General features: G+C 39.4%; 1 protein-coding gene across 2 annotated transcripts; it reads left to right on the forward strand.

Moving 5' to 3' along the window:
* The first annotated feature begins 50,556 nt into the window (after positions 1–50,556).
* Positions 50,557–107,211, forward strand: LOC107768693 (sister chromatid cohesion protein SCC4). 2 transcript variants are annotated; one of them, XM_075232311.1, is made up of 13 exons: positions 50,557–51,038; positions 51,139–51,290; positions 51,653–51,794; positions 74,255–74,371; positions 74,610–75,102; positions 76,033–76,071; positions 78,621–78,742; positions 86,337–86,483; positions 87,603–87,692; positions 87,769–87,893; positions 92,297–92,502; positions 106,565–106,689; positions 106,797–107,211. In XM_075232311.1, exons 1-13 carry the CDS (start codon positions 50,826–50,828, stop codon positions 106,983–106,985), a joined length of 2,160 nt encoding a protein of 719 aa, XP_075088412.1. In that variant the 5' UTR covers positions 50,557–50,825; the 3' UTR covers positions 106,986–107,211. The 2 variants fall into 2 exon arrangements, with proteins under 2 accessions (XP_075088412.1, XP_075088418.1); XM_075232317.1 differs by having other exon boundaries at positions 74,616–75,102.
* The last annotated feature ends 36,968 nt before the right edge of the window (positions 107,212–144,179 follow it).

A 144,179-nucleotide genomic window follows, 5' to 3' on the forward strand; every position in this document is an offset into this window, starting at 1 on the left:
ACTTCCTCTTGAGTCTCCTACACAGTGTCCTCAATATCAATCTGCACTTCATCATTTGCTTGCACCACATTGTTCTGTATCTCTTCTTCTTATACCACTTGCGCATCATCCACACGTTGCCTTTGACTTTTGGAGGTGGGTGCATTCTCACCTCTTCCACTTCTTGTAGTAATGTCCATGGCATGCCCCGTATTGTTTCCACCCTTTGGATTTACCACCGTGTCACTTGGTAGTGCCACTTTAGGACGAGAATTTAAAGCTTGAGAGATTTGCCCTATTTTTACTTCTAAGTTGTGGATCGATGGGTTGTGTGAAGCAAGTTGGGCATCGGAATCAGCATTCTTCTCCATCATTTGCTTGAATATGTTCTCAATATGGCCCATTTCATTATTGGAATAACTAGTACTATGGGAAGGATAAGGAGGTGGGTTGCTCGGTTGTTGATACATCGGAGGCCTTTGAAAACCCGACCCCCGATTTCCTTGATTGTTATTCTACCCACCTTGATTGTTGCCTCCCCAATTGCCTTGGTTATTGTTGTTATGCTAATTCCCTTGATTATTGCCTCCACTTCAATTGCCTGGATTGTTGTTGCTATACCAATTGCTTTGATTGTTGCCACCACTCCAATTACCTTGATTGTGAGAATTCCAATTTCCTTGATTGTTTTGAGGTCTCCCTTGTTGTTGGCTTGGGCCTTGAAAGTTGTTTCTTTGCCCTTGAAAGTTGTTCACATATTGGACTTTGTCTTCTTCTTGGTCATTGTAGGAATCCTCTTTCTCAAACCCACTATTTTCTTGCATAAAGTTTTCCACTCTTTGTTGCACTTGCGGACCCTTTGTTCTCTATTTTTTCACCATCATGTTTACTCCCTCCATTGCATTGACTTGCCTCGGGTTTTGCACTTATTGAAATTGAGCCTTTGCCAATTGGTTCATAGTGGTGGTTAATTCAGCTATGGCTTGCCCATGGTCAATGCAATTCTTTGTGAAGGGGAATCACATTGGGATCCCCTTGTGGGACATTTGCCCGGGATTTCCACGCCGATGAACTATTCGCCATCTCATCCAAAATATTACATGCCTCTACTTAGAGGCATAGTCATAAAATTCCCACCAGCAAGTTGATTCACTACACATTGGTTGGTTGTATTGATCCCCCGATAGAAAGTTTGTTGAATCATGTTTTCCGTCATATAGTTGTTGGGGTACTATTTCACCATTATTCTATACCTTTCTCATATCTCGTGTAGTGGTTCATTGGAATCTTTCTTGAATGCTAGAATTTCATCCCGAAGAATAGCCATGTGCCCGGTAGAGAAGTACTTAGAAATAAATTTCTCCGCTAATTCATCCCAAGTATGAATGGAATGATTTGACAACGCTCCAACCAATCTAAAGCTTTCCCCCGTAGAGAGAAGGGAAAATGCCTTAGCCTCAAAGCATCCTCTGAGATATTTGTTTATTTACTCCCCCAACACGTATGTACGAACCCCTTCAAGTGTTTGTATGCGTTTTGACCCGGTGCACTGGTGAAGAACCCTCGTTGCTCGAGCAAAGTAAGCATCGTGTTGGTTATTTGAAAGTTGCTCGTCCTAATACAGGGAGGGACTATAGCACTTGCATACCCTTCATTCGGCAACACCCGGTGTGGAGCCGCTCGTGGTGGAGGTGGGGGTGGAGCGGGCACATTGTCATGAGGCACTCAGCCTCGTCTATTGGCTTAAGGTTCAAGAGGGAACTCATCCTCAACATCCACATCCCCCAAAGTTAAGTTTTCGAGCTCATTGTTTGCCATGATTGCACCTACAAATTCTCAACACGTTAGTAACAAGGAAGGAAAAGAAGATATTCCCAAAAACACACCTAAATATATAGCTAACACCATTTTTAGGTCACCGACAACGGCACCAAAAATTGATCTCGTCCAATTTCACACCTCAAATCAAGGTTATAAAATGGTCGATTACAATAATAGTACCCAACAAGAGTCGGGATCGATTTCCACAGGGAGATATATTTGGGAGTTAGGAGTATATATTGTAGTATATGAGTTTGACTATCATAATTTACTCTTTCACATATTTGGGTTGTTTGTATGTCTAATTTAAAACTAAGATTACAAAGTTAAGAAATAAAACTAAGAGAATTGTTTTTTGTTGTTTTTCAAGTTTTGTAAAAAGCCTAGGGCTATGACCATCACCTAGATGTTTGACTTATGGGATATAGACCTTAATGCTTGTTTTGTTAATCGGCGTGTAAAGTGATTTTGCCCAATTTGACTTTCTCAAGTTCAAATGGGTATTGCACAAAACGGTTGATAAAAGCTCAAGTCGGGTTATTCCTATTTCTCGGTTGAACTCTTTAATTGGGATTATCAATCTCTCGATTGACCCAATTTTCTTTTAGCTAAGTTGTCCTAGACTAAGTCTCTCTTTCTCAAGTAGAGACTAAGTCAAATAGAGTGGGTGAACTAATATTTGCAATCATTAATTCCACAAATTAAAGCATGAACAAGGCTAAATAATAAATATCCAACCATAAACAAGCATCAAATTAAACACCCATAAGGTTTACACACTAGGGTTGGGTCATAACTCTAGTAAGAATCTAGCTACTCATGCTTGAAATTGAAGAAATGAAAGAAGAAATGATAAATAAACTCATATTGTGAAATCAAAATGATAAAATCTATGTTACAATATCCCAAAATATGAAAAACTACTAAAGGAAGTAAAAATAAATAGCTACTGTAGTTGCAGATGTCAAAACATTCACCTAAAATTATGAAACTCGTCTATTTATATAGGGCTAGAAATTTCGGACAAAAATGCCCTTCAGGAGGTTCTGCGGCCGCACAATTCCATGTGAGGTCCACAGATTTCCTCAAGTTGTCAGGACTGGAGGTCTGCGGCCATATAATTCTTATCTGCGGCCGTAAGGCTTTCTTTCTGCGGTCCGCAGATTTGTAACTGCGGTCGCACTTAGTCTTCTGCGGTCCGCACTTCTGAGGGCTTGGAAACTTGGGACTTTGCACATCCTCTGAACTTTGTTCCTAGCCATCTCTTGCAGTCGCATAATTCTTATGCGGTCCGTACTTTGTAGAAAAGTCTGCTGGCCTTTCCTTCATCATTTGCGGCCGCAGATGAAATTCTGCGGTCCGCACTTTGTAAACTTATGTGCCTTTTATGGCCTTGAGTTTAGATTACTTTTTTTTGAGTTGGATTTCATCTAGGGAGTCCATCTTCTAATATTTCTGCAATTTAGCACATTTTATTAGTTTTCGAGAACATAATTCAATGCTTTTAGACTAAAACAAAAGCTAAAAGGCGCTAATAAGTAGTCAAAAACCCCACTTATCAATTGGCTGTAAAAAATGGACTCCCGGCGCAGTCTGATGCTCCAAGTTCTTCTGATTGTGGTTCTGAGTTTTCGTAAACTTAAAAAGGATCGGAAGGCGATGAGGTCGAAGACCAAACTAGGAAAAGCGTTCAGCCATCGGCGGAACCACCTATTCTTCCCGGCAATGCGGATACTTCTCTTCCTCCTGGTTTCAGAGGCGCTGCAGTTTAGCTTTTCCTTTCTTTTACCATTTTGTACTCGTAACAGTTTGGTTCGTTCTTATAAATAAAGATATATTTTTTTTGTTCCAATGTCGGTTGAGTCTTACTTTCATTTGAATATCCATGCAAGCCTTTAACTTTTGCATTTGCTCAAGCATTCTGCGCATGTTGTTCAATTCGTGCTTTACTATGTGTAGTCTCGGATGGGTTTTCTTCAAAGCATTTTGGTTCCGAGTATTATCCCTTTTTACGTGAGGGTTTTTATGAATATTTGCACAAGTTTCCCTTTTACGTGAGGGTTTCTATGAATATATGCGCAAGTTTCCCTTTTACATGAGAGTTTCTTATGAATATTTGCGCAAGTTTGCTTTTTGTGTCCTTTTCATATGCGGCTTCAGGTACATTTTTCCCTGAGGCCCCTCTTATGTTTATGGTGCTCTTGAAGATTAACGTCTCATGTTCATTACGGCACTAACATTTGAAGTACTTGTTTAACTTTCAAATGACAAAGTTACCTCATCGTTCAGACAAGAAACAAGATAAAAGTAAACGGATTTCATTTTTATTCCTTCTATTTTCAAAAATTACATAAGCATTTTGCTAGGCAGAAAAGAAATTGCCATTACTTGTGGCCATCTTGTACAACTTGTTTCTACGGGGATGGCTGCGCAGTCCCCGATCCCGATGATGCATTCTGTTTCCAGATTTTCATTCTTGATTGACGTGGCAGTTATTGTTATCGTATCCTCATAACATTCCCTCCCCCCCAAGTGTTTGAATGCGAAGAATGCGAATTAGAACACTGGAAGTCTTGTATCTTCGAAGGTTCCACCAATGAATTGCTAGGTAATCTTTCACTCGATAACATATCTTGGTTCCCCTTACGAATCCATGCTATCGAGCGAAGGAATACCTAACTGTCCTCTGGCGGTTTGTGCTCGTGAACGGTCGGGTAACCTTTGTCCGGTAGCAAACTTAACTTCACAATGGGAATTTGCTATCGAACCAAAGATTACATAATCATCCCCGAGTGAAAGCTTGTTTGTTTGCCTTGCTATCAAAGGTCTTATTGTTTTTGTCTTCGTAGTTTGTTTTCTGTCGCTGGCTCGTTAAAAACCTTGCCAAAAAAACCCAATTGGGACAAAAACTGAACGAAGGAAAAAAGAGTGCAGCACATACTTTCTGTTTGAGTGTTGTTCATCAGCAATAATATCTCTTGAGGTTTGTCACGTTCCAGTTGCTGGGCAACTTGTCCCCATTCTGGTTCTCCAACTCATATGAACCTTTCCCAGTGACATTTGAAATCCGGTAGGGACCTTCCCACGTTGGACCTAGCTTTTTTGTGTTGAACTCCTGGGTATTTTGTGTTACTTTCCTTAGAACCAAGTCTCCTACTTTGAAAAAATGGAAATTCGCTCTTCGATTGTAATATCGCTACATCCTCTGCTTTTTAGCTGCCATTCTTACATGCGCGATGTCCCTTCGTTCCTCAAGCAATTCCAAGTTGATTAGCATTGTTTTGCCATTCGATTCTTCATTTGTCTGAGAATATCTCAAAGTGGGTTCGCCCACTTCAACCGGGATTAGGGCTTCAGCATCGTACACGAGGGAAAAAAGAGTTTCTCCTATACTTGATTTGGCTGTTGTTCGGTAGGCCCATTTGCCTTTTGCTGCTTCCAACCTTTTTTTAATGTTTTTAATGATCACTTTGTTTGTCGACTCCGCTTGACCATTTGCGCTCGGATGATAAGGCGAGGATGTGATTCTCTTTATTTTCAGGTCTTCGAGGAACTTCGTAACTTTTGCACCGATAAACTGTGGCCCAATGTCGCATGCTATCTTTTTTGGTATTCCGAATCTGCAAATTATATTTTTCTACAGGAAACCGACCACTTTGCATTCTCCGATCTTCTGATAAGAACCTGCTTCCACCCATTTAGAAAAATAATCAATCAATATTAAAAGAAATTTTACCTTTCCTGGAGTTAGTGGCAGCGGTCCGACGATGTCCATCCCCCATTTCATGAACGGCCACGGGGACAGAACCGAATGTAAGGGTTCTGCCGATTGATGTACTAGTGATGCGTAGCGTTGGCACTTATCACATTTCCATACGAAATCTTTGGCGTCTTTTTCTATGTGAGGCCAAAAATATCCTACTCGTACCAATTTCAGCACCAAGACTCTCTGCCTGAGTGATTGTCGCATATCTTTTTATGGATTTCTCTCATGACATAGTCAGCTTCTGACACTCCTAAACACCGGGCCAGCTGGCCTAGGAAATATTTTCTATACAATTGGCCTTTCCTAAAGCCATAACGTGCAACTTTGGTGCTTAACGCCCGTGACACTTTGGGATCGTCGGGCAACTTTCCGTACCAGAGGTAGTTGATTATTTTGTTTCTCCCATCCTAGACCAAACTAGCCAAATTCACCTTATAGTAACCATCTGTATCAAGGACTGAGCTCATCAATTGTACCACTGTTCCGGACTCCGATCATTTTATTTCCATCGATGAACCTAAGTTTGCTAAGGTATCTACTTCTGCATTATCCTCTCTCGGGATATGAGTGATTGACCACTCATGGAATTGTGCCAAAAGAACCTAGACCTTTATCACGTATTGTTGCATATGTTCTTCTTTGGTATCAAAGATCTCGTAAACCTAATTTACCACCAGTTGTGAGTCATATTTGATTTCGATAACCTCATAATCAAGTCCCGGGGCCAATTCGAGCCCTGCAATCAAAGCTTCATACTCTGCTTCATTGTTAGTTAAAGGAATTGTTCTGATAGCTTGCCTTAAGGTTTCCCCCGAAGGTGTGATTAAAACTATTCTGATCCCGGGCCCTTTTACGTTCGAGGCTCTGTCCGTAAATAAGGTCCAAACCCCTTATGTCGATTCCGACAATATTGCTGCCTCCTTGGTTGCCAGAGGCAGTAGTCTCGTACCAAAGTCAGCCAAGACTTGTGATTTAATTGAAGTCCTCGGTGTATATTCTATGTAAAGTTCACTCATTTCGACGACCCATTTGGCCAATCTGCCTGAGAGCTCGATTTTATGAAGGATGTTCCGCAACGAGAAAGTAGTTACCACAGCTATTGGGTGGCATTGAAAATAGAGCCTTAGTTTTCAAGCGGCGACTACGAGAGCTAAGGCCAGTTTTTCCAAATGTGGGTAGCAAGTTTCTGCTCCCGTTAAAATTTTGCTAACGTAATAAATAGAAAATTGTGTACCTTCGTCCTCCCGAACTAAAACCGTACTTACCACAACTTCTGAAACCGCGAGGTAGACTAGCAATGTTTCGCCTTCTTTTGGTTTCGAGAGTAATGGAGGGCTTGATAAGTACTTCTTCAGGTCCCTCAAAGCTTGCTGGCACTCCGGCATCCATTTGAAATTGTTCTTCCTTTTTAGCAATGTAAAGAAGCGATGGCACTTTTCCGACGACAGGAGAAATGAACCTGCTCAAAGTTGCTAACCTTCCTGTGAGTCTTTGGACTTCCTTCACGTTTGATAATTGATCTGGTATATCGTCTATGGCCTTGATTTTGTCGGGTTTACCTCAATTCCCCTTTGTGAGACCAGAAACCCCAGGAACTTACAGGAGCTGACCCCGAACGCACACTTTTCGGGGTTAAGTTTCATGTTATACTTCTTCAGGATATCGAATGTTTCTTGCAAATGCTTAAGGTGGTCACGTGCATTCAAAAACTTAACGAGCATATCGTCTATATAAACTTCCATGTTTTTTCCTATTTGCTTTTCAAATATCTTATTTACAAGCCATTGATAAGTGGCTCCGGCATTTTTCAACCCGAAAGGCATTACATTGTAACAATATGTACCGAAATTTGTTATAAATACAGTCTTTTCCTAATCTTCTGGGTTCATTTTAATTTGGTTGTACCCGGAATAAGCATCAAGGAAACTCATCAACTCGTGCCCGGCCGTGGCATCAATCATTTGATCGATATTTGGCAGCGAAAACGAATCTTTCGGGCACGCCTTATTAAGATCCTTATAGTCTACACACATACGAAATTTATTGTTCTTCTTAGGAACTACCACTACATTGGCTAGCCAGTCTGGATATATTACCTCTCTGACCGAACCAATTTTAAGCAAGAGGGTTACCTCTTCTTTGACGATTTTATTCCTGACCTCGGCAATAAGGCACTTCTTCTGTCATACTGGTGGTACGTCGGGATCCAAACTCAACTTATGCGCGGCTATTTCCATCGGGATACCTGTCATATCCTCGTGTGACCATGCAAAATAATCAGCGTTAATTTTAAGGAATTCAATAAAACCAGACCTGAGCTCGGGGTGCAGTCATGTTCCCAAGTGAAATTTTCTTTCTAAGAATTTTTCGAATAATGCCACTTGCTCTAGTTCCTCTTCCATGGATTTCGTTGCGTCCGTCTCTTCCGGCACTTGGAAATATCTCGGCGCCTGATATTGTTCAGATGACTCTGCCCCTGGAATAACCTATTCTATCTCGAGAGTAGGCGCTGGTTCTGTAATTTCTACGCCATGCGCTCCTTCCCTTTGCTACTGAAAACTGTGATTGCATTCATCTCCCTCGTTGCCGGTTGGTCACCTCTTATTTGCTTGATTCCTTTGGGTGTTGGAAACTTCAGCAATTGGTGATACATCGAAGGTACAACTTTCATCTCGTGTAACCATGGCCTCCCTAAGAAGATGTTGTATCCCATATCACCATCCACTACTTCAAAGAGAGTTGTTTTCATTACTCCTTTGGCGTTCGTGAGTAGCAAGATCTCTCCCCGGGTCGTCACGCTCACAAGGTTGAATCCATAGAGGAGTTATGTTGCCGGAATAATGCTTCCGGTGAGTTTAGCTTGTTCCAATACTCTCCATTGTATGATATTAGCCGAACTTCCTGGATCCACTAGAACACGCTTAATTTTAAAATCTAACACATTTAAAGAGATTACTAGTGCATCGTTGTGTGGTACCAACAATCTGTCTGCATCTTCCTCCGTGAAAGTGATATTGTCCTCCCGGAGTCTTTTGCTGTGACTTATCGATACTTTAGTCTTCTTTGCTACCGAGAAGGTGACCCCGTTAATCTCGTTCCCCCCAAAGATCATGTTGATCGTTTGGCTTGGGGTTTCTTCTCCTGCTTTCGAGGATTCCTTGGTCTTTGTTGCGACCGTAATTGTTCTTAGCTCGATCACTCAGAAATTCTCGGAGATGACCATCCTTCAATAGCGTTGCCACCTCCTCCTGAAGATGTTGGCAGTTCACTGTATGGTGACCGTTCGTCCTGTGGTATTCGCACCACAAATGGGGATCCCTCTGGATAGAATCAGACCTCATAGGTCTTGGGAATCGTGCTTCTTTAAAGTTCTTCATGGCTGACATCAGTTCCACTATGCTAACATTGAAATTATATTCTGATAACCTGGGGTAAGAAAGATCCCGAGATTTTGACGTTTCTTTATCTTGAAGTGATCTATTGTTTTGACCACGATCAGTCCCTCTGTCAACGGTGAACTTGTTTGCTGATAGAAAATTCCTACCACGGCCTGCTGTATGCTCGTAGTGCAAAAACCGGCCCCTCAAAGTCCGCATATCCGCGTCGTACTCATCCTTTAATTTTTCTCTGTTCTTCTCTTGTCCTTTGGCCGATAATGTAGAACCAACCTCGTCATCTTCGATCCTTATCTTTGACTCGTACCGGTTGTGAACATCTGCCCATGTTGTTGCTTGAAACTAAAGCAGGCTCTCCTTCAGCTTCGGGGAAGCATCTGAACTTCTCGGATTCAATCCTTTGGTGAATGCTTCAGCTGCCCATTCATCTGGAACGGCCGGGAGCAACATTCTTTTTTTCTTGAATCAGGTAACAAACTCTCGTAATAATTCTAATTCTCCTTGTGCGATTCTGAATATGTCGACCTTCCGGGTTTGCACCTTTCTAGCCCCGGCATGAGCTTTAATGAAAGAATCTGCAAGTATCACAAAGGAATCTATGGAATACTCGGGCAGTAATGAATACCACGTTAGGTCTCCTCTTGTGAGAGTTTCGCCGAATTTCTTTAGCAGCACAGATTCAATTTCGTGAGGAGTTAGATCATTTCCTTTCACCGTCGTTGTGTAGGTGGTAATATGTTCCTGTGGGTCTGAAGTTCCATCATACTTTGGAACTTCAGGCATTTTGAAATGCTTCGGGGTTAGTTCTCGTGCCACACTTAGCTTGTACTGTAATTGAACATACCTCTTCGAGTTCGGGCCTTTCAATACCGGTGGTGCGCCTGGGATTTGATCCATGCGGGCGTTTACTTCCCTCATGAACCGTAATATTTCATCTTTGAATGAATTGTTCTCGTTGTTAAGACCTGATCTACTCATCCCAGCCCCATCGGAGCCAACTCGCCCCCTGGGAGTGTTGTTGTCGACTCTTTGCATTGTTTGGTCTGCGAGAACAACGGGAGAAATTGGATCGCGCTTGTTTGCATTATTCGAAGCACCTAATAGCGCCTGCTTTAGTTCGGTCATAACATGGTCCTGCCGCGTGAGATGGCCTAAAATGATTGCATGTTGCTCTTGTAGGATCCTCACAACATTCGCTACTTGCTCCTCATCAGCATCATCGGGAGTTGTCTCTCGAACCCGTCGAGAGTATTGCTTGTCATGCACCGGTGGTGGCGTCATTCCCCTCATTGCGGGTGTCACTGATTGAATCCTCGAAATGAGGCTGATCCCCTCGAATTTCAGGGTTGTGTGCATCGTTAACAGTGTTATCTGCTATTTCTTATGATTTTTTCTAAGACAAAATAATCAAAACACGTTAGTGAAAAATGCAAGGATCAATTTAATTGCATGGCTGTCTAGGTCCCATGGTGAGCGCCAAACTGTTTACCCGTAAAACAGTACAGTTGAATTTATATGTGGTTTCTAGACAAGTGAACTAATTTGATCCTCAAATAATATAACAATTCAAAAAATGTATAATACTTAGCCTTGGAATATAGATGAAACAGTAGAGATGACAATTCCAAAAATAAAGCTTCGGGCACAGCAATGATGAGATCAAAAAGCAAGTAAATAAAATTACATTAAGATTTTTGTAGAATACAGTGTAAGGTTTTCTAGAAAATTCGTGTCCTTTACAATGATAATCGAACTCACTATTTATAGCTATGCCTAGGGAAAGAGGTCCTAGGATCGTGCCCTCCTTTAATGTCAATTATGAGGGTCATTGATGAAGATGTAACGGTAAATATACATGCCAAATTCTCTGTAACGGACCGTCGCTCTTAATGCTGAAGAATATTTCTTAATAAATACCACCAGGCGCAGAGCATTTAATACACCTTCATGAACGTTATCCTTTATCGTGACAAGCAAAGTGGTTGCGTTCGGTCCTCAGACATCCCATCTTGGATTCCACGTGTCCTCCTTTTAGTCAGCTACTTGTCATATCATATTTTACCATATACAGCAACGGGCCAAGACACTCTTTGTGTCAAGGGTTTCGACTAGGGGTGTACAAAGAAAACGACAAACCGCACCAAACCGATAATACGAATCAAATCGAGAAAAAAAAATCCGACTATGGTTTGGTTTGATTTGGTTTGGTGTTGGGGGGAAAAACCCGACCATAATTGGTTTGATTTGGTTTTAACTAAAAAAAGTTTAATCGAAACCAAACCAACCCGACATTATATGTGTAGAAGTTTTACGTATATTTAATATATAAAAATATTTATTGTAGTATATTTTCTAAATATTTCTTAAATATTTTCATAATTTTATCTTTTAACGTATTATTTTAAACTTGGATTTATAATTTTTGAATGCTACAATAAGTTTTATAGTCAATATTAATGCTAATAAAAGACATTCAATTAAATTATACTTGGAATGACAATAGTGTTGGATATCTATTTTTTTAGTTTTCCATAATTTAGATAAAATGCACAACTTATTTTTTTTATAGTGTTTAGTCATGTAAAAATAATACTTGTTAGTCGTACTTATTTTAGCAACTTAGTAATTTCAGATTATGTTTATTTTTATTATGGCTTATTAATAATATTTATTTTATGCGATTTTATTATCTTTATTGTTGAATATTTTAGTACAATGCCATATCTCATCTCATATTTTATATTATTTTCTTGAAAAATACCTTATATGGTTATGTCTTACTAGGATCAAAGAAATATTTGGAGCACAAATTCTATATTTTATGCTATGAAAACTTTATGAAAGAAAAAAAAACGAAATAACCCAAAAATCCGAAAAATCCAAGAGAAACCGAGATTAAAAAACCCGTCTTTTATTGGTTTGGTTTGGTCTTTAGATATAATAACCCGACACAATTTGTTTGATTTGATAATTGAAAACATGAACCAACCCGACCTATGTACACCCCTAGTTTGACAATCTATGTATTTATACTGATTTTTACTTTTTTACATTATATAAATATATAATTGGGAACGAAGGAGGGTGAGTTGAATCTGGTTCGTAACAAGTAAGGTTTGACCCTATTTTACGGTACCCCTTTCGTTACAACTTTTGAGTAATTATTTTGACTTAAGTTTTGTGCACTAATGGAGTAAATATTCACACAATTAAGTTATTTTATAGGTAACTGCATGTAATTCTATTTAATAGCATTAATAGGTATTCTTTAATAAATGGTAAATAACTTATTATAACATATTATATTACATTGATAATACAAAATTTTTATTACACTGTTAGTATTTATAACTTAAATTCAATTACTAAAATAATCAACTTTATTAAACACCTTATAATATTGAAAAAGTGCTTGTTAAACGGTCATGCCCCAATTTAAAGGAGTCTGTGGCCGGCGCCTAATGACGTTAACTCGCATCGAGCAAACCACCTTTTAACCCTTAACAATTAAATTATTGCGACAAAATGAATATTACATATGTATCATGTTTTCGATACAATTTCAAATAAACGGGAACGAAAAAGTTGCATTTTGGCCTCTGCATAAAATATGTCAAAATATTTATTTATACAAATACATCAGGTGAATGCCTATGCCAGGTGAATGAAACAAATGAAAAAAGTGAATAATGAACACAACCTTCACTGGACATAAGGTATAGTACGACATACCCAAAATGGAAGAGAGGTGATGACAATTCTAGCTCGCACGTAGGCCATCACAAGCAGCGCACCTATATCTATGATAGAAAAAATCATGGGAAAAGTGAGTGTAACGACCCGACAGGTCATTTTGTGTATTTGAGCTCGTTCCGTTATTTGATACTTTCTGTATGCTTCTTTGTTATTTTATGACTTGCGGGGATGGTTAGTTTGGTCTCGGGGAGGTTTTGGATTGAATTGGAACACTTAATTCTAAGATTTGAAGCTTAAATTATAAGAGTTGATCGGGTTTAACATTTGTGTAAATGAACCGGAATGATATTTTGATGGTTTCAATAGGTTCGTGTGGTGATTTTTGACTTAGGCGTATGTCCGGATTTGGATTTGGAGGTTCCTAGGTTGATTTGATTCTTTTTGGCAAAAGTTTAAAATTTGAAGGTTTAGACGGTTCATAGATTTGACCGCTAATTGATTTTGATGTCATCGGGTTTGGATTGTTGTTCCGGAAGCTGGAATAGGTTAATTGTATTATTTGAATCTTGTGTGCAAAATTTGGAGTTATTCCGAGTTGGTTAGACATGGTTCGACATGAGTTTTAGAAGTTTAAAACTTGATTGTTCATTAGGCTTGAATTGAGGTGTGAGTTATAATTTGATGCTATTTTGTGTGATTTGAGGCTTCAAGCAGGTCCGGGTTATATTTTGGGACAGGTTAGTATGTTTGGACGGGGTGCCGAGGGGCTCGGGTGAGTGTCGAATCATTTTGAAGTTTGAAGGCAGTCAAGTTCTAGTGTTTTCGCACATGCGTGGTTTGGACCGCAGGTGCAAGTTCACGAAAGAAGACAGGATGGCGCAAAAGCGAAGTTTGGGCCGGACAGGGGATTCCGCAATTGTAGAGACTTATGCGCAGAAGCGCTAATGCATGTGCGAGGAATTATTCGCAGAAGCGGATGGTCAACATTTGAGTGAAGCGAGCCCGTGGTCCTAGAAGTAAGCGAGCAGGTGCGAGCTGGAGCCTGCAGAAGCGAGAATCGTTGAGCAGTGTAATAACAATCGAGTGTTTGGCTTATTTTATCGTATTTTGAGATTTTGTGCTCGGATTGTGACGATTTTTGAGGTATTTTTTACCCACTTGTATTGGGTAAGTGTTCTTGATTAGATTTTGTTCATGATTCCATCCTTGAATTTGGCATTTCATCGGTGAATCTATGTGGGAAATTGAAAATTTTGGCAAAAATATTCTAATATAAAAAATTGAGATCAGAACCCTAATTCGGAATCGGATTTGGATTAATTTGTATATTTGGACACTTATTCGAATGGATAGTCGGAATTTGTGACTTTTGTCGGGTTTCGGGATACAAGCCCGGGTTGACTTGTGGTTGACTTTTTGGTAATTAATAAAGATCGAAACTTTATTACTTTGAATCAATTTCTATAGCCGTGGTTGATGTTATTGAGTTGTTTTTAGTTAGATTTGACTCGTTCGGAGGACGATTCGAGAGGCAAGAGCTTTTTAGAGTATTGATTTGTCTTGTTTGAGCCTTGAGGTAAGTATCTTGCCTAATCTAGTGTGAGGGAATACCTCTTATGATTTGGCCTTAATTGCTTATTTGTGTTATGTGAAAAGTAACGTGTACATGAGGTGATGAACGTGTGCATGGGTGCTATGTGTGACTTATGACCGGATTAGACCTTAGCTATTAATATGCCTTAATTTAAAAATGTGCTTTATATGAAACATGCTTAATCACTTTGTGACTAGATGGACATGATATTTTCAATTAATTTAGCCGTAATCATCCCTTATATGTTGAACACCCATCTATATTTGTATTATTGCCATGTCCTTGTACACCTTGTTGATAAATTGTGAGCTTATATTTTTGATGAAAATTGACATTATTATTCTGTGATAATTGTGGTACATGTGGAAATATTGGACAAATTGTTTAGGTGTTGGCACGAGGTTTCTGTCGTGCGATTGTGATTGATATTGTTGTTATTGCCGGGTGCAAAGCGATACAGATGGATATTGTTATTGTGTCAGGGCGGAGTGATACATATGGGTATTGTTATTATGTCACGGCGGAGCGATATAAATGAATATTATTATTGTAATACGAGGTTTCATATTGTTGTGTTTCTATTTAATGATTTGTTTCCAAGTTGAACCTTTACTTGCATTGAGTTGTTATCATATGTTCCAAAGAGATTGTTGGTATTGTTTTATATTATAAGTTGTGTTGTCAGTCTTCGATATATTGCACAGGTTATTTAACTAGTGAACATCCCATGACTCGAACCTCGTGAGTGCTTCACCGAGGTTAGTCTTGATACTTAGTAGGTACCGATTGTGGTATAATCATAATATATTTTTGCATATTTTTGTGCAGATCCAGGTGTTGGAGGCAGCAGACCTAGGCAGTAAGGGTTTATATTGACCGCGGTGATTCAAGGTAGAGTTGCATGACCGTCGCAGTCCCTTGGAGTCCCATCCCTACAATTATATTGTTATTTTCATACCGAACAATAGTGTATTTTTGAGACATCCTTATATATTCAGTTAGAGCTCATGACTCTGTACTACCTAGTTCTGGGAAGATGTATTGCGTATTGCCATTTTGGCTCGTGTTAACTCTATTTTGCTTTTATATTAAGCTCTATCTTCTTATCATATTTTGTGGATTTAATCTTGTTAAGTGATAGGCTTACCTAGTTTTAGAGACTAGGTGCCATCACGACCTCTATGGTAGGATTTGGGTCGTGACAAGTTGGTATCATAGCTCTGGGTTCATAGGTTCTACGAGTCATGAGCAAGTTTAGTAGAGTCTTGCGGATCGGTACAAAAATGTATGTACTTATCTTTTAGGCTACCAAATTGTTAGGAAACATCACCTTCTTTCATTATTTATCGTGCCGATTTGTTATTCCAAAGTTTAAATCTTTACTCTTCTATTCTCTCACAGATGGTGAGGACACGTTCTACCCGATCAACTGAGAATGCACCATCATTCCCTGCTGGAGCCGTGAGAGGCCGGGAGGGCACATGCTACAACTAGAGCACCTTCTAGAGCACTAGTTATTGATCCTCCAGTGGCTCCAGTTGAGGATCTGGAGCCTGCATGTTGAGCAAGCACCCGAGGAGACTATTACTACATTGGGGCTCCAAGAGACCTTGGCACAATTCATGAGTATGTTCGGTAGTTTGGCCCAGGAAGGGTTGATTCTGGTTGCACCAGCTACTTCACATGCAGGGGAGGAGCTCAGATCTCGCTGCCCGTACACCAGAGCAGCCGGGTGATGCTTACCAGTCATCAGGTGTTGTGCCGGTGCAACCAGTAGTTGCAGTTCCCCGATCTAGGGCCAGTTGTGTCAGCTGAGGGACATAGGCGTTTGGAGAGGTTTTAGAAGTTTCATCCTCCCCAATTCAGTGGATGGGCTTCTGAGGATGCACAGGGTTTCTTGTATCAGTGTCATCGCATTCTGCGTACTATGGGTTTGGTGGAGTCGAGCGAGGTTGACCTTACTACTTTTCAGTTGACGAGGTCAACATACAAATAGTGGCAAACTTATGAGGCGAGTAGGACAGCCGGCATAGAACCACTTACATAGTCCCAGTTCTCCGATCTTATTTTGAGGGAGTTTATTCCACAGACCCGCAGGTACGGGTTGCACAACGAATTTGAGTAGTTGTTCCATGGGAGTATGACTATGTACGAGTATGCTATGAGGTTTACACGGTTATCTCGTCATGCACCTTCCTTGGTTTCCACAGATAGAGAGAGAGTCCGTAGATTTAGTGAGGGACTTGTTTATAGCCTTAGATTTGGAATGGCACGGGAGTTGGAAACTGAGACTATATTTCATCATGTTGTGGAGATTGCTAGGAGGTTATAGCGATGTCGTGGTCAGGAGAGGGAGGATAAGGGCTAAGAAGCCTCGTGGTTCTGGAGAATTTTGTGGTTTCTACTCTACGGCTCGGACCCGTTATGGCAGAGGCTTTGTCAGTCAACCAGTTCAGTCCGCACTGCAAGTTTCATGTAGTGCTCCAGCTAGCCATGGATCTTAGAGCACTCATACCGGACATCCATCTTTTAGTGCACCTTCTGCACGGGGTCCCTACAGCGATTATTCCAGTTGTTTGGGGGAGACTCAGTACCAGTAACCGCACCCGCAAATAGGTTGTTTTGAGAGTGGTGATACTAGGCACATAGTGAGAGATTGTTCCATACTTTAGATAGGTGGACCTCAGCAGGGTACTTAGGCTATGGTTGCCACTCCAGTTGCTACTCTACCTGCACTTCCAGCTCCTAGAGGGGAAAGCCATACCCATTGTTATGCTTTCCTTGGTAGGATTAAGGCAGTTGCATCATATGTATTCATTACAGGTTTCGTTCTAGTCTTTCATAGAGATTCATCAGTTTTATTTGATTCGGGTTCTACCTATTCGTATGTGTCATCCTACTTTGCTTCATATTTGGATATGTCTCGTGATTATCTATATAATCTTGTTTATGTGTCTATACCCATTAGGAATTTATTATCGTTGACCGTGTCTTTCATTCTTGTTTGGTCACTATTGGGGGATACGAGACTAGGTTTGATTTTCTGTTGCTTAATATAGTGGATTTTGATGTGATTTTAGGTATGGTTTGGTTATATCCATACCATGTTATTCTTGATTGTCATGCTAAAACCGTGACGTTGGCTATGTTAGGGTTGTCGAGGTTTGAATGGAGAGGTTCCTTGGGACATATTCCTAGTAGAGTGGTGTATTATTTAAAGGCTCAGTGGATGATTGAGAAAGGGCACTTGGCATACTTAGCCTTTGTTAGAGATGTGAGTGTTGATACTCCCACGTAGGGGTGTTCATGGTTCGGTTTGGGTCGATTTTCCCATAAAGAGAAACCAAACAAATTTTATCGATTTTTTAAATATTAAAACCAAACTAAACCAATTGAGTCAGTTTATTATGGATTCGGTTTTTGTCAGTTTTTATCGGTTTTTATAGGGTTTTTTAAAAATAAGCTCCCAGAAGCACCCTATTGATCTGCACTTCACTGTTCATCTAAACTTTACTGCACAAATACCTTGGATATGGACTACCAAATCTAACAGTTTAACAAGCCTCCTTAATATTCTTCTGCACATTCAAATGCCAACTGTTCCACTAAACTGAAGTTAGAAAACTCTTGTAGACACTCACATTTCATTTTACCAAATAGTTCTATAAAACTTTCAAATACTATATATTCTTCCATAAAACATAAAACACTATAGATTCTTCTACTAAATTGATTTTTTCATAAAATATCTGTAGACGTTCTCATAAAAATACATTCAAACACTCTTTGATTTCATGTACTGTCAAGTGTCAACCATTAACACCAATATTCCAACATCATCTTTAGAAAGTTGACAGCAAAAAAGTCACAAAAGATATTACAATAATAAAGGCATAATAGGATACTCAATCTTTCATATGGTAAGCTAAAACAATGACATCAAGATTACATCCTAAATTCCAAGCAACAAGGATATAGTTGAAGTTGGTTTCCAAATTTTATATGTTTCCCTTCCATTACTAATACTAGAATTATTTTCAGAAGGAGTTGTTCTTTTATGCTTTTTCGGAGGTGTGAATATACTTGAATCGGCAACAAGAGTGTTGTTACCTTCTAATTGAGGAAGTTTCTGTGTAGTTGAAAGAACTTTCACCTCTACTTTTGAAGTTATTGTTTCCATCTGCGAGAGAGACAAAATGTGTAACAATGGTTAAAAACAACAAAATTCGAAAATGATAATACATAAAAAAAAAATGCACATAAACATTGAAGTTATTGAAGATCCAACACCACATGAGATTATTACAGTCAGATGAACATTTAAATCTAAAAACAGAGGAGAAATAAATGATGGTAGAAGAAAATCCCATTTTAAAATATAAAAGAAAGAACAACAAAAATCAAAAATAAAATTAAGCGAAGGAAACAACTTGCTCGTTACTCATAGTTGCAGCTTTACAGTCACAATAATCGCTACTTGAGCTATGGTTCACTGTTGCCTATGGAAACTTGAGAGAAGAAGCATCTAGGGTTCACTGTCTGTTGGTTTGTTTCTTTGGAATGAATGTAAATTTAAGACATATTGGGAGTTGGGAGTGTTGGTGCTTTTTATTAGAATATGGCTATTCTCTGCAAAAGCATTTGAAATTGTTAAGGCCCAAATCTATTAAATTAAATTGCATAAGCCCAAGAGTACAAGAATATATATATATATATATATATATATATATATATATATATATATATATATATATATATATATATATATAATCATAATTTTTAAAAATAATTATATATAATTATATATAGTCAGTTTGGTTCGATTTTTTTGGTTTTTTTCCGGTCAAAACCAAAACCAAACCAAAATTAATCGGTTTTTAAAATTGAAAACCAAACCAAATCAAACAAAAAAAAAGTCAGTTTTTTTTTCTGGTTTGGTTTGGTTATCGGTTTGGTTCGGTTTTTCGATTTTTCGCGAACACCCCTACCTACATCCCTACTTTTAGTCCTCGTGGTGAGGGAGTTTCTAGATGTTTTCCCTGCAGACCTACCGGTCATGCCACCCGATAAGGACATTGACTTTAGTATTGATTTGGCACCGGGCACTCAGCCTATATCTATTCCACCATATTGCATGGCTCCAGAAGAGCTGAAGGAACTGAAGGAACAGTTGAAGGAATTTCTAGATAACAGTTTCATCAAGCCTGGTGTGTCACCTTGGGGTGCTCCGGTTCTATTTGTGAAAAAGAAAGACGGTTTCATGGGAACGTGCATTGGCTATAGGTAATTAAACAATGTTACTTTCAGGAACAAGTATCCACCGCCGCGTATTGATGATTTATTTGATAAGATTTAGGGTGCTATGGTATTCTCGAAGATTGACTTAAGATCGGAGTACCACCAGTTGAAGATTAGGGCTTTAGATATTCCTAAGACGGCCTTTAGGACCCGTTATGGTCATTATGAGTTCTTGGTGGTGTGTTTAGGGCTGACTAATGCCCCAGCAGATTTCATGCACTTGATGAACAATGTCTCAGCCTTATCTGGATTCCTTCGTCATTGTGTTTATTGATGATATATTGGTGTATTCCCGTATAGGGAGGAGCACGAGCAGCATCTAAGGACTATGCTTCAGACTCTAAGGGAGAAGAAGTTGTACGTTAAGTTCTCCAAGTGTGAGTTTTGGTTAGACTCAGTAGCATTCTTAGGTCACATGGTGTCCGATAAGGGAATTAAGGTGGATTCGAAGAAGATTGAGGCAGTTCAGAGTTAGCCCTGACCTTCTACCGCTACAAAGATTCAGAGTTTCTTAGGGTTGGCTAGGTATTTTCGCTACTTTCTGGAGAGTTTTCATCTTTCGTAGGCACATTGACTTAATTGACTCAGAAGGGTGACCTATTCAGGTGGTCTGATGAGTGTGAGGAGAGCTTTCAGAAGTTCAAGACTACCTTGACTACAACTCTAGTTCTGGTTTTTCCTTTGGGATCATGTTCATATACAGTCTATTGTGATGCTTCGCAGGTTGGCATTGGGTGTGTGTTGATGTAGTATGGTAGGGTGATTGCCTATGCTTCGCGCCAGTTGAACCCACATGATAAGAACTACCCAGTTTATGATTTGGAGTTAGCAGTCATTGTACACGCACTCAAGATTTGGAGGCACTACTTATATGGCGTGTCTTGTGAGGTGTATATGGATCACCGGAGTTTTCTACATCTATTTAAACAAAAGTATTTGAACTTGAGGCAACGGAGGTGGTTGGAGCTATTGAAGGACTATGATATTACCATTCTTTATCATCTGGGAAAGACCAATATGGTGGCGACTCCTTGAGTAGGAAGGCAGAGAGTATAGGGAGTCTTGCTTTTATTCTAGCTGGGGAGAGAAGGGCTATGGATTTTAAGGCTTTGGCCAACATATTTGTGAGATTGGATATTTTGGAGCCTAGCAAAGTCCTTGCTTGTATTGTATCACAGTCGTCCTTGTTTGAGCGCATCAAGGCTCGTCAGTATGATGATCCCACTTGCTTGTCCTTAGGGACATAGTGCATCGAGGTGGTGCTAGGGAGATGACTATTAATGATCATGGTGTGTTGCGGCTTTAGGGCCGGATTTGTGTTCCTAATTTGATGTGCTAAGAGAGTTTATCCTTGAGAAAACTCATAGTTTGCGGTATTCTATTCACCCGGGTGAAGGAAAGATGTATCGTGATTTGAGGCAACATTATTAGTAGCGGAGGATGAAGAAGGACATTATTGAGCATGTTGCACAGTGTTTGAACTGTCAGCATGTTAAATATGAGCATTAGAGACCTGGTGGTTTACTTTAGAGGCTAGATATATCAGAGTGGAAGTATGAGTGTATCACTATGGATTTTATGGTTGGGCTACCACGAACCTTGAGGAGATTTGATGTTATGTGGGTCATTATGGACAGACTAACCAAGTTTGCACACTTCATTCCAGTCATGACTTCCTACACTTCATAGTCGTTGGCTCAAATTTATCTTAGATAGATTGGTCGCAACATGGTGTGCTTGTGTCTATTATCTCGGATCGAGGAACTTTGTTTACATCATATTTGTTTAGAGCAGTATAGCGTGAGTTGGGCACACAAGTTGATTTGAGTACGGCATTTTATCCTTAGACAGACGGGTAGTCCGAGAATCCTATTCAAATCTTGGAGGGCATGTTGAGAGTTGTGTCATTGATTTCGGGGGTAAATGGGATAAGTTTATATTACTAGCAGAGTTTGCCTACAATAATAGCTACAAGTCGAGTATCCAGATGGCTCCATATAAGATCTTATATGGGAAGCAATGTCGTTCTCTGATTGGTTGATTTGAGTCTGGAGAGGTTAGGCTATTATGCACAGATTTGGTTCGTGATGCTTTGGAGAAGGTGGAATTGATTCAAGAGTGGCTTTGTACAACATAGTCCAGGAAAATAAGTTATGCTGATAGGAAGGCTCGTGATGTGGCATTCGTGGTTGGTGAGAAGGTTCTACTAAGAGTTTTGCCCATGAAGGGTGTGATGAGGTTTGGGAAGAAGGAAAAGTTTATCCCTCGGTATATTGGCCCTTTCGAGGTGTTAGAGAGAGTTGGTGAGGTGGCCTATAGACTTGCTTTGTCACCCAACTTATCAGGAGTCCATCTAGTGGTTCATGTTTCCATGTTTCAGAGGTAACATGAGGATCTGTCACATGTGTTGGATTTCAACTCAGTGCAATTGGACATGGATTTGACTTATGATGAGGAGACAGTGGCCATTTTGGACAGGCAAGCTCGAAACCTAAGGTCGAAGTATATTGCATCGGTGAAGGTTTAGTGGTGTAACGTCCCGACCATTCATTTTGAGCAGTTGCACTTAGCTCGGTAATTTGGGAACATGAGTAGCTCTGTATGATGTATTATGACTAGCATGAATCATCAGTTTGGTTTTCAGGTTATTCGGAATCGATTTGGAAGAATGAATTTCACCGTTGAAGCTTTAAGTTTGAAGAGTTGACCAAGTTTGACTTTTGTGAATTTGACCTTAGAACGGAGTTTGATGGTTCCGTTAGGTCCGGATGATTATTTTGTACTTGGGCGTATGCCCGGATTTTCATTTGGATGTTCCTAGAAGGATTCGGCACTAATTGGCAAAAATTAGAAATTTGAAGATTTGGAAAGTTCATAAGTTTGACCGGAAGTTGACTTTGAATATATCGGATTCGGATTGTGGTTCCGGGAATTAGAATAGCTTCGTTATGTTATTTGGGGCTTGTGTGAAAATATTTGGGTTTATTCCGGGTTGATTTGATATGTTTCGGCGCGAGTTTTGGAAGTTGAAAGTTCAAAGTTCATCTATGTTTGATTGAAGTGCGATACGTCGTTTCGATGTTGTTATGTGTGATTTGAGGCCTCGAGTAGGTTTGTGTTATGTTTTGGTACTTGTTAGTATATTCGGACGGGGTCCCGAGCGGTCGGGGGTGAGTTTCGTACGGGGTTCGGTTCATTTTGTTTCATGTTGCATTGCTGAGGAAGTGTTGCTTTTGGTGTTGCGTATCTGCGGTTAGTTTTGCGCAAGTGCAGTGGTCGCAGAAGCGGAGATGTGATCCCACCTGCAGAAAAGGTCTGAGTTTGGAGTCATCGCATATGTGGAGTTTGGGGCGCATCTGCGGCCCCGCAGAAGCGATAGGTAGTGGCGCAGAAGCGGTATTAGTGCGGGAGCGGAACAAGACTCGCACATGTAATGTCGCAGAAGCGGAATATGGTTTATCATGTGTGAGGGGTCTGTGCTTAGTGTATTTTCGTAGAAGCGGATGTCTTATCGCATAAAAGACGCCGCATAAGCGGCTCATTTATCGCAAATGCGTAAAGGTCTAGGCAGAACAATATTAAATCGAGGGTTTTGGTTCTCTTATCATATTTTGAAATTTGGGGCTCGGATTGAGGCACTTTTTGAAGTGATTTTCACCACGCGGATTGGGGTAAATGTTCTACACTCGGTTTTGATTATATTTCACGAATCTATCTTCATTTTTGGCAATTGGTGGATGAATTTTAAAGAGGGAATTGGGGGATTTTGTTTAGAATTTTATAAAGCGAATTTCTGAGTTTTGAACATCGATTCGGAGTCGGATTTGAATAAAACTAGTATGGTTGAACTCGTAATTGACTAGGTTGTCGGAATTTTGTAAGTTTTTGTCAGCTTCTGAGGTGAGGGCCCGAGTTTGACTTTTGAGCTGATTTTGGGGTTTTTGATTAAGGATTTGACCTTTATCATTTGGAATTGTTTCCTTAGGCATTATTTGATGTATTTGAGTTGCTTTTGGTTAATTTCGATCCGTTCGGAGGTCGGTACGTGCGGGATGGCATTTTTGGAGTATCGCTTGGCATACTTGGTATTGGATTTGGCTTGTTTGAGGTAAGTAACACTTCTAAACTTGTTGTTGAGACCCTGAATTATGTGTTATGTGATTGATGTTGAGGTGACGTGCATGCTAGGTGACGGGCGTGTGGGCGTGTACTGTAGTAACTATGATTTAGTTGATACCGTGGAATTGTGTAGCTACCTTGTCTGAACATTTTTACTATACTCTATGTGTTAGAGCACTTGAGCTGTAATTTATGTTACAAATCATGTTTAGGCTATATGCTCGCTCTATTGGGACCCACAATGGTCGTTTCTTACTGTTGAGTTATTTGTTTAATTGCAGTTATGTACTTAGTCGTATTCATCATTACATATCATATCTCAGTCTCTGTTATTGTGTATATTCACATCTCATATCATTGACTTGGGTTGCTTAGCATGAGTGTTGTGAGCCCGAGAGACTGGAGAGATTGATGATTGAGTGAGGTTGAGGGCCTGATTGTGAAGATATTGATACTATAGCATGTGAGTTGTCCGTGCAGCACGTGAGTTGTTCGTGCAGATCCATATATTGATACTATAGCACGTGAGTTGGGATTTATTGTTATACTTGAAAAGCATGCCTATTTTCCGTAAATGTGAACCGGCTGAATTATCTATTGTACCATCTTTATCATATTGTTATGAACTGTTGCTGGCTATTGGAGTTGAACCCTGACTCTTGTCCCAGCTCGTCACTACTTTCAACCTAAGGTTAGGTTTATTACTTATTGAGTACATGGGGCCAGTTGTACTCATACTACACTTCTGCACCTAGCGTGCAGATATTAGATGTTGATGTTATTGTGCACGGCGGGAGATGGATTTGAAGACGTACCTGCGTTCCGGTCATAGCTGCCTCTTGATCTTGGTAGCTTTAGAATTTTAATATGTTCTTGTATAGTTCAAATAGATGATGTACTTTATTTCATGCCAACTTTGTAAATTCTAAATCTTAGAAGCTCATGATTTGTATTATAAGTCATTGGGGGGGTGTATAAAATTCAATTATCTCATCTTTGATTCACATCAGTGTTATTATATTATGTTATTTTGTTAATTGGCTTACCTAACGGGTTGGGTAAGGTGCCATCACGACGATTTGGATTTTGAGTCGTGACAAGTGGAGAGGTCAGCCGACCGATGAGGCGACTTTGGAGATCAAGCATATTATGCAGAGAAAATATCCTCACCTTTTGGTTATCCCAAGTATGATTCCAAACTCGTTCGAGGATGAACGTTTATATAAGAAGGGGAGAATATAATGACTCGATCGGTTGTTTTGTATATTTGAGACCCGTTCTCTATTTTATGCTTTCTTTATGCTTCTTTGTTGTTTTGTGACTTTCGGGGATGATTGGTTTGGTCTCGGGGAGGTTTTGGATTAAATTGGAATACTTAGTTCCAAGGTTCGAAGCTTAAGTTATGAGAGTTGATCGGGGTTTTGACTTTTGTGTAAACGACGCCGAAATGGTATTTTGATGGTTCGAATAGGTTTGTATGGTAATTTTGGACTTAAGCGTATGTTTGTATTTGGATCTGGAGGTTCCTAGGTCGATTTATCTTTTTGGTGAAAGTTGGAAATTTAAAGGTTTGAAAGGTTCATTAGTTTGACCGGGAGTTGAATTTGATGTTATCGGGTTTGGATTGTTGTTCTGGAAGTTAGAATAGGTTAATTGTATCATTTGGAACTTGTGTGTAAAATTTGGAGTTATTTCGAGTTGGCTAGACGTGGTACGACATACGTTTTAGAAGTTTGAAAGTTGATTCATTAGGCTTGAATTGAGGTATGATTTGTAGTTTTCATGTTATTTTGTATGATTTGAGGCCTCAAGTAGGTCTGTATTATGTTTTGGGACTAGTTGATATATTTAGACGGGGTCGCGAGGGGCTCGAAGGAGTTTCGGAGGAGTCTCAGATAGTTTTGAAGTTTGAAGGCGGTGAAGTTCAGCAGAAGCGGACATAATGGCGTAGAAGAGAAGTTTGGGCAAGACATGGGATTTCGCATGTGCGGACACATATGCCCAGAAGCGATGGTGCAGGTGCGAGGAATTATTCGTAGAAACGGAAGGTAGTCCGCAGAAACAGATGGTCGGCATTTAGGTGAAGCTCGCAAAAGTGAGTCATTGGTCGTAGAAGCAAGCTCGCAGGTGCGAGATGGAGTACGCAGAAGCGAGAATCACTGGGCAATGTATTAATAATCGACGGTTTGGCTTATTTTATCATACTTTGAGATTGGGAGCTCGGATTGGGATGATATTTGATGTGTTTTTCACCCACTTAAATTGGGTAAGTGTTCTTGACTCGAATTTGATTATTATTCATGATTCCTTCCTTGAATTTGGCATTTGATTGGTGAATCTACGTGGGAATTTGGAATTTTGGCAAAACTGTTATAATATGAAATATAGAGATTTGAACTCCGATTCAAAGCCGGATTTGGATGAAACTTGTGTATTTTGACTCGTATTGGAATGAGTAGTCGGGATTTATGGCGTTTGTCGGGTTTCGGGAGGTGGGCTTGGGTTGACTTTTTAATATTTGATAAAGATCGTAGCTTTATTACTTGTACTCAATTTCTATAGTCGTGTTTGATGTTATAGAGTTGTTGTTGTCTAGATTTGACTAGTTATTCGAGAGGCAATGTCTTTTTAGAGTATTGATTTGGCTTATTTAAGGTAAGTATCTTGCCTAATCTTGTATGAGGGAACCTCCAAGTTGCTCGAGTGAGCAAGAGTTTGGATTATGAAGACCTATGCATACACCTTGATGTTGATATGCCGGCAGGGTAAAAGCCTCCGAAGTTTGACATCTTTGATGGAACGGGTGCCCCCCACGCTCACTTGATGGCGTACTGTGAGAAGTTGGTGGGAGTGGGATGAAATGAGAAGTTAAGGATGAAACTATTCATAAGAAGTCTGACTGGGGAAGCGCTCACTTGGTACACCAGGCAGGGCCCCAGGAATTGGAGGGAATTGTAAGATATGGCCGAAGATTTTGCTAACCGCTTCAGTTTCAATACAGAGATCACTCCAGACAAATTCCCTTTGGTAAACCTACAAAAACGCCTTCTGAGTCGTTTCAAGAGTACGCTCATCATTGGAGATCAGAAGCAACTATAGCACAACCCCCATTGGATGACAACGAGCTGACCAAGTATTTCATCTGTGCTCAAGAGGGAATCTACTTCGAGAAAATGACGGGAATGATGGATCAGAAGTTCCCCGAGCTGGTCAAAATGAGAGATTTCCTGGAAGAAGGTATTAAGTCTAGGAAGATATAGCCAATGGATGCACTACAGGCTACTAGCAAGGCTATATAGTCTGGTTCCATTGGTGGTGGAAAGAAGAAGAAAGAAGAGGTGATAACAGTTGTCCCCTCTTACCAACCAAGTCCTCATCGTCGAGCTAATCCCTACCCTGAAAACACTCATCCTCCAAATCAACCCACTTATACCCTAGTATATAACACCCAATCATACTACAATACTCAACAACAATACAATCCACCCCAAGCCAGTGTATATCCAAACTTGGCACGGCCATATGCGCATGTTCAAACCACCACCCAATAAATTATACCTGCCTATGCACCCAAACCACAACCAAACTTGAAGCAAGAAATGCCAGAAACTTCACCCCAATTGCTGAGCCTCTAGCCCAATTATTTGAAAGACTGAGAAGAGCGAGACTGATATACCTAGTGGAAGGAAAACTCCCTAACCAACTATAATGTATTTCGACGCAAGAAAGGCATTGTGTCTATCATTCAGGTGTCCTTGGACATGACACTGAGGGTTGTTAAAGCTTGAAAATAGAAATCAAAATGTTGATCAAGAGTGGAGCTATCCAACGCACCCTAACCCCACCAAATATAAACCATAACCCACTACCAAATCATAGAAACCAAGGATCCAACATGATTACCTTATAGGAGGACTATGACTTAAAAGGGGCTATTGTTACTATTGAGAATGTTGAAGCAAGAAGGACACCTCCCCGGGCAACTCCATTGATCACCGTACAACTGAAACCGCCCATAATGGTTCAGACATACCAGCAACGACATATCATAGCTTATGGGAATTAGCAGTATAAAGCAGTTCTGCGGACTTATCAGTCAAAAGGAAAGGGAAATATGACGAACACTGCGACCACTCATGGTATGACTGGATTCGGAAGGTGCTACGCTCCAGAAGTAGTAAATCGAGGAAATCTAAACAGAGAACAGAATCATAGGAGAAACATAATTGATGTAGAGGCAACAAAGTTCTGGAGAAAGATGCCGGTTAAAGAATACTCCATAGAAGATCAGCTGTGGAAAACCTCTTAACACAAATCAATTATGGACTTATTGATGAGTACATGGACGCTCTGGTGAAGGTGCTAAGTGGAGTGAGCGTGCCAAGCAATACCACTAGTGAGGCACCGGAAGCAACTATTGGGAAGATGGTGGAGGCAAACAAAAGTTCTATTCAAAAGGATGAACTTCCTGTGGAGGGAATGGATCATAACAGGGCTCTACACATCACTGTCAAATGTGAAGACAAAGTTGTATCTCGGGTACTAGTCGATGGGGGATCTAGAGTAAATATTTGCCTGTTATCTACTCTACGGGAATTATGCATCCATTTGAGAGAGGTAAAAGAGAGACATGTGAGAGTTAGGGCTTTCGATGAGTCACAGATATATGTCACCGGAGAAATCTACCTAGCTTTGCAAATTTGACCAGTCGAGTTTCCCAATACTGTTCTAGTTGATGGACATATCATCTTCGTACAATCTGCTATTGTAACGGCCTTGGATACACATGGCATGGACAATACCGTACACTCTCCATCAGTGCATGAAATTTGAATGGGATTGCTAGAAGATAGTGATACATGGGAAATGGAGTTAGTCGGCTTACTTAGAACATGTAGTTCCTTTTATAGAAGGATTGGATGGGGTTGTTTTCAACACAAACGAAATCATACAAGCAACAAAAATGGGGAAGAACGAATAGGATCACAATATACAGTCACCGTATGGGTAAAAAATGGCTATTCAAGAAATGATGAAGTATGGTTACAAACCACGGTCCAGGCTGGGAGCCTAATCAGATGGGATAACTGAGCCAATTCAACCCAAGGGGCAGAAAGGTACCGCCAACTTGGGATATCAACCTACAACTTGAAGAACCTACAATGGTAACCCTGGGAAGAAAGTTTTCATACCAGAGCATATTCCGGGCCCGGGTCAAAAATCACCACCAGAAGAGCATATCATCGACGGGATAGGAAAATTGTTCGTGGCCATGATCGAGGAATGTTATGACGAAGCTGATATCAAGACATCGACCATTCGGGATGCCGAACCAGGAGAGACCTTGCAGAACTGGACAACCAGTCCGTCTCTGGTTTGCGAAAGTCTTGGTAGTGTGGAATTGTAGTAATTTTGAAAACTACATGGTCAATTGAGGCTTGAACCATGTCTGTTCTTTTTTGTTAAACCGCCTCTTTGAATGTTGAGATGTTCCTTTTGATGAAATAAAGAATTATTTTCTGAAAATCATTACAAGGTTATATTTGTATTTGTTTATATATAATTTTTCTTTTTAGCAATCAAATTAATAAAAAACTGTGTTATGCAATTATGACATGTAACGAAACCCTCGAGCAAAATGATCCGGACTACAAAGAGTACGACGAAAGTATATCCCCGAGAACCTACAACAAGATATCAAATAGTTAGAGAGCTAGAAGAAGCCCAACCTTGAAGGAACAGAAGTGATCAATCGGGAAGTGAAGAAGATATAAAAGAGACTCGAATCAGCATCCACCTGAAGGCAGAACATAAGAAAAGAATTGGTAGAGCTCCTCCGAAAATACATCGATGTATTTTCCTGGTCATATGACGACATGCTTGGATTATGTACCTCTCAAAAATCAAGTCCATTCAAGACTTGCCACCTTATAGAAGAAAAAATGACGTAATGAGTTTCCTCGAAAGATTGAATTATATATGTAGGTTCATAGCCCAGTCAACGGTAATCTGTGAACCAATTTTAAAGTTATTGAAGAAAAACACTGCTACAAAATGGACGGAAGAATGCCAGAATGATTTTGACAGAATTAAGGAATATTTGTCTAGCCCATCAGTGTTGGTTCCTCCCGAACATGGGAAGCCGTTATTACTATACTTGTCCGTCTTAGATAATGCATTCGGGTGGGTGTTGGGGCAACACGATAAGACTATAAAGAAGGATCAAACTATTTACTACATGATAAAATGTTCACATCATATGAAGCTAGATACGCCTTGTTGGAATGAACCTGTTGTGCTTTGACTTGGATGACTTAGATCGATCAGCATTTAAGGCATTACTTGTTGGCATATACAACATATTTGATATCCCGACTCGACCCGCTCAAGTACGTCTTTCAAAAGTTAATGCCTACGGGAAAGTTAGCCAAATGGAAGATTCTTCTCGGTGAGTTCAACATTGTGTACGTGATGCAGAAGGCTATCAAAGGACAAGCGTTGTCCGATCATCTCGTAGAGAACCCGGTGGATAAGGACTACGAGCCACTTTCCACGTACTTCCCAGATGAAGAAGTGGTGTTCACTGGGGAGGACATTTCAGAGTTACACCTAAGGTGGAAGATATTTTTACGATGGAGCTGTAAATTACAAGGGAGTGGGAATCGGAGCAGTCATATCTCTGAATCGGGACAACATTATCCATTTTCAACTAAGATAGGGTTCCCCTGTACAAATAATATTGCAGAATACGAGGCATGCATCCTCGAAATTTGAATGTCAATCAAATATGAACATCATGGAACTTTTGGTCATAGGAGATTCTGATTTGCTGATCCACCAAGTTTATAGAGAATGGACCACCAAGAATGTCATGATCCTTCTAACTTGCATTGTGTAAAGGAACTGTGTAATAAGTTCACCAAGATCGACTTCAAGCACGTTCCCAGAATCCAGAATGAGTTCGATGACGCTCTCGCAACTTTGTCATCCATGATTCAACATCCAGACAAGAATTACATCAATCCCATCGAGATAGAGATCTGGTATCAACATGCATACTGTCTCTACGTAGATAAAGAGCCAGATGGCAAGCCTTGGTATCAAGAAGTCAAAAGGTTCCTCGAAGCAAGAGAATATCCAGAGAATATCGCCAACGGTCAGAAGTGAGCATTGAAGAGACTAGAAAACCACTTTTTCCTTAACGGGGAAGCCCTGTATCGGAGGGGCCCGGACTTGGGTTTGTTAAAGTGTGTAGATATTGCTGAAGCAATAAGGTTGCTAGAGGAAATACATGCAAGAACATGTGGGCCTCACATGGATGGTTTCACTCTAGCCAAGAAGATTTTGAGAGCTGGATATTTTTGGGTGACCATGGAAAGAGATAACATTCATTGTATGCAGAAGTTTCAATAATGTCATATTCACGGGGACTTCATCCGGGTTCCCCCAAATTAATTAAATAGAATAGGTTCTCCTTGGTCCTTCGCCGCATGTGATATGGTTGTAATTGGACCTATAGAACCAGCTGCATCAAATGGGCACTTTTTCATCTTGGTAGCCATCGATTATTTCACCAAATGGGACAAAGCTTCCACATAAAAGGTTGTCACAAAGAAAGTGGTGGCAGATTTTGTTCGTAACAACATAGTATGCCGATTTGGGATACCATAGCCAATAATAAGTGACAATGCAACCAATCTTAATAGTGATATCATGAGGGAAATTTGCGAGAAGATCAAAATCGTCCATCACAATTCCACAGCATATAGGCCACAAATTAATGGAGCAGTTGAAGCGGCCAACCAAAATATTAAGAGGATCTTGCAAAAGATAGTGGATAATCACAGGCAGTGACATAAGAAATTATAATTTGCCTTACTTGGTTACCGCACTACTATGAGGACATCTACTGAGGCAACGCCATACATGTTGGTATATGGCACTGAAACTGTAATACCTGCAGAGGTCGAGATACCATCTTTGAGAGTTATCCAGGAAGCCTAGTTAGATGATGCAGAATGGATATGTGTCTGGCAAGAACAACCCATGATCATCGATGAAAAGAGGATGGATGCAGTGTGTCATTATCAGATTTATCAAAATAAGATGGCCAACGTATTCAATAGGAAAGTGAAACCTCGGCAATTCACATTGGGGCAAATGGTTTTGAAGAATATATTCCTCCATAAAAAAGAAGCGAATAGGAAATTCGCGCCAAACCGGAAGGGTCCTTATGTGGTCCATCGTGTATTGTCGGGAGGAGCATTAATCCTAGCATAAATGGACGGCAAAGTGACCACGAAGCCCATTAATTCAGACGCAATCAAGAGATACTACATTTGAAGACAATAGAGTTAGGTTTTGTTGTAACAAAACTACGTCCGACCTGACTTCCCACGGTGGGATACATATGCAAACCGTGTAGGGTTCGGTCCCACTCTTGTAATAGAAATCCAAAATATCATCTCCATGTATTCAGAACTACACCACAACTTGATTTCCTTTGGCAGGAATACGTAGGCAATGCACTTAGGATTCAGTCATCTATTGTAATCGAACTACGTTTTGGCCTTATTCCATTTGGATACATAGGCTGTCTGAGTCAGACTCGATCATATCATTTCAAAATTCTATCATTTTACATCTATTGTAGTCGAACTATGTTTTGACCTGATTTTATTTGGATACGTAGGTTTCCTGAGTCAAGCTCGATCATTCCATTTCATCATTTCATTATTTTATACCCTCGAACTATGTTTAGGCCTTATTTCATTTAGATACGTAGGCAACCTGAAAAGGTTTGATCATAACCTTAGGAGAAGCCTTGTAATGCATTGCCTAGATTAGGAAAGTGATCGCATCATCAAGGAAGTCAATCCGCCAGATTCAGGGCATAATCCGCCAGATTTGAGGCAAGGCCAGGTCCACAATCAACACAAATCAAGGCCCCTCCCCTACTAAGAATTTTTCTTTGAATGCGGGAATAATTGAAGGGCGCCAAGTCATACCAGAATCAACGCTTGACTCGCTACAACCTCATGAGCCCCCATTCCCACCTTTATTATTCAATTCACTTTCTCATATAGCTAAGGATTCGCTACAACCTCAATGCCTTGTACGTATCAAATTACCTGCTCTGCCCATCAGAGCACCTTGTACATATCAAACCGCTTGTTCTGCCCGTCAGAGCATGTTGTACATATCAAATTGTCTACTCTTCCAATCAGAGCACCCTATACATATCAAGCTGCCTGCCCCGCAAATTAGAGCACCTTGTACATATCAAGTCGTATGTCCCGCCAATCAGATCACTTTGTACATATTGCACTATCACTCTGCCAAATCAGATATTCTAAGTTGAGTGATGCAAACCTCGTAGCCAACTTCGCCAATCGAAGGATGGGTCATCCAATTTCGTCGCACATTCCGCCAATCAATGGCCACAAATTAGTTCTCCCGTCAAGAGTACCTCTTGGGCATGCTCATTTATTTCTCTACTTTTACTTTGAATGCTTTGACGTTTAATTTTTGCATCTTACATGCATTTTACATTTTGGTTCAAAATTCAAATACTTCATCACGCGGAGATTCAAATTCATATACTCTCATTGACTGGAGATTTAAATTCAAAGTCAAATACTCCCATCGCGTAGAGATTCAAATTCAAAATCGAATGTTCCCATCGTGCGAAAATTCAAAGTCGAATACTCCCATCACGTGGAGATTCAAATGCTCTGACAGCTGCAAAATGGTACACACCCCGGCTAACGTTCGATACATATTCAAACACCTATCCTTTGTATCTCAAATAAGTCCCCAAAGCTTGGAGGCTTTAGATTCAAACATATCATTGCCCAAAGACCCCAAATAACGGCTAGCCGACAGCTCATTCAAGCATATTTACATCATACCTTAATATATTTGCATTAGGATATATGGTTATGTGTGTATTTTCCTTTTTTCAGGTTGAAACACTACAACATGGGACTTCCTCTAAGCAGCAAACTAGGTTACACCACTATGAGGGACAATAAACTCATAAGCTAACCAAGGATCCTAGATCCAACTTAATTCGATCTGTAGAACTCCAAAACTGTCAAATCTATCAAATCTTGTAATCAAGATACAATTCAGAAGTCATTGGGATCCAAAACATTTCCGTCTTGTAGTATCATCATAATATGATACTGGGGCATTCCTGCAAACCAGAACTACACAAGGCCTAATCCTCGTTAAGCCCGAGGTATGTAAGCGATTCAAAGCTAGAATTCGGCTGCAATCTCACAACTCATGATCTTTCCCAAATCCAAACATCATTCCTGCAATATATGCCTAGAGTCGGGACAAAATTGGTTATTAAGTCAATTTGTTTCCCGCAAACTCTTTCATCGTCTCCGATCAAAGAGGGGCAGTTGTTGACGATCAATTTTGACTCCCTTTTTATTAAATTGTTTAAACTTATTAATCAACAACAAATGTGGTAAAGTATTTTTAATAACTATTTTCTTAAAAATATATAATTGATATAATAAGTATAATAACAGTTAATAAAATCAATTCTATAATCAATAGTAATTTAGTCTTAATTATTTAATTATACTATTTTTACTACCTTAATTAATTAAGATAACTTTCATATTTTAATAAACAAGTATTATGATTAATTTAATAATCTAGTCTCATATTTATAATTATATTATCCTTATTACTTTGATTGGCCAAAATTAGCTTTTACAATTTAATAGACAAAATATTATAGTTATTTTTTATGAATAATTAATTACAATAATTAACTATTAACACATTTGATAATTATATTTTATTACATTTAATCAGGATTAATTAAGTCTAATTAATTTAATTACAAAAGGGGTTAAAAACTCAAAAGGATACAATTGTAAATGTTCAATTTAACTCAATATGGCTATGAATTAAATTTCCATTCCATCCGAGGCCCAATGTGCCTAACCCGGTCCGGAAACCCCAGCCCTATCCAAGTTGGTAATCCATGCCAATCCCTTTAAGCCAATAGTAGTGCACCACGTCACTCCTTTCCAGCACTCACACAACTAACACAATACATCTGGACTGTTGATCCAAATAATCAATGGTCCACAAATAATCCCTACTTTCCTTTAACTTTTAAAATTATTCGAGGTCTCATCTCAATCGTTGGATCATAAGGATCCAACAACCACCATTTTTCTTTGCATTAACTCTTTTATCCGATTTAATCCTCAAAAATCTAGAGTCGCTGATCAAATGATCCAACAACTCATCTTCCGTCTCTCACTTTTAACCTAAGGACACCCCCACTAACCCTAATCATTTCCCATACAACCTGCCGCCCTTATTTCCCCATTCTCTCTATTTTCTCTCAACTCTATAAACCTCCATCAATCTCAAACCTTGCACAAATTCGTGCAATGTCACTCAAAACATTCCTACTGACCGCAATATTTTCCCCTTATTCTCTTTTATTCCCCCTGCTAACATCATATGTCAATCGTCATTATCCATTACCGCTTAAATTCAAGCGAAACCCTAATGACCTAAATGCTACTATAATAGAGCATTGAATACTCTCACCTAACACACTGGAAATACACTGAAAAAATAGATGGGAGCATTACAACTTAAGAATTCTCTATTTTTCTAGGTGTCAAGAAGTTCCCCTCTAATTTCTTTCTTTTCTTCTTGCTCTAGTTCAATAACTGTGGTTTGGTTGTGAGTTTGGATTCTTAACGGTGTGATAAGGCAGTCTAAAACGCGGGATGCTATTTCGAAAAAAATAATTTTTAAAACTAAATATAAAGGCTCCCGCGGTGATAGAAGCAAAGACTGTGAGTTACTTTTATGATTTGGGACTACGAGACGGTACCTCGGTAGTGGCCCTTGTTGATCTTTCTCTATTTGTTGTATTTATCTTGGTTGCTTGTTTTCCTTAACATGTAAATCCTTGTTTCCTTCCGTGTTGTATTAACTGCCTTGATTCTGTGTTGTTAACTTTCCATAAATTCCTTATTGTTTTATTTCCATTGTCATTATCATTATATCGTTATATCTTTCGTCTTGTTTCTTATTATCTCCAGTTGGGCATCGACCTGACCTCGTCATTACTTTACCGAGGTTAGGTTTAACAGTTACTAGGTACCGTTGTGGTGTACTCATACTACGCTTCTGCACATCTTTTTTCTGCAGATCCAGGTACGTCCTATCAGTCCCGGCATTAGTGAGATGAGGTTGCTTTGGAGACTTCAAGGTACACCTACCCACGTCCGCAGGACTCGGAGTCCCCTTCTATCCTATTTTTCCTTATTTCATTACACTATTATAGACAATGATGTATAGGATTGCTCAATACTATTACTTAGAGCTTGTGACATATATTTCACAAGGTTTTGGGAGTTGTACATATTGAGTTACAGATTTTATTTATGTAGTTGCTAAAGTTTTGAGAGTCTAAGTTGTTATTTCAATTATTCTACATGTTTTTAAGCTTACCTAGTCTTAGAGACTAGGTGCTATCATGACATCCTACGGAGGGAACTTGGGGTTGTGACAAGTTGGTATCAGAGCTCTAGGTTTATAGGTGTTATGAGTCACAAGCAAGTTTAGTAGAGTCATGCAGATCGGTACAGAGACGTCTGTACTTATCTTCGGGATGTTATGGAACTGTTAGGAAAAGCTTCACTTCTTTGATTCCTTATCATGCAAAATTGTTGACTTCGTGATTCTAAGCTTTTGTCTTTCTATTCTCTCACAAATGGTGAGGACACGCATAGTCGGATCGGATGACCAGATACTCGTGCCCCCTACTAGAGCCGCGAGAGGCCGCGGTAGAGGTCGAGGACGTTCACGTGGTGCAGCCAGAGCACCTGCACGAGCTACTACAAAGGAGCCACCAGTAGCTACAACTGGATAGTAGGCACCTGAGATGCCTGTTACTGCCCCGACACTTCAAGAGACCCTTGCCCAGTTTCTGAGCATATCCATATATTAGCTCAGGCAGGGTTGATCCCACTTGCTCCTACCACATCTCAGGATGGGGAAAAAGCACAGACTCCTGCTGCCCGTACCCCAGAGTAGCGGGTTCAGGTTTACCAAGTCCCAGAGGTCATACTAGTGCAGCTGGTCGCCCCAGTTTAGCCTGAGACTAGGGCAGCAGCTTCTAAGGGGGAGCAGCTTAGGCTCGAGAGGTACAAGAAGTACCACCCTCCTACTTTCGGTGGTTTGGCATCAGAGGATGCCCATGGTTTTCTCAAGGAGTGCCACTGTATCCTCCGTAATATGAGTATTGTGGAGTCTAGTAGGGTTGCTTTCACTACGTTCCAGCTTAAGGATGCGACTTATCAGTGATGGCAAGCATATGAGTTGGGTAGTCCGGTCTAGGCAACTTTACTCACTTGTGCTCAATTCTCAGATATGTTCTTGAGGTAGTTTGTTCCCCAGAGTCTCAGAGATGCATGGCGCGCAAATTTTGAGCAGTTGCGCTAGGGTTCTATGACTGTATCAGAGTATGCTGTCCGGTTCAGTGATTTGTCCAGACATGCACCAGCCTTGGTTACTACTGTTAGAGAGCGAGTCCGTCGATTTATCGAGGGGCTCAACCCTGGTATCAGATTTAGCATGGACCGAGAGTTGGAGATGGACATCGCATACCAGCAAGTAGTGGAGATTGCTAGGATATTGGAGGTTATGTGGGCCCGGGAGAGGGAGGCCAAAAGCTCTCGAGATTCTGGCACATATAGTGGTGTTTGTGTCCCAGTTGCAGCTCGTCATATTAGGGGCTATATGAGCCACCCTGTTCATTCAGCACTTCCAACTTCCAGCGGTATTCCGGCCACTCCTATGACCCAGCCTCCCTATTATGCACCACCATTGTCTAGTGCACCTCTTGCACAAGGTGCTTTCAGTGGTCAGTCTAGTCGATCAGGTCTGAGCCAATCACGTCCTCTGAGAGCTTGTTTTGAGTGTGGTGACACTCATCATATGGTGAGGGATTGCCCTAGACTCAAGAGGTGTGCACCTCCACAGACTACTCAGACTCCGCGTATTCCACTAGGTCCTCAGGCTTCTCAGCCCATGGTTATCGCACCAGTTGCCACTCCACATGTACAGCCAGCTAGAGGCGGGGGTCGGGCAGGTAGAGGTCACCCTAAAGGGGGAGGCTAGTCTAGATATTATGCTCTTCCTGCTAGGACGAAGGCAGTTGCATCTTACTCAGTCATCACAGGTATTGTTTTGGTCTGCCATAAGGATGCATCAGTCTTATTTGATCCAGGCTCTAATTATTCATATGTCATCTTACTTTGCTCCATATTTGGGTGTATCCCGTGATTCTTTGAGTTCACCCATTTATGTGTCCACACCTGAGGGAGATTCCCTTGTTGTTGACCATGTGTATCAGACGTGTTTAGTTATCCTTAGTGGTTTTGAGACCAAAGCTGATTTATTGCTGCTCAGTATAATAGATTTTGATGTTATTTTGGGCATGGATTGGTTGTCGCCCTGTCATGCTATTCTTGATTGTCGCGCCAAGACTGTGACGTTGGCTATGCCAGGTTTACCACGGTTAGAGTGGAGAGGTACTTTAGATTATGTTCCTAGCAGGGTTATCTCATTTTTAAAGGCTCAGCGGATGGTTGAGAAGGGGTGTAATATGTATCTAGCATATGTGAGAGATGTCAGTGTTGATACTCTTACCGTTGAGTCAGTTCTGGTAGTGAGGGATTATCCAGATGTATTCCCAGCGGATCTTTCGGTCATGCCACCTGACATTAATTTTGGTATTGATTTGTTACCGGGCACTAAGCCCATTTCTATTCCTCCATATCGTATGACCCAACTAGAGTTGAAAGAGTTCAAAAAGCAGTTACATGAGTTGCTTAATAAGGGTTTCATTCGGCCTAGTGTATCACCTTGGGGTGCTCCGGTATTGTTTGTAAAGTAGAAGGACGGTTTTATGCGCTTGTGCATTGATTATCGCTAGTTGAACAAGGTTACAGTGAAGAACAAGTATCCATTGCCACGTATTGATGACCTATTTGATCAGTTATATAGTGCCAGAGTGTTCTCCAAGATTGACTTACGTTCAGGCTATCATCAGTTGAAGATTCGGGAGCTAGATATCCTGAAAACTGCCTTCAGGACTCGGTATGATCATTACGAGTTCCTTGTAATATCTTTTGGACTGACCAATGCCCCAGCAGCATTTATGCACTTGATGAATAGTGTTTTCCAGCCCTATCTTGACTCATTTATCATTGTGTTTATTGACCACATTCTGGTGTACTCCCGGAGCTGGGAGAATCATGAGCATCACTTGAGGATCGTGCTCTAGACCTTGCGAGAAAAGATGTTATATGCAAAATTTTCAAAGTGTGAATTTAGGCTTGATTCGGTAGAATTTTTGGGTCATATTTTATCGAGTGAGGGGATCAAGGTAGATCCGAAGAAGATTGAAGTAGTATAGAGTTGGCTTAGACCATCTTCAGCGACGGAGATCCGGAGTTTCTTAGTTTGGCGGGGTATTACCGTCGATTTGTGTAGGGTTTCTTATCTATTGCTGCACCCATGACCAGATTGACCTAGAAGGGTGCTCCGTTCAGGTGGACTGAGGAGGGTGATGCGAGCTTTCAAAAGCTCAAGACAAACTTTGACTACAGCCCCAATGTTGTTGTTGCCTTTGGGTTCAGGGTCTTACACTGTGTACTATGATGCATCGCATATCGGTCTCAGTGCGGTGTTGATGTAAGACGGTAAGGTGATTTCCTACGCATCTAGACAACTGAAGGTGCATTAGAAGAACTATTTTGTCCATGACCTCGAGTTAGCAGCTATTGTTCATGCCTTGAAGATCTAGCGGCACTATTTGTATGGTGTCTCTAGTAAGGTCTACACCGACTACTGGAGTCTACAGCATCTCATCAAACAGAAGGATCTTAACTTGCGGCAATAGAGGTGGTTAGAGTTGCGTAAGGACTATGATATCACCATTCTATATCATCTTGGAAAGGCCAATATGGTGGTCGATGCCTTGAGTCGCAAGGCGGAGAGCCTGGGCAGTTTAGCATATCTAACGGTAGCAGAGAGGCCATTAGCCTTGGATGTTTAGGATTTGGCCAACCAGTTTGTTAGATTGGATGTTTCGGAGCCGAGCTGAGTTTTGGCTTGTGTGGTTTCTCGGTCTTCTATTTTATGATCGTATCAGAGGGCGTCAGTATGACGACCCCTATATGTTTGTCCTCAAGGACACAGTTCAGCACGGCGATGCCAAAGAGGTCACTATTGGGGATGACAGTGTATTACGGATGCAGGGCAAGCTATGTGTGCCTAATGTAGATGGTTTGTATGAGTTGATTCTCCAAGAGGCTCATAGTTCGCGGTACTCCATTCATCCGGGTGCCACCAAGATATATCAGGACTTGAGGCAGCACTATTGGTGGAGGCGGATGAATAAGGACATAATGGAATATGTAGCTCGGTGCCTAAACTGTCAACAGGTGAAGTATGAGCATCAACGACCTGGTGGATTGCTTCAAAGGTTAGATATTCCAGAGTAGAAATGGGAGCGAATCACTATGAATTTTGTTGTTGGGCTCCCATAGACTTGGAGAGAGTTCGATGCAGTATGGGTAATTATGGATAGATTGACCAAGTCACCTTATTTCATTCCAGTGGTGACTACTTATTCTTCAAAGCAGCTGGCTCAGGTTTATATTAGCGAGATTTTCAGGCTTCATGGCGTGCCGGTATCTATCATCTCTAACTGGGGTACATTGTTAACATCGCGGTTCTGGAGGGCCGTTCAGCATGAGTTAGGCACACAGGTGGATTTGAGTACAATATTTCACCCTCAGACGGACGGACAGTCCGAGCGCACTATTTCGATATTGGAGAATATGTTTTGTGCATGTGTGATGGAGTTTGGGGGTTCTTTGGATCAGTTCTTGCCGCTTGCGGAGTTTGCCTACAACAACAGTTACCAGTCGAGAATTCAGATGGCCTCGTATGAGGCTTTATATGGTAGGCGGTGCGGGTCTCCAGTGGGTTGGTTCGAGCCGGATGAGGTTAGACAGACTTGGATCAGGATTCTTTGGAAAAGGTTAAATTGATTCAAGATCGACTTCGTACAGCCTAATCCAAACAGAAGAGTTATGCAAATCGGAAGGTTCACGACATTGCATTCATGGTTGGGGAGCAGGTCTTGCTCCGAATTTCTCCCATGAAGGGTGTTATGAGGTTCGGGAAGAAGGGAAAGTTAAGCCCTAGGTATATCGTACCTTTTGAGATTCTTGAGAGGGTTGGAGATGTGGTTTACCAACTTGCACTACCACCTTGTCTAGCTGTAGTTCATCCATTATTCTATGTTTCTATGCTCTGAAAGTATCACGGCGATCCGTCTCATATGTTGGATTTCAGCTCAGTCCAATTGGACAAGGATTTATCGTATGTTGAGGAGCCGGTGGCCATTTAGGACAAGCAGGTTTGAAATTTGAGGTCGAAGAACATTGCTTCAGTGAAGGTTCAGTGGAGGGGTCAGCCAGTCGAGGAGGCAACTTGGGAGATCGAGCATGATATGCGTAGCCGTTATCCTCATCTTTTCACCATTTCAGATATGTCTCTATACTCGTTCGAGGACGGACGTTTGTTTTAAGAGAGAGGGGATATAATGACCCGATCGGTCGTTTTGAGTATTTAACCCCGATCCCCAAAATTATGCTTTCTTTATGCTATATTGTGGTTATGTAACTTGTCGGGGTGGTTGGTTTTGGTTTTGGGTGAGTTTCGGAGTGAAATGGGACACATAGTCCCTAAATTGGAGGTTTAAGTCGTAGGAGTTGACCATAGTTTGACTTTTGTGAAGATAACTCCGGAATGGAGTTTTGACAATTCCAATAGCTTCGTAGGGTAATTTTGGTCTTAGGAGTGTATCCGGATGTTGATTTGGAGATACGTAGGTAGTTTCGGCGTGAGTTGGCGAAAGTTGGAAAGTTGGAAGATTTTGGAAAGTTTGACCGGGAGTGGACTTTATTGATATCGGGGTCGGATCCTGATTCTGGAAAATGGAATAGGTCTGTAATATCATTTATGAATTGTGTGCAAATTTTGAGGTCAATTGGAGTTGTTTTGGTACGAATCGACGTTGGTTTCATAATTCTGAAGTTCATAATTACTTAGGCTTGAATTTGGGTTACGATTCATAGAATTTACGTTGTTTGATGTGATTTTTGTCCTCGAGTAGGTCTGTTATGTGCTTTGAAACTTGTTGGTATATTCAGACGGAGTCCCGGAGGTATGAATCGGATGAAAATCGGATCATTTTAGGACTTAGTATTTTGTTGAAGTTCTGTTGTTCTGGTGTCATTGCACCTGCGGAGGGTCTGGCCGCAGGTACGGACACGCATGTGCGCCTTGGTTATCGCAGAAGCAGAGGAGCCCATCCCATGCATGGGTTCGCAGGTGCGGACGCTTGAGCGCAGATGTGCTTCCGCAGGCGCGACCCTTTCTCCGCAGAAGCGAAATTTGAGGAGGGGCTAGGACAGGACCGCAGGTGCGGGCTTTTTCTCCACAGAAGCATGCTCGCAGGTGCGAGCCATTGACCGCAGAATAGGAACCCCTGGACTTAAGTGGAATCCGCACCTGCGATGGTTTTTCCGCACATGCGGCATCGCAGAAGCGACACAAAGGCCGCAGAGGCGAGGATCGTTGGGCAGAAAAAAGGAAAATTCGAGGGGTTGATTCATAATTCATTTTGGGACGTAGAGAGCTCTGTTTGAGGTAACATTTTGAGGGATTTTCAGAGAGAACTTTGGGGTAAGGAATTCTAACTCGTTTTTGATTAATTCACATGAATCTATTGATAATTTCATCATTTAATTAGTGCTTTGGAGTTGGAAATTGGGAAAAAATGGTAGAAACTCCTTAGGCTAAATTTTTAAGTTTTGAAAGGCGAAATGAGGTTGGATTTGAATAATTTTTGTATGGTTGGACTCGATATCGAATGGGTGTTCGGCTTTTATAATTTTGGTCGGGTTTCGAGATGCGGGCCTAGGGTGACTCTTTGGGTCGATTTTTCAATTCTTTGCAAAGATCGTAATTTCATTATTTGAATTAGTTTCTTATAGTTATATTTATAGTATGCAATTGTTTTGGATAGATTCGAGTCGTTCGGAGTTAAAAAATTAAGGGAAAAGCCTTCTAGTTGATTGATTTAGCGTGGTTTGAGGTAAGTGACTTGTCTAACCTTGTGGGGGGGAGGGGATGGAAATTCCCCTTAGGATTTGGTATTATTGTGATAATTGTGATATGTGGAAGCCGTGTATGCAAGGTGATGAGTGTGTACACGGGCTAAATGTTGAAATTTTTGGTTTTAGCTATGTAGATTATTTTCATACTTTAATTGAGTTACCTTAACATGTTATAGTCATCATATTTAGTCTAACTTCACATGTCTACTTGTCTTATCTCTTATTTGCAATTTTTCCTACATGTTTAGTTGAATTACTTGCTTTCTTTTATTTCATATTCATTATTTAACTGTTGAATCCTTACTTGAAATTGCTATTCTTGGAATATCTTACCGTTGAATTTGGTAGTGAGTTTCAAAGGCCGTGGTTCCTATTGAGGCAGAGTGTAAGTTGTAAAATATCAATTTATTGAGTTACTCTCCGGTTGTTATTGTTGAGACTTTGTGTACATTGTGGTTGAGTCGTGGGTTTCCTTATTGTGAAATTTTTGCTATTGTTTGGCTTTTCTAGCAAGTTGTGATATTGGGCACTTAAGGTGCGAATTATGATACGTTGTGATATTGATACGCATGCGGTGGTATAAGGTCTGAGTGTTGAAATACATGCAATGAGATAAGGTGGGCTTGATATGCGTGGCTAGTAGGAGAACTACTAGAAGCTATGCGGTGTGATAAGGTGGGATAAAACGCGGGATGCTATTTCGGAAAAAAAAAAATTTAAAACTAAATGTAAAGGCTCCCGCTATGATAGAAGGAAAAACTATTAGTTACTTTTATGATTTGGGACTACGAGGTGGTACCTCGGTAGTGGCCCTTGTTGATCTTTCTCTATTTGATGTATTTGTCTTGGTTGTTTGTTTTCCTTAACATGTAAATCCTTGTTTCCTTCCGTGTTGTATTAACTGCCTTGATTCTGTGTTGTTAACTTTCCATAAATTCCTTATTGTTTCATTTCCATTATCATTACCATTATATCGTTATATCTTTCGTCTTGTTTCTTATTATCTCCGATAGGGCCTCGACTTGACCTCGTCACTACTCTACCGAGGTTAGGCTTGGCACTTATTAGGTACCGATGTGGTGTACGCATACTATGCTTTTGTATATCTTTTTGTGCAGATCCAGGTACTTCCTATCACTCTTAGTATTAGTGAGCTGAACTTGCTTTGGAGACTTCAAGGTACACCTGCCCGCGTCCGCAGGCCTTGGAGTCCCCTTCTATCATGTTTTTTCCTTATTTCATTACACTATTATAGATAGTGATGTATATGATTGTTCAGTACTATTACTTAGACCTTGTGACTTATATTTCACCAGGTTTTGGGAGTTGTACATATTGAGTTACAGATTTTATTTATGTAATTGTTGAAGTTTTGAGATTCTAAGTTGTTATTTCAATTATTCTGCATGTTTTTAGGCTTATCTAGTCTTAGAGATTAGGTGTCGTCATGACATCCTACAGAGGGAACTTAGGGTCGTGACATTAGCTGACCCTTATGTTGATAATTATGTGGTCCATCATGTCAATCGAATGATAGCCATATACATACCATCATGTTGACTAAGTTGAGTGAATAAGCTTTTGAACCTCTCTTGGTGGCCTATTAATACCTGTTGCACTATGCTATCTTAATCCCCATGTCTGTGATATTGTGTTGCATCGTTTTAGTTCAATGAAATGGTTCTCATCATTGTTCATACTCTCATGTTGATATGTTTGACTCTAATTGACAACTTGTTTATGATACTGTAATAAAGTGATTCATGTGTGTTTATTATGATGGTTTGAAGTAAAGAATCATATAATGAACCTTGTTGGTGTATTAGTAAATCTGTTCACATATCTAAATATAACTTATTAGGATCAGCCATGTTATGGGTGTCATTGTTTGCCATCTCATGATTGCCTGAACTCTGTGATTGTAGCTACATGAAACCTGTATTGTTGTATTAATTGAATGACCCTCATTGACTCATATACTTGTTCTTACATCTGTCATGTTGTTTCTGCTAGTCAAGTTATAAACTTTTGCATGCCCTTAGCTTGAGAAAATTTTATGCTTAAACCATTGTGTTAACTAGCTAAGACCCTTATGCCTGCACCATTTGTTTACCTCAATCCTTAAGATCATGAGGTGTAGTTTAGACTACTAAATGATTCTCATTGATGATTCTGCCCATGCTCTCATATTAATCTGCTTGCCTAAATAACTCTAGCTGGTAAAGTTAGCCCTATATTATATTATTCTAATAAAAAGAATAAACTTACAGAACAATGACAACATATATATATATATATATATATATATATATATATATATATATATATTATGTATTGAGCTTTGTTGGAATGCCTTGTTAGTAAACCTGTCCACATACCCAAAATGATAATTTGATGTGATCAACTTGCCTTACCTTTACCAATTAAAGTGAGTGTCATCTCGTGCCTATTTGACATCATTGTTTAAAGAAGCACTCACTCGTGAATTTGAGAGTTGTGTGGTTCTGGTAACTTATAGCCTACACACTATCGCAACTAGATATCATGTCCAATAGGTCTAAATAAAGACTAAAGCCGACTCTCCTATTTATATTTATGTCTCTGATGATTTGGTTGATTGATAGGCTTTTTAGGAATCCTGAACAAGGCCGTTAGCGTAAGTGTTTATGATGTAAGGTCTTAGTTATGTGTATACTTGCTATAAACTGCTTAGAAAATTGCTAAGATATATGTTGACCTGCTCTAGTGATCTGGACCTATTCAAGGAGATCCTGGAATGTTGAACCTTTAGTGGAATTGACAGAACAAGTGCATATGATCATCTTTGTCACTCAATGATACTTTAAATTACTTAATAAGGCATAATTGAACATATCTACTAACATCATGTCATCAACCTTCTTTGTTTGTGACTCGTGTTTGACTGTGTTCGATTATTGATCCTCATAAGTGTTATGTGCATGGTGTGATACTTAGACTCAACATTAAGGCCCTTCGTTACTATCATAACTTCAATGATCCATCTATTATGACTTGTTCTTATATGTTGTGTTCAGTCAAGAGTACTTAAGGGCCAATATTGTGTTCAGACCTCATTTGATTATGGATTGGTACTCTAATGATAGCTACAATGCTAAATATGGTTGTTTGATTTCAAATTGGCATTTTCTGTGTGGATGAACCTTTTGTATTTGTTCTTTTTATGATATGTGTTGGTTGAGATGTTGAGTTAATCTTTATTTGTGTCTAAACTTTTAAGGAAGAGTAAGAAGTCAATGACTGGGGGTATATGGGTGTGAGTCTGGTTTTGTGGTTGAGGTACACCTCCCTGATACAAGCATTGCTCGGGGTCCATGAGACCTTCTTGAACTCTAAAGTGTCAGGGGTACATAGGGGGACTTCATAAATAAAACATGATTCACCCCAAGCCTTTGGTGGTCACCAACCTTAAATAATCTTCACAGGGTTGACACAAATGAAAACTAAACCTTAATGTACTCTTTAGAGTTTTATTTACTTGTTATGATTTTATCTTATTTTACCTTATATTAATATACACTAATTATCTTCTTGTTCTTTTATATGTATGTTTGAACTGGTCCTGCTGAGTTCATTTGCAACTCAGACCCAAGTTCCAGAACTTGGCTGCTTTCCTTATTTGCTGAAGTTTGCCGCTGCTTTAGGATCAATCTGGGCCTGGTTTGCTTTTGACAGTCCAATAGAAGAATCCAATTTCCTCATTTTACTTGTATAGAAATTGTCACTATTTATTTTCCTGTATTGTCTTTGGATAACTAACGTTGCTATTGAATATTTGTGATTGATTAGGCTGGCCTTAGGGCAAGCCAAATCTGATAAACAAAAGGGGTAACTATGGTTAATCACCTCAAAACGACCCTAACATCCTTTTAAAATTTGAGTGGTTCCAAAGGTAAACTGTTTTTCGATAACTTATTTTTCGTTTATCCTTTACTAAAGTTTGCTTTGGTTTTAGTCAATTAATAGGGCCCAGAAAAGATTAAAAGGAAATGGAATTCAATGCTAGTCAAAACAGAAATTCCTTTGAAAGATCTCTGAAATAGGCCAAACTGCTTCAAAGCAAACTGAGGCAACCGCATTGATTTCCAAAACCAGTGAAACTAACGATTCTGTTTTAAGAAAATCAAATACCTCTCTTGAAATACACGGAGTCTTTCGCCCCCAAAACTACTTTCAACAAATAGACAAGGTATACTCTTTTGTCGCGTAATACATCTCATTTTGCACAAATATAAATAGGAAGATTTTAGAGAAATATTATTATTTCTAAATGTCAAAGACCATCTTTTCTCAAAAGGAAACAAGACGCATTTCAAAATAAGCTTTAAGCATTTTCTCACTTTTACAACACCCATTTAGCAATTTATAACCACTAATCAACCAGAATATAGATATTTCTTTTCCCAAGCCTAGCCCAAGTTTAAGGATCTACCTCAAGTAGATTTTAAGGGATGCATAACCCCTTCCCCTTAGAATAACTAGAACCCTTACCCAAATCTCACCGGTTAGCAGACCATTAGGATAATAATTTTCACAAACTTATAGGTACCCTAATATATCTTAAATATTAGGTGGCAACTCTTTTATCAACTTCAGAAGAACCACTAGTTATATATTGTTTTGACCTGTCCAAAATAAGGTGCAACAAATCACTTTAACAATTTTAAAAGCAGATTATTACAAAGGTAAAGTTGTAAAACTTGGAAATGCATAATAAAATCCATATACACGCTGTCTAGTCTAATTCCAAAACTGGTGTCAGTAGTGCATGAGCTGCTAAAAGTACTACAAATAGGGTTTGAAGTAATAATACAAGTGTCCGAAATAAAACAAACAATATAGTAGATAAAGAGGGAACTTCAGGGTCTACGAGTGATGTGCAGTTCTACCTCAAGTCTCCTGATGAAATGAGTCCGGATAAATCTCAACTAAGCGCCGCTCGGACCAACACCAGAATCTGCACAAGAAGTGTAGAAGTGTAGTATGAGTACAACCAAATCCATGTACTCCGTTAGTGCCGAACCTAACCTGGACGAAGTAGTGACAAGGTTATGACAAGACACTCATTGTAAATCTGTATGAGTATAAGTGGAAAAAATAACGGAATAGTGGAACATCAATTAACATGGAAACTGGAATAAGAAATACACAATAGAGGGCCCCAGAATGTCATCAATGCTCAGTTTCAAAGCACAATACAGTAACGAAATCAACAGTCAAGAATAATCATAATATAACTTCGCACTCAACCCGCTCCACATATACAAATAATACTACAACCAGCTATTGTGTATCTCATAATGTAACACAAAAGGGAACCAAACAAATAATGTCTCTAAGACAGTTCAACGTACATAGTAGAGGTAAATGGACCAAGTAAGGCAACTAAACAAGTAAAGACATAAGACAAGTAAAAATGACTAGCTAACAACATATAAAAGCATAAAGCAAGTAAAGGCGGTCTATAAGTGAAGGCATGGATACATGGAAACATATAGGAAATTGAGGCATGCATCGAACGTAATCATGAATTTAACAAATAAAGGCAAGTAGCAATTAAAGCACAGAACGAGTAATAACATGGAATAAAAGAAGGCATAATATAAATAAAAACATGCAATTAAGTAGCCCGCCCTGCATGCTTAACCAATTACGACGCATATACACTTGTCACCTTGCATATACTCCATCCCCACACATCAATCAAGTAACAACTAGACCAATCAATTCCTAATTCTCTCAAGTAGAGGTTAACCACGACACTTACCACTTTTCGGAACGAATCAACAATCGACTACGGCTTTTCCTTTAGAACAAGCCTCCAACCAAATCTAGTCAAATATCATTCAAACAATCCAAAACAAGCTTTAGAAACTACGCACAAATGAAAAAGGTTCAATTTTGATCATATTTGAAAATATCAACAAAAAGTCAACCCAAACCCACGTGGTCGAAATCCGAGATTCGAATCAATTTCCGATTATCCATTCACCCCGAGCCCGAATACGTGAAATTCATAGATTTGATGAAGAAATTCATGAAAAAGTAATGAGAATTGATGGAAAACCAGTTAAAGTTGATTACCAATGAATTTGGGAAGAAAATGCTCTCAAGAAATTTCCTTAATGGAGTATAGGATTGAAAAATGACGTAAAATAAGCTAAGTCTCATTTTTCCCAACTTTTACCCAGTTGTAGATGTCGCAATTGCGACAATCGCAAAAGCGAATAGTGTCCCAGCCAAACAATGGTCGCAAAAATGACATAACCTTCACATTTGCAGATTCCCCACAATCGCAAATGCGATTCCACCTTCGCATTTGCGAAGGCAGCCCAACCCATGCCCCGGTCGCATTTGTGACAACTCCATCGCAAAAGCGATGGCCACTAGTTGGAAATTGTGATAGCTATTTCGCATTTGCAAAGATCACAGTCCCTCCCCAGTTATCACATTTGCCAGCTCGACTTTGCAAAAGCGGGACTCGCAATTGCCAGATTCCCAACAACAGTTCATTTCCTTCCAAAAGCCATTCAAAACTCACTCGAGCCCCTCGGGCTCCAATCCAAACATTTACACCGGTATAATAACACCATACAAACTCACTCACTACCTCAAAATATAAAAATAACATCAAATATCAAGAATCGATAATCAAAACTCAATATTTTCAACATGAAACTCAATTTTTGTCAATTTTCACACAATGCCTCGAAACACCCTCGGGTCACCCGGGAACCCAACCATGCGTAAAAGTCCAAAAATATCATGCGAACCTATCAGAATCGTCGAAATACCGATCCGAGGTCGTTTACCAGAAATGTTGACCGTGGTCAACTCAAACCTCATTTAAGTCAAAAATCACATTTTCTTTAAAATTTCACATATTAGCTTTTCGAAAAACGACACGGACCACACACGCAAATCATAACTCATCAAATAAAGCTATGAGAGGTCTCGGAATACAGAAAATGGAGCTAGTACTCATAAAACGACCTATCAGGTTGCACAGCTTTCCATAGATCATAAATCACTTCCGTAATACTTTATTCTCCTAACACAATATTCAAACCGTTCTTATGCCATCGTGTAGGCCCTACACACATTGGATTTCTCTTAATTATTAGTTTTACTCCGCAATTAGCCTTAATAAAATAAAAAATTCACAGGAATTTTACAAAGAAGTGGTGGAGCCGGAGTAGAGTGCGGGGGAAGAGAAGCGAATGGAATTAAAGTTGGAGGAGAAAGTAGAAGAAGTGAAAGAAAAAATATTATTTTATGCTGATTTACATATGATGTGGAGTCCGTTTGTGGGAGGGGCATATTTGCTCCACTTGATTAATGGTGAAGTGAGGGGTATAACTGCTCTATTTTCACTAGTTCAAGGGTATTTTGACCCTTTTTCATTAATTTTATTGTAAAACTTTATATTTCCCTATTGTTTTAACATGAATCTTGTAATTAAGATTCATGGAGTAATTTTTCCAATACCATGATAGAAAAAATATTATCTACTGTGCAATGCACATTTTTGTCAGGTGAATTTCAACAAATTTACATCTATATATTTGATCTCTAAAGAGAAAAATCAATTTGTTTATTAAAATAAAAAACATATGAAAAAGAAGAATAATCGCGCGTGTCGAAATCTAAAAGAAAGTCCAAAATAGTCCGATTTACAAGGGTCACTGTCCCAGTCATTTCACTGCGGAAGTCAAACGGGTTGACCCAGATAGACAAATCCCCAATTTGAAATGCCCGAAAAATTTCACCGCTAATTAAGCCTCCGGCGATATAGCGGTTGACGGCGGCGAAGGGGAAGCGAAAGGTGGCGTAAGGACACAGGTAACTCTAGGAACTTTGAAAAAATGGAAGCAGTGGCGGAGGGACTGTGGGGACTCGCAGATTATCAGGAGAAGAAGGGAGAAATTGGAAAAGCCGTGAAATGCTTAGAAGCTATATGTCAAAGCCACGTTTCGTTCCTTCCTATTGTCGAAATTAAAACTCGGCTTCGGATCGCCACTCTCCTTCTTAAGCACTCCAATAATGTCAACCATGCCAAAGCCCACCTTGAACGCTCTGTAAGTCATGTGCTTAACAGCAACAATTATGCTGTAATTTGGAATTTAATAACTTTTTTTAGTGCTGGATACTGAATAACTATGCTGTAATTGGGTTCAGCAATTGCTGTTAAAGTCAATTCCGTCATGCTTTGAGCTCAAGTGCAGAGCATATAGCTTGTTGAGCCAGTGTTACCAGCTAGTGGGGGCTATTCCTTCGCAAAAACAGATACTGAACAAGGGTTTAGAGCTTATTTCAACTTCTGAAGATGGGTATGCCTTCTCTTACTCCTTGTATTACTATTGATGATGGCTGGTACAGCACATATATAGGCAAAAGCTAGTAGAATTAGTGTTTATGACGAGAGAGCTAGTTGTATGGGTCCTCCACTTCTAAGCAAGAAGTTAAGAGTCGAGTCACAAAGGGGGAGTGGAAAAGCCACTATTGGGTGGGAATTACCAAATAGAAGAAAACAGATTAGGGCACAGTTACCAACTGTGATCTTCTATGGTTTAGTAAGTGTAGTCAACTCTAAAAAAGTTCGCAATTGAGTTTTAAGTCTGTATTGAACTATTGATTTTGACTTTGCATGTGCTGGATTTATTGTGATTGTAACCACACTACTTGCTTGAAGATTTTCTGGGAGGTTATGGTACTGCAACTTCAATTCTCAGCTAGCCAATGCTCTTACAATTGAGGGGGATCATCATGCTTCAATCTCCGCGCTGGAAAACGGCCTAATCTGTGCAACTCAAATGTGCTATCCTGAGTTACAGGTTAGATACAGCCTGCACAATATCTTAGATAAAATCAGTTTGATGTTGCCTAGTGGCAAAGTTTTGAAGCTGCAAATTCAGTATTTTTACTGTACTCTTATTCTTGATCTGATATCTTTTTTTTTTTTTTGTTTTGTTTTGTTTTGTTTTTGCTTTTAATGTTTCTTAATTGCTATCTTGGGCATTGGATTATTGTATTTGCATCTATAGTTTTTGTGTTCCCGTATATGTATCAGCAATGCAAAACTTGAAGCCTTTAATCCCCATGTCTACTGAGTATTTACCTGTACAACAGTCGCAAGACATATTTGACGTGAAACTTGGGTTTTGACAAAAGTATAGATAAGAATGTACCGAGTTCAATGATTACATCTGAGAAATTATGAACATTGTCCCTTTATCTGTAAGATGAGGTTATGTGTGCAAATTACTGGAGTTGTATGTTGATAAAGCTTCAAAGTAATCAGAAATCAAAGTAATGCAGTAACGATCAAGAGAGTTTGAGGAAGCAGTGTTTTGAAAAGCAAATAGTGCAAAAGGCGGCAAGACACCTGGGGCTTTAAGCGAGAAACAAAGCACTCGCTTCTTCGAAATAAGACACACAATTTAAAAAATTACATAACATATATGATTTACTACTTTCTTTTAATAAGGGGTGGTGTCTTGGTTGGCTTGCGTGAATCTAGGCTGTTCCGTTGGGTACTTTCTTCCTCCCACCATCATAGGTATTGGTAATTTTGTTCACCAATACCTAGCTGATGTGCACCCTGGTCTCCTATGTTTTCATCTCACTTCGCTAACCCATCGAGCAGGAAAGAGAGTCGGCTAGGCCACACCCTTCAGTGCCATATAAGAATTTACTACTTATAGCATCAAAATTGCAGTTACCGTTACTAATTCTAGTATCCAACATACAATTATCTAGTTTTATATTTGCAATCACCATCATATTGTATACATAAGAATCTTATAAGTTGGAAACAATGAATGATTTATTTGCAATTAGAACAAGAAGAAGAAAGATGGTTGAGAAAGAGAGTAAGATAGAGCTTCCTGGATGTAGGTAGCATAAAGAAGCAATGAGAATGCAACATGTCCTGGGACTCTCTCCTCTCTATTCTCCTAATAATAAATGCTTCATTCCCTTTTTTCTCCATAAAATATATACTTATGGTTTTTGTATGTGTAAAGATTAAAAGGAAAGAGAAGAATATTCTAGAGTGGATAATTACTATTATCTTTAGAGAATATAAAAAGAAAAGAAAGTAAAAGAATTGAAATGGATATAGATTTATGACGTGTTGATTTTGTTGAAAGTTTTATAAATTAATGCATTGCCATATATTTTTCTATTTTAAAGAAATAAATAATAAATCAAATGCCCCTTCTAAAAAATAATGAAACAAATGTTTACTAAGAAACGTTTTAAAATATGAATAATACAAGTTGATTTTTTTTTGATGAAAATGTTTTAAAAATGTTGAAATCAATTGTGGAACCCAATTTCTAGAATATATTTGTGTTGCTATGATGTTGTTATTGCTTTGTATATAAATAATTTTTACACTTTTGCATTACACTTATATTTGTTTAGATCATTGAATTAATAGCCCATATATTCTTCAACTTTTTTGAATTTTCAATTATTTTGTCCTTGTTTTATGCAACTTTTATAATTTATCTTTTATTTTTGCTTACTTATAATTAGTAAATTAAAATTCGTGAGGCTTACGCCTTGTCCTGTGTTAGGTATAAATATCCCTAACTTTCGTCCATGCCTTTAAAAACTAATTTGGAGCATTAATTTCATATTAACTGCTTTAGTAGTAATTTGCGAAGATCCATTTAATTATTTTCCTTACATTCAACTTATAAATCACGAACCGAGAATGAAAAATAAGTAGAGAACCAAAAAAATAGAGGAGAAGAATCATTGCCTGCAAGAGAGACTGTAAGTGAGAAGTAGAAGAGAAGTCCAACAACAGAAGTACTAGAAGTAAAAGACTTGCACACAAAAGATGAAAAAGAAAATAGTCATATTGAAGAGCAAAAAACAACAATAAAAAAGCAAATGAAGAAAGGAAAAGAATAGTGGAAGAGTCGTTGCAGACCAAAGAACAAGAAGAAAAGAAAAGGAAAATATAGAAAATGCTTAAGCATATCTAGAGAGAAATCCTAGTAATCAAATAACAGGTCGTATATCTCTTTTTTATCACATCTTTTAATGTCACATTCAAAGAAACGATGGCTTCTCGTTCAGATTGCAATAGTCACTTTACGCTTCACTGGTTGAAGCACACGCTTCTTTAAAGTTGTTTCGCTTCACCCTTGATTTTGTGTTGGTATCGCTTCAAGTGACAATAATTTCTCTTACTAACACTAGAGGAGTTGACAAGCATTTTATGGTTTAATGAGAGATTGGAGGGAAGCGAGAGAAAGAGAGATAGATGGATCCGAAGTCCGTTTAGGTAACTTAGCTTAGCATTTATGTCGTCATTTGGCATAGTGAGAAGATTTCCGTTCTATATACTTCAGAAGCATCTACATTATTGAAACAATTTGAGTCTCACAATCAACATGAGGTGGCATAACTACATTAAGACATTGCCTTTTATTTTCATAATTTTTAAGTAGCCTGTTTTTTATGAGATGGCCGAAATGGTTGTTTGGTTAGAATGTTAGATGTATTGTTGTAAATAATGGGTATTAAAATTTGCATTAATACTACCATGTTTGGATTTACTCTTTGTTATGATAATTCATTCTTTAGCTTTGTTGCAATTAGACATATTAAACTCGGCGACTCGATTCGTTAAGGGTTGGACCCATTGGTCGTGGTCTGGGCTGGTCCGGTTCAAGCCTTTAACGGCTTGGGTTCGGATTCGACCCCTTTATGAAACCCTTGGACTCAGTCGGACCCTCTGATCCGTAGCCCTTTTAACGGGTCAAATCGGACTGGGCGTGTTAAGTGGTTATAATTTTTTTATTTTTTATCTCATATATTTTTTATTATGTGTTATATTTGGTTTAATAGATTATCGTAATGTCACGCCCTAAACCTGGGAGGCTTGGCTGGCACCCGGTGCCGTACTGGCCCGAGCGAACCACTCTTTAACTCATGATCGTTCGACTAAAACTAGAACATACATAGGTCGAGTTGGCTGAACTCATTCTTTCTGTAACTATCATGGGCCAACATGGCCACAACTCATAATGTATAACCGTAAGTGGGCAAACGCTGTATCCGCGATCCGTCGTACTCAAAACATGAATACACACGTGCCGTTAAGTCCTCTGACATACTGTACATAATGAATGTGTGTCTACAAAGCCTCTAAGAGTTTTTGACATCGAAATATGGTCGGGATAGGGCCCCAACCTACCCGTAAGTCTGTAGCAAAACTCTGACACGATGACTTATATACTCGGCTGCACTCTGAAGGAAGTGGAGTCTTACCGATCCTTCGCTGAATGCTAACCTCGTTTACTATGAGGGCTCGTCAAACTGATACCTACACTTTCAGGCATGAATGCAGTGTCCACAACAAAAAGGACATCAGTACAAATAATGTACCAAGTATGTAAGGCAGAACTGAAACATAACAATAAGTTGACATCAATGAGAGAGATATAAGAATCAACCTGAACCTCTGAAGTGCCACTGAGGGCCATGATATACATACTAATTATACTTATATATTTTTTTTGATAAGGTAAATTGTATTAATCAAAAGGGAGAGAACTCCCGTGTACACGAAGTATACCCAAGACGTAGAGAATTTACATCAGAACATGATTCTCTATAAAAGACGCCCAATCTTCTATACAAGTAGGGGCTAAATGAGTGCACCAAAAAGCGATCAAAGATAAAAGACTATTCTTGAGATGTGAAAAAGGAAACTCAATCTCCTCAAAAGCTCTCCTATTTCTCTCCCCCCCATACTACCCACATGAGAGCTAACGGGGCGAATTTCCACGCCTTTTGCTTTCTTCTTCTACGAAAACCGCCCCAGCTATATAACATTTCCTTTACAGTGGTTGGCATCACCCATTGAACACCAAAAAGATTTAGGATTGACCTCCACAATGCAGAGGACACAGGGCAATGCAACATAAGGTGATCAACTTCTTCCCCAGAGCTTTTACACATGTAGCACCTACTAACAAGTGTAATTCCCCTCTTTCGGAGATTTTCAGCAGTCAAGATCACTCCCCTTGCCGCTAGCCATGCAAAAAAGCACACCTTCGTGGGCGCCCTAGGAATCCAGATCGAGGAGTATGAAAAATTGGTCTCCTCTCTCACCAACATACTCTGGTAAAAGGACTTTACGGTGAACAAACCATCGCCACGCAAGCCCCATCTCCAAGAGTCACAGTATGGCTGGAGCATGTCTTGCCCGTATAGCAGTGCCAACAAGACTTGAAGCTCCGCAATCTCCCAATCTTGCATGTTCCTCCTGAATGAGAGGTCCCATACTACCCCCTTCATGCTCCTTGCGAATCTGTTGGACCATCAGTTCCTTCTGGTTTGAAACTCTGAAGACGTGGGGGAAGGAGACCCTCAGAGTATCCTCTCCACACCACCTATGATTCCAAAAGCTGACTCTCCTTCCATCTTCCACCCTGTAAGTGATGTTGCCACTGAATGCTTCCCAATTCTTCATGATACTCCTCCACATGCCACACCCGAAAGGTGTTGTGATCGCCTTGGTCCTCCAACCCCCTCCCGTTGAATCGTACTTTTCTACTATGACCTCCCTCCATAGAGCATGCTCTTCTACCCCGAATCTCCACAGCCACTTTCCCATTAAAGCTCTGTTAAATACCCTAAGATCTTTCACTCCAAATCCACCCCACTTCTTTGGGGAAATGACTGTCTGCCAATTCACTAGATGAAACTTTCTAGTTCCATCCGCCGCATCCCACAGAAAGTTACTTTGAAGTCGCTCCAGTTTTTCTGTGATGCTCACCGGTGCTTGCAACAGGGATAAGTAATAGGTGGGCATACTCGATAAAGTGCTTTTGATAAGCACTTCCTTACCTCCTTTTGACAAATACCGTTTCTGCCACCCTGCTAATCTTTTTTCAACCCGCTCGATCACTGGATTCCAAACCGTAGTATCCTTATATGAAGCGCCCAAAGGGAGGCCCAGGTAAGTAGTGGGAAGGGAGCCCACCTTGCATCTGAGAACACCAGACAAGGCATCAATATTAGTAACCTCACCTACCGGGAAAATCTCACACTTGCCGATGTTGATTTTGAGTCCTGATACTAACTGAAACCACTGCAGGACCTGCTTCAGGTAGGTCAACTGATCCATATCGGCATCATAGAAAACCAATGTGTCATCCGCAAAAAGCAAATGTGAGACTCTTCGGGCACTGAGCATCCCAATCGGAGCTGAGAATCCTCTCATGAAACCTCCGCCCGCCGCACGATCCATCATTTTGCTCAGAGCATCCATCACTAGAATGAATAACATGGGGGATAGGGGGTCACCTTGCCTGAGACCCCTGGAGCTGCCAAAGAAACCACACGGGCTACCATTAACCAGGACAGAGAATCTGACTGAGGAAATGCAGAACTTTATCCATCCCCTCCATCTTTCCCCAAACCCCATCCGCATCATAATGAAGTCCAGGAACTCCCAATTGACATGGTCGAAAGCCTTCTCAAGATCTAACTTGCAAAGTAAGCCGGATTCTCTATTTTTCCTTCTGGAGTCTACAAGTTCATTTGCCACCAAGGCAGCATCCAGGATCTGCCTACCTTCCACAAACGCATTCTGGGAGGACGAAACAGTCATGTCAAGAACCTTCTTAAGTCTGTTGGAAAGCACTTTAGAAATAATCTTGTAAATGCTCCCCACTAGACTAATAGGCCTGTAGTCTCTGATACAAGATGCACCTTCTTTCTTAGGCACAATAGTAATAAAGGAAACATTGATACTTCTCTCGAAAACACCATTCGCATGGAAGTATTTAATGGCTTCCATCAACTCCCCCTTGATGGTGTCCCAAAAGAGCTGAAAGAAAGCCAAGGAGAAACCATCAGGCCCGGGGGCCTTATCACCAGCACAACACGACACAGCCTCGTGCACCTCCTCCTCCTCGAAAACCCTTTCTAGCCACTCGCTGTCTCCCTTCCCCTATATGGTTGAACTCTATTCCCCCCAAAGTCGGCCTCCAACTAACTTCCTCTTTATATAAGTTCTCATAAAACCCCGCTATCGCCCCTTTTACCTCCTCCTCTCCCTCAATCCTCACCCCATCCACAACTAAGGACTCTATGAAGTTTCTCCTTCGATTTGCGACCGCCACCCTATGGAAATACTTGGTATTCGAATCCCCCTCTTTTAGCCAGAGCGCCCTCGATTTTTGCCGCCAACTAGTCTCCTGAGTTATTGCTAACTCGACTATTTCCCTCTTAACCTCCCCCAATCTCTCTTTCTCAGATTCGTCTACCTCCCCGCACCTTCCCCTCTTTCTAAATCCCCCAATTCATGCATAAGCTCCCTCATTTTAACCTCTGCCCTCCCAAAAACCTCCTTATTCCACCTAATAATATTTCCCTTGAGCAATTTGAGTTTCTTCGAAAGACGGTATGAAGGTGTCCTTGATACCCTATAGCTTGTCCACCATTCTTTCACCTTGTCACAGAATCCTGGCACTTTCAACCACATGTTTTCGAATCGGAAGGGAGCACGCACCCCCTCCCTCTGCATCCATCTAGCAAAATAGGCAAATGATCTGAAGTCAACCTAGGTAAAGGAATCTGCAGCACATTCGGCACCAGCTCATTCCATGAGGGAGATGTCAGGAATCTATCAATTCTAGACTTTGAGTTGGAATCCTCCGTCCTGGCCCAAGTAAACCTTTCCCCTGACAGAGGAAGGTCAATGAGAAAGTGATCATTGATGAAGTCAGAAAACTCCTCCATGGCCCTCGAAATCACACTACCCCCTAATCTCTCCTCCGGGAATCTAATAGTGTTAAAGTCTCCCCCTAGAACCCATGGAATGTCCCATTCCCCCATAATATTGGCCAGTTCCTCCCAGAAAGACACCTTGGACCCTTCCCCTACCGGCCCATACACTCCCCCAAATCCCCACTCCACCCCACTCACTCTGTCTTTGACGAGAGCTGCCAAAGAGAAAACTCCCTTCCTAATCTCCTTTACCTCCAAGCTTCTATCATCCCACATAAGTAGGATGCCCCCGGCACTTCCCACTGCTGGGACCCAGTCATATTTCACCCAGCTACCTCCCCAGACACTTCTCACGATCGCATCCGACAAAACTTCCATTTTGGTCTCCTGAAAACAAACTAGGTTGGCACCCCACTCCCTAACTCCCACTTTGATGATGGCCCTTTTGTTTGGGTCATTCATCCCCCTCACATTCCATGAAAGGATCTTAACTTCCATAAGCGACAATAGCCCCCATTTCCCCACCTCCCCTAGCCGAGGTCCCTTTCTCTTTGTCACACACTCGCCCCTTTCTCTGATACACCACATCCCCTAAGTTATTTTGCTTAACACCTTTACCCAACTCCCTCCCTGCACCTTCGTAAAGAGATTGTTGCTCAATCTCCCTCAACAGTTCTAACACCCTATCTTCCTTCCCTTCAACAGAAACACCTAGAAACTTCCCAAAGTTTAATAGTTTATCCTCCATCCAAAAAGACATTTCCCTCCTCCGATCCTTGACGAAATTGGGCAGGCTTCTTCTATATGTGCCCTTTCCTTGCTACTACCAGAGGAATACAAGACCATATCATTGCTAGCACTAGGAGTTTTAACCTCCGAAAGGGTCTCACCGTTTCCTTGGGGGTCAGCAACCTCTGAAATTAACACCCCGCTGCTATAGGAATGTCCAGAACCATCAGTAGGGTAGCATGGCGGAAGAGAGCACGGAACCCTTGGCGGCATATTAACTGAAAATACTGGTCCGACACTAACATCAATAGGGGCATGCTCAACAATCTCCCTAGAAGAAGAAGAAGCTTTAAGTGTGGCCTCAGCACAACTAAGCCCAGGAGCTGGTGAGGGATTGATGGAACCGGGTCCATCAGAGGCGGGGGGCCGTGGATTAATAGCACAATCCTTCGCCGGTTCTGCCCCTGCAGCAGCGGCCACCGTAGAGGGGCACATGTCACTAGAGCTTGGTGAAGGAGTGCCACTGGGTGAAGCACCTTGGCCAGAGGAAGGAGGAACGACTGTTCCTATATGCTTAGGAGCCTTATCATGCGCAGCTTTAGATAAACTGGGCCCCTTAGGATCAATTCTAATGGAATTGGGGAAAGTTGCTGGGCCCATGTGAGGAGGCCCAGGCCTATACTTGCTGAAAACATGCCCGACCCTATGATAAGTAGAAGAGTACCGTCCCATTCTGCCTTTCCAGTCCGCCTCACTGACCCATTCACGTCTCCTCCTGTTAAAATTTTGTCTTTCTCCCCCGATTTCAAACCTCCCGTCTCTTCTCGATCTAACGTTTGATTCCGGCTTAATCCAGTGATCCGGTGAACCCTCCCCTCCCCTCAGAGACTGATTTCCCCTCCCCTCCCTTATATCTGACCTTCCCTTTTCTTCCGTCGCTATCGCAGGCATAAAGATAGGGCGAAATTCAGGGCTCAACCAAACCCTATAACTCAAGTAGCCATCTTCCACCACAGTGGAGACAGGGATTCTGCCCCCTTTCCTCACCACAATCCTCACTCGCGAGAGATCGTGTAAACTGCAAGTGACATCAATAAAACCCCCACAGATTTCCCCTATCTTCTTGAATAGGTCAAGACACCAAAGATGCACCGGGAGACCCACCATGTTGACCACCAATGTTTCGCCAGTGAAGCGAGGGTCAAGACACCCATGCTCCACCCATCTGTCTAGATTTAAAAAGTTCCCATCGAACCACCTGTTTCCTCTGACAAGAATTTCCGAAGCTTGAGACTTGTCAACAAAACGAAAGAGATATTGAGTGTCCCCCAATTGCGATATTTTCAGCCCGTCCTTGACGTTCCATGCCTCTGCTGCCCAGTTCCTAACAGCCTCCGGAGAACCAACCCATTTGGAGAAAGACCCAATGAGACTAGATTTCAAGAAACCCTTGCGCCTGAGAGTGTACTCCTCGGACAGCGAGAAGTGCGGCTCCTGTCCTACGTCGAGCTTTCGATGGCATCTTCCCCCAAGTTCTAGGGCTGGCCAAGAGACAGCTTTCATAAAAGACATGTTTTCCAGTTTTCTAGATTCTAGAGAGAAAAAAGAGCTTCTCTCTGTACAATCCATCATATTCTAAATGTGGCTGTCCCGGAAAAACTGGCCGGAAAAAGCCTCAATAGTCGGGATAACAGTATTCACAGTGGGTGAAAACAGTATATATGAAGGGAGGAAGGTTTTCTCGTACTGAACAAAGGAAACAATCGTCAGAAACTGGGGTTTAAAGGCCGAAAAAAGAAAAAGTCGTCGGAATTTGGTGAAACTGGCACGGGATGGCTCGGAAATGCCTCGAGAAGAGGCTGTCTGAAGAAAAAAATTGAAAAGTCGCCGGAAAAGGCCACACGCGCCGGCGCGTGGCTGAAAGCTCGCCAGACAAACAGGCGAGTTGGCGGCGCGTGAGGGCGCGTGAGGGCTCAGTTGCCGGAGAAATTTACTGGGGTTTGGACGCGGGGAGCTTGGCTCTTGATGGGTGTGGTGGAAAATTAGGAAGAAGAAGAGATGGAAGAGGCTCGGCCATAGAAAGCACTGTTGCGAAGGCACTGTTGCGATGGCATTGGGTTTCTAGGGTTTGAAACCCGTTATTCCAGATCTGACACTTTCCGAGGAGGCACTGTTGCGATGGCACTTAGAACCAGGGTTCATATCAGTTTCACTTGCCATACAACTTTTGTGGTATACGAAGGATGATGGTCCCCGTGTAACATTATTCCCCAGTCCTTTTTGGATTGATCTGAATTCTTGCCAGTTTGATGGGTAGAAGAGAACTTACTGAAAGAGATGGAACTAATAGCACCCACCCTATAGAGTATTTGATTGAAATTAGTAGGCTGCTGGTAATAGATGAACTACAAGCGAAATACATCAAAACCTTATAGTGAATAGGATAGTACTAGTAGATAATCTGCATCTTTCAGGATTTTTCCCTCTCAAGTGAAAAGTCACCTTTAATGCCTCTCTTTGGGACTATTATCCATATCGTAACATGACTGCCCAACTGATCAGTGGTAACTGCCCGACTGGCCGTAGTTCGGTGGTAAATGCATAACTCCCCAAACAGTGGTAAATAATGATACATAAGTATGCATAACTGCCCAACCGGCCATAGCTCGGTGGTAAATGAAGATGCATATAACATTACATTATGAACATTAACATCTTTATCGTATGCCTCAATAGGGACTTAGAAACATACTTAGACATGCTTTGAGTTACATTTTACAGGAATGAATAACGTAGGCATCCTTAACTACTAAGAGTAGAACCATTTTTGGAATAACATTACGTTTACGTTTCGTTATTTGGATCATGCCAAAAGAAGGAAGGATTAGCTTTAACATACCTCAAATCCATCTTTGGATGACTACGACTAGTCAATCCTTCTGATAACATCTAACCTCGAATGCACATACAAGCTCGTAGAAGGTTGTAGACGTTGGATCGAACTTGGGTCACCTTCTTGATAGCTTCCCGTAACTTACTTCACTACGAAGTAATATCCAATTTACTGTAAAACTTGTGAACAAAATCTCGTGTGGAGTAGAGTTTCTGTATTTCATGGTTAAGAGTATCGCTAAGTTTCCTAAAGTGAAATCTCAACCAAAAATTTGTTGATGCTAAGAATGGGACGCGTTGCTACTACTAAAAAAGAAAATCACTAAATGCCACATAATTTTGTTACTTAATAGCATTCTCAACAAAGTGAGATAAAAGGTGTAAATGTCACTTTTTCTCTTGACATGGACCCCTTTGATACATACAACTTAACGCATATCTTTAAAAATTGCCACCACCTCCTTAAGCACAAGGATATGTATCAACTTGCTGCCAACTTTCTATATCTCACGTGGATGATGCCCCCTAATAGTTATCCAAAATTCTCATTTAAGTATTGCACAAAATATATTTTCCAAATACTGAATTTTCCAGCCAAATATAAAGAGTATAAAGTTTTGTACTACTACTTCTCAAAACGGGAGAAAATAACTATTCTTATGAGAAAATATTTTCTATTTTTATAATAAATAAAGCTTCATTTATAAACTCCCTCATGTCATGTATATAACATAAAGCATAACACTACCAGGTTTTGTCAAACTTACGAGGTCTGACATCTATAACCTCATGTATGACCTTAATCCCCTCCAACTCATATGGATTACTACGACGCATCCTAACGCCAAGGTACGAGGTGTTACATCCTTCCCCCTTAGGAACTTTCGTCCTCGAATGTTGGCTGATGCACTTATCAGTCTCATAACCTACGGCTCTTACGAATACTTTAATATTGTCCTTGTCATCTAAGTAACTGTTTTGTGAATAAATCCAAAGACCAGGGCATTCCCCCCTTTAGGCCTTTTTCTCACACCACGACATGTGGTCGGAATTCTTTCAATCTCGTAACTGTTGCTACCTTCTGTCTTGCAGCCTCTACGACTCTGTCCTTGTATGCGTGCCTATGCGACTCTTCTCTCCCTTTTCTTCCAGTTTTTAGCCAATTTGTAGGCCTCACTTTGTGAACATGGCATCTATAGGTGTACTGAAGTTCTTCGCTTGGTACTTTATCGAACTTACGACTATTGTTATATTTTGTTTCATAGCCTTGGTTATCTATCCTTATGGATTTACTACATCTAGATAGGTCATACTATACCATAACACTTACCTCGGTTTATTATTACCGAGGCCTGCTAGCCAGCTCCAGGTTACTCTCTCGCTGCTTATCCTATATGTATAAACTAAGTCCTTTAATGCTTCCTCATTACTGTTCATCTTAAGAATGACAGTCTAATCTCATCTCATACTTTGGAACTTTTATCCATGTATTGTTGATTCACCTTAATGTTGATCTATAATCTACCACTGATAACTTGAAACCTCTTACGTAATACATTGTCACTAGGGGTCACATCTCATCGGGGAACATCTGAAGTTATTTGATCCACCTAGGAACGATACTATACTTCAATAACCATATTTCATAGCATCCCAACATGATTCATTTTATGGGGGTATTCTAATCCCGTGCAATTCATGAAATCTCTTCTCTTTGAATCATTACTCAATCGAAGGCCTAAACGTCATTCTATTATCATTTATCACAATTACACTCTTATTCTACTACCAGGGCAGCATTTTATCTCTTCTAAATGCTCCTAGTCTTATAGCCTGTTTGGCCAAGCTTCTAAAATCAGCTTATTTTGAAAAGTGCTTTCTCAGCAGTACTTTTCAAAAAAGTACTTTTGGTAAGAAGCAGTTTGTGTTTGGCTAATTAATTTGAAAATCTTTGTTTAGCAGTAATTAGTGTTTGGCCAAACTTTTGAAAACTGCTTCTAAGTGCATTTTTCTCAAAAATGCTTCTCAGAAAAGTGCTTTTGGAGAGAAGCTACTTTTCTCTACTTCTCAAAAACTGCTTCTGCTTCTCCGCAAAATCACTTTTTTCCTTCTAAAAGCTGGCCAAACACCTCAATTTTTGGCCAAAAACACTTTTGACCCCCAAAAAAACTTGGCCAAACATGCTATTAAACTTCTCCGAGTTCATTCACGTTATACTGATCTTTCTATAACTTACGAAAACCATCAGCTCTTTTGTTTTGATGGGCTTAATCCCGAGGCCTTACCTATTTTCCTCACCTTCTCACCCACCTTTTCTTATCCTTACTCCTATCTACCTAAAACCTTGTCGCCCTACCATACTTTAGCTTGCGACCTACACATATCTATCTATCTATACTACTTGCAACCTTCCTTTTATTTGCTAGCACCATAGATTTCCTTATGTTATTTTGGAACCTCAAGCAAGACATCACGTTGTATCTAACTCTTTTTTACTCTCTTAACTAGAACTCTCGGTACCTGGAAACCATAGGCTGGAAGATATGCTACTGACGACACCACTATCATTTCTGGATACTGAATCACGGTGCTTCTAGCCCTCTATCTGAAGTCTAGACAATTCACAACCTTCTGCACTTGAGTATCTCATACCTTCTTCACCTTTACCTTACTTACCTTTCAATCTCGCATCGTATCTTCTGTCACTTTCATAACCTCCCTTCCACATAGTTGGAATTTACATCCACGCCTTAAAGCTCTACTGTGATACTTGCACCTCTTGTGCATACACAATTCGGCGGAAGCTTCATACTGACTTCTTACGACTCAGCTCTATGGCACGATCCGGAAACGAAAGAAGGGTAACATTTCCTAAATGCCATGTAGTCTCTCAATTATAAGTGTGGCACGCAACACACCTCATAGGTGAGATTCTAATAGGTACGATTTTTTAGACTCCCTAGGACACGACTTGCTCTAATATCACTTTATCACGCCCAAACCTGGGGAGGCGTGGCTGGCACCCGGTGCTTGGGGCGTGACACGTAATTAGATTGTTAGATAAAAAAGTAAACACTCAACAAAGAAACAAATACAAGAATAACAATTGAAAGAAAAACTTCATGCTTTAATAATGGCTAAAAGGGAGTTTAGGCAAGGGGATTTGATCTCGCTTTTTCTTTTTCTGTTGATGATGGAAGTCTTAATAAGATGCTGGAGTTTGCTTCTGCTGAAGGTGAATAAAGTGAATAGAAGACAACAAATAGCTCTTTCCATTTCACATTTGTTATATGCTGATGATACCCTCATTTTTTCCAACCCAAGGTGAGACAACTTAGGTATTTGAGAGTAGTTCTTAATGTGTTTGAAGTTGTTTTAGGGCTACTTGTCAATTGGTCAAAAGGAAGCTTCTTCCGATTAAACATAATTCACGATCTGCTGCTTTTGGCCACTATTCTTGGGTGTCAAACAGAAAGCCTCCCAATACTTGGGATTGCCTTTAGGGGCAAAACACAAAGCAAAATCAATATGGCAAGGAATGTTGGAGAAGTGCTAAAGGAGATTGTCTAATTGGAAGAAACAATACCTCTCTTGGGGGGCGCTTGATTCTTATAAACAGTGTTTTGGATTTAATTCCAACTTACATTATGTCTTGTTTTTCAATGCGTGTTAAGGTGGAAAAGAGAATTGATTAGTTGAGAAGGGATTTCTTATGGAAAGAAAATAAAGATTCCAAGGTTTTTCCCTTGGTAAGGTGAAGTATTGTTATTTGAAAAAACGAGGAAGGAGGACTAGGGATAAAAAAACCCGAAAGTATAAAACAAGAGCCTTATAATGAAATGGTTATAGAGATTTAGTGTGGAAGATAATGCTTTATGGAGGAACATAATTGTGAGATGGTTAATAATAATATATATTGTCCCACATCGGAAAGTAGCTATATAGTACTATGTAAACATTGCATATAAATAGGGCTATTGTAAAAATACTTAAGATTATCAATAATGTAATTTTCCCATTATTTCTTACCGTAATCGCAGTGAAATATGACCAAATGAATGAATGGTGTTCAAACATGGGACCAGTTAATCGGAAAATTTTCCGGTGACCGTAGGTCTGTCCGCTAGAGTTCTTATTCGTCAATGTTGTGCAAAAACCAACACCACCACGAGGTAGAAGTGACCAACCCGTAATTTCTCCTACAAAACCCCTCTCACGCGTCGCCAACAGAAAATTCTCTGGCGAGATTCCGACTCGCATTGGCGCGTGTAGCACTTTTCCAGCCAGTTTTTGACAAAAGTTCTTTAAGACAGTTTGGTCGTCCAGTGATTCTGAACCTATCCATACTATTTTCTTTTTATTCCGATCACTTTGCAATTTTCCTTTGAGCTGTAGTGATTTTTTTTTTCCGGCAGGTAGAATGTTTCCTTCGCATGTTTCGGCGAGATACAATTGATCATTTCTGTTATTTGCTGATATTTTGTTAGACCTCTCTTCAATCCAATAATGCATTTGGGATTTGATGTTCTTTGGTTCTAAATATACTGGTTTTGGGAATTCAAACTTCATGATTACTTCATAGCCCTTAATGGAAAGTTCAAACTATTAAGCTTGGGCTTCCTCTGATGAGTTGTAGTGCAAGAGTCAAGGTATTCATGATCACTTAACCAAACAGGCTAGTGAGAGAGATGAAAAGGCGAAAGCCCTTTGGGACAAGATCGATGCTTAGTTATGTAGTATCCTGTGGCGATCTATTGATTCCAAGTTGATGCCCTAATTTCGTCCATTCTGAACATGTCATTTAGTTTGGGACAGACGATTGGCAGAGGACGTGAATCATAAGGCCTTTACTACCTTAACTTGCTCAATTCATCCACAACATGTCCAGTTACGATCCTCCAAACCTAATTCACAGATGTTTAGGACATCCGAGTTTATTCAAGTTTCCATCAGGCGATCCTGCAATATATAGGCGGCTGATTGGTAAGTTGAATTACCTCACAGTTATAAGTTCGTTTCCTGTGAGCGTTGTAAGCCAGTTTGTGGACTCTTCCTGTGGTAGTCATTTGGATGCAATTGTTCGAATTCTTCAGCATCTAAAATCAGCCCTAGGCAAAGGACTATTGTTTGAGGATCGAGGTCATGAGCAGATCGAGGAATACACAGACGCTAATTGGGCAAGATCCCCTTCTGATAGACGTTTTACGTCAGGATATTGTGTTTTAGTAGGAGGTAATTTGGTGTCATGGAAGAGCAAAAAGTAGAATATGGTTGCACGGTCTAGCGCATAAGTAGAATATCGAGCAATGGCTATGGCAACATGTGAGCTAGTTCGGATCAAACAGTTGCTTAAAGAATTGAAATTTGGTGAAATCAATCACATGAAACTTGTGTGTGATAATCAGTCAGGCTGCCTTTCATATTGCATCAAATACGGTGTTTCATGAGAGTACTAAGCACATTGAGATTGACTGTCACTTCGTCAGATAAATGATACTCTCATGGGATATTATTACTAAGTGTGTGAAGTCGAATACTCAACTTGCAGATATTTTCACCAAATCTCTCACTGGTCCTCGTATTAGTCACATCTATAACAAGCTCCGTACATATGATTTATATGCACCAGCTTGAGGGGAGATAAGATAGATAGTAGTAATATATATTGTCCCACATCGGAAAGTAGCTATATAGTACTATGTAAACATTGCATATAAATAGGGCTATTGTAAAAATACTTAAGATTATCAATAATGTAATTTTCCCATTATTTCTTACCGTAATCGCAGTGAAATATGACCAAATGAATGAATGGTGTTCAAACATGGGACCACCACCAAGAGGAGTTGGAGTGTGGAAAAAGCATTAGAGCACTATGGCCTGATTTTGTACAGAACATGGCTTCAAAATAGGAAATGGAGGAAAAATTTCCTTCTGGCGAAATAAGTGGCTAGGTCATTCCCCTCTTAAAGATCAATTCCCATCCTTCTACAGTTTTACGGTGAGCACCAATCTCACTCTAGTACAAAGCAGGGAAAACTACCATTGAAATCACTTTCAGGAGGAATTTCAATGACTAGGAACTGGGAGAAGTTTCAGAATTTTTCAGCTCATTCTCTTCATTTCAGGTCCTCAACAATAGTGATGGCAAACTCATATGGAATGGACAAGGCAGTGGCTCCTTCACAGTTAATTCATGTTACAAGATGCTTGTCAAAGATAACAATCAGATTTCTTTTTGGATCTTGTAAACAGATTTGGAAACTAATGGACCAGTTCAAGGACAAGTGAGGTTTGTTCTAGTGGTTGAGCACCTCCACCATCAACCAATAGGTTGTGGGTTCGAGTCATACCGGAGGGTAAGTGGGAATTGTTGAGTTGTCCCACATCGGTGAGATTTGAGGTCCTTTGTCTCCTTATATGGTCTTGGGCAATCCTCACCTCATAAGCTAGTTTTTGGGGTTGAGTTAGGCCCAAGGTCCATTTATCATGATATCAGAGCCAGGCCCATCCCAATTATTGTTACCGATGTTGGGCCCCCATTTATGTTGTCCACGCTCTAGTTTGCAGGCATGGGCGTGGGGGGTGTGCGTGTGTGTGTGTGTGTGTGTTGAGTTGTCCTACATCGGTGGGATTTGAGGTTCTTGGTCTCCTTATATGGTCTTGGGCAATCCTGACCTCATAAGCCAACTTTTGGGGTTGTTAGGCCCAAGGTCCATTTACCAGGAATGCTATTGATTCTCCTAATGAGACGAGGTAGAGGAAAAAATGCACTAGTTAAGGTCATGTGTTTTGTGTGGTTGGTCTTTAGAGAAGCGTGCCTGACCCATGATAAGCCGCAAAGAAGAGAGAATACAATTAGTTAACAGATGCCATTTATGCAAAGAACAAGCTGAATCCACAACCACTTGTTTTTGCACTGCTTTGTCACATCTCTAGTGTGGCAAATGCTCTACAGTCTCTTGGGTTTTGAAATTGACCATGCCAAGAGCAACTAAAGATTTCTTGTTGAACTGGAATAAGAGGGGTTGGAACAAGAATGTAAAGAGGGCCTAGTATGCAATCCCTTCTTAGTGCTGCTTTTGACATCAATACTACATACCATTTCAAAAAATAATAATGGCTAAATATCTAACCCCTTAAACTTGGCACATATCTCAGTTTTGCTAATGATCGGATACACCTCAACTGGGCAGGAATGTGTCTCGTGAATATAGAAGTCTGACATAGCTTGAATGTATTTTTCATGCAATTTTAAGCGCGTAAATGGCTTACAATGAGCTGACATGGCTTTCTTTTTTCACGTTTTACTTTTCTTTGATTTCTTCGGTAAAATCTCAACAATGGCACCACCAGCACTACCACTACCACTCTCGTCAGACTTCATCCTCTTCTACGCAAAACCAGCCACCACAAATACACTCAACACTTGCAACACCTCCATTAAAAGAGCTTCAACCATAAACTATTTCCACTGAGAGCAAGCTAGTGCAGAAGATTCTCAAAAATATGTTGGGTGAAGAAGGCGGAAGATCTGGGGAATGGGGAAGGGCTTTCATGGTAGAGGATGCCTTAGAACTAGGTAACACTTGGAAAAAACAGAAGAAGAAGAATCCCTTAGTGATGGTAGAGGCTGTTGCACCCTTGCCGTTTGGGAGATTCCTTAATGGCGGTGGATTAGATAATAGTGGCGGAGGTGGAAAGGTTTTTTTGATTTTCTCTGAAGGAGAAGAATCAAAGGGGGATGAAGGGTGGGGACAAATGTTGTCTCGTTTTTCTTGTTAAGAAGAATAAGAAGGGGCAGAGTGTTGGGAGGTGTAGGTAGTTTGTTTGGTTTTTTCTGTGAAAAAGAAGCATAAGGACAGAAGTGGGAAGGCGGAAATCTATTTTTTTGGATTTTTTTCTAATGACACCTAATTTATTTTTTTCTGCTAATGACATGTGCCTGTACTTTATTTGTTATCTAACATATCATCAATGTGTAAATTACACGGGTTTGATTTCGTTGAGCGAAAAGCTCATAATAGATATATTTGTCTAATTGAGGTGTCCAACTAGTCATTGGCAAAGTTGAGTTGTTTAATTGACATTTTGTGCCAAATTTAAGGAGCTATCTAGTTGTTTGGCCTTTAATAATGGTCAAATTTGAAATTTGGATGAAAAATGTACATTCTTGCAAATTGGCTAATTGAAAACTTGAAATACAAAAATGAAAGTGACTAATTCTCATAAAAAATATCACAAATTTTCGTTACAATACGACTTTGGAAAAAATAGGTATTCAAATAAATTTGACTAACTCTTGCGGCAGGGGGCCTTTCTTCTTTCCTTTTTTTTTTCAATTTTGTCTTACTGGGTCGGTTCGGCCCGGGTACCATAGGCCATGTTCCGATTGGGCTAGGTTAATGGGTCAAAATATGGGCTTGGTCAAGCCCTTCAAGTGAGGGGGTCTAGCCGGTTAGAGGGTTGGGGATTGGTTAGGGGCCTATTTTAAGGGGGTTACATGGGTCGGTTTGTGGGTCGACATGGACCACTTGACAGGTCTAGTTGCAGTTGGCGTATTTATTTTACATTGAACTCAATATGAAAAACTACGTATTGGTAATGCTTGTATTAGACAAGTAAATAACAAAAATGCCCTTTATTTAATTATCTCTTCATATCTCTCAATTGCTTCTAATAATGTTTGTAGTATTGATTCATTATGAGAAGTGGCTGTGGAGATTCGGGGTAGAAGAGCATGCTCTATGGAGGGAGGTCATAGCAGAAAAGTATGATTCCACGGGAGGGGGTTGGAGGACCAAGGCAATCACAACACTGTTCGGGTGTGGCATGTGGAGGAACATCATGAAGAACTGGGAAGCTTTCTATGGCAGCATCACTTACAAGGTGGGAGATGGAAGGAGAATCAGCTTTTGGAATCACAAGTGGTGTGGAGAGGCTACTCTGAGGGTTTCTTTCCCACACGTCTACAGAGCTTCAAACCAGAAGGAATTGATGGTCCAACAAATACGCAAGGAGCATGAAGGGGGATAGTATGGGACCTCTCTTTTAGAAGGAACATGCAAGATTGGGAGATTGCGGAGCTCCAAAATTTATTGGCACTGCTATACGGGCAAGATATGCCCCATCCATCTTATGATTCTTGGAGATGGGGGTTGCGTGATGATGGCTTGTTCACCGTAAAGTCCTTCTACCAGAGTATGTTGGTGAGACAGTAGGCTACTTTCCCATACTCATCGATCTGGATTCCTAAGGCGCCCACGAAGGTGTGTTTCTTCGCGTGGCTAGCAGCGAGGGGAGTGATCTTGACATCTGAAAATCTGCGAAAGAGAGGAATTACACATGTTAGTTGGTGCTACATGTGTAAAAGCTCAGGGGAAGAAGTTGATCATCTTATGCTGCATTGCCCTGTGTCCTGGGGTCTATGAAGGGCAATCCTGAATCTCTTTGGTGTTCAATGGGTGATGCCAAACACTATGGAAATGCTATATAGCTGGGCCGGTTTCCGTAGAAGAAGCAAGCAAAAGGCGTGGAAGTTCGCCCCGTTAGCTCTCATGTGGTTAGTCTGGGGAGAGAGAAATAGGAGAGTTTTTGAGGGGATTGAGTCTTCGTTTTCACATCTTAAGAATAGTCTTTTATCTCTGATCGCTTTTTGGTGCACACATGTAGCCCCTGCTTGTGTAGAAGATTGGGCGTCATTTGTAGGGAATCATGTTCTGATGTAAATTCTCTACTTTTTGTATACTTCTTGTATACGGGAGTTTTTTCTCCCTTTTGATTAATACAATTTACCTTATCAAAAAAAAAAAAAGAGCAATGCAAGATTTATTTATTGTTACTCATATTTTAATATACCTAATTTTAATTTTCCTTCAATTTTTTTTTACTTGATAGACTTAAAATTTATAATTATATACCTAATTTTTTTTTTCCTTATAAAAAAATTATATATAATTTTTAATTTTATGATACTAATTATTTTTACTCCCTTTGTTTTAGTTATGTGACCCTATTTCGTTTTAATATTAATAACCCAAGTGAGTACAACAACAACAACAACAACAACAACAACAACAACCCAGTATAATCCCACTAGTGGGGTCTGGGGAGGGTAGTGTGTACGCAGACCTTACCCCTACCCTGGGGTAGAGAGGCTGTTTCCAATAGACCCTCGGCATCCTTCCTCCAAGAACTCCTCACCTTGCTCTTGGGGTGACTCGAACTCACAACTTCTTGGTTGGAAGTGGAGGGTGCTTACCATCAAAGAAACCCACCTTGTCTACATAGCTTTGAAACAATTTAACTTAAATTTTTCATTTTACCTTTAATGACAAACTTTTATAATAACACAAATGTTATGGATTGTTTAAGACCACAAGTTTCAAAAGTCTTATAGCTACACAAACTTTGACATGTTTAAGATCACAAGTTCCAAAAGTCTTTATTTTTCTTCAACTCCGTGTGAAGTCACATAGGGTTATATGAACTGAAACAGTAGTAGTGTCACATATGATACTAGAAACTAATATTAGATTGGATACGGGATTTAGTTTTATAGGTCAAGGTATTATTGAAAACAAAACTTTATCTAATTTAAAGAAGACACATTTTAAATGGATATATCCAGATTTAAGTATGAAAAACCAAATATGCGATAGCAACTACAATAATCCAATAATGTGATTCACTGGATTACAATCCTTGCATTATAATGCATGCATAACTTGTGCATGAAACAAAAGATCTTTTATTGTATAACCTAATCCCATCGCAAGTTACAAATAGAATCCGTTAAGAACACATTCTCTATGTTACTTGGCTGCGGGTGCAAGCGTCCGATACATATATAGATCTAGAAGTCAGATTTGTCATTTCCTAAATTTTATGATTCAAGGATGCAGTTAAGAGTACGGATATGGGTTTTGAGATACGACTAGTATATATAGAGTATGAGATGCATGTGTGTGTATATACTTGATTGAGAAGTCACTGAACCAAAAGAAATATGAATAATTTGTGTAAATACCTATCTTATTGCACAAGTATATCACGATAAATAGCAAACATCCCTATTACTTTACTTAAATAGGTGCATATCTATATGCAGCCATGCACATACATGCATATATATGTAACCCAAAGATTGTGACTAAAAACCCTGACCAACCTATGCTTCTTTGTGTAGTTGTGGTCAATGCACCTTAAGTGAATTGATCAAATGCGGTGCGTATCCCACACCTTAAAGGGGGTTTTGAAGGATTGTGTAATATAGCAAATTCTATAAATTCCATTAGTCATAACATATATGATCATGGAAGAACTGGCCCAGATATTTAGAAGTATTTACATTACATGAGTTGCAACGCGACTTTTCAATTATCATTACATTGTACAGAATGTCTCAATAACAGGTTTCTCTCTCATTCTCTTTTCGTCCTCCAATTCACAAATTGACCTCATACTGCTTCTTGGAGACGGTCGAACGTTTTGTTTTTCTTAATTCTTGTAGCTTTTGGGATTTCAGCGTTTCCTGCTATTACATAGAGTAATTAATCTTAAATTTATTATTATATATTTGTTGTCCTTTTCTGGTTCCAATTGAGGTACTCTAGTGTCCAAACATGGGTTGTGAAATGAAAAAAGAACTAAAAGTGTTGGTTGGGAAACAAACTGATGGTAGCAAGCATGTATCCACTTGGAGTCCTTCCAGTGTAATCATGAACCTAGTGCCAGGTGTGTCTGTTTGTAATTGTTCCATGACTCGTGTTCTAAATCACAAGGACAGACACCTATATTTTTGATACAAATGATTTCTAGCTTTTGTTTGGTCATCAATATGAGTCATTAACTATATCCTTATGATCTGGTTATTTGTAGTGTTCACTATTTCGCTTCTTCGTGGTACTAGATGTTTTTTGCAACTTCAATCTTGCATGTGCACCTCATGCAATGGGAGAATGAAAGTTCCGTTCAAGATGCTGTCAACAGATGCAATGTAATATGGAAATCTATTGAATCAGAAAAAGTGAGTCCAGTGCTTTACTTCTTTCTCTGTGTATGTGCTGTGGAGTCCTTTTGCAGAGAATAGGAACATTTGTTCCTTTCTTTACTACAATAGCTTCACTTGTGAACATTTTTGAATCTACATATTGAATGGATTCAATACTGAGACAATTTCATACAATTCTTTTTATGAATGCTGATTTTGAAAATAGGGCTTTTGAAGTCAACTGATGTTCTATTTCTTCTTTCGAATTTAAAAGAGACAGCAATGCCTTGGTTTGCTATTTTACAACGAGCTGTTGCATGTATTTTATCTACTCCGGATATGCGACTACAAGAATGCTGCTCAACATGTTGACAAATTGGATGCTGCCATGAAGTGTGATCTACAGAGGACACAACAGATCAAGGAACTGACTAAGGAGCTTGATGCAGTCAATGGAAGTCTTTCTCGTTCTGATTTGAATTACAGAGACAGATCTTCTCTCTCTGGAAGACAAGCTCACCTTGAGGAGCAACTTAATAACTTAACAGGAAATGGCAAAGAATTTTCTGAACCGATATACTTTGGAAGTGTGAGACGGACTTGGGAAGACAAGCTTGAGTTGGCACCACCTCCTATTGATGGAGAATGGCTACCTAAAGGTGCTATTTATGCGCTGGTAGACCTTACAGTAGTTGTTTTTAACCGTCCAAAAGGACTTTTTAAGGAGTGTGTAAAGAGGATTCAGTCTGGCCTGCAAACTATTCAAGGTTGGTTCTGTGAAGCTGGGTGCATTAGGCTCTATATCTTTCACATTGTTTTACATTCAGCCTTCTGTATAGTTAGTACTTGGTTTCCTAATTTGGTCTATGGGTTTCATCACACTTGGCAGCTTTGGGTAGCAACCTTAACTTTCGGGGTAATAGATCTGTCATGCATGTTTCCATATTTGGAGGATTAAGTGATTTTTTTTCCAACCTTTATTCTTTACCATGTAACCAAACTTCGACGATGAATGCTTTTGGTCTAGCAAATCACGGGTTGGTACAATATGTCACAACTCGCCGTACTACTAAATTATACTGTCAACTTAGTGTGCTCCAAACTCTCAATTTATGGCCAATTTTTTTTTTCTCTAAATCTTCCTTAAATCTTGAAATTGTTTGTAATTCCCATGATTCTAATTGACCATCTTAATTTCTTAAACATTGGAACTAAGTTACTTGAGGATCTTCTATAATTTAAGATAGAAACCTATCCTAGAGAAGGTATCAACAATGTTGAATCAACTGATCTAAATGAGCATTCCTCCAGCAATTACATTTTTGGTTAAGACTGCGTGAAGTGAACTCATTATTGTCCATGAACTGAAACAACTATTGTTTAAAGTTTGTTCTATAGGTTCTCTAGTCTTAGCAGTTTGTTCATGGGGTTTACTGTAAATTTTTTGTCCTTGCCCTGGGCCTAGCTAGATGTCGTATTTAGATAGGAACTGGAAATTACTATTAACCTTTCTGTTAAATTTCAATATCGTATCTTCTTGTTGGTAGAGCCTGTAAGTTTTCGTACTTGTCTTGAAATTTTGCAAAAACACACAAATCAGCCCTTAGCTCGAGAATGCGTTCTAGCAATTTATTTTTATTCCATCTGGTTTAGATTCTATTCTTATATCTGAATTCTGAATTGTTATATTCATGCAGAGGAGCTAGAAAAGCTTGGGATTAGTGATGGAGTGAGAGGTAAGCGCGCTTGTTTCTATCTTAGATGGGTTGATGTTTATCTTCCTTAAGCGATGTAGATCATTTAGATATCATCATCACTATTTTCTATCTTTGGTTTTGTTTCTCTTTTAGTTAGAAATAAAATCCTGTCTATCAATTAAGGATAATCAATCTATCTTCTAGCTAGAAAGAATGATAGTTAAAAATAAGGTCTTATTGAGCCCTATCTTTTTGGATAGAGATAGAATTATAGTATTTTCAAGAGTTTTAATATTCTAAAATCCATATCCTATAAATAGGGATTTCATGTACTTTGTTTTGATGGGACTTGATTAACATTTGCTCATTTGGTATTACAACTTCTCTGGTTATCTCTCTCTCCTTCTCTCGTTCTCTTCTCTCCCTTCTCTTCTTTCTCTCATTCCTCTCTCATTCTCCTCAATATCATTCCTTCTCCTGCCTTTTCTCCCTTCTTCTCTTAATAATGCTACAACCTACAATTTGATATCAGTACGGGTGGGTGTCAATCGGTTCAATTCAGTTTTCAAATAGTTCAATTTAGTTTGTTCAGTTTTCGGTTTTTGATTAGGTGAACTGAAAACCCAACCGAAATTAATTCGGTTTTTTCGTTTTTTAAAAGGTTCGGATTGGTCGGTTTTGGGCTCGGTTCCTCGGTTTGGACAAAATAGGCTTCAGGTGTAATTCTTTTCAAAAGTTACCCTTTTCTCAAAAAAAGTGTTATATTGAACTCAAGTATCCACGCAGTGTTTTAAAAGGCGTGGGCGTAAGGCGAGGCGTTTTACATATGCCTCAGCGGGGCGTAAGCCCCATAGGTATTTAGTTTTTAATATTTTATACAATAATATAATGACAGTAAATATTTATAAACAGGTAAAATTGCATAAATATTGAAGAAAACTATATTTATGTGTGCTCCATCTCCACAAAAAACTAATCAAAACAATCTATTATACGTTACTTACAAGCACAAGTAATTTGAGTCAAAGAATAAAGTTTTCTATATGGAGGAACAAAAAGGATGAATAACCTGCAATTTGAATTTTGAATTTGCTGCTATGAAGAAAAATGTAGTTCTCTTTGTATTTGTAAAAAAAATTAAATATTCGTTGATTTTGGGAGATATTAGCAGACTAGCGGACAAGATAAAAAATTGGGAAAACCATGAATTAGGGCTTAAATCAATAAAAAGGTCTTTACTTTTAAATTTAATACTTTTGAGTTCCTTTTTAAACCTTTTGAGTAATTACCAAACTGACTTTTGAGAATTTGGGTATTATATGAAGGACTAATTCAACAAATTTTATTTTAATTTGAAAAAGTCTCTGAGGCTTACTCCTTACTAAAAACACGCGCCCCGAACGCCCGGGCGTACGCCTCTTGAGACTTTCGCCCCACACCATCGCCCCGGGGTGTTTTTGGTACGCCTTGCCCCGGGGCTCGCCTCAGAAACGCCTTTTAAAACAGAGGTATCCAGCAATGACACAAGTAAATGAATAATGTGGACTAGCCCTTTATATTTCTATGTAAACAAATGCTGTAAAAATAAGTTGTACACTGCAAAAATAAAACAAGAATATCAAATTTTATTGAACATGAAATTAATTAATTGTGTTTTATAAAACAATAATATGAAAAAAGAAGATTCTTTTAAGTTGAGACATACTATATTACTAATGCATAACATTTCTTCACCTTCATTCATGGAGAACTCTTCCTGCGAGTCAGAGTATCTGAGAGTATATCTTGATACATTCTTCTTGCATTAGTCCAATCTTTGTAATAGATGAGATGAAAGTTCTTCGTCATAGTCGCACATCCAAGGGATCCGACAATTTTGAAGGTTTATTTTTTGTGTTCTGGGCCGCTCCGAGCTCTCTAACCTGGGGGTTTGGCACTAGTTTTATGCGGATTCTTGGAGAGGGGAGGTCATGGAACCCTATAGAACACTAACCAACCGAGGCCCCTTAAGAAGGGGGCTGAACAGGCTTCGGGTTGTCCCTTTGCAGGTTGCTCCCATTTGACATGTATACTAGACTATCCGCTGCTAAGTTGCAAGAGTTCTAAATTGTTTAAAATCTCTAGCTTACAAATAAGACCCTCCTGTACTTTGTTTTGAGGTGACTTATATAATATTATATAAATTGATTTTATGATTATGGTTTCTTGCTCTATCTCTTTGTCCTCCCTCTTTTTCTCTCTCTTCTTTCTCTCATTTTTCTCAATCTTCTTCTCGTACTTCTCTTCGTGCTCTCTCTATTCTTCCCCGTTCTGCCATTTCTCATTCCTTCCCGTTCTCAATCTTCCTCTCGTACTTCTCTATTCTTCCCCGTTCTGCCATTTCTCATTCCTTCTTAGTGTATCAATACGCATCTAACAAATAGTCCACTTCACTATGCAAAATTTCAATTTTGTGGAGAAGAAAGGGATTTCATAATATGGTCAGTGATTATTTAAATTGTTGGTACATGTGATTTCTGCAGTGTGTCATGCTATAGGTATTTTCTTACATTGCTTTACAACTGTTCTCTGCAATTTTCTTGAGCCAGAAGTAGATTTGCAACACTCTGCCATTTGGATTTCTAGTGTCTATTTGATGCTCCGAATGCACTTCCTTGAAAACAAAGTAGCAGTTGATCTTACACGTTCTGAATTTGTTGAAGCGCAAGAGGTTTGCTTTCTATCTCTGTCTATTTTGCTCATTGACATACAATATCTTAAAGCTCTCTGGAGTATTTATTAAAAAATGAAATGTAATCAGCTTACTAATTTTAATGAGGTTAATAATGTAGTAGCTTACTAAAACGTTGTACCAGTGAAAATCATGGGTTTCCACGAGTGGAGAAGAGTGGCTTTGTCAAGAATGTTGAGGGTTTAAAATGCTGGAATTAGATTAGAGTATTAGAATTGTTAAGTTCGTATTTATTAGATGTTCTACACAACGGACAATATCATGTGTTTTGTGTTTAACACCTATGTAGCTGTTTTGTATTCATTAAATAATCAAATAAAAATTATATCTTCTCTTTTATTTTCTCACATATCATCTGCGATCTTGTTAGAGACTTAAGTAGTTTTCATTTGCTGGCTGCAGCCTTATACAGTATGCCCGCTTAAAGCTTTTCTGTCTTTTTTCCTCTTTTTGGTAACTCTTCTAGCGACACCACTGTCTTTTCCGTTCCAATGGCACCACGCTTTCTCGCAGTGATAATTCTGGTAGCACCACATCCAACTACCATGTCGACTAATTTAAGTAACTTCTGGTCGAAATGCTTGTGATCAAAGCTTTTCAATGTGATTCTAGCTGCTAAGACTTTTCCAGTAAGATTCAGGTGACTTAAGCTTTTCCAACAAGTTTTCAATGATACTATCCAACAGGTTCTTCGGCATCTATCATGGTTAGCATTTACTTTCAATCTTTCATAAGAAACAAGCTGAAGTTGTTTTTCCCATTTTAAGAGACAAAAAGTCAAGTGCTTTTAAGCCAAAAAACTAAAAACAAGCCAAAAGCAATAAGTTGGTTTATCCCAACTTATTTTTTTGGGTTTAAAAGCTGCTTGAGTTTGACCAAGTAATTTACCCTATTATCCCTTACATACTTTTATTATTACCAAAGTACCCTCTCTTACTAAAACCTCTAACCCGTCTCTTTTTCTTCCCATTTCTTCCTAACTGGTATCATAACCTCAGGAGTATTTTAAACTGATTAGCAATACTTGTTTCTCAACTTCAAAAACTTTCTAACTCGTTCAAATTCCATTTTTGATTCATTTGCAAAACCAAAAATGAAAGCAGAAGGCAAGAAAGTAACTTTTACGTGGTTCTTCGATTTTTAAAAGTACTTCACTTTAATTTATTTACTTTGTGGGTAATTTTATATGAATTGTTTATATAGTTTAAGTATATTTTTTAATTACAATTATTAATTAATGCTTTACCCAATAAGTACTTTATATTAATTAAAATAATCTTATCTAATCAGTATTATAACTTAAATTGAATTGATACACAAATAAATCTGCATTTGAGTTAATTTAAAATTAAAAATGCATCAATAAGCTTATTTTTAGTGTTGACAACTTTAGGGCATCTCGGTCATTTTAACAGAAAAAAGTGCTTACCAGCACTTGTTTACCAAACATTTTAATAGTTTTTTTTAGCTTAAGCACTTCTATCCAAACACGTAACTGCTTATTTGTAAAACAAGTTCAAGCACATAAAAAGTGCTTTTAAGCACTTGTGCTTAAAAGTCACTTTTTTTCAGCCAATCCAAACGGGCTCTAAGTTTTAGTGGGCATGTAAGAATATTGGAAATATTAAGTTCTGTTAGATGTTATCCCACATTGGGCTAATATCATATCTGTCTTGTGGTTAACAATCATAAATAGGTGTACTTTGTAGTCATCAAATCATCAAGTTCTCAACATATCTTCTTCTTTTCTCTTATTTTCCGGGCTTAATTGACTGTTCTTTGCGTTTCGTCTTTAACACTATTTGTTAGCCCGCTTATAAGAAACTGATGCATTTCTCTTGTTGTATTCTAACCAGCGACTGGTAACATGTAGAGGAACGGAGTTACTATAGAAGCCATTTTTCCCCTGCTCCCCTGCTTTGTGTTTCTAAGTTTCTTGCTTTTCATCCTTTTTTCTTTGAATTGGTAACTTAAAAGTACAATTGATAGCCAGCAAAGCTGAAGAAATTACACCCAAAAATGTATGCTAAGCTCATTTTACACCAAATTATGCAAAAATATACATTTATGTTTGAGGCTAACCACATTCTCCATCTTATCTTCAAAAACTCTAGCATTTTGTTCCCTCCAGATAACCCACCGGGTGACTAAGGGAATGGTGTTCCAGATTTTATAGGATGATTTAGACATACGTCTTTTCCACCAAACAAAAAGAAAATCCACAGTAGATCTTGGAGAACATTTTATGCCCAAAGTAGTAAAGAAGAAATACCATATCTGACTAGTTAATTTGCAGTGAATAAAGAGGTGATTGACATCCTCGTCCTCTACTTTATGCAGTGAACATCTTTTGCATAGAGAGATGCCTCACTTTTGTAGATTATTAAGAGTGAGGCATTTTCTCACTGCTACAAGCCAAGAATATGATTGCCCTTTGTAGGGGGCCTTGTTCTTCCCTATAGTTTCCCAAGTCCAAGGTTTAAAGAGGGAGAAGTGGATAACAAAGCAGAATAGTAGCTCCTTACTGAAAAAATACCTCTGTGGTGAGGTTTCCGGAACAGGAATCTGGTTTAGAAACCAGAGGAACACCGTTAAGGAGAAGTGACAATTGTGTGTAGTCCTCTAGTTCTCAATCGTTGAAATCTCTTCTGAAAATAACGCACCACCCTGAGTTTTGCCAGATGTGCGCAGTGGTAGAGTTAGGACATAAAGAGCATCTGTAGAGTCCAGGGTAAGTGTCCATCAGAGGCGAAGGGCCGAACCAAGTATCTTGCCAGAATCTAATTTTTCTACCATCACCAACTCTTAAAGATGATAGACCCAGAAAATATCCGTTGTTTCTGTTAGATGGTTAGTAATTGTTTAAATGAGTATAGTTCCACATGGAATAGGATTAATGTATTTGTTATAAATAGGGGTCCTTGTATTATAGTTAAACATATCAGTAATATATTTTTTTCTCAAATGGTATCAAAGCTATAGTGCGAAATAGTCGCTGTGTAATCTACCACCGATTCCGGGAAGAAACAGTTCACCGTGCAACTTTTCCGTTGACTGTTTGCGTCAAAGTCACTATTTATCAGTATTGTGCACAAGCCAACGTCACCACAAGGTCCATCGTAGTCTTGCGACTAAACCCTATCAAACCCCACCGGAAATCTCCTCCCCAGGCGCCCTCACGCGCCGGACAAACAGGGATTTTCCGGCGAGATATGCTACATGCGCCGGGCGCATGAGCCACCTTCCGGCCAGTTTCCGACAAAACTTCTTCGGGACAGCTTACTTGGACAGTGATTCCGAGTCCACTAGTACTATTTCCTACAGATTCCAACTTTGGAATTTTCTGGTGAGCTACAATAAATTTTCCGGCGTGAACAGTATTCTGTCCAGTTTGAGCAGTGCTTTTTGCAATTTCCTAGTTTTGTTGGGATCTTCTGAAGCTATTCTCATGACTTCTTGAAGTTGATCACGGATTTGGTCAATTAGAACTCACTTCAATCCAATAATGTCTTTCAATTTGGATGCTTTTGGTTCCAAAAACAGTGGAGTTGTAGATTCAGCCTTCATGATTACTTCTGAACCACTACTTGGGTGTTCAAATTATTTAGCTGGGCCTTCATCTGCCGAATTGTGATGTAAAGGTCAAGGTGTTCAAGATCACTTAATCAAAAAGACTAGTGAGGGAGATGAAAAGGCCAAAGCACTTTGGGAAAAGATTGATGCTCAGTTATGTAGTATTTTGTGGCAATCCATTGATTTCAAGTTGATGCCTTTGTTTCGTCCATTCCAGACATGTCATTTAGTTTGGGAAAAGGCTCGTACTTTATACACTAATGACATATCTCATTTCTATGATGTGATATCACAAATGGCAACTTTGAAGAAACAAGAATTGAATATGTCTACTTACTTGGGATAAGTATAGGCCGTCATGGAGGAATTTGAGAAGTTGATGCAAGTTCCTGCTGGTGTTTAAAAACAACAAGAGCAACGATAGAAGATGTTTCTAGTTCTTACACTCGCTGGACTTCCTAATGACCTTGATTCAGTATGCGACCGGATTTTTGCTGGTCCGACTGTCCCTACAGTTGATGAATTATTCTCTCGATTACTTCGCCTTGCTGCAGCGCCAAGTCACACAGTGATCTCATCACAGACAGCTGACTCCTCTGTTCTCGCATCCCAGACAGTGGAAAATCGGGCATCTCAGACTATGGAGAATAGACGAGGAGGAAGCCGTTTTGGAAAGTCTCGACCCAAGTGTTTTTATTGTATTAAACTTGGACACACCCGTGAGGTGTGTTACTCTTTGCATGGTTGACCACCTAAAAATACTCATGTTGCTCAAACCGAGACTACAGGTAACCAGGGGGTTTCTTTATCTGAAGGGGAATATAATGAGTTTCTTTAGTATCGAGCAACTAAGTAGACACCTTCACAAGTAGCCTCTGTTGCTCAACTGATACTTCTGTTGCTGGTAATTTCTTTGCTTGTGTTTCTCACTCTACTACTCTTGGACAGTGGGTCATGGACTTAGGCGCCTCTGATCATATATCCTGGTAATAAGTCACTTTTTCAAATATTGTTTATTCACAGTATTTTCCGAATGTTACTCTAGCCAATGAAGTCCAAACAAAAGCAAAAGGAGTTGGACAAGCTAATCCTTTATCCTCTGTCACTTTAGATTTTGTCTTTTATGTCCCTGACTGTCCTTTTAGTCTTGCATCTGTTAGTCGGTTGACTCGTGCCCTCCATTGTGGTATATATTTTATTGATGCTTCTTTTGTATGCATGACCGCAGTACGGGACAGACAATTGGCACCGGGCGTGAATCACAAGGCCTTTACTACCTAAACTCACTCAATCCCTCCACAACTTGTCCAGTTACATGCCTTGGCATTTCTATTCGCATCTTTCGTAGTATAATGCCTTAATACTATCCTCTCAATTTCAGCAGTTTATGATTTCTCAGGGAATAATTCACCAGACATCTTGTACGTATACCCCTCAACAGAATGGGGTAGCAGAGAGAGAATAGGCACCTCATTGAGATTGCTCGCACACTTCTCATTGATTTACCTGAAGGAAGAGAAACAAGCTTCCAAGTACCACACGCATGTAAAGCAGACATGCAAGACTAAAAGATTAGTCAGGGACTTAAAGAACGGAATCTAGAGTGACAGAGGATAGTGGAGTAGCTTGTCCAACTCCTTTTGCTGTTGTTTGGAACTCATTGGCTAAAGTAACAGTCGGAGGATACTGTGAATAAACCACAATTGACAAAAGTGATTTATTACCAGAAATTTGATCAGAAGCACCTGGGTCCATGACCTATTGTCTAAGAATATTAGATTGTGAAACACAAGCGAAGGAAATACGAGCAACAAAAGCATTAGTCTGAGCAACGGAGGCTACTTGGGGAGATGTCTGCTTACTTGCTCGAAACCGAAGGAATTCATTACATTTTCCTACAGATAAAGAAAACCCCAAGTTAACTGCAATGTCTGTTTGAGCAACACGAACATCTTTAGGTGGTCGACCGTGCAAAGAATAGTATACGTCCTGAGTGTGTCCAAGCTTATTACAGTAACTACACTTGGGTCGAGATCTTCCAAAACGACCCACTCATCGTCGATTTTCCATAGCCTGAGATGTTTGATTTTCTTAGATGCAAGAACAGAAGAGTCAATTGTTTGTGATGAGTCACTGGGTGTTGCTGCAATGCGAAGTAATCGAGAGAATACGTCATCAACTGTAGGAACACTCGGACTAGTTAAAATCTGATCATGTACTGAATCGAGGTCATTAGGAAGTCCGACAAGTGTAAAAACTGCAAACATCTTCTGTCATTGTTCTTGTTGTTTCCCAACACTGGCAAAAAATGGCATCAGCTTCTCAATATCCTCCATAACTGCCTGTACCTGTCCCAAGTAAGTAGACATATCCAATTCTAAATTTTTTTAGGTTTGTCATCTGAGATATTACATCATAGATACGAGATATTAGTATACACAGTGTGAGCTTTTTCTCAAACTGATTAATACGTCTAGATGGACGAAACAAGAGCATCAACTTGGAATCAATGGATCGCTATAGGAGACTCCATAACTGGGCATCAATTTTCTCCCAATGCGCTTTGGCTTTTTCATCTCAATCGCTAGTCTTTTTTGTATAAGTGATCTTGAACACCTTAGACCTTGCACTACAGCTCAACCGATGAAGCCCAAGCTAAGTAGTTTGAACTTTCCATTAAAGATTCTAAAGTAATCATAAGACTTAAATCTCCAACTCCCATATTCTTGGAACTAAAAGCTTCAAGTCCAAGAGACATGGTTAGATTGAAGAGAGGTCTAAGATGCTTATTAGTAAACAAATCTTTGAGAGAAACACCAAAAACACCAAAATTCAGAGAGCTCGCCAGATTTCAACTGTAAAATCAACCGTATAGTCGGAAACATTGTTCCGGTGACTTCTGCCTCACGAAATCTAAATGGGTCAGGTTAGAAAAGACATGCGACCACCACAAAAGAAAAATTAAACTTGAAAAATGCTGGAAAAAGATCTCACGTGACGGCGCATGAAGTGTCACTCTCGCTGGTACCCTAACTGCCGGCGGTGTGTGACATTACGTATGGCGTCTTATACCGGAGCGCCTGACTGGGGTTTGGTCGCGGGTGATAGGGGAACCTTGTGGTGGTGTTGGATTTTGCACAATCCCTCAAACTGATTTCAGCGCAGTTAGCTTCGCAAGTCACCGGACAATTGCACATTGACTGATGTTCTTCCGGGATGTCGCCGGAGTGATGCACAACAACATTTTCTTACTGATGCTTCGATATCATGTGAGAAATAGCACCAAAAATACTATTGATAATGCGTCTCAACTATATTCTTACTCCGAGCCCTATTTATACACATACTTTACATAGTATATACTACCTATTTCCAATGTGAGACTCTATATGTAATGCTATATACACTTAGAGGTCGTTTGGTAGAGTGCATTAGAAAAAATAATGCATGCATTAGTTTTGTGTATTAGTAATACCTTGTTTGGTACAATTTTTCAACCTAATGTATAACTAATACAAGCATTAGTTATATACCCTATTTGGTATTATCCTATATATAGCTAATACATAGCAAACCGTGGTATTAGCTATACTAAAATTATTAATACAGGCATATGCTTAGTTAAAGACAAAATTGCCCCTTCAAATTTTATGCATGATTAAAATTCTTTTTACCTATTTTTCATTAATGTAAATAAAATACAGGTTGACAATTTTTTTTTTGTCACCTCGTTTTCTAATACTCCCTCCGTTTCAATTTATGTGAAACTATTTCCTTTTTAGTCCGTGCCAAAAAGAATGACCCCTTTCCTCATTTAGAAACAATTTACCTTTATGCAATGATTTATAACCACACAAAATATATGTGCCTCATTTTACACCATTTGTACATTGTACAGGAACTCGTGATTAATTTTGTTCTCACCCTTTCTTTATATAATGTGATACCATGCGTTAATTATATATGGAAAGGCTAATAGAATCTTTTTGTTTTAATTTAGGCATTGATGCAGATGAGAAATTGGTATATTCGCTTTCCAACAATTTTACAAGTTTGTGAGTGTGTTATTGAAATGCTTAGAGGACAGTATGCACATTGTGTCGGCTGCTATGATGAAGCAATTTGTCATTTCCTTGAAGCTTCAAGGGTATGTATAAATTTGAATCCATATCAAAAGAATCTTCCAGTAATTTTTGGTAAGAGTATAAATCAGCTGTGTGCTTATTATTTTTTGGGATAGAGATAAGATAGTTTCACTATTCTTATATTCCTTTTCCCTCGTGTGGATAAACTTAACCAACAACTGATTTATGGAAGACAGATTATCTTGAGTTATGCATCTGGATTTATGCTTCTTGATGCATATGGACTTCTTTGCATCGTACTGCTGTAGGACAGAAGTGTAATATCACAAAGTCTGACTGTTCGAAAACTCCATTGTAAAAGTGAAATACAGATATTATAAAGAATTTAACTGTTGCGTTTTGCTTGTATCATATAAAAGATGATAACAAATTGCATTTTGATCATAGAGGTAACTTATAATTTAATTTGAGCTCAAAAAAATATCCTGATGAAAAAAGACCGAGCTACTGATAAAAAAGTATTTAATTTGAGCTCAATTGTGAAAAATTGCTTGTACAGTGAATGTTTAAAAAAGAAGTTTGAGAAAATGCTTGGAAGTTCTCTCGTTTTTAAAAGGTACATCTAAGGATGAAGTAGATTGAACTCCTATTAACACATAGGTGTCCGCACTAAAAGGAGATGAGGAGAAGTTGAAAGTTAATACTCTTATTTGTGCAAGGGTTTGAGGTACAAATCCTGGAGGACGTTTCTATAGGGCGTTGTCATGTTCGTCGGTCTCAACAAATTCTCTCAACCTTCAGTCTTGAATAGATACTAACCAGTGTTTGTGGAAGTTCTTGGAGAATACCACAATGTAAATGGATCAACACCGTTAAAATAAAGTTGCCTTCTTCACTTCAGCCGGTTTATTTTCTCCTTTTTTCACTTCTACCGGCTTGGTCAAAGATTCCATTTTTAGTACTTCTATTTCTATGGATAGTTCTGTATCTGCTTGATGCTTCTTTAAGAAAAAGATATGAGCATATTTCTCTCACCTTTTCCTCTGTAGGTTGGCTGCTAACTCCCATTCCTGCCCCATTTATGCTACTAAATCCATTTGGTCAACCGTAGGAAGTTTGAGAAAGAGGTTTTCTTTTTCCTTATGTCTTTCCTTTTTATGAGTATATTCTTTTCCGTGCAGCTAAGTGAGAACAAATCAATGCAAGCCATGTGTTGTGTTTATGCAGCAATCTCTTACATCTGCATGGGAGATGCTGAATCCTCGGCAAAGGTTCGCACAGTTCCTGCTATTATGGAGATACTTTTTTTTTTAACTCTGTTTGCTGAGAACTTTTGTTCTGCAATAGGCCCTTGATATGATTGGACCAGTTTTAGGAGTGATGGATTCTTTCACCGGAGTGCGAGAGAAAACGAGTGTCCTTCTTGCTCATGGGTTTCTGCTGATGAGGCAGCAAAATCTACAAGAAGCAAGGTAGATCTCTTAACCAAAAATGTTCATTTTGGTGATTCTTGTGTTTTGATTTGGATTTTTGAGTTCAGGCTATTTCATGGAAACCAAGCCATGTTCTATTTCTCTGCAATGGTATGCTTAAGTACCGTACAAAAGCTCAGTAATGACTACTAGCCTTTTTTATAAGATAAAATAATTTTATTAATAATGTCTCCCATATACAAGTGGTATGCCAAAAAGTAGAGAATACACAACATAATATGATTCTCTATGAACGAAAGCCGATCTTCTTTTTTCTTTTTTGTCGAAAAAGAAAAACAAATTATTCAACCAAGTATAACTATGTACAACTTCTAGCTCTTTTGGACTCTCAAGCTAGTTCCTCATATCTGTGAGAATTAATAAATCGGAAAATTATATTATTGATGTACATTAACTATGATACAAGTACCCCTATTTGTAATAGTATACAATACTTACACTACTCCTATTCCATTTAGGACTATGCTTATTTACATAACAACTAACTAACACTCCTCCTCAAGCCGGTGCATACAAATCATATGTATCGAGCTTGTTATATATATAACTAATACGAGGACCAGTGAGGGACTTGGTGAACATATTTGCAAGCTGATCGTTCGACTTCACAAACTTTGTAGCAGTATCTCCTAAGAGTATCTTTTCTCTGACGAAGTGACAGTCAATCTCAATGTGTTTAGTTCTCTCATGGAACATCGGATTTGATGCAATATGAAGGGCAACTTGATTATCGCACACAAGTTGCATCTGGTTGATTTCACCAAATTTAACTCCTTGAGCAGTTGTTTGATCCAAACTAGCTCACATGTTGCCATAGCCATTGCTCGATATTCTACTTCTGCACTAGACCGAGCAACTACATTCTGTTTCTTGCTCTTCCAAGACACTAAATTGCCTCCTACTAAAACACAATATCCAGACGCAAAACGTCAATCAGAAGGTAATCTTGCCCAATCAACATTTGAATATTCAACAATCTGCCCATGGCCTCGATATTCAAACAATAACCCTTTGCCTGGAGCCGATTTTATATATCGAAGAATGCGGACAACTGCATCCCAATGCCCATCACAAGGTGAATCCATAAACTGACTTACAACACTCATAGGAAAGGAAATGTTAAGTCTAGTCACTGTGAGATAATTTAATTTACCAACCAACCGCCTATATCGTGCAGGATCGCTAAGCGGCCCCCCTTTCTTGGCAGAAGTTTATAATTCGGATCCATCGGAGTGTCAACAGGTCTACAGCTTGCCATTTCTGTCTCCTCAAAAATGTCTAAGGCATACTTCCGTTGTGAGATCACAATGCCTTAGCTAGACTAAGCGACCTCAATACCCAGAAAATACTTTAATCTGCCCAAATCCTTAGTATGAAAGTGTTGCAAGAGATGTTGCTTCAATTTAGTAATATCATCCTGATCATTGCCGGTAATAACAATATCGTCAACATAGACCACCCGATAAATATAGAGACAATGCCGATAAAACACAGAGTGATCAGCTTCACTACGGGTCATGCTAAACTCCTGGATAACTGTGCTGAACTTACCAAACCAGGCTCGAGGAGACTACTTTAGACCATAAAGTGGGCGCAAGCGACATACAAGGCCACGAGACTCCCCCTGAGCAACAAAACCAGGTGGTTGCTCCATATAAACTTCATCCTCAAGGTCACTATGAAGAAAAGCATTTTTAATGTCCAGCTGATAGAGAGGCCCATGGCGAACAACAACCATGGATAGAAAAAGGCGGACTGATGCTATTTTAGCCACGGGAGAGAAAGTATCATTGTAATCGAGCCCAAATATCTAAGTATATCCTTTGGCACCAAGACGGGCCTTAAGTCGATCAACTTGGCCATCCGGACCAACTTTGACTGCATAAACCCAACGACAACCAACAGAAAGTCTCACTTACCTCGAAATCGGCAAGTCCCCCCAAGCACTCAAATCCCAAATCACCTCCCAAATAGCCCCCAATGAAGTCAATGGTCAAAGTCAACTCCGATCAAACCTCGAAACCATATATAGAATCGGATTATCTATTGGCTCATGATTTCATAAATGTTATTAGATTCTTTTTTTTTAAACGGTAAATGTTATTAGATTATTAATCAGAGTCCAATCACCCACTCAAATCCTCAATTTACTAATTTAGAAAACTAAGTTTCAAATCCCCAATTTCTCCTCTTAAATCACATGTTTCTATGGTTAAAATTCAACCAAATTCGAAACGATGTTTTAAAAGATATTTTTGGGGTGAGCCTCGGGGCGGGGCGTAGTAAAAACGCATTGGGGCGATCCAAGGGGAGAGGGGGTAAAAGTATCCTGAGACGTAAGCCCCATTATTCTGGGCGTATGCTTAGGCGTTGACCGAGTTTTTCATTTGGGGCGTAAGACCAGAAAACCTTTCCAAATTAAGATCAAAATTGCTAAAATAATCTTTATTTTAATACCAAAAAACACAAAATTCAATTTGTTATTACATGCTAAAAAGTTGAAAACTTACGGGTCAAAAGATACTTTATTCCTGGTCTTAATTTTTATTCCTTCTCTTTGTCTTCTATCGGTTGATGAAAAAATTTTCAATTTGCAAACTATAAAACAAACACGCATCATCCTTCATGATTTGCTCTGGTTCAGCGCTTCTTATTGTAGGTTCCTTCTTTGCTTTTCTTTTTTTTCAAGTTGCTTTGCTCTTTTAAGTTAGCTTATGAATTTCTATTCAATTTTTTTCGAAGTCTGATATTTTTTTATGAAGCAGTTTTGGATTAGTTTTTTTATCAATTGCTGATTCGAATTAGCATTTTAAGATGCAGTAGTTCTATCACTTATTTTAAATTTTCTTGAAATTTCTAAAAATTCCTTTGTAATTTTACCTTATTTTAATATTTATTTTTATTATATTAATTTATAAAATATTAATAATTAAAGACTCATGGTGCTTACACCCAGTGCTTCGAGGCTTACACCTCGCACCATATCACATACAATGCCTCGCCTCCCAGCCACGCTTTTTAAAACACTGATTCGAATACAATCATCAATGGATGTTACAGAATCATTACCTTAGATTAGGGTTGAAATCAGTCCAAGAAAAATCACTCACAAGCTCTCCTTTTCCGAAAATGGCATAAAATTGGGATTTGAAATTTCCACTATTCAATTTATACTGTTCTGATCTGGTCTTCTCCCTGATCGTGGAATACCTCGTGCGATCGCAAGGGTCAAACTCCTCGTCACCCCAGGTTTTTGTTTTTTGGATCACAGACCACAACTTGCATTTGCGAAGGTCAAAATCATTGACCCTCGGGGTTCGCATCAGATCTCACGCGACTTAGAAGGCTTCTCAGCCTGGCCAGCAACCCCTAATTTGCTCTTTGCGTTGTTCCTGAAAATGACATAAAATTGAGATTTGAAACTTCCACTGTTCAATTTATATTGTTTTAGTCTTCTGCGATCTAAGGCTTCTCAGCCTGGCCAGCAACCCCTAATTTGCTCTTTGCGTTGTTCCTGAAAATGACATAAAATTGAGATTTGAAACTTCCACTGTTCAATTTATATTGTTTTAGTCTTCTCCTTGATCGCAGAATACCTAAAGCGATCACGACAGTCAAACTCTTGGTTAACCTAGGTTTTTCTTTTTCGCACGGGCCACAGCTCATGTTCGCTAAGGTCAAAATCATTGACCCTCCGCGTTCGCAGCAGGTCTCACATGACCGTGAAGGCTTCTCAGCCTGGCCAACCACCCCCAATTTGCTTTTTGTGATCGCGACCACTTGGTCCACCATCACATGCACCAGAGATTTCAGCTGCTGTTTTTGATTCCCAACTTTTCCGAAACAACCCCGAGCCCGGTCTCACCCAGAGGCCAGAACCCTTCCAAGAAGTCAAAAACAGTTATATCAACTTGTAGACATGCTCGAAACACAAATTGGAATGCTAATACTAAAAAAGAGGGGTCGGATTGTACTATCTATGTAATTGCACCACATATCGTCCTTTAATATTTCTATATTTTTTACAGTATTCTCTTGTAACTCATTTGTATCAAGTTTCATACCAAGTTAAGTATCAAGTTAGTGAGAAGACATTTAGCTCTATAAAACTCTCTTCCCCTCAAGATTTTTCACTCTCCTATAGGAGTACCTAGTGCTTATAGGAGCCATTTTAACCTATCCAGAATTTTTGTATGTTAGTAGAAAATTTAGAGAACCCTTAGTGTTAGAAAATTCAAAATTATTCAATATTAGAGTACAATCTGTCTGAATAGAGTGAAAAGGTATTGTGGATTCGTATGCCCAACTAGCTTTGTATTGAAGCGCAATAGTCGTAGTAGTTGCTGTTGTTCTATTCTTATTGCTTTGTTACCTTACTGCAGAAATCGACTTGCGTTTGGCTTGCAGACAACACATAATACTTTGGGAAATTTGCAACTTGTTTCACAATATTTGACTGTTTTGGGGAATTTAGCACTTGCCCTCACTGACACTGTACAAGCTAGGGAGATTTTGAGGTCCTCTCTTACATTAGCGAAGAAGCTTAATGATATTCCAACTCAGATCTGGGTACTATCGAATTTGACAGGTTTCACACTCTTGATTATTTATTTCATGTGACCTACTTTTTCTGTTGGATAAGGGTAGTCACCTGTGGATATCTAGTGCTTTGTTCTGGTTAAATGATTCTTTTGAATGGCCAAAACAACAGAGTTCATGGTATCCTTAATATGCTACAAAATACGTTGTGTGTGTGTGCGTGCCTATTTATGTGTGTAGTTCAGTGAACATAGTTCTATATTTCTAAGAGTAAAGTTTTCCTCTTGATGCAACTTTTTGTCTTCACCCTGTTTATTGAGCTTTCTTTTTCCTCCTAGCTAGAAGAGATATGCATCCCGAGATTTTTTTTTTTTGAGTTTCCTTTCTTACTACGTTTTCCTTTTCAGATGTACACAACCTCCTTTTCCTCTTCGTGTAGTCAAGGGTAGGAAGTAAATGAGCATGTGACAGAGCCGCCCGGGGTAGGGCAAGCCTTAACCCACTAAAGTTTTAACCCGCCTTTCCTTGCCTCGCTTAGCATTTTTTGATGATTTTCCCTGACCCGCCTTGCCCCATTTGTGTTTCTTTCATTTTTACTTCTAATTTTTCACTTTGCAGTATTCTATTAAGTTTTTTTTAGAATTTTTATTTGAACTTTGAGTAGACAAAGTCTTGCTAATATGTTCCCGTTTTCATATTTGATTCATGCTTGTTGATACTTATGTTCATTTTGGCCTCTTCAACTCAACCAGTGAAAGGAAAGATCCAGTAGAAATTGTATGCTGATTGTTTTGAAGTTAAATTTTCGGTGTTTAAGTGAAATAATTCAATATAATTTAAAAATTCTCAATCATTTCATGTAATCAACCATGATTTGCTTTTGCTATGAGTAATTTTTTGTTGTTTCTAACTTCTAAGATACACACCCGCTTCTCCTTACTGGTCACTCACGATTTTTGTACTTTGTTTTATGAAGTTGTTCGATCCCCAATATTAGGTTCAATTGCACCATTTTATTAAATGTTTTTTTTTGGGGTAAAACTAATTTTATTTATTACTAGATAGCAACATTTCACAAAATAGATGTCGCATTGGGATCATCATTCCTAGTATAGACAGTACCGACAAGATTCGACGTAGTAGTCCTATTTTGAGCACACAGGTTATCAAAGCTAGCTAAATTATTACAAACGCTGGATAGCTAAATTATAACCACAGCTAGCTTGCTTGTCACCCTGGATAGTTGCCTTTGTGAAGTAAGGAGGGGTTGCAAAATGGTGTTTGATGTTCCCCATATCCAACATTGATCCTTCCTTAGCCAAGAGATGTGCAACTTTGTTCCTGTTGAAGTGTGCGACCATCTCATCTAAAAGCTTAAGCTGTTAGAGAGAACACATTTTTATTTACTTAATTATGTTTTCAACACGCCCCGTCACGTGCGGGCTTGATTCTTTTTTATGAGAGAAACACGTGGAAATTCTTTTTGATATTGGGTGGCGGTGAGGCTCGAACCCAGAACCTCTGCCTGCTCTGATATCATATTGAAGTGTGTGACCTTCTCATCTAAAAGTTTAAGCTATTAGAGTAAACACACTTTTATTTACTTAATTATGTCTTCAACATCTTTCCGAAATTTGTGTCGAATCACTGGACTCCATGTTAGTTGCATTAACGGCCTGCACTCATATAAAATAGAGTTATAAATGGGGATTATTTTTTCAAGGAGCTGAAGTACCTCCTTCGATTCAGTTGCAATCTCCACAGGTAACAGGTTTTGATCTAGTGCCAGTTATAGGCCAAACTTGAGAGCAAGAAGTTCCGCATGGGTGTGATTCAGAGGTCGCATATTATAAGAGAATTCCAAGATCCAGTCTCCATTATGATTCCTGAAGACTCCCCTTGGTCCGCCCATACTAGTAATACTGGACAAAGTTCCATCAATGTTTAACTTAAAATAGTTAAACCACTTAACTTGCACTGTTTTGAGAATCTTCGGATTAGTAGGCTTGTTTGCGAGTAATTTAAACTTGTTAAGTGCGCATGCAAACCATGTTCTTAGAGAGATCATTAGAAAGGTTATTTATATTATTGTTGTTTCTATTGATCCAAAGGTTCCCAAAACAGAAGGGAAGGAATCAGTTATAATATGCTTACTAGTTCTAACCATATCTAGCCAATGACTGCCATTAGGGAGAGCACTACTAAAATAAATATCAAACTGACTCCAGTATCTAGAGGCAATCCATGAAGATGTGTTTGATAGTTTCAGGATTACTTCTACAGGCCATGCAAGTAGGGTCAATATTTATGCCTATAAGGTTGAGATAGGATCTGGTGGGTACTCTCTTATGGTAGCATTGCCAAAGAAAAAAATTTATTTTATTTGGCAGCGAGAGTTTCCAGATCCATTGAAAATCAATATTAAAAGTTGTGCCTGCATTAATGATGCTATAGACAGACTTGGCACTAAACATGCCATTACTATAAAGTGACCAGTGAGGGGTATCCTTGGCATGGGAATACAATGGGAAAGTGAGCTTTTTGATGTTATTAGTAATGTGATCCGGGATGTCAAAAGACAATGTCGAAAGATTCTGTTTTCCATCACTCCTTAGGTATTTAATTTTTAAAAGAGTGTCAGTGGCAGACAGAGGACTAATAAGGCTGCTTCTTAAAGATTGAAAATTGGGCATCCAGCTTGAGGTTCAGAGGTTTATGTTATCTCCATTGCCAATAGACCAGTTGATGCCTTTATTACAGTAAGTCCAACCTTTCAAGATACCCTGCCAAATGAAGGAATTATTACACTTGAAGTTAATGTTACCGTATTTGCTAATGAGTAATTTGGCCCAAAGGGAACAAGGGTGTGAGATAAATCTCTAGGTCAAACTGGTGAGTGAAGCATAATTTTTATCATTCGCTTTTCCTTAGACTGGGTGACGGTATTCCAATTGATCAAATGCAATTTCGTTGGATCTTATCAATGGTCTGAAGAATCTTTCTAGGAATATGGTATATTGTATGACATGGTTGGGAATACTATTGATAGTAGAGTGGGCAAGGGTGGTTCTCCTAGCAATGTTGAGGAAGTTTGTTTTCCAACTAGCAAGTCTCTTCCTCATATTATCAATGATGAACCGATAATCTTTAGCCTTAGGCTTTTGGTCCTGGATAGGAAAGCAAAGATATTTTTCAAAGGAATTACTTTCCTTAATGTTAAGACAGGAGGTGATCCAATTCCTTAAATCATCAGGACAATTATGGGAGAAAATGATGGATGCACTGATGAAACACATTCAAGGGGAGGTGTCGTGGTATATGTTATTTGCAGATGACATTGTTCTGATTAACGAGACGCGATATGGTGTTAACGACATCCCATGGTATTTCGAAAGGGCCACAACTAGTAGTACCTTCAATTGCAGATTACCCTTCTCTCTTTTCTCTCTGCGCCGTGAGAACAGATTTTATACTTAAAAAGAAGCAAAAGAGAAATTAAAAGAATACCCTATCTTTAACAACGCCGAAAACCTTGAATCTCGGCGCTTCTCCCCTTTCTATTTCTCTCCCCTTCGCCTCCTGCGTTTGTGTGGGGAAACACCGGCCGAGTCCGTCAAGACCAGTCAATTTTCCGGCGTAGATCCTGTCACGCGCCGGCGCGTGAGATTCTTTCTAGGTGGTTTTCTAGCGCGTGCGTCTCTTCTCAGTGATCGAAGCTCAAGAACGACTGCTCCAGGTGTCTTGGATTGTCCCTTCCAGCCAGCTCGTCGCGACCCATCCTCGTCGGTCAGATTTTCATCAACTTCAGGGGCTGCCATGCAGGTTCTATCATTCCTCTCTTGTCCTGGTATTTTGATTTTGATATTCTAGCTTAATTGTATCCTCTTGTCCTGTTATTTTGATACTTTGATATTCTAGATTAATCGTCTCTTCTAATTTTGTTCTTGAATCTTTACTTAAGTGTTGGCCCTATCAGTGTCAAATTAGTTGCACTAGTGATAGCTTTGCCTACCTGTTTTATATTGCTCTCTACTTGTTTATAGTTTTCTTTTGAATCTTTATTTAGTATATCCCATAATAGCTTTGCCCATTTTCTCTGTGACCTCTAGTTGTTTTTTGTCAATATTAGTTGGAGAGTATATTTCGATTATTCATTTTATTTTTGTCGCTTGTTTTCGGGGTAGTGTTTGCGTAATGTCTCCTAGATTATAGTGGCTTTGGTGAACGATGGTAGGGTAAGAGGGCTAAGAGAGCCTCCAGGCTGAGAATGGGGTCTTGGAACATAGGAACTTTGACTGGAAAGTCTATAGAGTTAGCGATGATTCTTGAAAAAAGAAAGATTAATGCAGCTTGTATACAGGAGACTAGATGGGTAGGAGATAAGGCGCGGGATATGGGCAAGTTCAAACTATGGTATTCTGGGAGGACGTGGGGCAGGAACGGGGTAGGTATCTTGGTTGATGAGGACCTCCATGATCTAGTGGTGGAGCTTAAGAATGTGAACGACAGGCTGATGACTATTAAGATAGTTGTTGGAGGATTTATTTTGAACATAATCAATGCACCCCAAACAGGGTTGGACGAGGAAGTCAAAAGGCGTTTCTGGGAGGATTTGGATGAGATGGTGCGTGGTAGCCCGCATACTGAGAAACTTTTCATAGGAGGAGATTTCAACGGCCACATTGAAGCGACGTCTAGGGGGTATGATGATGTGTATAGTGGCTTCGGTTTTGGAGATAGGAACGGATGAGGAACTTCTTTGTTGGACTTTGCTAGAGCGTTTGATTTGGTGATAGCAAACTTGAGTTTCCCGAAGAAGGTGGAACACTTGGTCACCTTCCGGAGTTCGGTGGCCGTGACTCAGATTGATTATCTTCTCTGCAGGAAGTCCGATAGAGGTCTTTGCACGGATTGCAAAGTCATCTCGAGTGAGAACCTCACGACCCTTCATAGGCTCATGGTCATGGATCTTGAGATCACGAGGAACAGGAGGAAGAGGGCGGTGTATAGCCAACCTAGGATCAAGTGGGGAGCCTTGACGGAAGCCAAAGCGCAGGAGTTGGGAGTTAAGTTGATGACTAGGGAGCTTGGAGGAGTAGCGAGGACGCAAGCGCTATGTGGACCACGACTGGCAGTGCATTAGGGAAGCCGCTAGAGAGGTATTAGGGATCTCGAAAGATTACTCTGGTGGACACATAGGAGACTGGTTGTGGAATGGAGAGGTGCAAGGAAAAGTGGAGACCAAGAAAATGGCGTATCTGAAGCTAGTAGAAAGTGTAGACTAGGAGGAGAGAAGGGTGAATAAGGAGCAATATAAGTTAGCTAAGAAAGAGACGAAATTAGCAGTTATGGCGGCCAAGACTGCAGATTTTGGTCGTTTGTATGAAGAACTCGAGGGCCGAGGTGGGGATAAGAGGTTGTTCAGGTTAGCCAAGGTGAGTGAAGGAAGGCTCGTGACTTGGATCAAGTGAAGTGGATCAAGGACGAAGAAGGTAAAGTTTTGTTGGATGGGGGGCTTATCCGTCGGAGATGGCAGACCTACTTCCATAGTCTCTTGAATGAAGAGGAGGATAGGAACATGGTACTGGGTGATTTAGAACTCTCCGGGAGCCGTTGCGACTTTGGGTATTGTAGGCGGATTAGAGTTGAGGAGGTTGAGGGGGCTATGCGTAAGATGAGCAGGGGCAAAGCGACCGGGCCGGATGAAATCCCGGTGGAGTTTTGGAAGAGTGGGCAAGGTGGGCTTGGAGTGGCTCACTAGGTTATTTAATGCCATTTTTAGAACGAAAAAGATGCCCGAGGAGTGGAGGTGGAGCACGATGGTTCCTTTATACAAGAACAAGGGTGATGTCCAAAATTGCAATAACTATGGGGGTATCAAGCTGCTTAGCCATACTATGAAAGTCTGGGAGTGGGTGGTGGAGCTAAGGGTGAGGAGGAGTGTGTCTATTTCCGAGAACCAATTCGAGTTTATGTCGGGGTGCTCGACTACTGAGGCCATTCACCTTGTTTAGGAGTTTGATGGAGTAGTATATCTAGAGGAAAAGGGACTTGCATATGGTGTTCATCGACTTAGAAAAGACGTACGATAAAGTCCCGAGGGAGGTTTTGTGGAGATGTTTGGAGGCTAGAGGTATACATGTTGCCTACATTAGGATGATTCAGGACATGTATGATGGAGCAAAAACCCGAGTGAGGATGGTGGGAGGGGACTCAGACCATATTCCGGTCATGATGGGGTTGCACCAGGGGTCCGCACTCGGCCCTTTTTTGTTTGCCCCGGCGATGGACGTTCTGACGCGCCACATCCAAGGGGAGGTGTCGTGGTGCATGTTATTTGCAGATGATATTGTATTGATTGACGAGACGCGAGGCGGTATGAACGCGAGGTTAGAGGTGTGGAGGCAGACCCTGGAGTCTAAGGGTTTCAAGCTGAGTAGGACCACGACAGAATACTTGGAGTGTAAGTTCAGTGGTGAGACTCAGGGAGGGGAAGTAGATGTGAGGCTGGACTCGCAATTCATTCCTAGGAGAGGGAGTTTTAAGTACCTTGAGTCTATTATTCAGGGGGATGGGGAGATTGATGAAGATGTCACATATCGCATTGGGGCAGGATGAATGAAATGGAAACTCGCTTCTGGTGTTTTGTGTGACAAGAAGGTGCCACAAAAACTTAAAGGTAAGTTCTACAGAATGGTGGTCAGGCCGACTATGTTGTTTGGAGCTGAGTGTTGGCCTGTGAAGATCGCTCATGTCTAGAAGATGAAGGTAGCAGAGATGGATGTGCAGGCACAACATGTTAGATAGGATTATGAATGAGGTTGTTCGCGACATGGTGGGTGTGGCCCCTATTGAGGACAAGATGCAGGAAGCAAGGCTTAGGTGGTTTGGACATGTGAGGAGCAGGAGCACAGATGCCCCGGTGAGGTGTGAAAGGTTGACATTGGAGGGACTACGGAGAGGTAGAGGTATGCCGAAGAAGTGGCGAGAGATGATTAGGCAAGACATGACGCAGCTTCAGCTGACCGAGGGCATGACCCTTGATAGGAAGGTGTGGAGGTCGAGGATTAGGGTAGTAGGGTAGGTTGTCTAGATTGTTCATACCGGTAGTATTAGTACGCACTCTCGCATTCTGTTGGTAGTAGGTTTCTTTGACTACCCGTCGTTTTCTTTCATTTTGATCATCTTATTATCGTGTTGTTTTTATGCTGCTTTTACATGGCTTTTTGGTATTGTCCCTCCTTGTCTATCTCTTAATTAATGTGGTGCTTATGTTTTTCTGAGCAGAGTGTCTATTGGAAACAACCTCTCTACCTTCACAAAGGTAGGGGTAAGGTCTGCGTACACACTACCCTCCCCAGACCCCACAATGTGGGATAATACTGGGTATGTTGTTGTTGTTGTTGATGTGGTGTTAATGAGAGACTGAGGATTTGGAGACAGATCCTTGAGTCTAAAGGTTTCAAGTTGAGTAGGACCAAGACAAAATATTTGGAGTGTAAGTTTAGCAGCGTGACCCAGGTAGCGTACATGGATGTGAGCTAGGTACACAAGTCATCCCCATGAAAGAGTTTCAAGTACCCTGGCTAAGCAATACAATAAAATGGGAGACTAATGAGGATGTCACACATCGTATCAGAGCAGGGTGGATGAAATGGAGGTTTGCATTCAGTGTCCTGTGTGATAAGAATGTGCCATTAAAAGTTAAAGGTAAGTTCTACAAAGTGGTGGTCAGACCGACTATGTTGTATGGGGCGTAGTGTATGGGAGAAAATGATCTTGGATTTGGTAACATTGATTTTTTCCCCGAAAAATTGCAGAAAAGATCTAGTAAATGCTGAATAATTTTGACAGTCTTTTTGTTAGTTCTAGCTACCAGAGTAAGATCATTGGCAAAGAATAAATGAGATATCTCTGGACCATTGGCAAAGAATAAATGAGATATCTCTGGACCAGTAGTATTAATCTTTACAGGATCCCACTTGGCAATATCGACTTAGTGGCAAATGTTATGTGAAAGCATCTCCATGCACAAAATAAAAATATATGGTGACATGGGATCCCCTTGCCGGATTCCTCTTGTAGGATTGAAGCAAGTAGCATGACCTCCATTAATAAGAATAGAGATAGAGCTAGTTGTAACACAAGAGATAATAAGTCTAGACTTTTTTTCAGGAAGATTAAAGAAGTGAAGCATTCGGTAGATGAAAGACCATTCAAAGTCTATCGAATGCTTCTTCAAGGTCTATCTTTAGGATCAGATAGAATTTCTACCTGTCTTCTTTTTGAAATGAGTAATAAGCTCTTGGATAATTATTGAAGTGTGTGACCATCTCATCTAAAAGCTTAAACTGTTAGAGAGAGCACCTTTTATTTACTTAATTATGTCTTCAACACGCCCCTCACATACAGGCTTAATTCTTTTTGATGAGCCAAGCACGTGAAAATTCTTCTTGATATTGGATGGCGGTGAGACTCGAACCCAGGACCTCTGCCTGATCTTGTACCATATTGAAGTGTGTGACCATCTCATCTAAAAGCTTAAGCTGTTAGAGAGAACTCACTTTTATTTACTTAATTAGGTCATCAACAATAATAATGGCATTGTCTGATGAGCTTCTATTTTTTAGAAAACTAGATTGGTAAGGACTAATAACTTTATCAAGGAAGTGTTTAATGATTTTATAGATTGCGTTACACAAACCAACAGGCTTAAAGTTCTTAATGTCAATGTGCATCCAAAAGAAATATGATAGGCAATCCTTTAGTTCATGCTTTTCCTCTTCTTTTTGCTAATTTTAAAAAAATATACCAAGAAAAATTAAATGAACCAAGCATTTTCAGTTCTGATCTTCTTGGAGGAGAAAAAGAAATAAAGAAATACACCCTGATAATAATAAAAATAACTTTTTCAAATGATTTGAAGGATTCAAAAGGACGAAGGATAGCATGATAACATGATCAGAAATATTAGAGGGGAAAGAATAGAGAAGAAAGAGATACAACTTCCGTCCCACCACTTTTTCTTGTCTAACACGTCTGATTAAAATTTATTTATCTGAAGCTTGTGTAATTTTAATCTATACTCGAATCGGCACGTTTCCTACTATGTCCCATTTAAAATTTTGGTTGTAGTTCACTTGCCCCGCGCTAGTAATCTCTTGTCCTACCCCATTGTCATTCTTTTGATGGTGGAGGAATTGTGCATGCTTCATGAATTTCCCCTTTAATTGATACCTCAAGGTGATAGAAAAATATTCTTTTTTGTTTTATCTCTTGTTTTGATGGTGGAGAAATTGTGCATGCTTCATGAATTTCCCCTTTAATTGATACCTCAAGGTGATAGAAAAATATTCTTTTTTGTTTCCTAATTGAAATAAATATTAATCAAAGGGTATCTTGATTGTCACCTGATAATATTTGAGAGTGGGGGTAATAATACAACAACCCAGTAGAATCCCACTAGTGGGGTCTGGGGAGGGTAGAGTGCATGCATACCTTACCCCTACCCCGAAGGGATAGAGAGGCTGTTTCTGGGAGACCCTCGACTCAGAGACAATAGATCCGTAACAACAGAAACCAGAAAAATAGTATCAGCATCGTAAAATACAACAAATAAATGGAAAGGCCAAAATGTGAAAGACAGAAAAAAATGTGAAACACAATAAAAACCGCTAGCAGCCCTAGACAAAACACTATCAGACTAGCCGGCGCAGCGAGGAGAAACGCTCGACTACCCCCTAACCTACAACCCTAATGCTCGACCTTCACACCTTCCTATCAAGGGCCATGACCTCGGAAATCTGAAGTCGCGCCATGTCCTGCCTGATCACCTCGCTCCAATACTTTTTAGGCCGCCCTCTACCTCTTCTTGTACCTGCCAGAGCCAACCGCTCACACCTCCTAACCGGAGCATCTAGGCTCCTCCTCCGCACGTACCCGGACCATCTAAGCCTCGCTTCCCGCATCTTGTCATCCACGAGAGCCACGCCGACCCTCTCCCGAGTATCCTCATTCCTAATCTTATCCATCCTAGTGTGCCCGCACATCTATCTCAACATCTTCATTTCTGCTACTTTCATCTTCTGGGTATGTGAAATCTTGACTGGCCAACACTCAGCCCCATACAACATGGCCGGTCTAACCACCGCTCTGTAGAACTTACTTTTAAGTTTCGGTGGCACATTCTTGTCACACAGGACTCCAGACGTTAACCTCCATTTCATCCACCCCACCCCGATACGGTGCGTGACACGTCGATCTCCCCATCTCCCAGGATAGTAGACCCTAGGTACTTGAAACTCTCTCTTAGGGATGACTTGTGAGTCAAGCCTCACTTCCACATCCGCTTCCCCCGACACGTCCCTGAACTTACACTCCAAATATTCCGTCTTGGTCCTACTCAACTTTAAACCTTTAGACTCCAGGGCCTGCCTCCATACCTCCATTCTCTCGTTAACGTCGCATCGCGTTTCATCAATCAGAACTATATCATCCGCGAACAGCATACACCAAGGCACCTCCCTTGAATATGGTGTGTCAGTGCGTCCATCGCCAGGGCAAATAAGAACGGATTGAGCGCAGATCCTTGGTGTAACCCCATAACCACCGGAAAAGGCTCTGAGTCACCTCCCACAGTCCTAACCAGAGTCTTAGCTCCATCATACATATCTTTAATCGCCCTAATATAAGCTACTAGTACACCTTTCACTTCCAGACATCTCCAAAGAACGTCCCTAGGGACCTTGTCATACGCCTTCTCTAGGTCAATAAACACCATGTGCAAGTCCCTCTTCCTATCTCTGTACTGTTCCACCAACCTCCTAATTAGGTGGATAGCTTCCGTAGTAGAACGACCCGGCATGAACCCGAACTGATTCGGTGGGGGTAATAATAATCAAATAGATTTTATCCTACTAGAAGACGTGATAGAACAACATGTATGGATTATAAGGCTATACCAGGAAAAATGATGACCACCCAACATAAGTTGGTGGTTTTGTATGTAAAGCATATGAGTAGAGTGAGAAAGGAGACGGCCTGCAAACAACTGAGAATTTGATGGTGTGCATTCAAGCGTGCTAACTAGTTAGTTTTTCAAGAAAACCACAGGAGGATGGAGCATGAAACTTTGAGGGGGGAGGCGGACATCCTGTGGAAGAAATTGCCAAGTTGCATCAAAATGTAGCAAATGAAGTGTTTGATGCGGCTAATGATTAGGAACCTTGGCCACGAGAATCCTAGCGCTGGAATTAGGATGCGCAAAGAGTTATTAGAGGTAAAGGAGAGTGCTATAAGAGCTTACCAGAAACAGAAGATTGATAAGTTTTTGAAGAGTATAAGAGAGCTAAGAAGGCTACTAAAATAGCTCAAGAGGAAGCCCTAGATAGCTTGTATCAAAACCATGGACACGATAAGGGGGAGGCTATTAAGATAGTTACTAAAGAAAGATTCTCAACAAGTGTTGACATGAGATAATGAGACCACAGAGAGATGGAGAGGCTATTTTTATCAATTATTCGACTTGAACCACAAGGATAAACTTTTGGATCTATATGTGCATGATAGACACTGTAGCTACACTTGTAGAATAAGGTTGATAGAAGTATAAGATGGCATGAGAAATATGAGTACCAAAGCCTGTGCTCCAGATGGTAACTCCATAGAGGTTTGGAAATGCCTTGGAGTAGGATGGCTTACCCCAAGCTCTTTAATGCTATACTAAGAAATGGTAGGATGCCCAATAAGTGGAGAAAGGCTACCCCTATTCCAATTTATAAAAACAAAGGAGATGTTCTAAGTTGTGCGAACTATCGTAGCATTAAATTGAGTCACACCACGAAACTCTGGGGAAGAGTGATAGAGCGTAGACTTGGGAGCACTATAAGAGTAATAGAAAACTGGTTTGGATTTATGCCCGGTAGATTTACAATGGTGGCTAAAACTGGTTTGGATTTATGCCCGGTAGATTTACAATGATGGCTATATTCTTGATAAGAATATTGATGGAGGATTATTATGAGAGCAAGAAGATTTACATAACGGTATTGATCGACCTAGTAGAGGATACAATAGAGTACTAAGAAAGGTTGTTTGGTGGATGTTGGAGAAGAAAGCAATTCATATTAAATATATAAATGTCATAAACGACATTGTATGAAAGAGTAGTCATTAGCATGAGAACGTAGTAGGAGATACGAAGGAGTGCTCCATAACCATGGGTTTACATTTGGGATCCGCATCGAGCCCGTACTTTTTCTCGCAAATTATGAATGAGCTAACCAACATTATACAGGATGGGTTCCAATAGTGTATGCCATGTACAGATGATATTATGCTATTGACGAAACCGGTGAAGGTGTCAACCAAAAGCTTGAACTATGGAAAAGCATTGTACAGAGTATGGTTCTTAGGATAAGCAGAAATAAGACTGAATATATGCATTGCTAGTTTAGAGGTGAGACTAGATTGGATTGAGATGCCTAACGGTAAACAATTCAGATATATAGGCTCGTTCCAAGAGAACCGAACGATAGAGGACAATGTTACACATAGAATCAAAGTTGAATGGTTAAACTGGAGAAGTGCTATTGGAGTGTTATGTGATAAAATGATGCATATTAAAGTTAAGTTCTATAAAACAACTATAAGGCCAGAAATTTTGTGTGGAAGTGAATGTTATCGGCTAAAGTCCAACACATTCTCTAAATGAGTATTGTGAAGATGCGGATGTTAGGATGGATGTATTGTCATACATGATTAGACAAGGTTAAAAAATGGCCACATTTTTCAGAAGGTGCAAGTAGTACACATTTAAGATGGTTTAGTCATGCATTGGTTTGTAAGTATGAGATCATGGTAAAATGAAGGTATTAAAAAGGGACGAGGTAGACCTAAAACTTCATGGAAGGAAGTTATCTCAAAGCTGTCTCGAAAAACCTACAATCTCTTGGAATCCAAGTAAACTTAGTGATAGATGTGACATAATAGAAGAAAAAGATATATATAGGCGTTACCGGTTAGTTAGGAATATGCTTTAGTCGTGTTAATACACTTACTTTAGGTCCTATGCTTGCTAGGGGTTTTCAGTCTTGTTATATATTTGTATGCCAGTAGAAAATATAGAGAATTTCTAGAACTTTTTATTTTTATTCATGTTGTGTGTATTATTGGCCTGAGATAAATTTAAATAGAGAAACCCGATCAGCAAGGATTCATATAGCCGATCCCAACTTGTTTGGAACTGAGGCATAGTGTTGTTGTTGTTGTTGTTATTGAAGGATATTGATACAACAAAAAATTTGAAGAAACGTAAGGCACTTCACATATTAGTACTTATATATTGAATGAATTTAGGTATGCCCTGTTTGTAATTTCATCCCCTCCCATTCGATTTCAAGATTGCATACTCAGTGGACTTAGTCGTATGTTAGCTACCCAACTCGGCCTCCAGTCTGATAATGAATAAATGGTCATGTTATGTCATAGACGTTGTATAATATGAAGTAATCGAGTATTTCTTTCGGTCTAAATTTGTAAAGCTATCAAACACAAAGGCACATTTCTGGAGCATCTTCTTCTTACCGCAACTAAACTACACTAATATACACCAATAGTAAATTGTCCTTTGACTTGGTATTGGTTAAAATTGTTGTTTATTATCAGATGAGAGAAACATATTTTTCTTCATCTTTGTAGGAATAGAAAAGGAAAAGTTGTACAGCGAAAAGCGAAAGTAAACCCATATAGTTTTCTTGTATTATGGTAAGAGTCCACAATGAATTGGATATTATTCTGGATGCCAATAAAGGATGGAGTACTCCAGAAGTCATTCAAAGTCAAAGAAATCGTGCAAGTCCTGCTGTTTTCTGCAAAAATATATTGCAAGAATAATTTGGCCTGAGATTCACTAATATAATTGCACTGTGGTACATCACTCATCTTTTCGAGGGTAGGATGATGTTGTTAGATGTGGCTACAGAGAGTGCAGTTTGCTAGTACAAGTTTCTTGCAGGACATTATTTGGATTTAAGGCAAAAATCTCTTAAATCCCTTCTCTTGGTGCCTTTATGTAATTTTAGTTGGTTGATTTTTACTTTTTTCTTGTGCAGCTCTATACCAGCAACTGGGTGAGAAAGGGAATGAAGTGGAGAATCTTGATTACCAAACAAAGAAAGTAGAAGATCTACAAAAAAGAATTGCTGATGCTTGTTCGTCCTGTCACCACATTGAACTGGTAAAAGCTTCTACACTTTTTATTCTGAAACTTAACTTATCTGATTAAATGGGCTGTGAATGTGACAGCTTAAGGTATTACTTATTTACTTATCTGACATGACTCAGATTGCCAAAGTAAAAACTGAAGCCCATCAGCTGAGCGAGATTGATATTAAACGAGCAATATCAGGCCCTTCTATGAGAGTTGATCTGGATATTCCTGAATCCATTGGTCTGTCAGCAACTTCTCCTATGTCGTCATCAACAAGGCTTATGGATTTTGATATGGGAAGACTGAGAAAGAGAAAATCGTAGCTTTTTTTTACCTGTAAATTTGTACGTCTTACTTCAAGTGTTAACTAAAGAAAGAGACGAGTGTGTGCTTCGTTTCTTTCCTTCTCTTTTCCTCCTCCAGGGATGTGTGCAGTGATACACTAAAACGTCTGGCCTTTGGGGATGTCCAATTGTGATAGTTTACCTTTCTTTATTGTATACAGTTCATAGTTTCTCAAGTTCAATCTTTTTGTCTGGTTTCTTCTTATCTTCTTTCATCTTGATTGCGCACGGACTCTTCATCTTTCACTCAATCTGTCAAGCCATTAGATGAATCTTGGCTTATGAATTGATGGTCTATATTTTAAACAAATTTGGATGTAAGAAGGATCCCATGTTTGAATGTCGCAATATAATGTTAGGTCGCTGGCTACTTTGATAAACGGAGGAAAGCATTAACCTGACGTTTGTTATCAAAAAATGAAAACGCTGAGGGGTCGTTTGGTTCGGAGATACGCTGAGGGGTCGTTTGTTATAAAAAATGAAAACGTTTACACAATTATACTATACATGAACTCTGCTGCACAACAAAAACTACTCTCTGTTCCAGTTTATGTGAACCTATTTCTTTTTTGGTTTGTTCCAAAAAGAATGACATCTTTCTAAATTTGAAAACAATTTAGTTTAAACTTATAATTCTACCCTTGATGAGAAACTTTTATAAACACACAAATATTCTGAGCCCCTTTTTAACTTGTTTAGGACCATAAATTTCAAAAGTTTTTTATTTTTTCTTAAATTTTGTGCCCAATCAAACGGGTTTACGTAAATTGGAATGGAGGGAGTATATATTTACATATAATGACATACTTAATAGGTTTTCTCGGGTAACTCAAAATTGAAAGCTCTGACTCAAAGTTTGACTCAAAATCTAAAACCATATATATCCAAGGCTCAAGCTTGCTCACGTCACGTGTGGAGCTCTGTGCTTTTGGTGTTAAACTGATGTTCCTGTTTCAATTTATGAGAACTTACTTTCGTTTTAGTCCATGCCAAAAATATTAATTCTTTTTTATATTTAAAAAGAATTTATTTTTATGCAATGATTTATACACACACAATTTATATATGTCTTATTTCACTCCGCAAGTTCAAAAATCTTCTCTTTTTTCTTAAATTTCGTGTCCAATCAAATAGGTTTACATAAATTGAAACCGACGAAATAATATTTTCAAATTTATCACAAGACCTGCAATTAAGCTAGACTAATGAAGTATTTAAATTTTATAATTTAATTATTATTTCGTGTTGGAATTAGGAAACTTTTAGTCCGACTATTATTTTAAATTGCTTTGAATTGGCCGACTTTTTAAGAACAATAGAAGTCGTTGACTAATTAAATTCCGAAAAATCAGCCAAATAGGTTTAGTCTTAAGATTCCATTTTAGTTGAATTTAAATTCCTAGGTATTAGGAAAAATCTCAAATATTACCATTTTATCCAATATGAAATTATTTTTTGGAAGAAATAAATTAGCTTTCAAAGGATATAATAATCGCTCAACATTTAATAACCAACTTATTAGAGTTGTAGTTAATGTCTGATTGTAGTTATAATAATATCGATAATTATAAGTTAATATAATAACATCAATCAATATATATATATATATATATATATATATATATATATATATATATATATATATAGATGGATATTTTACCATCACGCCTCGTCTACAAAATAGTGAAAAGAAGAAAAAATCTTAGAGCAAGTGGATGTCATGGAGAGGTATGGAATCTGGAGGCTTCAAAGTTCAAACTAATCAAATTTAGGAGTGGATATAAAGTTTTATTTTGGAAAACTACGTCGTTTTTCAAATTTGAAGTATTGCAAACTGGGACCTATTTGATATAGTGTTATAACCCAACGATGATTTTCTTGTTACCTAAGAAATTTAGTGTCCGTATTTATTTAAAACTTCATAATTAGTTTAGTGTGTTTTTTACCAATATAACCAATTGATTTATGATAAGTTTATCGAAATTTTAAGGCTATTTTAGTCTCTCAATACTGTGTTCATGCTTTTATAATAGACATATATATAATGGTAAAAGATGGCACCAAATGTTCTTATCTATGTAAAATTGGTATATATAGGGCGCTTTAGAATTTCAATAATGAGTAGGACACCTTGATTGGTATTAGAATTCCATACAAATTTATATTAGGAATTTAATGTTACAATTCTGATCTACGGGCAATTATCTTATTTGAAAATAAAATAAAATTTTGGAGGATTTTGATCTATCAACATTGTATCCATGCATGGTAAAAGATTTGACAACAACACTGAAAATATTTTTGTAAATAAATGAACTAAAATTCGACAACAAAATTAAAACTCATGAAAACCTATCAATTGCATGCACAAAAAGATGTCAAAGAAAGAGTAAAAAACACATGTTTTCGGTCTCATTTCGATTTCAAAGAAAAATACACTAACTTTGAGAAGTTACTGAGTTTTGCTAACTTCTTTCTGCAGCACCACACTTTAAAACTAATATTCATTAAAGAATTTACAGATGACCTTTAAGTCTAAATCCCATTGAATGAAGAAAATTATTTTCACTCAAATACTAATACCGAAATATGAAATATTTTAGAGTTCCAGTGAAATAGGAATTAGAGTTCGTATTCATAGTTCATAGTTTGTGCTCTAATTCAAGTTCAATAGGGAATGCATTATAGAGTTCATTTTCGTGGTTTGAATTTAATAAAAAAAAAAGGAGTAAAACATTCTTAATCAGCAATTTTAGACACACACCATAAAGTTTTAGGATTCTAGTCAGATAACATTATTAAATTTTACAATTCTATACAATACCAAATATAAAAATCGATCAATATTTAGGGCTATTTTGGTACATCAACTTTGGACATGCTTATATATATATATATATATATATATATATATATATATATATATATATATATATATATATATAAGGTAGAATGAAATATCGATGTCATCGTAGCCTAAAGTATATGTTCAAATAAAAAACAATTGAATTGTATCAATATAAAACTCACTATACAATATAATCGAACTCTCAAATCTTAATACATGTATTACATACACACAAAAAAGAAGAAGAAGAGGAATTTAAGTCTAAAGTGAAAGGGTAATTTTTGTCATTTATTAGTTAAATTCGTGTATTATTTAATACACGTATTCTTATTTCACATTTTATCCCACATAAAATCATAAAAAGAGTTTCTCATCAGCATATAATACAAGTATTATTTTATATAGGTATAAAAAAACTTAACTCAAACATTGTATAAATTGTGCAAGAGTTTATACGGAAATCAAAACACCCACCAATCAATGTATAAGTTGTCCAAGATTTTATACGGAGACCAAAACACCAACTAAATATTGTAATAAGTTATGCCGGATTTTATGCATAGCTATACATGCATTAATGTTTAAGGAAGGCAAATCAAACGATCCCTGAATTGGCAAATGCCATATAATGGGTTCTATTTCTTCTTTCCTCGCGAAGAAATGATAGTTATAGACAAAAAGAAAAGGTTAAAAAACATAAATGCTAGGAAGGTAAAAATTTTAGGGTATCTTACAGAAATGTCCCAAATAAGTTCCAACTTATCAACCTCTAGCCATTATTCATAGACTTATCAAAACTAGCCAAGCACATATAAAAATTAAAAACCCAAAGAAATAAGGTTTTTTCTCTCCAAGAATCACACGCAAAGATCTCCTTCCATATGTTTAGGCGTGATTAGCAACATTAGATGCAAGACGGAAAAGAAATTTCATGGATGAGGTAGCAAATAAGGTAATGAAATACAAAAAAGGCCAAATAGGTGTACGACCCCTTAAACTTGGCTCCAGTTTCCATTTTGACACCTTAACTAAGCCCATTACCTATTGAACACTTCAACCTAAATCAATGTATGCCTATTAAACACAAAAGCTGACATGGCAAGAGAGCTGTATTTCACCCCCTCTTATATGCGTGAATTTAATGGGTTTGAGATAATATTTTTTTTTGTTTAAATCAAAATTGACTTTTTTAAAAGCAGAAGAAGAACGACAATAAATTTTATTGCCGGAATTAATAAATTTTATTGCAGGAATAAATTTTATCAAGGTTTTAACATTTACACACCAACCACGAAATCAGTAATAGACAGAACACGAACGAATCTCTGATACCACAACGATGGAAGACCAGAACAGATGGGTTGCACATTTCAGATGAAGCTGCCAAAGACATTCAATCATATATCAGCGAAAGGTATGGACAGAATTATGCATCAAAGAATGCGTGTAAATACTTCAAGAAGGTAAAGAATCCTCAAGAAGCCCATGAAGCTTAGATGTACTTGGCCTTTTAATACACACCTTTTGTGGATTCAACTTCCGATGCAACATCCAACTATGAATCCAATTAAACTTCGCCATCAGGTATACATAATTTCAGCAACTAATCTTCCTAATACTGCCTAAGAATTACTGATTTCAGCTGCGGGCAGATAGGTTTGAACACAGTTGAGTCCAGTATAATATTAGCGTCCCTCTGGTCAAAATAACCTATTTCAGGTAGGCAGTGAATGTCAGATGACACCTCATTTTTAACAGATCTAAGCTTCACTGAAGTAGTAAATAATCAAAGGCTCAAGAGGCCCATGAAACTGATATCCGAAAGCTACCCCCAACGCTTGCTGGGGTACTGGACAATGATGTACTTAGGGTGGTGGGATTCCATGAAATGAAAAAAGAAAGGGGGTGGTTGGGAAGAAGATGGCGGTGGGATGGGGTGTTTAGAATAAATCTTTTTTGTTTTCAAAACTTCTTTTTGACTATTTGGGCCCAAATGCCACGTGTCTCTCTCTTATTTGTCATTTTTGCTAAGTCATTCATTTGTGAATTACACACACCTTATTGTTTTTACTGGTTATGAGTAAAGTGTTCAATAGATCACTTTATATAATATTAAAGTGTTCAATAGGAAAAACGCTAAGTTAAAGTATCAAAATGGAAATTGGAGCCAAATTTAAGGGGTCGTACACCTATTTGGCCCAAAAACTATATATGTACAAGATTTCAAAAATCTAAGCAAAAAAAGATCTTTTTGATGGGTATGGTTGAGATTCATTGAAAACATATAGATGAGTCAATATATAAAATCTAAGGAAGATTGGAGGTGATTTGGTATCAAAATTCGTCATTAAAATCGAGTTCAAAAATTCTTTTGCGACACATGTATCAAACATGTATCTCACACACGGTTATTCATGGATATACATTTGATACATAGTGTGATACACCTATCATTATTTTTTTCATGCTCATCTACTACTTCGAATTTTCAATTAAAAAAATCCTAATATTCAAGCTCCTTAAGATGTACCCAATCTATTCTAATAACACCCACTTAAAAGAAAGCAAAATTTTGACCTTTTTTGGCTACAAATAGCTAATTGGCTAATATTGGTAATTGTTGGCTAATATTAATAATATTTTATGAATTTGTTAATTTTTATAATAAACTGCTTATAAATGGACATAGCTGGTAGTTTTCCAAAATCTTATACTTTTGTTCTCATTGTTTAGTTTGCATAAAAGAAGAGGGAAAAAGAAAATTAAAGAAAACGGGTAATTATTTGATTTGACTACAACCAAAATAATAGTTAAAACCTCAATACTAAATAGTGAGTATAAAAAAGTAAATAAATAATAAAACAAGTTAGTGCCAATAAGGTTTAACGAACTCTTGACAACTTTGCTTCATTTGGACCATTTTATTTAAATAATGGGAGAATTACCCCGATCACTTGGCCCAACAACCCATCAGAAAATGACCCATGTTTGAAGCCCTTATCCAGTGTAGCTAAGGTTGTACATAACCTGAAAATTACTTTTTACCAGTTAGCCCACACTTTTTTTCTTCTTCTTCTTCTTCCCTTGTCACGCCTTTGCACCCCAAAATTTTTCTACCATTGTTATTCTCCTTCAATTCTTCTTCCAGATTCAAAGCTGATAATCTCTATTTTGATGAAGAAAAAAACCAATTTGCAAGAGAATTAATTATTTGGAGTCATATAAAGATCACTTCCTCCATTGGAATGGAGAGAAATGTGTTTATTGTCATGAAAGATTCGATTTCAGAAATTGAATTTTCCGATTTGTTAGTTATTTGGAATGTGTGCTATCCCAATTGATTGGAATCATCAAGAGGAGTTCAAAACTTAAATTTCAAGTGATTTGGAGTAGATTTAATCTAGATTTGAGTAAAATTTCAGAGGATGCCCAAGGAAGAAGAAGAACCCGCGAAACTCCATTAATTGATGGATTCATTTGTATAATAATGTATAAATAGTGTATAACCACCTCTTATACACTATTGTATACAAAGTTGATACATTATTTACATGTATTTGGTGAATTTCTCGCATTTTCTTCTTCTTCTTCTTCTTCTTCTTCTTCTTCTTCTTCTTCTTCTTCTTCTTCTTCTTCTTCTTCTTCTCATTCTTCTTATACACCTATAATACATAGTGTATCACGAATATTTTCACTACTGTGATTATACATCTTTATACACTTTTATAAAACTATATACATAATGTACCTTTTTGTATAAAAGTGTATAACATTGTATAAAAGTGTATAAGCATCTCTGATGAACTTTTTGGACGATTTTCACTTGCAATTCTTGTATAAAACTAGTCCAAATCTCCATCAAATAACTTCAAACTTTGTATACAACCTACTTAGACTATTTCTAGTAAGTTCAAATAATACCCACTCCAAATTTCTCACAAAATCATATTCGAAATTTAACAAGATTAGCATTAAATGAGATGAGATTTTAGGTTTCTCGCGTCTATTTTTGCATTTTGTAGTTGTGATAGGTATGTATAAACTTGAGAAAAAAGAGAATAAAAACTCACAAATATTTCACGCTTGAAGATATATAAAATAAAAAATTGAAAAAAAATAATTCGGAGAAGTATTGATTAAGGGAGAAGGCACGAATGAGTGTTGACTCTCGATTAATGGCTACACTAAAAATGGGGAACTGAATTCCGTTTTCACTTTTGTTTGTATATGATTCTTTTTTATTAATTAAATTAAATATTTATAGGTGAAAAACGAGGAGAGAGCTACAATAGGGGTAGGTAGGTGACGAAAAAAAGATGAGGTTGTTATAGTTAGAGGGAATGGGAAAAGAAAAGATCTGATTGATATTTGGCTACACATTTGTAAACTTATAATTAGGGTAAAATAATGCAAGGTCAACTTAGGAAGTGTATTGTTCTGTAATTTTGTCTTAAATAATTGACAAGATTTTTAACGTAAAAGATTCTTTATGTTTTATTTACCAGTATATAAATCTTTAATATAACGAAAATGGTCTAAATTGTCCTTGAACTATTAAAATTGGTATAAATTACCATCCGTCCACCTATTGAGCGAAATTTGCCCTTACTGTTTGTATACGGCTAAAACCGGGGCCACCCGCTTTTACTATTTGACCGAGACCGGGAGGTTGTATCGAACAACGGCCTCGTAACGGAACAAACTAAATCACGAGGATAAGGTACCGAGTTCGGAATCGAGGTACCTATTGAGATCGAGGCTAGTAGCGATCGAAACCAAATGAGACAGACATCGAGAAGGATCGAAGATAGCACAATAACAGAAAGATGAGATATCCGTGACTGGTCGAGGATCATGGCATAACTCTCGGAATGGATCAAATCAGAAACGGTTAATTAGCTAATCATGGGATTTTCTTCTGTAATTAGAATTATACCATAGGTGAAATTCCTCTACTATATAAAGGGAGGTTCTAATCATTTGTAGGATATTGTTCACAGATATCAAAGCAATATAATTCTCTTTCTCGTTTATACTATTGTTCTTCAATTTGTTATATTTTAATTGTTCTTGCATCAATCAGTTTGAGGGTATCCAAACTCGAGGGCTGAGTTCCATTCTAATACTGGTTTGCTTTACTTTATAGTTTATTTCTGTTATTAATATTCATATTTATCAATTGGTATTAAGTGAAATCACGTGTCCTTAGAACCACATTATAAGTTTAATTGTTATTCAATTTTAAGGCCAAACAGTTTGGCGCCCACCGTGGGGCTAAGGATAATAGTGATTTCTTAATACTGATTCCGATAATACACACTGCTTTACACTTGTTCTCGTAAGAATATTTCTTTTCAGGATAAATATGTCAAACTCACAAGCAGCGCCTACACATGGTGACAACGGCCTCAGATTTCACGGGGAAAATGATGATATAGCCGCCCCAGGGATCGAGGCGCCTCAGGCTTACCTCGAGGGAGCACCAATTGCAAATCTCATCGATGTCAGTTCACATGTCGCCCTAAATGCAAATTTGGGCATTGATCCCGAAGATAGCGTACGCAGGGAAGTTCGATCAGGTGGTCGAGGTACGCAGGGCAGAGAAGATAGTGGAGTTAGCCTCCAATTGATATTCGAAATGTTACAAGCTCAAAAAGCCGCTATAGCACAACTACAAAATCATCACCGAACACCGAGTAAGATCGAACCATAAGTCGTTCGCAGGAACGAGCACCGGAAAGGTCGAACGCCAATAAATCGGGGACTGACCCCGCCATTATGAAAATGCTCGAGGAGCTCACTAAACGGATTGAATCGGGAGAAAAGAAAATTGAGGCAAATGACAAGAAAGTAGAGACATACAACTCCCGGGTTGACCAAATATTGGGGGCACCGCCGATTCTAAATGGTATGAATTCAAAGAAATCCGTACAAAAGTCTTTCCCTCCAAGTGCTGCTCCGAAACCCATTCTGAAGAAATTCCGAATGCCAGAAATTCCTAAGTACAATGGGACCACCGACCCTTATTGTCACGACCCAAAACTAACCTCTGTCGTGATGGCGTCTATCGTGGAACTAGGAAAGCCGACTCATTTACAAAACAAAATGATATTTTCATTTCAAAGATAATTTCAAGGTTATTTAACATAAAACCTCCATTTAAAGAGTTCAAATCAAAGAAATACAGAAGTGCGGAAAAGAAAAGCCCGACATCGGGGTGTCACTAGTTATGAGCATATACTACAATCTATCTAACAATATCAAGGCTAACTCAGCCCGAAAAATAGCTAAATACAACTAGAGGAAGATAAGAGGGAGAAGAGCAGGGGCTGCGATCGCCAAACAGCTACCTTGCTATCTCCAAGAAAATCTGCAACCAGAACACTCAATAACCGCTACCGTGTCCAGCTACACCTGGATCTGCACACAAGGTGCAGGGAGTAACGTGAGTACGCCAACTCAGTAAGTAACAACAATAAATAAAGACTGAGCAGTAGTGATGAGCAATAAAGCATATAACGTTCATATCAGGAAATCTCAGTAAAATACTACATGCTCTTAAAAATCAGGATTTGAATCAAACATCTCGTTTAAACCCAGTTCCAAAAAAATCATTTAAATACATTTTTCCAACAGTTTTTCAAACAAAGGCTCAATGCAAAGGTGAGCAAAAATGATGAAATCATAAACAACCCCTCGGACAAAACATCACTCATATACACCCCCTCGGGCAAACCTCATAGTCATTCGTGCTACTCGGGCATACCTCACAATCACTCTTGCCACTCGGGCATACCTCACAATCACTCTTGCCACTCGGGCATACCTCACAATCACTCTTGCCTCCCAGTCACTCAGAACTCGGCACTCGCACTCAGTAGGTACCTGTGCTCACTGGGGGTATGTACAAACTCCGGAGGGGCTCCTTCAGCCCAAGCGCTATAATCTGCACGGAAAACTCACGTGCGATAATAATAAAGTATACTGCAGGCGGGCAGCCCCGATCCACACTCATCCTCACAAATCAGGCCCTCGGCCTCACTCAATCATAAAGTATGCTGCTGGCGGGCAGCCCCGATCCACACTCTTCCTCACAAATCAGGCCACTCGGGCATTTTAGTAAAATAGGGCATTCGGCCCAAAACATTTATATGCATCAAAATAGAGTCATAAAACTGAGTTATGGGGTAAACAAGTATAAACATGACTGAGTATAGATTTTCAATCGAAAACAGTGAGAGGATGATAAAAAACAGCCCCTAAGGCTCCAAACAGCATTGGAGCAAGGCCCAAACATGGCATTCAGCCCAATTTACGGAGAATCTATCTAAAACATATAAGTATCAATGGTTTCAACAAAGTATGCAATTTTACAGTTGCTACGGGGTGGACCAAGTCACAAATACCCAACAGTGCACGCCCACACGCTCGTCACCTAGCATGTACGTCACTAAAAATAGTAGAATGATACAAAATACGGGGTTTCATACCCTCAGGACTAGATTTACAATCGTTACTTACCTCAAAACGTGAAATTTTTTACTTTGCTATGCCTTTGCCTCGCAAATCGGCCTCCGAATGCCTCGAATCTAGTCACAAATAATTCGTTTCAGTTAATAAAATTCATTGGAATTAATTCCACAAGATAATAATGATTTTTCCATAAAAATCCGAAAATTAGCTCAAAAATTGCCCGTGGGGCCCATGTCTCGGAACCCGAAAAAAGTTACAAAATCCGAAAGCCCATTCAACCACGAGTCTACCCATACCAATTTTACCAAAATCAGACCTCAACTCGATCCTCAAATCTACAAATCTTATTTCCAAATTTCTAAGTTCCAATCTCCGATTTACACCTCAAAATCATGTAATCTAGTCGGATTATTCGATGATAATTTAATATTATGGAGTAGAAATGATCACAAGGGACTTACCTCAAATTTTCCTTGAAAATATATCAAAAATCGCCTCTTCTCAAGCTCCAATTTGTCAAAAATGGCAAATGGGACGAAGTCCCTGTTTTTATAATTCTTCCCAGACATCCTCGGTTCTGCCTCGATCTTGGCCTTCGATCGAGGTCCTCGATCCTGGTCCTCGGTCTTGCCCCTCGATCTTGGCCCTCGATTGTGTCTTCGACCCGGCCTTCGACCGTGGCGCTCAACCCTGGGCTCGATCATGCCTTCGATCGTGGCCCTCGACCCTGAGCTCGATCTGGGCTCACATCTGGGCTCGATTTCTGTGCAGAAGCAATTTCCAACAGAAGGAAATTGTAGCAGCTGTTCTAGTTTAATTTTTGATCCGTTAACCATCCGAAACTCACCCGAGGCCCTCGGGACCTCAACCAAATATACCAACAAGTCCTAAAACATCATACGAACTTAGTCGAATCCTCAAATCACCTCAAACAATGCTAAAACCATGAATTACACCCCAATTCAAGCCTAATGAACTTTGAAATTTCTAATTTCTACAAACAACTCCAGAACCTATCAAATCACGTCCAATTGACCTCAAATTTTGCACACAAGTCCTAAATGACATAACAGATATATTCTAATTTTTAGAATCAGATTCCGACCCCGATATCAAAAAGTCAACCCCCCGGTCAAACTTCTCAAAAATAAAACTTTCGGCATTTCAAGTCTAATTCCTCTACAGACTTCCAAATAATATTCCGGACACACTCCTAAGCCCAAAATTACCATACAGAGCTATTAGAATCATCAAAATTCAAATCCGAGTTCGTTTACACATAGGTCCATATCTGGTCCACTTTCTAACTCAATTTTTTTTCCAATTATGAGACTAAATGTCTCATTTCACTCCGAGTTCCTTCCGGAATCGAACCCATTAACCCGATATAACATAATATAGCTGAATAATACCAAAAAGAAGTAGGAATGGGGAAAACGGAGTTATAACTCTCGAAACGACCGGCCGGGTCGTTACACTAATGAGCATGTCACTTCTTATACATGCGCAATAAAAGGGAATGACTTGGAAGATGATGAGATTGAATCTGTTCTACTGAAGTAATTTGGGGAAACCTTGTTGAAAGGAGCAATGATATGGTATCGCAATTTTCCGCCTAATTCCATCGATTCCTTCGCCATGCTTGCAGACTCTTTCGTAAAGGAACATGCCAGAGCAATAAAGGTTGCGACTAGGAAGTCAGACCTCTTCAAGGTGAAAGAAAAAGACAACGAATTGTTGAGGGAATTCATATCTCGATTCCAGATGGAACATATGGAACTATTTCTGGTCACAGATGATTGGGCTGTTCAAGCCTTTACTCAAGGTTTGAACAAACGAAGTTCGGTGGCATCACGACAGTTAAAGCAGAATTTAACTGAATATCCAGCGGTAACCTGGGCCGATGTACATAATCGGTACTAGTCAAAGATCAGGGTCGAGGATGATCAATTGGGGACCCATTTCGGTTCTATTTATCCAAACAGGCCCGTTGGCAGAACTCAAAGGGATATCAACGGAGAACCCCAGTCGAACAGATATCGGTATCAACTATACAACGCAGATCATAGAAACAACGGACTAGGACACAATCCCACCCGAAATGATCGAAGGAACAATCGAGGACAGAGCTCTCGAGGGCTCATGAGCAAAAGTGGCTTCGATAAACATGCTGATCCCACAAAAGCACCACAATTATCAGAATACAACTTTAGCATTGACGCATCAGGTATTGTGTCAGCCATTGGGAGAATCAAAGATACTAGATGACCCATACCCCTACAAATCTATCCATCCCAAAGAAACCCCAATCAAATATCCAAATACCATGGTACACATGGTCATAGAACCGAAGACTACAGACAACTAAGGGAGGAGGTGGCCCGTCTATTCAACGAGGGTCACCTTCGAGAATTCTTGAGTGACAGAGCTAAAAACCATTTCAGAGACAGGGATGCAAATAGGAAAAACGAGCAGGAAGAACCACAACACGTGATTCACATGATCGTTGGTGGGGTCGATATTCCATAAAGGCTCGTGTTCAAACGCACTAAAGTATCAATCACCAGGGAAAAACGAACTCGAGACTATGTTCCAGAAGGCACTTTATCATTCAATGATGAGGAAGCAAAAGGGATCTCATAACCCCACAATGATGCTATGGTAATCTCTATCCTTATGAATAAAATTCAGGTTAAACGTGTTTTAATTGATCCAGAAAGCTTGGCCAATATTATTCGATCGAGGGTCGTAGAGCAGCTCAGCCTACAAGATCAGATTATACCCGCAGCTCGGATTCTCAGTGGCTTCAACATGGCGAGTGAAACAACTAAAGGTAAAATCATCATACCAGTAAATGTAGCCGGAACTATTCAAGAAACAAATTTCCATGTGATCGAGGGCGATATGAGATACAACACACTGCTTGGAAGACCCTGGATTCATAACATGAGGGCGGTCCCCTCAACCCTTCACCAAATGCTGAAGTTTCCAACACCGGATGGAGTAAAAATGGTGTATGGGGAATAACATGCTGCCAAAGAGATGTTCGTGATCGACGAAGTAATACCGGTATCAGCGCTTTCGTCAATAAAGGGATCAGAGTCCAAACGAAAATAGGAAGCTAAATAGCAACCATAGCCACCAGCCTCAACTCAGTCGGAGAAGTAGGGAACGGATGAGGACGATGACTACTGGACCCCTCGATCCTTCATAATCCCCGAGGATTCCGACGCCACCAAATCGACAGTCGAAGAGCTGGAGCAAGTCATACTGATCGAGCATCTACCCAATTGAAAGGTATACCTGGGTACAGGGTTAACCCCCGAGCTCAGGGAAAAACTCATTAAATTTTTTATAAATAATATGGATTGTTTTGCTTGGTCTCACCTAGATATGACAGGGGTCCTGCCGGAGATCACTATACATCGACTGAGCTTGGACCCAAAGTTCTGCCCGGTAAAACAAAAGAGAAGGCCCCAGTCCGAGGTAAAACATGCATTCATCAAGGACGAGGTAGCCAAACTTCTCAAAATAGGATCCATTCGGGAAGTAAAATATCCCGAATGGTTAGCAAACGTAACCGTAGTCCCTAAAAAGGGAAATAAACTTAAAATGTGCGTAGACTATAAAGATTTAAACAAAGCATGTCCTAAAGACTCTTTTCCTCTGCCGAATATCGATCGCATGATCGATGTCACGGCTGGCCACGAGATCCTTAGTTTTCTCAATGCCTACTTCGGGTACAATCAAATACAAATGAACCCGGAAGATCATGGAAAGACTTCGTTCATCACTAAGTACGACACCTATTGTTATAATGTAATGCTATTTGGACTAAAAACGCTGGTGCCACTTATCAACGCTTAGTAAATCGAATGTTCGAAGAACAAATAGGTAAATTAATGGAGGTTTATATTGATGATATACTAGTTAAGTCCCTGCGAGCAAAGGACCATTTGACACATTTGTAGGAGACCTTCGATATACTAAGAAAATACTACATGAAACTTAACCCGGAGAAATGTGCATTCGGGGTCGGCTCGAGCAAGTTCCTCGGCTTTATGGTATCAAATCGAGGGTTCGAAATCAACCCCGATAAGATCAAGGCAATCGAAGACATCACAGTCGTGGACAATGTTAAGGTCGTACAAAGATTAACAGGCACATAGCCGCCCTAGGACGATTCATCTCGAGGTCTTCAGATAGAAGTCACAGGTTCTTCTCACTGCTCAAAAAGAAGAATAATTTTGCATGGACCCCGGAATACCAACAAGCATTGGAAGAATTAAAGCGGTACCTCTCGAGCCCACCACTGCTTCATACTCCAAAAGCGGACGAGCAACTCTACTTGTACTTAGTAGTCTCGAAAATCGTGGTAAATGGGGTCCTAGTTAGAGAAGGGCAAGGTACGCAATTTCCTATTTACTATGTTAGTCGAAATTTAGGTGAGGCTGAGACCCGATACCCACACTTAGAAAAATTAGCGCTTTCCCTAATAAGCGCCTCTAGGAAATTAAAATCATATTTTCAGTGTCACCCAATCTGTGTGGTGACTATTTATCCCCTTCACAATATTTTTCATAAGGCCGAACTTTCGGGCCGATTAGCCAAATTAGCCGTCGAGATTAGTGGGTACGATATCGAATATCAACCCCGAACGACCATCAAGTCTCAAATCGTAGCGGACTTCGTGGCTGACTTCACGCCAGCCCTCGTACCCGAGGTCAAAAAGAAACTATTATTAAAGTCGGGTACATTATCGGGGGTGTGGACCCTCTTCACAAACGGCGCTTCGAACGTGAAAGGGTCCGGGCTAGGCATCATTTTGAAGCCGCCCACTGGTATTACAATTATACAAGCTATCAAAAATTCCAAGTTAACTAATAATGAGGTCGTGTATGAGGCCATGATTGTAGGTTTCGAGCTAGTTAAAGGTTTGGGAGCAGAGGTCATCGAGGCCAAATGTGACTCCCTGCTTGTGGTAAACCAAGTCAACAGAACCTTCGAGGTTCGAGAAGATCGAATGCAGAGGTACTTGGACAAACTACATGTGACTCTACATTGGTTTAAAGAATGGACCCTACAGCATGTGTCTCGAGAACAAAATAGTGAGGCTGATGCCCTTGCAAATTTAGGGTCATCAGTCAAAGACAACGAGATTAGCTCGGGGACTGTCGAACAACTTTCAAGGTCAGTAATCGAAGAAGGCCACACCGAAATCTACTCCACAAGTCTGATCTGGGATTGGAGGAACAAATATATAGAGTACCTAAAGAACGGGAAGATTCCATCAGATCCTAAGGAATTAAGAACTCTACGTACGAAGGCCGCACGATTCACATTGATCGAAGATGGAGCACTACATAGAAGGGTGTTCGATGGACCATTGGCAATATGTTTGGGACCAGGAGATACCAACTACATCCTACGAGAAATCCACGAGGGCACCTGCGGAAATCATTGCGGTGCCAAATCATTGGTTCACAAAGTCATTAGAGCAAGATACTATTGGGCCGATATAGAAAAGGATACAAAAGAGTTTGTTCGAAAGTGCGACAAATGTCAAAGGTATGCGCCGATGATTCACCAACCCGTAGAGAAACTTCACTCAGTCTTATCCCCATGGCCATTCATGAAATAGGGAATGGATATCGTCGATCCTCTACCATCGGCCCAGGTAAAGCTAAATTTATTTTGTTTATGACTGACTATTTCTCTATGTGTTTTGAAGGCCAGACTTTCAAGAAAATTAGAGAGAAAGAAGTCATAGACTTCATCTGGGACCACATTATATGCCGATTCAGGATGCCTGTCGAGATCATATGCGACAATAGAAAGCAATTAGTCGGCAGCAAAGTGACAAAGTTTCTCGAAGATCACAAAATAAAAAGGATCATGTCGACGCCATATTATCCTAGTGGGAACGGACAAGCCGAATCGACAAACAAGACCATCATTCAAAATCTAAAGAAAAGATTGAACAACGCTAAGGGAAAATGGAGAGAAATATTTCCCGAAGTCCTTTGGGCGTATCGAACAACGTCAAAATCCAGTACAGGGAAACACCATTCTCTTTAGTACATGGCGCCGAAGCTTTAATCCCGGTTGAAGTCGGGGAACCTAGCGTCAGGTTTCGATATGCAACGGAAGAGTCAAATCACGAGACTATGAATACAAGCCTCAAATTACTAGATGAAAAGTGGGAAGCCTCCCTCGTTGGAATGGCCGCACAGAAACAACGGATCGAAAGGTACTACAATCAAAGAGCCAATCTTCGACACTTTAAAATTGAGGACTTGGTTCTGAGGAAGGTCGCCCTCCATACTCGAGACCCAAATGAAGGAAAACTTGGCTCGAACTGGGAGGGACCGTATCAGGCCCTCGATATCAATGGAAAGGGATCTTACAAACTTGGCACGATGAACGTCGAAACAATTACCAAACAATTGGAATATATCACTCCTCAAACAATATTACTGCTAAGGTACGACCTTCTCTATTTTCGTTTATATTTTATACTAACCATTTGTAGGTGTTTAATCGAAGACACCAAAGGATTATTCAAACACAAAGTCCTTAGGTCTAAAAGCACGCGTTGCACTCTTTTTCTCTTAGATCAGTTTTTGTCCCAAATGGGTTTTTCCGGCGAGGTTTTTAACGAGGCAACCATTGTTCGTGCTAACTTAGAGCAATTCAACAGTATCTGAGGCTCCTTTACAATCAACCTCGAATACTGGGGGGCATCACCCTCGGATAGTTACAAGGAAAATACTTCGTGTCGATAGGGTCTCGATAGGTAAAGGGCCAAACGGTCAAATGAACCGTGTCCATGCAAATTACTCGAGCCCTAATGGCAAAACATGTATGCATGTATAATCTATTGAAAGAAGTATTTTTCCTTACCAGATGTTCCATGCCTTAGAGAAATTTATACTTTACAATTTCATACTTATGATCTATTGTGGAAACTGGCTTAAGGGACGATCACAACCGAAGTTCAAACAATTTACCCTATACTCGGGGACTGCCGTCCAAAAAATTGACATGATCGAATTACTAAACCTCGAAATCGTAAGACCTTAAAAAGGTAATCCTCGATTTTATAGGCCACGGCCACCCCACTCGGGGACTGACACTGTTCGAAGTATAGCAGGGAAATAAGCCTAAGGGGCAAATCCCAAACTAAAGGCTACGTCCAAATTAACACTATTCGAAGACGTCCGAATTCTGTTATAAAACAAGCCTTCAAATATTCTCATAAACCGGTTAAAATAGGCAACCCTCGGCTGAATTACTAAGGGTCTCGATAATATCGACCCTCGAAAAATCCTAAAGGGTATCGAATTGTTTGAAATCTCGGACAATTTTGTGCTAAGGCATAACAAAGTAAAGGATTTCGGTAGCACCAATCCTCGAAAAACCTAATGGGTACAAATTCATCTCGTGCTAAGTCATGATAAATTTTTATGATTAATTTTTCAAGCCGAAAAAGGGGAAAAGCCATTCTTTTGAGGCCATATCGGCTTAATTCAAGAGCCTAAGGACCATTTTATTTTTTGAGTTTGAGAAATTGTCCTTACTCAACTAAAACCTAAGGGTCACTCTACTTTGAGTTCGAGCAAGTACTCACTCGATTTTAAAGACTACACTGATCCGACTTCGGTCTAGTTGCCTAAAGTCCCAAACTTGTGAGCAAAATCTCCATAAGGCATGAAGGCATGAATTAAATAGAATTTTCACAAGGCAGGAAATAGAATAAATACAAGTCAAAGAGAAAAAAATATCTTTTATATATACGAAGATATTTACAATGACCGATCAGGGTCCCACACAAAAAAATCAAAAAAAGAAAAAGCCTAAGATTCCTAATTTTCCTCAGGGGAAGATTCTTCTCCATCGAGATCCTCCCCATTCTCATACCCGCTCTTGCTGCCATCATCATCATCATCATCGGAAGAAGCCAGCGCTCTAGCATTAGATTCATGCTCTTTAGCCTTTATTATCTCATCGGTAAGATCGAAACCTCGAGCGTGGATCTCCTCGAGGGTTTCCCTCCGAGATTAGCATTTGGCGAGTTTAGCAATCCAATATGCTCGAGTTTGAGCGATCTCGACTGTCTCTCTCGCTTGGAATTGAGCGACTTCAGCATTGGCCCGGTAGACAGCCACGATCGCCTCTGTCTCGGCCTTTGCCTTTTCGGCTTCAGATTTGGCCTTTGCAAGTTCAAAAGCCAACCGAGCCTCGAGCTCCTCTATTTTCTTTGCCTGAGCTGAGCTCTTCTCCTTCATGCCTCGAAGATGACTTTCGACCGATGACAATTGGGCTCGAGCAGCCTCTTTTTCAGCAACAAAGCGGTCCATACTTTCTTTCCACCCCAAGGTCTCCGCCTTTATCATGTTGACCTCCTCGCGGAACTGCTCGATCCTATCGACCTTCTGCTGTAGCTGTGAGATTGAAATATTATACACCATTCCCGAATCGAGCCCATGAGCTTTTAAGATTTTAATTACCTGCTCGATCAGGTTGGTCTGATCTTGGTGAGCCTTGGCCAACTCGGCTCGGAGGTCCTTGATCTCCTCTTCTTTTTGCCCACTGAGAAGTTTAAGGGCATTTCTCTCATCCGTGAGCCCTCGAAGGTCGGCCTCACATCGGCTCAGCTCTGCTCGGGACTTTAAAAATGCCTCCTGATGGAGTACCAAAGCCTATACAGAAAAAAGAAAGGAAATTAGACAGGAAGAAAGAAATAAACTAAGTATGATATTGACAAAGGGAGTTGAGACTCACCCAATTCAAGGCTTGTTGAGCCTCATCGAGGAGACTCGATGCTTCACTCAGGTCAATAGCATCCTCGACCCCGATAAAGTAACCACGGAAGGGGTCATCCCCTCCATGGGCCCCGTCTACTTTGGGAGTCCTCGTAGCTTGGGCCTCCTGAATTGCCTCCTCGTAAAATGTAGGGAGAATCGGCGAGTCTCCAATATCTATTGCCCCAAGTGAGCCACTTGGGGCGTTCTCCTCGCTGTGAAAGGCCTCAGAGCCAACCCCTTCAGACATACCGCCTTTTGCTCATCTCGGCGGGAGGCATCTTCGATCTTCGATGACTCGGGGACTTTGCCCGAGTCCTTTTCCAAGACCCCCTCGGCTCGAGGCGGAATCTCCTCAACCACCACCGACTCAGCGGCCTTTGGGGCCTCGATGGTTTTTTTCACTCGGGCCACCAGTTCCGAGCCATCGTTTTCATCTTCATCTTCTTCCTCCCTTAGCCGTTGAATCACATCCGCATGCAGGGCAACAATGTCTTTCTTCAGCTTACGAACCAAATTCTTCTTAGGCTTTGGATCCTCGGAGGTTAAGGTCCTTTTCCTCTTCTTATCCTCCGCCGGCTACAGAACCAGGGTCAATTCCCCTCCTCACCAGACGGGGCCTCATGACCGCATCCTTGCCCAGACCTGTACACGAGAAAATTGAATAAGTAGAAGAAGGGCATCTTAATCAAATCATCAAATACACAAAAAGTGGGCTTACCATGATTCTTGGCCTCCCATCGGCCCTTTGCTAAATCACGCCATGAGGGCTTGGCATATGTAGAGGTCGAGGCCAGGTTCAGGACCCAGCTCTCAAGGTCGGGAATCGCACGGGGCATCCAAACGACCACTACATCATGGAAAAAGATATCAATGAGAAAATACAAAGGAACAAATAATACATGGAAGCTAACAGTGAGACGGTACTTACCATTCATTTTCCATTTCTCGGGAAATGGCATCTTCTCTGATGTGATTAGGTCGGAATTCCTCACTCGAACGAATCGGCCCATCCAGCCTCGATCCTTGTCCTCGTCTATGCTCAAGAACAACACTTTGGTAGCCCGACATTGGAGTTTTATTAACCTGCCTCGATAGAGGCGGGGGCTATACAATCTGATAAGGTGATCGAGGGTGAAAGGGAGCCCCTCAACTCTGCTCACGAAGAATCGGAGCAGAATGACAATTCGCCAAAAGGAAGGATGGATTTGGCCTAGGGTTATTTGATATTGGCACCAAAACTCAATGATGACGGGGTCGAGGGGGCCCAGCATGAAAGGGTAAGTGTAAACACTTAGAAACCCTTCCACATAGGTGGTGATGTCTTATTCGGGGGTCGGGATCACCACCTCTTTGCCCTCCCAGTTGCAGTCTTTCTTTACCTGCTTAAGGTATCCCTAAATTATCGAGCACATATACCTCGACATTGGCTCGCATCGACCAGGAATCGATGAGGCTTTATTGGTCTTGAAATCGGAGTTTAGCGCGCACCCCCCAGGAATGCATTCCTCAAGACGGGGTTCTACCGGCATTTTCCCGCCGGCCGGTTGAGAAGATCAAGTGGCTTCTTTTTGTGGTACCATTTTCGATGTTTTTGCCATTTTAGTGTGAGTTTAAAGAATAGGAAGATAATAGGACTTAACGTTTGAGAAAGGATTAACAGCAAAACCTGAAGATTTGTAGAAGGGAAGAACTTAAGAGATGTAAAAGCTTTGGAGATTAGAAGGAAGTGAAAGTAAAGTTTGAATCAATGAGAAAGGGGTCTATTTATTGGATTCACGGTGACGGTTCAAAGGCACTAGTGTCCGACCACCAACTGACATTAATTAATAACTTGGGGAATTGTACTGACGGGACATTTTGTTCACTCCCGTCGCTTACGTCATGAGGATGATGTCATGATAGGTCGAGGTAGAAAATCGAAGGCTCAATTCATTTCTTGTCATTACACTCTAAAAAACGAGGGGACTATCTGTATACGGGTAAAATCGAGCCCACCCGCTTTTACTATTTGACCGAGACCGAGAGGTTGCATCGAAGAATGGCCTCGTAACGGAACAGACTAAATCACGAGGATAAGGTACCGAGTTCGGAATTGAGGTATCTGTCGAGATTGAGGCTAGTAGCGATCAAAGCCAAATGAGACAGACATCAAGCAAGATCGAAGATAGCACAATAACAGAAAGGCGAGATATCCGTGACTAGTCCAGGATCATGGCGTAAATCTCGGAATGGATCAAATCAGAAACGGTTAATTAGCTAATCATAGGATTTTCTTCTGTAATTAGAATTATACCATAGGTGAAATTCTTCTACTATATAAAGGGGGGTTCTAATCATTTGTAGGACATTGTTCACACATATCAAAGCAATATAATTCTCTTTCTCGTTTATACTATTGTTCTTCAGTTTGTTATATTTTAATTGTTCTTGCATCAATAAGTTTGAGTGTATCCAAACTCGAGGGCCGAGTTCCATTCTAACACTGGTTTACTTTACTTTATAGTTCATTTCTGTTATTAATCTTCATATTTATCAATTGGTATTAAGTGAAATCACGTGTCCTCAGAATCACATTATAAGTTTAATTATTATCCAATTTTAAGGGTAAACACTATTAATGTTTTCGCTCAAACCTAACCTTAAAACTAACAGTCCAAAAAACTAATTAAAAATATTATAAATTTTAATAATGTGTCTCATTCTATTGGACGAATTCAAATCCCACTCTAGATCTATCAAACTCACATGTATAAGTCGACCCATTGGTCCAACCTGACCTAAAAAGAAGAATGTAATGACTCGGCCGGTTGTTTTGAGTATTACAGCCCCGTTCCCCTATTTACTGCTCCATTTGTACTTTATAGCTGTTGTATGACTTATCGGATTAGTTAGTTCGGGTCCGGAGAGAATTTAGAGTGAAATGAGACACTTAGTCTCTTAAATGGAAAGCTTAAGTTGAAAAAGTCGACCGGATGTTGATCTCTGTGTAAACGACCTTGGATTTGAATTTTGATGATTCCAGTAGCTCTGTATGGTGATTTGTGACTTAGGAGCGTGTCTAGAAAATTATTTGGAGGTTCGTAGTGGGATTAGACTTGAAATGGCGAAAGTCGAATTTTTGGGAAGTTTGACCGGGGGGTTGACTTTTTGATATTGGGGCCGGATTTGATTCTGGAAATTTGAATTTCTTAGTTATGTCAAATGTGACTTGTGTGCAAAATTTGAGGTCAATCATACATGATTTGATAGGTTTCGACGTCGTTTGTAGAATTTGTAAATTTCGAAGTTCAATAGGCTTGAATCCGTGTGTAGTTCGTATTTTTGAAGTTATTTGAGGTGATTTGAGAGTTCAACTAAGTTTGTATTGGGATATAAGACTTGTTGGTATGTTTGGGTGAGGTCCTAGGGACCTCGGGTTGTTTTCGGGTGGTTAACGGAGCAAGGTTCGAAGTTGAAGAATTGCTGAAGATTTGTTGGTTCTGATGTGATCGCACCTGCGGAAAAGGGCTCGCAGGTGCGATGGTCGCAGAAGCGACACTACACACGCAGAAGCGAGGGTCTTCACAGGTGCGGTGCCTGTTGCGCAAAAGCGCGACCGCAGGTACAGTCCTAGGCATCACAAAAGTGATCTGGGCTGGCCAAGCTATTCTCGCAGAAGCGAGTTATTTTTCGCAGAAACGAGGGTCGCATGTGCGACCTCTTGTACGCATCTTCGAAAGTGCTGGGTAGAACCCTTTAAGTTCGAGGGTTCGTGATTTTTCCCCATTTTCGGATTTTGGAGCTCGGTTTGGGCGATTTTGGAGAGGAACTTTTCTACACAACACGGGGTAAGTGTTCTTAACTCCCTTGTGATTATATTCCATGAACCTATCTTCATTTTTAGAATTGGTTGATGAATTTAAAGAGGAAATTGGGGGTGTTGGCCTAAAGTTCATAATATAAGTTTTTGAGTTTTGAACATCGATTTGGAGTCGGAATTGAGTGGAATTAGTGTGGTTGAACTTGTAATTGGATGGGTTTTCGGATTTTGTGAGTTTTATCGGATTTTGAGATGAATTTTGGAGTGTAATTTCAGATTTTATGGGAAAATATTAGTATTTTGTTATGGAATTAATTCCTATAATTGTGTGGACTGAATCAAATTTATTGTGGCTGGATTTGAGTCGTTCAGGAGTTGATATGCGCATAATGGGATTTCTGGAGCATTGTTTAGCTTGCTCGGCATTGTATTCATCTTGTTTGAGGTAAGTAACTCTTCTAATCTTGGAGCTGAGGGTCTGTGTCACGCCCCAAAACCGAGGAGCGCAACCGACACTCAACCGAGTAAACCCGACCAAGCAAGCATGTTAGATTCCTTCTACCCAAACTCATTCATGAATAAAGAGAATATATATTTTCCTTAATTAAATAATAAATTGGTCATGTCTGCAATTACCAATTCATTTCCAATTGTTTCATCATTTTTAAAGTCTCAAATGCACAAGTAATACATCCACAACATAATATAGTTTGTCTTTCTCCAGCACTAATACACAACCCACACTATGTCTACGGAGCCTCTATAGATAAAGAAGAGTAACATTGATAATGCTGGCAACAAGGCCCCGGCTATACCTCAACCTTAATACATAAAGATCAAAAGATACATGACCCCAGGATGAAGTGGGGCTCACCAAGTCAGCTGTGAAGAAGGTGTACTGCTATCACTGATCAATGTATCCTACTGTGGAACCACCTGCATCCATTTAAAGATGCAGTGCCCCCGGCAAAAGGGACGTTAGTACCATCGAATAGTACTAGTATGAAAACTAAACACCAATTTAAGAATTTAGAAATACAAGATAATTCTGATAAACCAGTGCAGCAATAGAATAATATAGATAACTGTTTCAACCATATCAAGCTTATTAAAAGCTATCAACAACACTTATAGGATTTAAGATGGGATCTTATGTAACCATCTTCACACAAAGCGGCCCCGTCGCCTCACCCGATGTATGCAGGTGGAGGTGTACGTACAATACCACAACTCTAATCAAGCGGCCCTGCCGCCTCACCTCAATGTATGCGGGTGGTGGTGCCACAACAATACCAAAACTATACACAAAGCAGCCGTACCGCCTCACCCCAATGTAAGCGGGTGGAGGTGCAGTTCCACAATATTATAATCCCTACACAAAGAGGTCATGTCGCCTCACCCCAATATATATGCGGGTGGAGGTGTATCACAATCACAATATCTATACCATAATCCCCACACAAAGCGGTCATGCCGCCTCACCCCAATGTATGCGGGTGGAAGTGTATCTCAATCACAATATCTACACAACTTGGCATAATACCTTTCACATAAATCACGACTAGAAATTATAACATGTGGATACGTAATCCATAGTTTGGGACACATTCTCAATTTATAATGCAATATGATAAGAGCATTTGAAATACGAATTGAACATATATCTTCATCACAAAACTTATCGAAATACTCGATTTATAATCAACTTCTCGGAACTCACAAGGATAATGAGAATTCCAACTCTTAAAGAAGAGTTTAGCCAACATACCTCACTTGAGCTTCCTTACACTCTAAATGTTCCGAAATTCTTAGCAACTTCAATCTATTTTAGAAATATAACAAATTAAACCAAAATTAGGAAGATGATCATGGTTCTAGCTCATTTGAGCATTTTATCAAACACTAGATGTGCATTAAGGTTTCAAGATCCTTTTATGGAGGATTCCATCATCCCACAACCCAACCTTTACCATTTTTAGCTCAACAATCTTTCCACACCCCTTGATAACACATGCATGTAAAATAACCAACCCTCTTGCCCAAAAATTATCTTGCTTATTATCCATTTCTACACAAAATTCAAAATTGAGGGTTAGGGTGTAGAATCTTACCTCTAGGATGAAGACCTAGTGAGTTTCCCTTCTCAATCTTCCAAAACATGGGCAAGAATTGAAGAACAATTATTGGAGAATACCTTCTCACTCTTGGGCACCCTCTCTCACTCTAAAATGTCAGATAATAGCTCAAAAATGACCCAAATAGTGTATTTAACAAAATAGGGCCGGGTTTTAAAAACCCAAAAATGAAGCTCCGGAACAGGTTCTACGGTCGCATATGCGACCGCATATCGGTCGCATAATTGGTTACAAAATAACCAAAAGAACTGCCTGTGTATGCGGTCACTATGCGGTCCGCATAACTGTTATGCGGTCGCATAATGCACCGCATAACAGTTATGCGGTCGCATAGTCTACCGCATAGATTCTTCTATAATAGCCCTCTCCTGCTCACTTCGAGTGATTATGAAACATGATAGCCGCAGAGTGATTATGAAATATTATTTTCTTTGCAAAATTTACCAGGCCTTACACTCAAGTACTTTAAAATTTTCCGGGGTGTTACAGTATGAACCCTGAATATACATATTATGTGAATTATTTAGAGATGACGCACATGCTTGGTGACGGGCGTGTGGGCGTGCACCATAGAATTGTGACGTAATTGTTTCCGTGGAATTCTGTAGTTAAATAAATCTTGGCATTTTCCATGCAGTGTTATGTGTTAAAGAAATTGAGCTGAGAATCATATTAAAAATCATGCTGAGGCTATGTGCCAGTATTATTTAGACCCACAAAGGTCATATTGCTGTGAATTATTTGTTTAAATTGAAATTTCATACTCAGTCATATTCATTTCATTGCATATCATATTTCACTCTCTATTGTTATATATTGATGCATCATATCATCATTTTGGGCTAGTTTCATGACATTGGGAGCCCGAGAGACTGGAGAGATTGATGGCTGAGTGAGGCCGAGGGCCTGATTGTAAGGATAATTATGGGATCAGGGTGTACGTCGCAGTACGCCATATTGGATTCATATTATTATTATTATTATTATTATTATTATTATTATTATTATTATTATTATTATTATTATTATTATTATTATTATGTGGATCGGGGCTGCCCGCCTGCAGCAGGCCTTATAAGCTTTATATAGCACGTGAGTTATTCGTGTAGTACGTGAGTTGTCCGTGCAGATCCAGATATTGATACTATAGCACGTGCATTGTCTGTGTAGCACGTGAGTTGTCCGTGTAGATCCAGATATTGATACTATAGCACGTGCGTTGTCTGTGTAGCACGTGAGTTGTCCGTGCAGTTTATTACACTTGGGCTGAAGGAGCCCCTCTGGAGTCTGCACAACCCCAGTGAGTGCGGTTGATATTATTGAGGGATGAATCTTCCCTGGACATGGATCTTGTCCGTAGCATTATATACCTGGAGATGGATCTTCTCCAAAGGCTGGATTGGCCCTACTCGGTACTGAGTGACTGGTGATCAATTGATGTGTATATTCCAGGATGGATCTTCCCTGGGCTGGATTGGCCATATACGGTACCGAGTGATTGAGCATGATGAGTGGAATGTGTGAGAAAGTGAGATTGAGTACTCTGAGAGTGTGAGTACATGAGTTCATCTCTAAGATACATTGCATTGACATGCACACATGACCTACAGGCATAGAGATGTATTTTTATCATGTTGTACGGTATCACGTCATTTAAGACTTCTCACACATATTGATATAAGGGCATAATGATGCATTTATTTTACACTGGCTATCTAGAAAGAAAATGAGACATCTTATTTATAATTGAAAGGATTTTTGGGAAAATTACTGTTTTCAAACTTACTTATATTTTTGTTAAACGATTTGGATTTTCACTGATACACTGGAAAGGCAGAATTATTTTCAGAAATCATGATGTAGCTGAGCATTTATTCTTTGAGTTACTTCTTTTATTACTTGCTTTATGTTGTTATGAACTGTTGTTGGTTATTGGAGCTGGACACCTTGGTACAAGCTCGTCACTATTTTCAACCTAAGGTTAGGTTTGTTACTTATTGAGTATATGTGGTTGGTTGTACTCATACTACACTTCTGCACCTTGCATGCAGATATTGGCCGCTGATGTTGCTGCGTTCGTTAGGAGCTGGATCTGAAGATGTTCCTGCGTTCCAGTTGTAGCTGCCTCTTGTTCATGGTAGCCTTAGATTCATAAAATTCTGTTTATGTACTTTTCAAATAGATGATGCATTACTTCATACCAGCTTTGTATTCTCTATTCTTAGAAACTCATGATTTGTACTACTAGTTCATGGGGAATGTATAAGATTAAGATTTTTCTTTACTTAAATTGCTTTAATAATTGTTATTGGAATTGGATAGTTGATAATTAGCTTACCTAGCGGGTTGGGTTAGGTGCCATCACGACTAGTTAGATTTTGGGTCGTGACAAGTTGGTATCAGAGCTCTAGGTTCATAGGTTCTACAAGTCATGAGCAAGTGTCTAGTAGAGTCTTACGGATCGGTATGATGACGTCCATACCTATCTTCGAGATGCTACAGGGCATTTAGGATATATACTTCCCATCTTTCTTTCCTTATCGTGCGAAATTGATTCAGCTTGAGACATAACTCTTTGAATTCCTTCCACCCATTCGCATGCGCACATGAGCGCTCGGTATCAGTTGTACATCGCCGGCTTGTGACTTCAGGGATGACATGCGAGATGTGTATTCTGTGTTTTGGTGATAGGCCAGTCTGGAGGACTTGAGGCCAGGTTTAGACCGCAGCTTAGACTCCGCAGTTTCAGTTTTGAGAACATGTACATTTGGACCCATATGTTCGGTAATGTCCCCACGAGTGGAATTTATGGCTCAATGAGTGATTGAATGGCTATATGATAAGTATGATGTGACTGCGGGATGTGTTAAGATGGGTTGAATGTGACGAATAAAGTTTACTTGTGACTCAAGAGTTTCTTTTCTACCAGCGGAGTATATGTGTTGAGATTTGAATTTGAATCTGGGCGAGAAATTTGACTTGAATGTTAAGAGAATAAATGCGATTTTAGCAGATAATTGAGGTATTTTATGGTTGGTGTTGCTTGAGCTCGAGAAGAATTTTCGTTGAACTAACTGTAGTATTATGGAAGTAATAGAGTATGCGTATTGTGAGCTATCGAGTGTTTTAATCCATGGCTTTAAGCCAAGTGGGGGAGCCTGCTATTGACGGTTTAATTTCATGGTGACATGTTAAATTATAGTTTTGGTATGAGGCATGCTTGTGGATTAGTTATGACTTGATTATGTGCAAATGGATGCCAAAGTATTCTCGAGGATTTCTACCACAGTTTGAGATGGATGTTTCTTACCGGCCTGAGGAACATGTTGAGTATTGTGATTTTCTACCGGATGGGATCAAATGGAAGGCTTCTGGCTGATCGGATATGTATTCTACTTGTGACTGAGAATAATTATAAGGTTCTCGTATTTTTCATATAACGGCCCGAAAATCCACAACGACTGAATCATAATACATACTATCATCTGGCTAGTTTCGGCCGCGACTTCACAGTCCGCAACCATGAAACAATCTGTTCCTGAAAACTCCAGTCTCCAAATCCATATAACACACGAATCACCATTTCCGATCCAATATCCACCGCCCGAATGTCGAACACATCTCTCATACACGATCATCCCATAAGGAATACTTCTCCCATTCTTTGTGGGTGATCAGAGTTGATTTGGGGGTCCATTGGTAGGCCCAATCAGGATGTGTATTCTACACCGAGTTGGATTGGTTGGCTCCACACTGCTATTATTGAGGGATGTGCCATTAAGCTGATGTTTAACTTATTCGTGGTCGAAAATGATCTGTGAGTTACTTTTCTATGCTACGAGAAATTGTGATTCATTGGTTATATGCACACATGGTGCGGCTCTATTGGGGGCCTCATGGTGGAATTTGAGAGAGATGAGTATTTGGGTATTGCATGATCGATTGCGTATTGGTTATGTTCTTTTAGGTTTCGTGTGGCATTGTGTCATTTGCCTCTCCGTGTTTATTGATTTTTAGCAGGGTGGCTCGAGGTATATAATATGGACCATCATTTGGATGGGGTCACGCATTGCAGCGGGGTTATGTTAAGGTATGAACGTTGTGTTAGAATTGTGTGATAGTTCTACGGTGTGAGATGGATTTTCAGCATTTCGTTGTGGTGGTAGTTGTTAATCTTGCGGGGCAGTTCTCTCATTTGAGTCATTTTCCCTGACTGAGTACATATGAATTGTTGCATATTGGCGCACGGATGGTACAGTTCGTGGCTCTGAGTTATATTGGTGTGGCATGTCTGTGGGATAGCTGTGTTTAATAATATAAGGTCATTGGACCTAGAATGGGTACTATCTATTTTGGTTACGGTATATTCGGGAGGATAACATTGAGAGTCGACTTAGAAAGTGATTATGGTTCGGGTTGGGGTGAGAGAGCTCCATGACTTGTTGATATGATAAGGGGTTATGAGATTCTGCGTGTTTATTTTATTATCAACAGTGTATGAAGGTTTTGGAACGAGATTTGGTTTGATATGGGGTTTAATACTAGTACCGGGTTAGTTGGAGTAGTTATTGTGATCGGGAATGGTGCTACGAGCATGCAAGTTGTGTAGTATGTTATGTGATTGTATCCGTGGTTATGGTTATGGCTCGATGCAGCTTGTTCAGACTTATACAGTGTGTAACTGTGAGATTCGGGTCTTGTAAGAAATTTTGAAGGTTGGAAATTGAATTCCAAGGTTTTGGGCTAAGGTTAAAATTAATGATTTTCAGTTGTATTGTGTTTTCAGGGCTATATAGAATAGGGTGACGTGGGATCACCCCCGGGTACGTGCGTGGTAATATGGAATAGTGATTTGATGGCTTGAAAATAACTCTTGGCACGTTCGAGGACGAACATATGTTTAAGTGGGGAAGAATGTAACGACCCTGCCAGTCGTTTTGATTATTACAGCCCTATTCCCCCATTTACTGCTTTGTTTGTGCTTTATAGCTGTTGTATGATTTATCGGGTTAGTTAGTTTGGGTCCGGAGAGAATTTAGAGTGAAATGAGACACTTAGTCTCTTAAATGGAAAACTTAAACTGAAAAAGTCGACCGGATGTTGATCTATGTGTAAACGACCTCGAATTCGAATTCTGATGATTCCAATAGCTCCGTATGGTGATTTTGGACTTAGGAGCATGTCCGAAAAATTATTTGGAGGCCCGTAGTGGAATTAGGCTTGAAATGGCAAAAATTAAATATTTGAGAAGTTTGACCGGGGTTGACTTTTTGATATCGAGGTCGAAATCCGATTCTGGAAATTTGAATAGCTTCGTTATGTCAAATGTGACTTGTGTGCAAAATTTGAGGTCAATCGGACGTGATTTGATAGATTTCTACGTTATTTGTAGAATTTGAAAATTTCGAAGTTCATTAGGCTTGAATCCGTGTGTAGTTCGTATTTTTGAAGTTGTTTGAGGTGAGTTGAGAGTTCAACTAAGTTTGTATTGGGATATAAGACTTGTTGGTATGTTTGGGTGAGGTCCCGGGGACCTCGGGTTGATTTCGGGTGGTTAACGGACCAAGGTTCGAAGTTGAAGAATTGCTGAAGATTTGTTGGTTCTGGTGTGATCGCACATGTGGAAAAGGGATCGCAGGTGCGATGGTCGCAGGAGCGACAATACACACGCAGAAGCAAGGGTCTTTGCAGGTGCGGTGCCTGTTGCGCAAAAGCGCGACCGCTGGTGCAGGCCTAGGCATCGCGGAAGCGATCTAGGTTGACCAAGCTATTCTCGCAGAAGCGAATTGTTTTCCGCAAAAGCGAGGGTCGCAGGTGCGACCTCTTGTCTGCATCTGTGAAAGTGCTGGGCAGAACCCTTTAAGTTCGAGGGTTCATAAATTTTTACCATTTTCGGATGTTGGAGCTCGGTTTGGGCGATTTTGGAGTGGAATGTTTCCACACAACTTGGGGTAAGTGTTCTTAAACTCCCTTGTTATTATATTCCATGAATTTATCTTCATTTTTGTAATTGGTTGATGAATTTAAAGAGGAAATTGGGGGTGTTAGCCTAAAGTTCATAATATGAAATTTTGAGTTTTGAACGTCGATTTGGAGTCAGAATTGAGTGAAATTAGTATGGTAGAACTTGTAATTGGATGGGTTGTCAGATTTTGTGAGTTTCGTCGGATTCCGAGAGCAATATTTGGAGTGTAATTTCGGATTTTGTGGGAAAATATTAGTATTTTGTTATGGAATTAATTCCTATAATTGTTTGGACTGAATCAAATATATTGTGGCTAGATTCGAGCCGTTCAGGAATTGATACGCGCAGAATGGGATTTCTCGAGCATTGTTTAGCTTGCTCGGGATTGGATTCGTCTTGTTTGAGGTAAGTAATTCTTCTAATCTTGGAGCTGAGGGTATAAACCCTGAATATACGTATTATGTGAATTGTTTGGAGGTGACGCACATGCTAGGTAACGGGCGTGTGGGCGTGCACCATAGAATTGTGACGTAATTGTTTCCGTGGAATTCTGTAGTCAAATAAATCTTGGCATTTTCCTTGCAGTTTCATGTGTTAAAGAAATTGAGCAGAGAATCATATTAAAAATTATGCTGAGGCTATGTGCCAGTATTATTGAGACCCACGGAGGTCATATTGCTGTGTATTATTTGTTTAAATTAAAATTTCATACTCAGTCATATTTATTTCATTGCATATCATATCTCAGTCTCTATTGTTATCTATTGATGCATCATATCATCATTTTGGGTTAGTTTCATGACATTGTGAGACCGAGAGACTGGAGAGATTGATGACTGAGTGAGGCCGAGGGCCTGATTGTAAGGATAATTATGGGATCGGGTTGCACGCCGCAACATGCCATATTGGCTTTATATATGTTATTATTATTGTTATGTGGATCGGGGCTGCCCACCTGCAGCAGTCTTTATAGGATTTATATTGCACGTGAGTTGTCCGTGCAGCACATGAATATTGATACTATTGCACACGAGTTGTCCGTGCAGTTTATAGTGCTTGGGCTGAAGGAGCCCCTCCAGAGTCTGTACATCCCCAGTGAGCGCGATTGATATTATTGAGGGATGGATCTTCCCTGGACATGGATCTTGTCCTAAGCATTATATACCTGGAGATGGATCTTCTCCACTGGCTGGATTGGCCCTACTCGGTACTGAGTGACTGATGATCAGCTGATGTGTATATTCCGGGATGGATCTACCCTGGGCCGGATTGGCCATATACAGTACCGAGTGATTGAGCATGATGAGTGGAAAGTGTGAGAAAGTGAGATTGAGTACTCTGAGAGTGTGAGTACATGGGTTCATCTCTGAGATACATTGCATTGACATGCACACATGACATACATGCATAGAAGATGTATTTTCCTCATGTTGTACGGTATCACGTCATTCATGACTTCTCACAGATGTTGATATATGGGCATAATGATGCATTTATTTTACACTGGCTATCTAGAAAGAAAATGAGACATCTTATTTATTATTGAAAGGAATTTTGGAAAAATTACTGTTTTCAAACTTACTTATATTTTTGGTAAACGATTTGGATTTTCACTGATACACTGAAAAGGCAGAATTATTTTCAGAAATCATGATGTAGCTGAGCAGTTATTCTTTGAGTTACTTCTTTTGTTACTCGCTTTATGTTGTTATGAACTGTTGTTGGTTATTGGAGCCGGACCCTGACCTTGGTACAAGCTCGTCACTATTTTCAACCTAAGGTTAGGTTTGTTACTTATTGAGTATATGTGGTCGGTTGTACTCATACTACACTTCTGCACCTTGCGTGCAGATATTGGCCGCTGATGTTGCTGCATTCGTTAGGAGCTGGATCTGAAGATGTTCCTGCGTTCCGGTTGTAGCTGCCTCTTGTTCATAGTAGCCTTAGATTCATAAAATTCTGTTTATGTACTTTTCAAATAGATGATGCATTACTTCATACCAGTTTTGTATTCTCTATTCTTAGAAACTCATGATTTGTACTACTAGTTCATGGGGAATGTATAAGATTAAGATTTTTCTTTACTTAAATTGCTTTAATAATTGTTATTGGAATTTGATAGTTGATAATTGACTTACCTAGCGGTTGAGTTAGGTGTCATCACGACTAGTTGAATTTTGGGTCGTGACAAACCAACTCTTTCTTCTTATTAGATGACGTAGCTGCTTCTACTTCCTCTAAAGAAGTATCGGAGTTTCTGCAACTGATGAACGGAAAGATTTTTCGTTTTCTTTCACCATTTAACTAATGTGCTATTTGCTTACTCACCGTTGTTCTTTCAGATTAAATACGTCAATGGCTCTTATGATTCTGGGGAGGGCTTTAGCTGAGCACGAAATCGCAAAAAAAAAGTATAAATCTTCTTTTCTGGATGTCACTTTAATTTCTTTTTAAAAATAAATTATCCGTTTTGAGGTTGAATAACTGTCACCAACTAAATGATCGATTTATACATTCTTTCAATAGGAAGATTAATTTATGATCGTCATCTATATTTTTGTGGAAGTAAATTGAAATGAATAAACTTGATTTGTACAAGAAAAGAAAAGTTTCATTTCCAATGAACAAATAAACCCCTGTGTTAAGTTTTAGCTGGTTCTTTTTCGGGTTGTGTTGGTACAATGGGTTGGTCTATACATGTGATTTGAGAGATCTGGGGTGAAGTTTAAATTGAAACAATTACTCTCTACGTCAATTGAGGTAACAGTGTTATCAAAATTAACCTATATTTTTGCTTCTTACCCGTTTAACCCACTTTATATATAACTCGAAATTCTTTTTTCATTCTTTAGCCCCACATTAAGACCTACTTCTAATATTCTTTTTCTTTTTTTTCTTCTCCTTCATACAAAAAATAAACTTTAATGTGTAGTTCATCAGCTGTTGAGTCTATATAACCATGCAAATATTGTAGCCTCAATTATCCAATCATGTTCAAAAATATAAAAACAATGGTACAGATGAATATGGGTATGTCGTTGTAGTATTAACACTAGACACTACCATATTTATATGTTATGGCCATCTTTATACTCATCCTTTTAATTGAAGCGAGCAAAGTTTTAAAATCATTATCCATGAATAACAAATTTAACTTATGAGTATTAAGTTGTCGTTACAAACTAATAACGTTCTATGCTTGTCATGATTTGTGAGAAACCCCGTGATCGGGCACACACTTTACGTTCCTCCTTTTTTATCCGCGTAAATATTGTTAAAAATTTTAAAATTGGTTTTAATTTTTTACTTTTATGGTTTGCATTTGGTGTTGTTCCAACTGATTGAAAAAAATCAAAAGGAGTTTAAAACTTTAATTTAAAATGATTTGGAGAGAAAACCCTCAAACCTAAAAGACCCTAAACCCTAAACCCTATCTCAAAAACCGGAAACGCTCTCTTCTCTCTCTCTTTATCCTTTTGGGCGATTCTATGGAGTCTTGAGGCCTCCATGGCTGAAAATTCCTCTCCCAAGCCTTTGGCTATCACTACTAGAAATTCGGCAAAAACCGATCAAGGTCGACTGACCAACTTTGGTCGGTAAAAAAACCGACCAAAGTTGGTCGGTTTTTCAAAATATTTTTTTTTAAATTTTTTTTTTACGAAACCGACCAACTTTGGTCGGTTTTCTTTGGCGCAAAAATGCGGGAAACTATTTTTGAGTCCCGCGAATTTTATGTTTCAAGAAACCGACCAACTTTGGTCGGTTTTTCAATTAATATAAATAAAAATTAATATTAAAAAAACCGACCAAAATTGGTCAGTTAATTCGGCGGGTCATTTAAAAAAACCGACCAACTTTGGTCGGTAATTTTACTTTTTAATAAAACCGACCAACTTTGGTCGGTTATTTTCGTGCGAAAATACAATTAAAGAGTATAAATCAAATAAAAAACAGTCTTAAAACAAAATGTACCAATGATCTAGTGGTAGAATAGTATCCTGCCACAGTACAGACCCCGGTTCGATTCCCAGATGGTGAATTTTTTTTTACATAATTAAAATACCGACCAACTTTGGTCGGAAAAAACCGACCAACTTTGGTCGGTTTTTTTTGCAATATTTTTTTTTTGAATTTAATTGACCGACCAAAGTTGGTCGGTAATTTCCGACCAACTTTGGTCGGTAATTTCCGACCAACTTTGGTCGGTATTCCTTTCCGACCACAAAAATACCGTCCACACGTAAATGGTCGCGTTTTGGTCGGTTTTTGGCCATTACCGACCAACGTTGGTCGGTTTTTACCGGATTTCTAGTAGTGTATGGGAGAGCCACCTACAAACCCTCGTGAGAGCACCCAAAACCCTAATAATCAAGTTTCATATGTTGTCCGTTTGAATCAAACGCAAACCACCACAAATTTGACAAAATTTATTCTAAAAAAATCTGAAATTGTTCATGGAATCCCAACTCTACAATTTACAATGGAAGAAAGGGAAGAATTTTCTAAGGAAGAAGGACTACATCAAGCAAAGGGTCGCTGTTTGCTAGGGTTGCTCGCGCAAAGGCAGCTCTTGCTTCGTCTAGATCATATGAGGATTTTGTAGCTGTTTTAGCACGTAGCGTTAATTACTTCTCTTACAATGGAAAGGAACATCAAGTTAGGATTTTTTTGTGGAGTATTGGTTTCAATCCTAATGTGGAAACATCCAAGGCAACCGTTTGGATTTCTTTAATTACCAAGTTTATCACCTGACTTGTTTGCTCGTCGATCACTTTTATCCATAACTGCAGCAGTTGGGAAGCCAATTGCGGTGGATAAAGAAACGCAAGTGAGGTCAAGACCTAGTACGACTAGGGTTAAGGTGATTGTGGACTTGTTGGACAAGCTCCCAAACCAAATTAAACTCCAAAGTGTTGACAAGAACACTAGTAAAATTATAGAAGAATCCCAGGAGGTGGAGTATGATAATTTGCCGTTGTATTGCACTCACTGTAAGCACCAAGGGCACAATGAGAATACATGTTGATTGCTTTTAAAAAATACACATGATGATGATCGGTTGGAAGAAGTTGCTGGAGATAAATTTAATGGGGATTTAAGACAATTGTTGAACGAAAACAGAGACCTGAATGGGCGAGATAAAATAGCTGGAGATCAAAATAAAACCACTGGCAACAAAGATGATATATTAGTGGTGATGGAGAACCCTACTGCCACAAATATTAATACGCACGTTTTAAAAATGGCACATGCTACTGTTGAACATGATGGGAAGTTGGTGCAACATAATGAAGCTGTAGATGTTGTTTGTACAGGAGCAGATTTTCACGACCCAAATTTCATAATAGGCCGTGATTGCTCCCAACGATATTGTTAGGCAAGCCAACGCGTGAACTCCAGACATAATCATTCACTTTAACTTTTTAACTTTTTAAATCAAAAATTTCATTAAATAAATAGAATTAAATTCAGATCTCATAGAAACATATGTTCTGTCTTTACCAAATTATCCAGTACGAATAAATCATAAAGAGAAGTGATAATAATAATATTAGAGACAACCGTGAGCATCCACTAACCCCCCACCCCAAACCCGATGTCACAAGTGCATTAGCATCTACTAGGGAGTATAATACTAATACAACCTCTATCTGGAATATAAAAATAGACAGGATAAAATAAATTAATATGATGGAGACTCTGTGTACTGCGGATCGTAGCATGGCATACAGCTACTATAAAGTCCCCTCAGCAGTTACGCCTATGTGCCAAGATGACCACCAAATGAACCTGTCTCAGTACCTGCACAATTAATGCAGAAGTATAGCATGAGTACGTAAATCAACACGTACCCAGTAATTATCTAGCCTAACCTCGAAAAAGTAGTGACGAGGGGTCGACATCGACACTTACTAGTAATCCAATAAATCAGGAATAATAAAAGTAGACAGGAAGGAGGCATAGCAGGTAAAAATAATGAAACAAATATATGTGCATAACAAGCTCCTCAACAGAAAAATAAATACAAAATCAATGATGCCCAGATACAACCTCGAATGGAATACATAATGGTCAACACCAGATAAAAATGTCACATCTCAAGTCAGAAAAATTCATAGGTACACTGACTCCTTATCAAATATTAC

The sequence above is a fragment of the Nicotiana tabacum genome, chromosome 2 (genome assembly GCF_000715075.1).
Source record: "Nicotiana tabacum cultivar K326 chromosome 2, ASM71507v2, whole genome shotgun sequence".
Taxonomy (NCBI): Eukaryota; Viridiplantae; Streptophyta; class Magnoliopsida; order Solanales; family Solanaceae; genus Nicotiana; species Nicotiana tabacum.

What these genes read in the sequence shown, in the direction of transcription:
- LOC107768693 (XM_075232311.1), top strand. Translation starts at nt 50,826, where the DNA reads ATGGAAGCAGTGGCGGAGGGACTGTGGGGACTCGCAGATTATCAGGAG. An exon ending in ATTTCAACTTCTGAAGATGG is followed by an intron (nt 51,291 to 51,652) that starts GTATGCCTTCTC and finishes ACTTGCTTGAAG; the next exon opens with ATTTTCTGGGAGGTTATGGT. An exon ending in CAAAATCTACAAGAAGCAAG is followed by an intron (nt 87,894 to 92,296) that starts GTAGATCTCTTA and finishes ACCTTACTGCAG; the next exon opens with AAATCGACTTGCGTTTGGCT.